This window comes from Dromiciops gliroides, chromosome 1 (genome assembly GCF_019393635.1).
Source record: "Dromiciops gliroides isolate mDroGli1 chromosome 1, mDroGli1.pri, whole genome shotgun sequence".
NCBI lineage: Eukaryota > Metazoa > Chordata > Mammalia > Microbiotheria > Microbiotheriidae > Dromiciops > Dromiciops gliroides.
In genome coordinates, this window is record NC_057861.1 from 346,811,403 (window position 1) to 346,955,581 (window position 144,179).

At 37.0% G+C, this 144,179-nt stretch overlaps 1 pseudogene; it reads left to right on the plus strand.

The window, feature by feature from the left end:
- The first annotated feature begins 678 nt into the window (after nucleotides 1-678).
- LOC122749026 lies at nucleotides 679-64,910 on the plus strand (annotated as a pseudogene).
- Nucleotides 64,911-144,179: the final 79,269 nt, after the last annotated feature.

The window sequence follows — 144,179 nt, forward strand, 5'->3', positions numbered from 1 at the left end:
ATTTTAAGATACTGGAAGTGATAAGCACCAAATATAATCAACAAAAAATGAAATTGACTGTATTTTAATAGACTAGATATAACTTGTTAATGTGGGAATCCTTTATGAATCAGCTTTCTGTTCTCAATCAAATCAATGACTTGTTAGAGCAAAGAACAAAGTCAAGATAAGACTAGAAGAAATGATAAAATTGATAAAAGGATATGATGAGTAATTAAAATAATTCCAATCTGATATAGCTAAATAAATTATTAGTCCTGAGATAATGAGTGTTGGATGAAGGAAAGGGCATTAAGAACAATTATGATTATTTCTTAGAGCAATTTAATGTCTATTAATCAATAGCCATAACTGAAATAAAATGAACCTAAAAACCATCACTCGATGAACTTGCCAAGTTCAGAAATATGGCAAACAAGGACTCTACTGACTTAGAATATTAGCTCATTTGTAATACCTTATGGAAAAGGATAAGAGATGATTATCAACAGCATTGCCTTATAGATATCAAGAATTAGTGGAGAGAAAAATCATTTTGAAGAAAGCTTGTCAAGGGGCCAAACTAAGGAAAGACATCCTGAGGGCATAAAAGTATGAAACTGGAAAGACAGCAAATGGAAGAAACATGGAATCCATTATCCAAGACCTTTGTAACAAACCTTTGTAGTATGAAAGACAATGGAACCACCACATTTGCACTCTATCATCACATTCCCAGACATGCTAGAAGAGGAAGGAGAAGTGGCAGTGAAGAAAACCGAGGTAGGAAAAGTAGCTGGATTAGGCCACATTGTTGTTATTTGTCTTTTGTTCCCCAGGAGGGCCATGACATCAAGTGATATCACTCACGACTTTCACTAAATTGAATTTAAGTGAGGGAGGGCTGTGCAAGGTCACCAACCTCATTCTCTCCTCCAAAGTCATCTAGGTCCAGTCGTAAGATATATGTAAGAACGACTGGAAATGGCCCCAGATGTTTTAAGGCAATTGGGGTTAAGTGATTTGCCCAGGGTCACACAGCTAGTAAGTGTCTGAGGTGAGAGAACACTGAGCAAATGCAGGGCACTTAGGTGGCACATTATATACAGTGCTGGCCCTGGAATTAGGAAGCCATGAGTTCAAATGCTACACAGACACTTACTAGCTGGGTGACCCTGGGCAAGTTACTTAACTTCTGTCTGCCTCAGTTTCTTCATCTAAAAATGAGGATAATAATAGTACCTACCTCCTAGAGTTGTAAAGATAAAACAAAATAGTATTTGTAAAGCACTTTGCAAACCCAAAAGTACTATATAAATTTTACTTATTATGATTATCATCCTCATATGAACTAAGGCATCAGTTTTCAAAATATCTACACATAAGATACAGACAAAAAACTTAAATTTTATTTTCACCAAATAAAGGTGTCCAATAGAATGTCAATAACTATGAATCTATGTGCCTACTTTCCCAACAGTATAAACATTTTAAGAGAGTAAGCTTTACATGGATCACTGACAAATAGATTAAAAGACAAAAGCAGTCCTTTTACAAGCAGTATTCTATATTAGGCCACAACTTTACCTCTAAATGATAAGTGACTAATGTGGAAAGGACAAAATTTCATCAGAAGCACCTGAGTTCAAATCTCACCTCAGAGACTTAATAGCTGTGTGACCCTGGGCAGGTCACTTAGCCCCAGTTGCCTTAAAACCAGGGTCATCTCCACTTGTCTTGATGAATATTTTGCCACTGGACCCAGATGGCTCTGGAAGAGAGAGTGAGGTTGGTTATCTTGCACAGCTCTCCCTCACTTAAATCCAATTCAGTGCAAGTCATGACATCACCCTGATGTCATGGTCCTCTTTGGGAATGAAGGACAAACAACAACTATAAAATAGAATTTGAATTAACACATCAAAACATCACATGTAACAAATCCTCTCCCTCGTATATGTAAAAATTATATGAGATTCCTTGAAAGATATAAAAGAGTTTTGTTCAATAACCACCTGATCATTAATATTTCTGTTATTTGTCCTTCATATATATATGAATATATGAATATATACAATGGGGGAAGTGGATAGAAAACCAGTCTTAGATTTGGGAAGACCTGGGTTTAAGTGTGACCTCTGGAAAATATAGCTATGTGACTTTGGGCAAGTCATTTAACTTTTCCATGTTCTGGCCCTTCTCTAAGTCTATGTGCTTCAGGCAAGCTGCTGATCTTCTGTGGAGGCAATTTCCATACTGCTTATGTGAGTGTAATCACAAGTCTGGACCAAACCCCACCCATATCTTCTGATGTTGTTGTATGGGTGCTTATTATAACACATACCAGCCTCCAAAGACCTGAAACTGAAGCTTGCCCAATGGAAAATGGAGAGGCATGTGGCAAGTATAAGTAGACCAAAGCACATTACAAGTCAATGCTTATGCAAAAGAAACATTGTTAATTTAAGTCATTAGAGAAATCAGGGAAAAAGATGAAAGAGTGATATAGTAAGACAGAGGGATACCTGATGGTTAACTGATGGAAATCCGCTACCCTGCCCACACCACCCCAGTATATTTCAGATAGATTCTCAAGGAGGATGTAAGGAAGGATGGAGCAAAGAGTTTCACAGGAAAGGAAGGTATAATCTATACTGTGTTAGAGATTAACCACATTGTTTGAGCTCACAGGACAATTAGGTGTCTTTAGCACCCAGTAAGGTGCCTAGCAAATAGTGGGCATATAATATATTCTTGTTGAACTGAACTATTGAATGCATTTTAAAATTCACCTCTCCTTAGTGTCTCATATAATTCCTTGAATAATCACAACTTATAAACTATATAGGAGCCTGAGAAGGACCATTTTCTTTTCTTTCTTTTGTTTTTTTCAGGGCAATGAGGGTTAAGTGACTTAGCCAGGGTCACACAGCTAGTAAGTGCCAAGTGTTTGATGCTGAATTTGAACTCAGATCCTCCTGAATGCAAGGCTGGTGCCTTATCCACTGTGCCACCTAGCTGCCCCTGAGAAGGACCATTTTCAAAGACATGGTAACTCTTTGACTATACTAAAATAAGTGGTATTGTTTGAAATCGTCACATCAGACATCTCATTGTTCAGGAGTGTTTTAAATGCAAAAATGTGACATGAATTTTTTTGGAAAGTGTATACTGTTTTCTAAAATAGCAGGGGCTGGGGGGGGGGGGACTACATATGAAATATCAACAAAATTCCTAACAAGGAAAACTTCCTTGGAACTCCCTTTCTTCTTTTTCCATGCACTGATTTTAGAAATATCCTCAAATGACAGTCTTTTCATATTCTTCCTGGCATTATCATATCCTCCTGCTCTGCAGTGCTCCAGAGTTCATTATTGCACTGGGGCTGTCGTTATCATTTGGTGAGCCTCTCGGATTGTACAGGATATGAGATGAGGCACATTGGAATTACGCTGAGATAAGAACAAACAATATTTAGTGATTTTTTAATATCAAGTTATTCTGCATAACCTCAATTGCAATCTTTAAAAAGTTTTTAAAAAAATTTTTTTAAATCTCATCCTACAACATAGGAGCAGATTAACAGCTTTTCTTGTACTGTTAAAAAGAATTCTTCAAGAAGAAAATATTCAAGCAAAGTAAAACTCCACATGTGATTAAACATATTTCTGACTAAGGTTGGGGTCAGCAAAGACTGGAATGAATGGTTCAAAGAGTTTAATCAATGTCCAGATCAGAAGAGAAAGAATATCTGCCTTTAGGGCTCACATCAGGTCACACTTTCTTAGCTAAGAAGACTGAACCTATAAACACAGAAAACACAGTTTGAGCTAAAGTCCCCAAAGCCAAACCTTTCATAGAGCTTTGTTTTCTCTGCAGTGAATTCAGCATAAAAAAGATTTTGAAGAAGCTTAGGCTTGTTTTGAGACCTAAGGCTAAAAGGCCCAGGTGATGTGAACTCAAAGTCCCTAGGAATAGGGACTGAGACTGTGGTTTCATTAGCATAAGGAACTCTAAAGAGTAAATTCCCTCTACCAGTCCTTACAGGCTAGATCCACGTAGCTAGTGTCAATAGCAGTACCTGATCCAAGGGCTGTCTTGCATATAATTGATGTTTAATTAAAAAAAAATAAGTTAAATTATTGAGCTCAATAGACAGTAGCAGATCACTGAAATCATGTGAAACAGAAAGAAGCAGACATTGCACTGATTTGCGAGTTTGCATCTGGGAGCAGATTCAACCATACAGTGAAAATAAGTTATTGTAAGTGTTCCCCAAAGCAATATTGTTTGTAGGCATGGAATATTATTTTCCACATCTTTACCTATCCACAGAACAAATAAGACCCAGATATCTCCCAACATGACACCACAAAATCAGGCGTGAGGTAGAACACACCTCGACTTTCTCTTAGTCCAACATAATCTCCAAGATAATGTTGGCATTGAAATTCCAATGCATATTTCCCCAAACTTATCATTTTTGGATGCCATCCACAAACAATGATTTCTTGCTATCCCTATCTACACAGTGATCTGTTATCTTCTCGCCTGCTGGTATATGATTCGTGGCATTTCAGGAAATGACTTTTGCCACCATCAAATACCTCAGCCCTAGCTTTGGCATTTCCCCCAGCTTCACAAAGCTGTTTATTGCTTCACAGATACTTCTATCCTCCATAATCCTTAGTTAAACACATCTCCCATGCTCTCCTATTTACAGGTTATAGGAAGGGAAAGGGGAAAGAAGTCTTTGCTGATGATTCATAGCCCAGAGCCCTTTGATGGAATTAAGGCTGCTTCTAATTCTGATTCTATCCTCGAGTCCTAAACTGAAGAATATTTATTGAGATCTATTAACTTTAACTTCTACTTTAATTATAAGTCACAATTAATAAGAAAGGATGACCCTGAAGCTTCTTTTGTTCTCTCTGGCCAATGGTTTAAAAGGAGAAACAGTAAGACTCTAAAAATCAATGGCAGAGCTGGGGAATAGCTGGCCATTGCTGTGATCTCAAGGTGATACATTCAGATTGGAAGGGAGGCAGATATCAAGGCTAACTTTTCATGGTTAAAGATAGAAATAAATATCCCTTTCAGACTCTCAGTTCCTCAGTTTCATAGGGACTTCATGGTGTGCGTGTGGGTGTGTGTGTGGGTGGGTGGTTGTGGGGGAGGCTTTTTCTTTTTTTAAACATATTTGTTTATTCTTCCTTCCCTTTAAAATGGGTCCCCTTCCTCTTTAAAATGTATATGAGGATGTAGAAAGCATTTCTTCATGGGGCAGCTCTCCTAAATTATGCATTTTCTCAACTTTCTTCAATGCTCTTTCATGAAAGAACATATTGAAAAGCATATTCCACCTTATCAGAAAATGAAACCATCAAAACAAAGCCACTAAGAGAATAATAACATGTTTCTGTAGCACTTTAAGGTTTTTAAAGAATTTTCTTCACAAGCCCATGAAGTAGGTAGTAAAGGTATTAATATCCTCATTTTAGAGACTGGGGGAACTAAGGCTCAAAAAAGTTAAACTATTTTTGTGGTAAGATAATGGAATTTGGCAGACTGATTGGGATGGGCCACACCTGTCCTGTCCTGAGTGATGTATGCTGCTGATGTCAGCAGGAGAAACCACTATCCACAGGCACTTTGAAGGACCTCCAATTTTGGGGGGAGGGCGAGTAAACGCTCACTGAGGGGAGCTCAGTCTTTTTCCGGAGTCACTTCCCTTTCTGGTGGTGCAAGGTGAAGGAGAAGACCACTCAGGACAGGACAGGTGTGGCCCATCCCAATCAGTCTGCCAAATTCCATTATCTTACCACAATTTCCACCTAATTAATCTATTCCATGCTATCACAAAATCTCAGAGTTGGAAGAGACTTCAGAATTTAATCTGTGCCTAAGCTAGAATATGATTTTTGGCATAGCACTAAAGAAGCAATATATTCAGACTTTTCTTGAAGATCTCCTGTGAAAGAAAAATCACTGCCTCCTGGGGAAGGCTTTTTTTTTTTTTTAGTGAGGCAATTGGGGTTAAGTGACTTGCCCAGGGTCACATAGCTAGTAAGTGTTAAGTGTCTGAGGCTGGATTTGAACTCAGGTACTCCTGACTCCAGGGCCGGTGCTCTATCCACTGTGCTACCTAGCTGCCCCTGGGGAAGGCTTTTGACAGGATATAGTGATCAGAAAGTTTTTCCATACACTAATGGCCAAATAGCCATGTCTGCAACTTCTCCCCTCTGGAAGAAATCTTCTCCCATATGAGTCTTCTTCTATATAACTAACTGTCCTTCAAATACTTGGAAGTCAGTTATCAACTCCCTCTCCCTAATCTTGTGTTATTCAGGTTAAATGTCCCAGTGCCTTCAATATATCCTTCATATGCTGTGATCTTTATGCCATTTACTTTTCTAGCAGCCCTCCTCTTCAAGCTCCCCCACTTATCAATTGCATTCCAAAAATGTGACCTCCAAACTTGACATAGTAAATTAAATGTGAGTTGACCAGGACATCACCTCCCCGATCCTGGATTCTATGCCTCTAGTTATCTGTCTTAATGTAGACTGAGATTGCAATACAAAGTCCCCCCCACCCCCATAGAATCCTGTTACTCTTTTTGAGATTGCAATCTACTAAACCTCCAGGTATTTTTTCTGTACAAACTGATATCTAGCTACCTTCTCCCCCATTATTTACATTGCAACTCAAATGCCATTTCTTCAATGAAAACTTCCCTGATCTCCAAGTCAAAAATGGCATTTCTCCTTTTAGGATTTTCACCTTTACATGTGGGTATATCACCCAGAGTTCTGTCTTAGACACTCTTCTCTCCTCTCTACATTTTTCCTCCTAGTAATCTCTCTACTCTTCATTCCCCCTCACTTCATATAGTCAACCACGCAATTGCTAAGGTCCATGAAATCTATCTGCACAATATCCCTCCTATCTGTCTCCCTCCCTTTCCTCACATGGTCACCATCCTACTTCAGACCCTCATCATGTCTTTTCTGGACTACAGCCATGGTCTCCTAAAGGGTCTCCCTGCCTCAAGTCTCTCCTCTCTCCAGTCTTTCCTCCTCATGATTTCCCAACTGATATGCCTAAAGCAACAGTACAAACCCACCCTTCTAAGAAATCTGAAGAAGCTTTAGTGGCTCCTTGTTAGAATTTAAGTGAAGGGGCCGAATCTTACAATGCTTGTTACATACCTAAGCTTTGTTCCATTGAGCTGAATAGCACTTACTTTATGTATACTTTTTATTTACCTATCAAGAATCATTTAAAACTGTAATTAAGAAGTATATTTTCCAATCCCCCTTAACTCCTTAAAGGCAGGAACCCTTGACTCGTTTACACTTTGTATCTCTACCGTTCCTGGCACAGTGCTTTGCTCATGGTGGGAGTTTTGAAGAATACCAGGAGATCTAGCCTCAGATCCCAATATGAACATTTATTTAGCTATGTGATCAGCATAGCAGATTCTAGAGTTTCTTTTGCTTCTCTGTGTTGTGGATTCCCATGGCAGAGTGGGAAAGCCTATGGGCATCTCAGAACAATATCTTTGAATGCCAAAAAAAAAAAAATCCATCATTTGCTATGCTCAGTTTCAACTTCAGGAATCTCTTAGCTACTATAGGATAAACCGAAATTTCATTATCATGGAGACTGATTCATCTTTGATGCTCAACACATTCTCAGCACCCTCAGTTGCCTCTTCCCTCTGACTGGAGGGTTTGAGAGTAGGGCAATAAACTCTTCCCAAAATGTTTCTTTATAAAAACCTCAGGATTTTCCAGCATCAACTGTTTTGCTTTATTTGACTCCAGAAACAAGCCTTGTTTGATAACCTCCGGCCACATCCTCCTGTGGCCCTATTCAGCTTCCTTTTGGAATCCAATTCTTATTGTATTCCCCAATTGGATTATAAGCTCCTTGAGGTCAGGAATTGTTTTTCTTGCCAGTCACATAGTCAGTGCTTTATGAATGCTATTGACTATTAACTGAAGGAAACCAATTATAATGGAAAATAAAGGGTAGGAATGGTCATCTATACAGCAGGTGGCACAGTGGATAGAACCCTGAATCTGGAGTCAGGATGACCTGAGGTCAAATTCAAATTTAGAAGTATTGGCCATGTGACTCTGAGCAAGTCACAACCTCTGCCTGCCTCAGTTTCCTCATTTATAAACCTCACAGGGCTGTTGTGAGGATGAAGTGAGATAATATTTATAAAGCACTTTGCAAACCTCAAAGGGCAATATCAATGCTATTACCACTATGGTCACTGATGACGTTGTGCACAAATGCCCCTTAAGGTGTCTAAAATTCTACATTCATGTTTCTGACCCATGTTAAGTTCTTTCTGGATCTCTCTAAAATCCAGGCAAATGGTAGACTCTCTAATCTATCCCTCTTTTTATAGAGAAAAAGGGGTTCCAGATAACAAGGGTCTGAACTAATAAACTAATCTAAAACAGCCTGATACAGCTCAAGCCAATTATTCCAGCCTCAGTGTATGCCCATCAAGTAGATATCCTCACCTTCAATGAGGTGCTAGTTGATATATCTATAACTTTCATCAGAAATACTGTATAAAGGGGCAGCTGGGTGGCTCAATGGATAGAACACCGGCCCTGGATTCAGGAGGACCTGAGTTCAAATCCGGCTTAGACATGACACTTAATAGCTGTGTCACCCTGGATAAATCACTTAACCCCAACTGCCTCCCCCCCAAAAAAAAAGAAAAGAAAAAAGAAATACTGTATAAAGTCCCAAACACTCACCATCCTGTATGTTCATTGAATTAATTAGGAAACTTATCTGATTCATTCTCTACATGTATATGTGTTATTATTTTCATTAATAATTATTAGGTCCAAAAGCATTTGTTAAGCACTCATTATGTAAATGCTTGGCACTGTGCTAAAGATTAGGGATACAAAGACAAGTAAGTCAGTCCTTGTCCTCAAGGAGCTTACATTTTAATGGAGGAAAACAATCTATACAGGGGAGCTGCAAGAGGGAAAGGAGACATATAAATGGCTGCATGGCAGAGAGTGGGCCAGGAAATGGCATGGAGACCTGGCTCCTATCAAGATGAAGCAGACAGTCACCTATAAAAGCTGAGTGCATTAGGGATAACATCTGAGTTACCAGTAAAGAGGAGGTAGACAGATAATTTGATTAGAAAAGACATGTGTTATATCTTATTAGTATGTAGTTTGTAAATGATGATAATGGTTTTTAAATTGAATGTTTGTTGTGGAATTACACACTCTTAGGTCATTGTTCTATATTACATACAGGGGCAGCTAGGTAGCAGAATGGATAAAGCACCGGCCTTGGATTCAGGAGGACCTGAGTTCAAATATGGCCTCAGACACTTGACACTTACTAGCTGTGTGACCCTGGGCAAGTCACTTAACCCCCATTGCCCCTCAAAATAAATAAATAAATAAAATATTACATAAAAATGCCTCAGTGGACAAGTCCCATAACTCAGATAACCTCAACTGACACCTGAGCAGCCTCCCTCCTCTACCCAGCCCCAAGAACACTCTCCACAAAAGTCCATGCAATCTGAAATGCACCAATTACCAATTAATTATATTCTCTGTATATGCACTTTCAAAACACACTCTTGGTTGGGGCAACAATAGATTGTTTTAATTATTTTATCTGATTACTTTCTTCCCGGACAGAATGGACCCAGATCAGCAGTGGGCATCTGTTGGTGGCAGTATGGTAAATTGCTAATTTTCTGGAAAATGTTTTAGAAAGGTGAGCTGGACGATCAAGGAAAGAGCCTTTGCCTACTTCCTCATCTTGCCTGGGGCTGACCCTGGCCTCACTTTAAAGCATTCATAGATGAGCTATAGGAAGAGAACATGATGACCAGTTTAATAGAAGGAAATGGGGCTGGGATGGGGAGGAGTGAACAGCTGTAGCTTTGTGGTCTTTAGTAGGACAAATCATAATTAGAAGCTCTGTCTACTAGGCAGGAGGAAAAGCCTGAGTATAGAATAAATAGATCTATTTATAGTCTTTCTCTGAGGAATGGAGTGTTCTAAAGACTATGTCTCATTAATAATCATCAAAATGTCCTATGAGAAACAAAGACAAATTTTAGTCCCATTTTATGGATGGGAAATTCAAAGTCACTGAATGATGAAGCAATTTGCACAAGGTCAGTAAGTGTCTCCATGGCAGATTTAACAATGTGCTCAACCATATTTTTTGCAAGTAACATAGAGAAAAGGTGGTTCTATGTCTCATTAAGTCTCTGGTTACTTTCCTTTACAGGCCCCCAATTTCTAATAAAGGATGAGAGAAAAAGTATATAGTTAAGGAAAGGACTTTACTTTGCAACATGGCAACCAGATGTGTACTAGGAAATATAAGCATTATCAGGAGTAAGGTAAAAAATCAGGGGAGGAAAAAGAAATAGGGACTTTCAGAACATGGGGGCAGGGTTGGGCTCTAGCCACTGGTCACTAATGCAATGTCCACTATGGCAGCCCAAATACTAAAGGTAAGAGAGAAAAAGGAAGGGTAAAGTACCAGCACCCATTGTTCAGCTCCACACTTGATAACCACTGAAAGAAAATACATTATTTCATTTAAAATGTCATAATTTGATATCACCAACCTACAGAAAAAGGAAAAGGGTCAATAATCCCTAAAATAACAATTATTATTGTTAATATTCAATGATTTAGGATACCTAGATTCTAGTCCTAACTCTGCCACTAACTAGTTGTATGGTAGTTTCTTTTTTCTGTAAAATAAATTGGACTCATCAACGGATATGAACAGGAAGTTTTCAGATAAAGAAATCAAAGTTATCTATTGTAATATGAAAAAAATTCTCCATATCACTATTGATTAAAGAAATGCAAATTAAAACAAGCCTGAGGTACCCCCTAACACTTATCAGATTGGCTAATATGACAAAAAGGGAAAATAAATGTTGGAGAAGCTGTGGAAAAATTGGAACACTAATTGGAACTCCAATGATGGAATTGTGAACTGATCCAACTATTTTGGAGAGCAATTTGGAACTATGCCAAAAGTGCTATGGGACTGTGCATACCCTTTGATCCAGTAATACCACTACTAGGTCAACATCCCAAAGAGATCATAAAAAAGGAACAAGGACCCACATGTACAAAAATATTTACAGCATCTCTCTTTGTGGTATCAAAGTATTGGAAATCAAAGGAATGCCTATCAATTGGGGAATGGCTGAACAAGTTGTGGTATATGAATGTAATGGAATACTATTGTGCTATAAGCAATGAAGAGCAGGCAGATTTCAGAAAACCCTGGAAAGACTTAAGTGGATTGATCCTGAGTGAAGTGAGGAGAACCAGGAGAACATTGTACACAGTAACAGCACCATTGTGTGATGACCAACTTTGATAGACTTAGCTCTTCTCAGAAATACAATGATCTAAAACAATTCCAAAGGACTCCTGATGAAAAATGCTCTCCACATCCAGAACAAAAAGAACTGTAGAATCTGAATTCAGATTGAACCATACTGTTTCCTTTTTTTTGAGGTTTTTACCTTTTATTCTGATTCTTCTTTCACAACATGACTAATTCAGAAATGTGTTTAATGTGATTGTACATGTATAACCTTTATCAGATTGCTTTCTGTCTTGGGGAGGAGGGAGAGAAGGAAGGGATAAAAATTTGGAACTCAAAATGTTATAAATACAAAGGTTGAGGGGCAGCTAGGTGGCACAGTGGATCAAGCACCGGCCCTGGATTCAGGAGGACCTGAGTTCAAATCCCACCTCTGACACTTAACACTTTTGCCCTGCAAAAAAAAAAACCACCAAAACAAACAAACAAAACAACAATAACAACAACAACAAAACAAAACCAAAGGTTGAAAACCATCTTTACTTGTAACTGGAAAATAATAAAATACTTTTATGATTTTAAAAAATGATTTGGACTAGGTGATTTCCAGGATTACTTCCATGTCTGTCATTTGTAGTATTCATATTGCAGAAATGTATATAGAAATACTATCCTCATTTCTTCCATTTAAGTAACTATTTCATTTACATTGATACCATATTCTTTTCTGTGAATTTTTTTTGGTCTTAATTTATGAAGTCATCAGTTTAGGAAACCCCTTAGGGTAATTAATTGTCAGGGGCTCTGGCAGGTTAAGGGAATCACACTGGGTCACATCCCTAGTATGTGTCAGGCAGAACTAGAACTCTTATCTTCTTGACAATGTAAATTGCAGCTTGAAATACCCCTTGGAACTTCAAGAAACAAGACTTGAGATTTTCACCTGTTATTAATTTCCTCCTTATAGTGAACCATGTTTAGGCTGGTGCTCTGCACCAGTCAAGGAGCCTTCCATCCTCAGAGTGGAGTGGAGAAGTCTGACTAAGGACCTGACTGAGAAACTGCCCCACTCCAAATTTCCTGAATCTGATCAGCATAGAATAATGTGTTGTTTGAAGTTTCTTGACACTTCAGAATATCATATATTCCCATTTTCAAATACAAGTGCAGAATGTGGCCTCTTGGGAGAGAAAAAGTGAATGGGTGATTGTTTCTATTTGGGATTACCTGTGCACCTGCTTCTCTCCATTAGCAAGGGATGTTTAGAGCTAGTTAGAGAAATGAAACAATGTCCTGGAAGCATTTGTGTAGCCTAGGCAAAGAATGACAGTTCTATCCATCCATTCCCAAATGTGTGTTACCCTCCATAGGCTGTGTGCTTTTATTGCAACAAATATGACTGAAGTTATCACAGAATGAATTCCTGTGTGCCAGGGAAAGTGGGATTTTCTGCAGCTAAAAATTAGCTCATTTAAAACACGACATATTAAAAGTTATCTCCTATCATGTCTTTCCTGTATGTTGTGCACTCTAGAGTGCTGTGCATCTTCCCTAGCCCTAATCCCAGCTCTGGTTATATGAAACATGCCAGGATTGCCCTCCCAAGTGTATGTCCTAAAAAGAATCATAGTATACCATAGAGGCACAAAGTAATTTAATTTGTTTTTTGAAATGTATTCAATTTTCCTTCTTTTCTTATCAGGTTATTATTTTAATATTCTTATTTTGATTATATATTAATTCAACTATATTGCCTTTGATAGAAGGGGAGGATTAGTTTGCTTTACATTTGGAAGTAGCAAGCAGATGGGCTCACACACAATTTACCAGTGGTTCTGCAAACTCTTGCTGAGACCATATGATATTTCTCGTCCTGGCCAAACACATGAAATACCACTATTTAATTTCATATATAAGGTGCATTGCTGGCTGCCCAGGTTGCCAGCTGGAGGTTATTGACTCTGCCATACTGAAAAATAGGCTGCCAATGTAAAGTATAGGAGCATAACCTGATTTGGAATCACTCCTCAAGAACCTCTGATTCCCAGGTAGTAATTCTAGTGCAAAGAGCATTTCAAGAATTGTTGTGATTAAATAGGAGTTCAGTTTTGCAGGCCCCCAGATAGCAGAAGACTGCAGATGGACTGTAGATGGAATGCCTCACAAGCTCTCAAGACCCCTATATAATTGAGCCAAGATGAACAATACATCTTCAAAATCTTTTTGCTGACCTTTGTTTTCAGAAATGTTCTGAGATGGATGGGAGGGCATTTAATTCCCTTCTAAGTGCTGCAAACGATGGAATAAATATTTTTTAAGTCTTCTCTCAATAACAAGTACCAGAATAGGAGAAACTTTTTTGTTGGCTTCCTGGAAGTGAGCAGAATCAAGATTACATATCATATATGGTAAGAGAGAAAAAAGACCTTTGGAAAGAATTAAGGAAAAGAAGGAATCAAGAGGCAAGCCAAGCCTCTAGTTACCCAGGCACAGTCCTGGACAAGAGCCTTAACTACAGGAAAGGATGAAAAGAATGACAAGGTCTCAGCCCTCCAGTGGAGCTGGGATTGCTTGTTAGTAATTTAAAAAAACTAATTGTTAGTAATGGTGCTAGCCATGGCCAGTGGGCTCCCTCTTCTTTCTATCCCATTTCCTGTGGAACAGTCATAAGTTGCCTAAGTAAAAAATTCCCTTCCCATGCTACCAACTCTCAACCTGTCATCCCCAACCCCTTGATTCCTATTAGACTTATATCCCTATCTGCCCTGCCTTCTGATTCAGTTATGGTCTCTGGAACCCTCACTCTCTCCTTAACAGTGTGATAAAATAATAGGATTTGGCAGACAGGGGCCCCACTTGAAGATTGATTTAGAGTTGATTGAATTGGGTGAGACTGAGAAACTGACTGAGAACCTACTTAAGATTGATAAAATCAAGACCGTGCCTGGCCGACACTGAGTGGAGTGCTGTTCTCAGAGGCTGTGGAAGATGCCATCAATAGGAGACCACTCTTAACCAATCAACTTGAAGGACCTTCCCTTTTGGGGAGGGAGACAGGAAGTAGGAAGTTGAGGCTGGCTTGCTGGATCTCTCTTTTCATCAGGAACTGGCTTGGTGGCGGGTAGACAGAGAAAAGGAAGGTCCCCCTTTTTGTCCAGGATTTTGGTGTGGTCGGGGACTTCACGTGGACTGCTAGGAAAAGCAAGGGTTTCTCTCTGGCTATACTGAATAGATCTAAACTAGGGTTTCCCTTCTCTCTCTTCACTAACTTCTAATACACTTTAATAAATCCTTAAAAGCCTAAATTCTTACTGAATTTATCAGTAAATCTTAGCCAGTTTCCCCCCTAAAACTGGGGTGGGGGCAGATTAGGACCCACATTTAGATTTTAAACATCACAACAGGAATCTCTTTGTTTCAGACCTCTTCATAATCTTCCTTCCATCTTCTTAGAATCATGGAAACCTGACTCTTCAATAAATAACTGTATCCTAATCTTTATTTCTAGTATTGAAAGAATGTTATTGCATGTCCCTACACACACTGGGCCAAAAAGACAGGTACACATACTTCTAGCTCAGTGCTGCTTTCATATATTTCCTTTATCATCATCGCTCAACAGCCCTTTTTCCCTGTGATTCACTCAATCTGCCTATAACAAGTTGTAGACCCTGTCGGATTCTGTATAATGGTCTGCAGGTCATCCCCACTGACCCCTCAAGGAGTTTAGCTTCTTGCTGAAAGTCCTACCCTTTGCTCCATCCTCTCTCCTTATAGTTGTGGGGTTCAATTTCCCTGTTGATGTCCCATTAAACACCCAGGCTTTTTATCAGCTTCCTTACCTGCCTTGATCTGCTTTAGCCACACAATGGAGCAATCATGCACTTTCTCTCATGGTGATCTCAACAATTGCCATGGCTGAATTTGTCATAATATAGAAGAAGTATCAAATTTACATATTTGGAGTTTATCTTGCTCCTGAGTTTCAATCCTTCAATACTAACTGCCTTTTGGATGTGTGTAACTAGAAGGTCCTGAGGCATCTCAAACTCATCACATTCAAAACAGAATTTCTTTTTCCTCCTAAATGGATACTGCCTCCAAATATTCTAAATATTTTGAGGGCCTCAAAATCATCCAATTACCTCTGGTTCATAATTTCAGTTATCTGCAATTCTTCTATCTTCCTCAACTCCCATAAGCAATTTATTTTGTCTTTTCTATTCTCCGTCTACAACTTCTCTTATATCCATTCTCTTCTTCCTACACATCCACTACCCTCATTCAGAACACTCATTACCTTTCATTTAGAATATTCAAATATTTTCCTGTTTCCTGTTTTCTGCTTCTAGCCTATCCCCTCCAATTTATTTCCACACAGCTGCCGCAATACCATTTCTGAAGCCTAAGCTTGGCTATATTTAACTCCTTTGCTTGAAAAGATATAGTGACTTCCTATTGTATCTCTGATATAACCTCTTTTAAAAAAATTTTGAAACCTTTCAGAATCTTGCTTCAGATTATTTTCAAGACACACCCATTTATTTATCTAAAGCTGTGCTGCTAAATATTTAGCAATTGAATTTCTGAAAGAAAAAAAAACAAACAACAAATTTAATCTGCATTATTAACATTTTCTCCATCACTTTCTTAAATCTAGACAACCAACAAAAAATGGAGTCCAGATTTGCTCATTTTTGAGGTGTAAATAAATGCCCGTATTGAAAAATTTTCAACCAGAACCTGTAGAAGCTCTCTCCTGCAAACTCCTGTTGTGCCAAACTGGTGATTCCTATATATAACATTTCACCTTTCCTTCTTTGTACCTTTGTACAGGTCAATATCTATAGCTGGAATTTTCTCCCTCCTCATCTGCATAGTAAAATTCATGTACATTTTACTTATGTGTTTCCTGGATGATTTTCTTCTCTTTCTCTTTAACTGACCCTGTTGTAGTTGTTTGTTTCTTGATGTAGTAGTGAGACTACAGAATTGCCCTTCCTTGGAGAAGGAATAAGGTTTTGATGCAAGTAATGCTGTCCCTGCTTTCATTATTTTGAAGTTCTCTACTGAAGTGGCCTTAGATGTAATTGTAATAACCTGATTTAAGAGTTCTAGGGGAAATTGGGGAATGGAGATAGAATTGGAAAACTGGAATGTTTTCCTTTGATTTCCATGATACAGTAGGGGCAAGAGGAATAAATGAAAAACAAGAAAATGGGAGATGTACCAATTGGGAACTTGGGGAAAGAGAAACCATATAATACTGACTCACTCTAACCTAACATTGAGTTGCACAAAGGGATTGATTTGAAAAGCTTCTATGATCCTATATTAGAATTACGCCTCTCGCAACAGGGTTACACCATGTATTGGATGGCAAAACAACTAGTCAATTGAGTGGGGAAAAATTCAACAAAACAAAAAAATAAACCAATACCCAGAATTTCTCTACACAGCCCCTCCATCTATGCTATATTTGGGGGAGAAAGGCTCATTTGCACCTTTTTTCTATTGGATACTCTCCATCAGTGTCCCAGTTGTTATATACTCTTGAAATGTGTCATTGGTCCTCCCACAAAATGTTTTAGTATATCATAGATTATAAGTTCCTTGAGGGCAAACACACTATTTTATACTACTAGTACTGTGTTCTGTACAAATTGTAAAGAAGAAAATACCAGGCTCTGTGCTAAGTACTTTAAAATATTATCCCATTTGATTCTTATAACAACCCTGAAAAAAAGGTATTATTATTATTAACTATTCTTATTCTGTAGTGAAGGAACTTGAGGTAAATAGAGACCAAGTGATTTTCCCGGGATCACACAGCTAGTAATTGTCTACGGTTACATTTGAATTTATGTCTTTTTGAGTTCATTCCCAGTACCCTATGCACTGTATCACCTAGCAACTTAGCTGTAATTCTTCAAGAAATATTCACTGACAAATTCTTAGCCTCTTTCCTTTTATTTCTTCATGTCCTTTTAACCACAGTCATGAAGAAAAGGGCTAATAGTAATTACATCATTCTTGCTAGAGTCCCTTCTTTTTAAAAATTTCTTATGGATATTAAGTCATTTATTTCCACAAATACTCCAGGAAGTAAGTGAAATGTTTGTACCACCCTGTCTCTAGCTATGAATCACAGTTAAAAGGCAAGTGGTTTGACCAGATGACATGATAAATTACTGATAGGATGTCACACCTGCTTAGCAACCTGGATCATTAAAAGAGAGGATATTTAATGAGGAAAATGTGTTAAAAACATGTTGGGACTATGTCAGATGGACAACCTACTATTCTTTCAAATCCTGATATCACTGGGGGCAAATATCTTGTAATGATCATATGAGTTATTGTACACGAATTAACTTTGACAATGTTAAATATCAACCAGATTTATGACATTATTTTTTGTAAGTTGAACATCATGGGGAATATGAACAAGTGATTTAGAAAAGATATTAAAATAAATATTTACAGTCATGAAACCAGTTTTATTTAACATTAGTGAATTCATGTCTTTAAAGATTCATGTCTTTAATGGGATAGCTGTCATTTTGCTTGAGAATTTCTTTGATTATGGAGTCAGTCCTTTCATGTCTGACTGGTTCACACCTTTATCTAGTGAGAGAACACAGGATTTAGCATCAGAAGGTCCAACTTTGAGTACCATCTCAGTCCTTTACTAGGTGAGTTTAGGTAAGTCATAAGAGCTCTCTGAGTCTCAGTTTCTTAATCTATGTGATGAGGATAGCATTTAGTTCATAGCGTTGTCTGACCAAGTAACAAATGGCAGAGCTTAAAACAATGCCTCTAGCACTTAGCACAGTGCCTGGCATATAGTAGGCACATAATGAATGTTTATCGATTGATTGATATTTTATGTGTTAGTTGAGTTCACTTTCTCTTCATACCCTGGGAACTGACTGCCGAATAAGATATTGAATATTTCAGCATCAAGTAGCTGGATCAGCATAGCCAAGGAAGCATCAATGACCGTGAGCATCCTCTAACAACTTGAAACAACCAACAGCTTCTTAGAACCTTCTATTGCTCCCTCTCTCTCCCCCCAGTCAATGGCTCTGCTCTAGTCCTCTTATCCCTAATTGTAGATGATGACCATTCATACATGCCTTCTTCCTTTTGTGTTATAGCCTTTGGCAAGTCAATGGTATAAAGTTCAATAGAGTCTTTTAGAATTTCCTAACTGCTTACTTCCTTGTAATTCAACATATTTTCTTCTACTTCTTTTTTTCCTGGCTTTTTTTTTTAGCCCTGGGAGTCAAATTGTTCTGAATACATTGACCAATGTAATTCTACAATATCATTGCTATTTCTTCTTTTCTATTCTGTTCTCATTTCCTTCCTTGGCTTTTCTTTGTATCTCATTGTGCTTATGTTTACCCTCTGTATTTTTGAAATGTACTTCATTTCTACTTGATAATTCCACTCATTCATTTTACTAATTAAAAATTAATTTTATTTATGCCTTTAATCTTTAAATAACTAATTTCAGGATTTGCCCCCTCACCTTGCCTGAACTGTCCTTTTTTAACAATGGAAACACATTTCAGGAAAACCAGTAAATTTCAGCAACACCAGTGACTACAGTTGATGATGTAGACATACTCCTGAACCCCACTTCTCGCCCAAGTGACTATACTGCATACTACTGTAACAATTGGAATGATGCCACCTGCTGGAGCCTTACTGTACAAAAGCTCCACCATGATGAGAAGGCACCTGAGGGCAAAACATGTGGCTTTTCTTTGGCATCAGGAAGTGATGTTTGCTGGTGGGAGGAAGAGGGGACAAGGCTGGCGCTCTCTTTCGTCAGGACGCTGGTAGAGAGTGAAGCTTTCCTACAGTAAGTCTCCAGCAGGTGGGGTCATTCCAATCTTTACATTACCATACATTCTTCAAAAGCAGCATTGGTGGTTGTAAATGTTCAAAATTTGGCTTCTTGATCTTCAAGATTTCATCCAGATTTAAGGTCACAACATTTTAGGTAAAGCTGGAATAATCTTATGTCCTGGCAAGGTAGGACTGGAGGTAAAGTAGAATTTGGATGGATATAGAAATGGAGAATCTTAATTTTCAGGGGCATGGAACGTTCCCTAATTTCCTTAAAAACTTCAGTTCCTGACTCATACTCTTCTACATCACTTTTAATTATACTATTGAAACTTTGAATACCTACTTCTTCCCAGTTCCTCAAACTCTTCTATTCTAATGAACTCTATCTCACTTTCACTTCAGCCATGAACTGATGTAGCTTAACCTTGTACCTCACTAGCACTTAGAGCTACATAGTATGGTGTAGCATTGAGAATGCTGGACAGGGGCAGCTAGGTGGTGCAGTGGGTAAAGCACCAGCCCTGGATTCAGGAGGGCCTGAGTTCAAATCCGGCCTCAGACACTTGACATTAGTAGCTGTGTGACCTTGGGCAAGTCACTTAACCCCAATTGCCTCACTGGAAAAAAAAATTAAAAAGAGAGAATGCTGGACAAAGATTTAGGAAGACCTGAGTTCAAAACTCTCCCCTGACACTATTGGGAGTGTCACTTAACCTCTCAGAGCTTTAGTTTTCTCATCTATAAAATAAGTGTAGTACCTGTAGTACCTACTCACAATGTTGCTTAAAGGTTCAAATTATCATTGAAATAAAGTATCAAGTTAACTAGAATTTATTAAGCACCTATTATATGCCAGGCACTGTGTTAAAAATTGGAGATACAAAAAAAGGGAAAAGACAGCCTCTACTCTCAAGTCTAATGAGGAAGACAACATGCAAACAATAATGTAGAAATATGTTAGTCATGGGATAAATTGGAAATAGCCAACAGAGGTAAAACACTAGTATTAAGTAGAACCCAGAAAGGCTCCTTGGAGAACATACCATTCTAGATAGAAAAGTGCTTTACAAACTAAAATACACTGCAAACATTTTAAAATGCTAGGATTCCTTTGTTTGTTTGTTTGTGGTTTATGTGTGGGGATTCATTTGTTTATTATGATCTCATGTTCTACCTCTTCTACCTCCTTATTTCCACTGGGCCTGTTCCTTTAAGATTCAGTTCAGATTTCTATCTTCTCATCTTTTTGATCCCTGCATCCAACACCTAGTCTTCTACCTCCCTGAGCTACTATGCATTTAATATGTATGTACCTACATGGGCATGTATGTCTACTTCCAAGAAAATGCATGCTCCTTGCATTTGGATGTTTATATTCCAAAGTCCAGTATAGCTCCTGACAGAGAATAGGTACTTAATGAATGCAGTGGATAGAGCACCAGCCCTGGATTCAGGAGGACCTGAGTTTAAATACAGACTCAGACACTTAACACTTACTAGCTGTGTGACCTTGGGCATGTCACTTAACTCTCATTGCCCCACCAAAAAAAAAAAAGGATAAGGTACATAAAATTGAAGAGGAATCATGTTGAAAGATAGTTATCAAAATATTTTCTAAAAATAAAGTTCGCCAATCCCAGGTTTAAAATCCCTGCCTAGGTTATTAAAAGCCCTGCTAAGTATGATTCTAGAAAGGTAGTGGAGAGCAGGAGGGATGACACAAGAATAAAGAAGGAAAATAATATGATTTAAAAGAAAAAATATATATAAAGAAAGAGAATGGAGTCTGCAGATTATAATCCAGTGGCCTTGATTTGGGAGCTTGACTTTCATTTCTGGGAAAACTTTATAACATTGTATTAGAAAGATGTTTAGTGAACAACTAGGAAATTAAGTACTGATTACAAAAGTCAATATACTTTTCATGAAGAAGAAGTAATATAGGTTAACCCCATTTTCTTTTTTTTCTTTAAAAATTTTATTCCCCCCTTACATGTAAAAACAATTTTAATGCTGATTTTTAAAACTTTGTGTTCCAAATCCTCTTCCTCCCTCCCTTCCTCACAACCCCCACTTAATAATGCAAGCAACTCAATATAAGTTATACATGTGTAGTCATATAAAACATTTCCACATTATGCTGTGATAGAAAAAGAAAAAAAATGAAAAAAATGAAAAACATTATATGCTTCAATCTCTATTCAGAAACCATCAGTTCTTTTTTTCTGGAGAAGGATCACATTTTTCATAAGTCCTCCAGAGTTGTCTTGGATCACTGAACTGTTGAGAATAGCCAAGTCATTCACAGTTTATCATCTTACAGTATTGATGTTACTTTGCATACAGTACATCTCACTTTGTATCATGTAAGTCTTTCCAGGTTTTTCTCTGCTCATCATTTCCTACAGAATTGTTTATTGATTTCTCTTGAAGTCATTTGGTTCCATTTGCTCAGTCCTAATTCCATCATAATCTTATCCCACAATTTGATCAGCCATTCCCCAATTGATAGGCATCTCCTCAATTTCAAATTCTTTGCACAAGAAGAGGGCTGCTATAAATATTTTTTGTATATATGGGTCTTTTAATTTTGTGTTTTTTATCTCTTTTTGGATACTGACCTAGTAGTGATATTAGTAGGACAAAGAGCATGCAAGATTTTATAGTCCTTTGGCCATAGTTCCAAATTACTCCACAAAATGTTTGAATCAGTTTACAACTCCAGCAACAGTGCACTAATGTCTCATTTTCTCCATTTGCCCTACAATGTTTTTCATTTTCCTCTGCTGTCCTATTATCTAATACAATACATATGAGATAGAACTCTGGAATTGTTTTGACTTTCATCCTTCTAATCAATAGTGAGTTAGAGACTTTTGTTTTCATATGGCTATAGATAGCTTTGATTATTTCATCTGAAAAAGTTCATATCTGTTGATCATTTACCAATCAGGGAATGGTTCTTATTTTAACAACCTTGACTCAGTTCTTTATGTGTTTTAGAAATGAAGCCTTATCAGACAAACTTGCTTCAAAATTTTTTCAGTTACTATTGCTAACTGAATTTCTCTCCATCCTACTCCCTGCTAATGTCATTTACTCTATTTTCCATTTCCTTTCACCCTTTCCCTCCTCAAAGGTGTTTTGCTTCTTACTGTCTCCTCCCCCAATCTGCCATCCCTTCTATCACCTCCCCCCACCCTTATTCCCTTCCCCTTCGACTTTCCTGCAGGATAAGATAGATTACTATACCCAATAGAATGTGTATGTTATTCCCTCTTTGAGTCAATTTTGATGTGAGAAAAGTTCACTCACTCCCCGGCACCTCATCATGTTCCCCTCTACTGTATATGCTTTTTCTTGCTTCTTTTATGTGAGATACTCTACCCCATTTCACTTCTCCTTTTCCCTTTATCCAAGTACATTCCTCTCTCACCCCTTAATTTTATTTTTAAAGATATCATCTCTTCATATTCAACTCACATCTGTGCCCTCTGTCTAAATATAATACATTCCATTTGCCCTAATAATGAAAAAGTTCTTATGAGTTACTAGTATCACTTCTCATGTAGGAATGTAAACAGTTTAAACTTTTAATATCCCTTATAAATTTCTTTTTCCTGTTTACCTTTTTATGTTTCTCTAGAGTCTTGTATTTGAAAGTCAAATTTTCTATTCAGTTTAGGTCTTTTCATCAAGAATGCCTAAAAACCCTCTCTTTCATTGAATTCCCATTTTTCACCTGGAGGATTATACACAGTTTTGCTGGATAGGTGATTCTTGGTTGTAATGGCAATTTCTTGGCCCTCATTAATATACTATTCAAAGCCCTCTGATCATTTAATGTAGAAGCTGATAAATCTTGTGTCATCCTGACTGTGGTTCCACAATGCTTGAATTGTTTCTTTCTGGCTGCTTGCACTATGTTTTCCTTGACCTAGGAATTTTGGAATTCAACTACAATATTCACGGAGTTTTAATTTTAGGATCTCTTTCAAGAAGTGATTGGTGGATTCTTTCAATTTTTATTTTACCTTCAGGTTCTAAAACATCGGGACAATTTTCCCTGACATTTTCTTAGAAGATGATGCCTACGCTCTTTTTTTGATCATGGCTTTCAGGTAGTCCAATAATTTTTAAGTTATCTCTCCTGCATCTATTTTCCAGGTCAGCTGTTTTTCCAATGAGATATTTCACACTGCCTTCTATTTTTTCATTATTTTGGTTTTGCATCATTTATTGATTTCTCATGAAGTCATTTGTTTCCATTTGCTCAGTCCTAATTTTTAAGGAATTATTTTCCTCAGAGAGCTTTTGTACCTGCTTTTCCATTTGGCCAATTCAGATTTTCAAGGCATTCTTTTCCTCATTGGGTTTTTGTACCTCTTTTATCATTTGGTCTAGTCTGTCTTTAAGATGTTATTTTCTTCAATATTTTTTGTGTCTCCTTTACCAAGCTTTTGATATTTTTTCATGATTTTCTTGCACCTCTCTCATTTCTTTTTCCATTTTTTCCTCTACCTCTCTTAATTTATGTTCAAAGTCCTTTTTGAGTATTTCTATGGCCTGGGACCAATTAATATTTTTCTTGGAAGTTTTGTATGTAGGAGCTTTGACTTTGTTATCTTATTCTGAGGGTGTATTTTGATCTTCCTTGTCACCATAGAAACTCATTTTCCAAGCCCATTTCTTGACTTTTACCTCTTTGTTAAAGTGGGGCACTGCTTCCAGGGTAGAAAGCACACTGTCCCAAGTTTCTAGGAATTTGTAAGTATTTAGTTTTTCCAAGGTGGTATGATTTAAGGAGAGGTATATTTACTACTCTCTTCTCTTGTGCTCTGGTCTGAAAGCAACCACAGGCATACTTTTCTGCACTAGAATTATAAAGGGAATCCCCCTCCAGTGTGGCTTCAAGCTCTTGTGTGCTTGTGCTCCTCCCCAACCTGGGACCACCACTCACGACTGTGACCTGGATCTGAGTATGGGCAAAACAGCAGAATCCTGCCTGACTGCTATGAAAGAAATCCCTGTATTCTTTTTCTGGCCAATTGTTCAATCTCCTTACCATATGTGGGCTGAATTCCAGAAGCAGTTGCTTCCTCTGCTGATTCAGAAGCTCCCAAGGCCTACTTTTGGTTTGCTGTGGCTGTAGCTGGGTCTTTGCTGTGGCTGGGTGTGCACTGATGTGGTCTGTGCTGGGCTGTGCTCCACTCTCACCCTGGTACAACAGATCTTTCCTGCCAATCTTCTAAGTTGGTTTTGGCTGTAAAATTCTTTCACCTCGTCTTTTTGTTGTTTCTGCTGCTCCAGGAATTGTCTTATGGCATTATTTGAAGGTATTTGAAGGGGTCTTGGTTAGAGCTCAGGCAAGTCACTAGCTTTCCTCTGCCATCTTGACTCCACCCTCTCTACTCTCATTTTCTTTTTGAAAAAGGTTAACAAATTGTTGACTTTCAGAAGTCTTAATATGTTATTCTACTATTATAGAAAAACTTATCTGTGAAAGTATGAATAGAGGACTTCTGTGCCAAGATGGTGGAGTGAGGAAGGAATCCTTTGGAGATATCCCCAATTCCCCCTCCAAATCAGTAGAAAAAATGCTTCAGAATCATTTCAGGATCAGGGAAGCAGCCTACCAGCCTGGCAGGAAAGGTCTGTCTTACCTGTTTCAGAGGGAAGTTAGGTGAAGCTTCAAAGAAAAATATAAATTGGTCTCAGGCCCAAAAATAATTCCTGGAAGTGCTTATAAAATACTTTCAAAAGCAAATTAGAGAAGTAGAAGAACAATTAGGGAAAGAAATAAGAGTAATGCAATGAGAACCATGAAAAAGATACACAAAAATTTACTGAGGAAAATAACTCCCTAAAAAACAGAATTAGCCAAATGGAAAAGGAAGTACAAAAAAGTTACTGAAAAAATAAAATAAAAGCAAATGACAATAATGAGACAACACATAAAATTTTACAGGATGAAACAAAAATGGTACTTAAGGGAAAGTTTATATCTCTAATTGCTTACATCAATAAGATAGAAAAAATGGACGAACCATTGGTAATTTCAATCAAAAGAAGAAAAGAAGTAAACTAAATTACTAGTATCAAAAATGAAAGGGGGAACTCACCACCAATGAAGAGAAAATTAATACTATTGTTAGGAATTATTTTGCCCACTTATATGCCATTAAATTTGACAATTTAAATGAAATGGATGAATACAAAAAATAAGTTACCCAGATTAACAGAAGAAGAAATAAAGTACTTAAATAACACAATTTTAGAAAATGAAATTGAGCAAGCCATCAATGAACTTCATAAGAAAAAATCCCCAATATCAGATGGATTTACAAGTAAGTTCTAGCAAACATTTAAATAACAATTCTAATGCTATATAAATTATTTGAGAAAATAAGTGAAGTACTCCTACCAAATTCCTTTTATGAGGCACATATGGTGCTGATACCCAAAGCAGAAAGAGCTGAAATAGAGAAAGAAAATTATAGACCAATTTCCCTAATGAATATTGATGAAAATATTTTAAATAAAATAGTAGCAAAAAAATCAGAAGGATCATACACTATGACCATGTGAGATTTATATCAGGAATACAGGGCTTGTTCAATATTAGGAAAACTATCAGCATAATTGACCACATCAATAACAAAATTAACAGAAATCATGATTATGTCAATAGATGCAGAAAAGTCCTTTGACAAAATACAGCACCCATTCCTATTAAAAGCACTAGAGAGCATAGGAATAAATGGAGCCTAAAATGATATGAAATGATATATCTAAAACCATCAGTGAGCATTATATGTAATTGGGATAAGCTAGAAGCCTTCCCAATATAATCAGGGGTAAAGTAATGGATTCCATTATCACCTCTCTTATTTAATATTGTATTAGAAATGTGATATATTGCAAAAAGAGAATAAAAAGAAATTAAAGAAATTAGAATGGATAATGAGGAAACAAAACTATGGCTCTTTGCAGATGATATGATATTATACCTAGAAAATTCTAGAGAATCAACTAAAAAAATACATGAAATTATTAACAACTTTAGCAAAGTCGCAAAATACAAAATAAACCCACATAAATTATCAGTATTTCTATATATTACCAACAAAGTCTGGCAACAACAGATAGAAAGAGAAATTCTATTTAAAATACTTGTGGACAATATAAAATACTTGGGAGTCTACCTCCCAGTTCAAGCCCAAGAACTATATAATGAGAAATATAAAACACTTTTCACACAAATAAATAAGATCTAAACAAATGGAAAAATATTAATTTCTCATGGATAGGCCAAACCTATATAATAAAAATGAAAACACTACCTAAGTTAATTTATTTATTTAGTGCTATGCCAATCAAACTATCAATACTATTTTATAAATCTAGAAAAAAAAAATAACACAATTCATCTGGATAAACAAAAGCTCAAGGATATCAAGGGAATCAGTGGAAAAAATAGGAAAGAAGGTGGTCTAGCAGTACCAGATCTTAAACTGTATTAGAAAGCAGGAACTATAAAAACAATCTGAAAACTGGTTAAGAAATTGAGAGGTGGATCAGTGAAATAAAATAGGTAAAATTACCCTAATAGTAAATGATTATAGTTATCTAGTATATGATAAACCCGAAGATCCACGCATTTAGAACAAAAACTCATTATTTGAAAAAACTGCTGGGAAAACTGGAAAACAGTATTGTTGAAACTAGGTATAGACCAACGTGTCACAAAGTATACTAAAACACAGTCAAAATGGGACATGATTCACACATAAAGGGTGATACCATAACCAAATTGAGAGAACATGGAATCATTTATCTGTCAGATTTATGGACAGAGGAAGGATTTAGGACCAAAGAATATATACAGAGTAAAACAAAATGCAAAATATATAATTTTTGTTATATAAAATGAAAATTTGCATAAACAAAACTAATGTAACCAAGATTATAAGTGAAGCAGAAAACTGGGAATTTTTGAAATAAGTATCTCTAATAAAGGCCTCATTTCTCAAATAGAGAGAACTGAGTCAATTTTTTTTTTACATTTGAGAATTTAATTCATTTAGAAATAATAACAAACATGTTAATTAAAAGTATTGTTTATGAAAAATAACTTTTTAAAACCAAAATAAAATGGAAGAGTGGTGTTGTTTTACATACTTTTACAAATCTCTTTAACATCTGATTTATAAAAATACATGTCAGGGCAGCTAGGTGGCACAGTGGATGAAGCACCAGCCCTGGATTCAGCAGGACCTGAATTCAATCTGGCCTCAGACACTTGACACTTACTAGCTGTGTGATGCTGGGCAAGTCACTGTGACAATTGGAGTGACGCCACCTGCTGGAGACTTACTGTAAGAAAGCTCCACCATGAGGAGAAGGCACCTGAGGGCAAACCACGTGGCTTGGAAAGTCAGTTCCTTGGCGTCAGGAAGCAAAGTTTGCTCATGGGTACTCTCGATCAAAGCTATCAGCCAATTAGCTTGGAGCTGTGTGAGCATGTGGATGGGATATCCCTGGTTTGACAGGAGGCTTGTGGAATGAAGAATGTGCAAGGCTCACTCTCTCTCTTTTTCACCAGGACCTTAGGGGGGAATGGAGCAGGAGATGCTAGCTCCCTGAGACAGATAGCTGAATCTAGACCTCTTTCTCTCTCTTCTCACCAAATTCTTATGCTCTTCAATAAATTCTTAAAAATCTAAACTCTTGCTAAAGCTTTGAATTTATTGTTGACCACTCATTAGATTTTTTAGACAGTATAGCTAGAATTTTAGCCACATTACAAATAGCAACTTTACATCACTTAAACCTCATTGCCCTTAAAAAACAAAAAGAAAGAAAGAAAAAAGAAAAAAATAAAAGAAGAAAAAAATGCATGTCATTCCCTAATTGATAAATGGTCAAAGGATAGAATAGGTAGTTTTCAGACAAAGAAATCAAAACTATCTATAATTATATAAAATGCTCTAGAACACTATTGATCAGAGAAATGCAAATTAAAACAATTCTGAGGTATTGCATCACACCTATAAGAGAGGCAAAACAAAAGGAAAATATTGGATGTTGGAGGGGATGTGAGAAAACTGGGATGCTAATCAACTGTTTTTGGAGTTGTGAAAAGATCTAACCATTCTGGAGAGCAATTTGGAACTATGCCCAAAGGGCTATAGAACTGTGTGTACCTTTTTGACCCAGCAGTAACATTGCTAGGTTTATATCCTAAAGGCATCTCCAAAAAGATAAAAATGACCTATTTGTAAAAAAATATTTCTGGCAGCTCTTTTTGTGGTAGCTAAGAATTGGAAGTCAAAGAAATGCCCATCAATTGGGGAATGGCTAAACAAACTGGTATATGATGATGATGGAATATTATTGTGCTGTAAGAAATGACAAGCAGGATGGTTTCAGAAAGGCCTGGAAAGACTTGTATGAGCTGATATATAATGAAGTGAGCAGAACCATGATAAGGTTGTACACAGTGACAACAATATTGTTTGATGAAGAACTGTGAATGACTTAACTTTTCTCAGCAATACAATGATCCAAGACAACCCCAAAGGACTAATGATGAAGCATATTATCCATCTCCAAAGAAAGAACTAATATTGATTGAACACAAACTGAAGCATGCTATTTTTCACTTTCATTTTTTCTTTTATTCAAGTTTTCTTATACAAAATGACTAATATGGTAATGTTTTACATAATTGCACCTGTATAACCCAAATCTGATTGCTTATTGCCTCTAGGATGGAGGAGGGGAGGAAGAAAGGGATAAAATTTGGAACTCAAAACTATAAATAAAATTGTTTTTTATTTTAAACAATGAAAGTAAGAATGCATCTCACCCTACCTAAATCTATGTTCTAGAACATGTTTGTGGCCTCCTATACTTGCCTGCTGATCCATCTCATAACTTCATGATACATATATTAAAAAGTGAACAAAAGTCCTGCATGAATGTTAATCTGCCTGCTACACAAAAATAGCATATTTTAACATTTAGAGGCTGGCCTTAGAGTCAAATCAGATTTTCACACAATTGAAATATCTCTCTTTCTCTGTCTCTCTGTCTCTCTGTCTCTCTGTCTCTCTCTCTGTCTCTCTCTGTCTCTCTCTGTCTCTCTCTGTCTCTCTCTCTCTCTATATATATATATGAGTGTATATGTATGCATAACATACACACATATAAATAAAAATGTTTATTTTGCTGATTTTTTAATTGAATCAAACATGAGGCTTCTTATCCTAATTTTCAGTGAATTATAGTTCTATAAATAATGGCCATCTGTGTTAAAGGATGGAGTCCTTGACTCAAAAAATCAATAACAGCGAAAGTTTCACAAACCCCAGCTGAGGCCTGAGAGATGGACCAATATTTTTACATAGTTAGCAACCTGGGCTCTCCTGTGCTCCCTCTTCCCCCAACTCCTTTTGCCCCTTTAGCTAGTCATAATGCTCAAAGACTTTAAGATTTGGAACTGGATGCAGCCAGTAATATATTTTGTTTCCATCAATACTTTCTACAGAACTCCTATGAAGCAAAAGAAACTGGTATGGCAACCCAAGCACATATCAAATATCTGGCATAGCATGTACATGAAGGAAAAATATGTGAAGCCATCTTTTCTTCTGTATCTCAGAACCTGATATGAGGAAGCTGGTGCTAAATGGCACACATAGTTGGCATGGGTCCTGAGCTGCAGACCCAAATCAAGATGTTAACTTCTTAGATGTGCCTAGAAGAATCATACCACCTTATATTCCTACCCCTTTTGGAACTTAACATTCACACCCAATTGGGAAAGAGATCCCAAAAAGAAAACCTCCAGGAATATTATAGCCAAATTCCAGAACTCCCAGGTCAAGGAGAAAATATTGCAAGCAGCTAGAAAAAAGGAATTCAAATATTATGGAGCTCCAATAAGGAAAAAGCAAGATCTAGAAGCTTCCACATTAAAGGACCAGAGGGCATGGAATATGATATTCCAGAGGGCAAAGGAACTGGGACTACAGCCTAAAATCATGTACTCAGCAAAACTAAGCATAAGTTTTCAGAGGAAAAAATGGATCTTCAACGAAAAAGAGGACTTTCAGACATTTCTGATGAAAAGACCTGAACTGAATAGAAAATTTGATTTTCAAATACAAGACCCTGTAGAATAATAAAAAGGTAAACAGGGAAAAGAAATCATGAGGGACATTAAAAGATTAAACTGTTTACAGTCATAAATGAGAAAATAATACTTCCGACTCATAAGAACTTTTTCAGCAAGGAATATACAGAGGACACGGGTCTGAAATGAATATGAAGGGATGGTATTTGTAAAGCATTTATTTCTTGTATATCCTTGATCTTTGTGGAGTAAACAAGGTGGGTTGTCTGATGTCTGGGGCCAGGTTAGGACTTTGGGCCTCCTGGGCCCAGGACTGGTGCTTTGTCCACTGTTCCATCTAGCTAACCCATGATGACATCTTAAAAATAAGGATGAGGGATAGGAGGAATAGACAGGGGGAGGGGGAATGGGAGAGGTGGAATGGGGAGAATTAACTCATAGGAAAGAAATAAGAAAAAAGCCTATGGAGGGGAGGGGAAGATGGGGAGTGAGTGAACATCACTATCATCAGAATTGGCCCAAAGAGGAAATAACATACATACTCAAGCAGGTATGGTAATATATTTTTGCCCTGAGAAAAAATGGGAAGAGAAGGAGATGGGGGGGGGGGAGAAGAAGAGGGGAAGGAGGGAAGGGAAGCTTGGGGGGCAGAGCTGTAAAAAGCAAAACACTTTAGAGGAAGGTAAAGATGTTCAGCATAACACCACGTGTATGACATATAGAGAATTGCTTGATTTCATAGGGAGAGTTGAGAAGGGAGGGAGGGAGGGAGAAAAATTTAGGAAACAGAATTAGTTCAAAGGCCATAACCTCATCAGAGCATGCTCAAGGAGGGAATAACACACACATCCAATAGGGAAGAGTAATCTATTTAATCCTTCAGGAAAGTAGGAAGGGAAGAGGATAAAGAGGGAAGGGTAAATGAAGGGAGGGTAGAGCAGGGGAGGAGGCAGTCAGTAGCAAAACACTTATGAGGATTGGGGCAAAATAAGGTAGACAATAGAATAAATATCATTGGAAGGGAATGGGATAGAGGGAAATAGTTATGTTGATTGACTACAATATCAAAATGTATGGTACCTCTTCTGCTGGGGTATTATGAAGAAAATTCTCTGTCAAATTCAAAATACTATATAGAAATTGTGATGAACAGGAAGCTATCAGAAAAACCTGGAAAGACAAACATGAACTGAAGCAGAGAGAAATGTACTATATACAAAATAACAGCATTAGTATAAGATGATCTGCTGGGAAGCATGTGGTTATTTTCAGCAAGGCAATGATGCAATATAACTCTGAAGAACCTAGGAAAATTGCAGTACATCTACAGAAAAAGAACTGATGTTATCTGAAAACAGACTGAAACACATTTTTTTTTTGACAATTCCTTAATCTGAAGTTTTGTTTTTATCTGTTTCCACTCACAACCTAAATAAGGCATAATTGTTTGCCATGACTGCTCATGTATAATTTATGTTGAATTGTTTGAATTCTTGGGGTGGTCATTGGAGGGGAGGGAGGAAGAGAAGTTGGAGCACAAAGTTTAAAAAAAAATTGATGTCAAAATTTGCTTTTACATATAATTTGGAAAATAAAAGTCTAAAAAAAATTAATAAAACAAAACAAAAAACCCCAAAAGTGTTGGAAGTAGGTTAGAGTAATGGATTGAAAAATTTTTGGTTTTGGGACCCTTTTACATTCTTAAAAAATATTGAGGACTCCCTCATAGAATTTTTATTTATCTTGCTTATATCTATTTAACATGATAGAAATTAAACATATTGATATTATTATGAAAATAATTTTGACCTAATGGACCCATTGAAAAGGTATCAGAGCATACTTTGCAAAACCCTGGGATAGAGAATATAATTACCTCTCATATATATATGTGTATGTGTGCGTGTGTGTGTGTGTAATATGCCTTGGCATTCAATACCCCCTTCCATATGACTCCAATATCACTTTATAGTCTTATTTCAAATTTCTTCTTTTTACGCATGGTAGTTTCCAACTAGACTGGACTACTAACTGTTCACAGAATATTAAATTTCATGTCCTATGATGGTACATTCTCAGAAGCCATCTCTCATGCACTGTCCTCATTTGGGCTCTGCAGATCCTTTTCTTCCTTCAAGGCTTTCTTCATGTTCCTCCTCTTCTGAGAAAACTCCCATGATCCCTGTGCTTGCAAGTACACATGATTTCCTCAAATTACATTATGGTTATTTATCTCTATACAAGCTCTCTCTCCCTAGATCTTTCAGGGGCTTGGTTGTGTGTGTGTGTGTGTGTGTGTACATACACACATAGTATTGTTGAATTTAATTATATTGAAATTTGTCAAATCTGTTCTTATTTCTTCTCTGTGCAGAAGGGAATTGAAACAGGGCAGATAGTAAAGGAACTGGTTTAAAGTTTAGGCATAAAGGAGAGAGGCACCAAGGAACAGAGAAAATAAACAAAGAGACAGCAAGCAGAAGAAAGGATTTGGACAGAGGGAATCAGAGGGAAAAGCATAAGGATGATAAAGGAGAGGAGGGAGAGTGGAAGGCAAAAGGAAAATGAAAAACAATAAGGAGGTCTTCCATAAAACATCTGGATGATTCTAACTATATAGGTCTGACCAGCATGGATTCAAGTTAGCCTGCAGGATTGCTTATTTTATTGGTTGACAGATTGAATATCTGTGTATGTGTGTGTTTATACGCATACACACATCTGTATATGTGAACTTATTTATTTAGGCATGTTTATACACATACATATACATATACTTATAGCCGGGTTAATCATCTTGAACCCAGAGGTCTTTTTCACCACTCTCTGATTCTCTGATTTGAATGCATCTTGGATGCAGAGGAAATTAATTACCTTACATTTCCATTTACTTGCCTATGTCATTTTTATTTTGCTCTTGGCTGTTGCCTTGGCACCCTTGCCTCTGAGACAAAGAAAGAAACATCCTCTCATTGAAAATTGCCTCAGAAAGCCTGAATGTAGAGAACATTAATCATTATGATCTACCTTAGAAAGAACATTGTGTGGCTTCTTCCTCCAAACTGAAGAAGAGAAGCAGCTACCACACCCCTAAACAGAGTTCTCTGCTTCTGGGAGGCCAACTGGAGGTAAAGGTTGCCCTTCAGGACCATTTCTTTTTCTTTTAATAACAGGTGATAAAAATGCATGTTTAAAATATAACACTGTTTCCCATATCTCTTTCCTCCTTTTCTCTTGGGCTTAGCCAAAAGCATAAGACAGGTAATTATTTCCTCATTATTGATGGAGTTGGAAAGTCTTGATGAAAGTCTATTCAGAGATTTAAATATATTACTTTGGTGTTTCTTCCTCATTATATTCAACACAGCTTTTTTTTTTTTAAAATGATAGACACTGTATAAAGCATTATTGTTTATCAAATTCATCTGTCCACCAATTTCTTTTTAGCAACCCATTCATTATGTTCATTTGTTATATTCTCGGTACTGCTGCCTCATTTGTAGCAGAGCTGGGGCCAGAAGCATTGCAGAATGTCAACCAGCCACAGACACTGATGCTGTTCCCTGTCTGCACATGATACAAACAGGGCCATGTTGACCCATAGCCTTGATAGACATCTGCATTTCCTCTTGTTCCAAGTGATTTCAGGACCCTGACCGCATAAAGTTGTCTGGAAGGTATCTTCCACTGAAATGGTTGTTCCTCAGGTCATACTGCCCTATAATCATCAGGAGGGAAAGGAAATGATAAAATACCACTATTTCCTTTAGCTTTTTGATAGAAAAACAGGATTCAGGAACAGAGTAGGAAAAAAAATCAATTCAATTTAGTTCAGTTCAATAAATCCATAGGAAATGCCTAACTACGTCTAAATGACTATCCTGGGTGGCTGAGGGGGACTGTAGACAGAACCTCATCCCTGATCTCTTGCCACGTCTCCTGGGTTACTACTACCAGGAACAGCATCCTGTAGACCAAACTTCCAGAAATCATACCCCTTCCCAGAGAAGTTAATCCACTTGAGTTTAGGCACAGTGCACTTGGGTTTGTCATCCTGATTGGTGAGCAAGTAGAAATTCACCTAATCTACTATATCTTCCTAGCCATAGAACATGCTTCATGGCCATCCACTCCAAATAGCATGCCATTTACCCTGCCATGTTCTTATCCTGTTCCTCTCCTCCTCTCCCCCTCTTTCTACTTTTTACTCTGACAAAGAACAATAAAAAATACCATCATTAACCTGGGGAAAGAAAGCATGACCCAGTAGATAAGAGAATCTTCTTTAAGCCAAGAACGTCTAGGTTCAAGTTTTACTTTTGACCTATACAGGCTATGCTACTTTAGGGAAATTAATTAATACCTCAGGAATCTAGGCAATGTGAAAAGATCCTAAGTTACAAAAAAAAAAAGTGCCAACCTCTACAAATAGAGGGCTTTCCTTATTTGGGCCCCCTATATCAATAGCTCTATCCCTTGTTCCTATCCTTACCTTACCTACTGGAAAGGGAGTGACCATTGACTGCCCTATGGCTCCATTTATCATTCCTGTGACTTCCCAGAACAAGATTCCCTTCCCAAGCTGTTGTCGTCCTATGTGTTTTTCCCCACTCCATTAGAATGTAAGATCTCTGAGAGTGACTGTCTCACTAGGCATTTGTATCTTTAATACCACAAGATACTGAAGCTTAGCACATAGTAGTTCATTCATTCATTCATTCATTCATTCATTCATTCATTGGCTAGCCCAAACAGTCCTTGTTTTGAATCTAGTAAGGCAAAGAACACAAACATGAATAACTTAATATGTCATATGATAGAAAGAGAAGAAGACCTGGAGTCTGGATTTGAATCCTGCCTCAGACAATTCTAGTCATGTGACCACTGGTAAGATATTTAATTTCTCAGTTTCTTACCTCAATTTCTTCACCTATAAAATGATGATGATGATAATGTTTTCACTTCACAAGGATGTTGTAGAGATAATGCTTTCTACAACTTAATTTTTATTCATATTACTACCTTGTATTTATTTACATTTATTTTTTTACATTTATTTAGTATGTAGTTACATTTACATATGCTCCTATGTATTATTTCATTCTTTTTGTTTGTATCCCTAGGACAGAGCACAGTGCCTGGTAAATAATTAATAATAATAATAATAGTAATAGTAATAATAATAATAATATTTATATATTGCTTACTATGTTTTAATAGGTACTTAATAAATACATGTTGATGGAAAGAAAATAGAACCTGTTAAATACAAGAGTAGTAGAAACACAGTTTTGTGACAACAGCTCAGAGGTTGGTGGTCATATACATTTATTTATTGTAAATGATGAATAGTGATGGAAAAAATAGTAATGAAATCGATGCAGTGCTTTGAGGCCACAAAACACTTTCCCTTACTGCAGGGGCTGAAGGGCTGAATAAGATAATGTGCATAAGTCACCTAAACAGGTGAGGCAGTGGCCCATAGCAGGAGTCAACATTTACTCTAAAGAATGACCCCAGGGGGCAGCTAGGTGGCCCTGTATTCAGGAAGACCTGAGTTCAAATCTGGCCTCAGATACTTGACACTTACTAGCTCTGTGACCCTGGGCAAGTCACTTAACCCTCATTGCCCCACAGAAAGAAAGAAAGAAAGAAAGAAAGAAAGAAAGAAAGAAAGAAAGAAAGAAAGAAAGAAAGAAAGGAAGAAAGGAAGGAAAGAAGAAAGAAAGGAAGGAAGAAAGAAAGAAAGAAATGAAGAAAGATCCCTGATAGCAAAATCACAAAATAGAATACAGGCTGGAAGAAACTAAATGAAAAAGGCTGAGTCACTCGATATGGGTGAAAGATCCTGGCTGCAGCCCAGCCCATGGGTACCTTTGTCTTCTCCTGACTTTCCAGAGCAGCAACCTTCCTGAGAATTCTATGAGATTCACTTGCTAAAGGCTGTAATACAAAAGGAAGAAGGCAATCATCTCCCACTCGTGTGTGAAGGAAAGAGTATCTTAGTAGACTTAGTAGTTAAGTGATCTCCATAGGGTCAGGTCAGAAAATGTTCAAAGGATCTTAATGGACAGACTTTTAGAAAATGAAAAATATAGTCTCAGTGTTTAAGGCCAGGAAGAAAGTAAATTTCAAAGGCTGTGGTGCTCTCAACATCTGCAGGGATATGTAGAACTGGAGAATTAATAGAATGGCATCAATTTGAAGGCACTCTCAGATCTTCCCCCACCATAAGTGTCCCCAATCCAAACTCTCTCAAACCTGATGTAGAGAACTCCAAACACTGAACTAACTAAAGGTCATTTTCTGTCCCCCCAGGCTTTTGATTCTTTGTTCTTTCCCTGTTACACTTTTAGTTTCTTCAACAGTTTAGTGATACTCTTTTTTCTACACTTTCTACTATCAACACTTACTTTGAGGAATGTGTCATCAATTTGGGTCTCTTCTCTCTTTCTGTACTCTCTACCTTGGTGATCTCACCTACTCACGTGGTCCCAATTATGCCCTTTATGTGGGTTACTCCAAAATATACAGGATATCCCAAATGTCTTAGTGCAGTTTCAAGTTATTTAAGCTACATTAAAGCTTAAACCTGCATGAAGAATTTTGGGGACATCCTATATAATTGTAGCTGTAAATAGATATCGATTTATATATAGATGATATAAATTTAGACATGGATAGATATGTAGAGATATGGATAGAGATAATGAAATTAGAGTCCCTATTTCTCCAGTAAGCTCCAGTCCTCATTTCCAAATGTCTGTAGGATACTTATCTCCACCTAGATGACTCATTGCCACTTCAAACTCAATAGATCCAAAACTCAACTAATCATCTTGCTCTACAATTAGACCCCTTTCTTAATTTCTTTACTTCTGCTGTGAGTACCACCAACTTCTCAGTCATCCAGGGTTGAAACCTCATTGTAATCTTTGAGACTTCTTTTACCACCTGCATTCAATCAGCTGCAACTTCCATTACTTATACTTTCTCAATATCTCTTACCTCTCTTACCTGGGTACTAACATAGTTAAGGCCTTCAGAACTGATTCCCTAGTCTATTGTAATCTCCAAATTGGTCTTTTGCTCTCTCCACTTTTATTCATACTTCTCAGAGCAGCCAAAGCAATCTTTTTCATTCAGAGGTTTGATCATTTAACTCCCAGGCTTAAAAACATTCCATGATTCCTTATTGCCTATAGAATAGAATACAGTAAAAGTCCTTGGCTTAGTATTCCCTCCAAAAGATTGGCCTTCCAACCTCTGGGTGGCAGACATCAGGTCCATATGCACTCAGAAGAAAGACAGGAAAAGAGAAGAGTAATGAAGGATCATTGACTTAGGTTTGCAACCAGAATAGGTTTTTAGCAAGGTTAAGAGTTGCCCCAATTTGCCTTGTGTATGATTCACCGGTATTGCCATGGATTCAGAGTCTAGCATTTGTCATCTCATAACTTTAGCTTCTCTGCCATTTCTACATCAGCTACAGATTCTGCTCTCACAATTCATTGTCTTCTTGCAAGACCAAAAGTGGGGAGAGGTGGCTTATGAGTCATATTAGCCCTCTCTGCCAATCCCATGGTAAGAGTAAAACTCTCTGGGGATTGAAGAGAAGGCTGATCTATTTCTGCCCCCAAACCAGTAGGAATCACTCTAGCATTCTGTTCTCCTTGGTGATCCTTTAGAGTTATGGCCAACATCATGCTTACATGTCTTCTCCTTCACTCCTTAGACTATAAAGCATAACACTGCCTACTCCTTGAAAGTATTCTCATATAACAACCTCTAGTTCTCTAACCACCCTAATTAGCCACCTACTGACACACTCCAGCATGTTAAAGCCCTTCCTAAAATGCATTTCTCTAAATAGAAAACATTATGTCACATGTCATCAGGCAAGGATAGAATACAGTAGTGCTAAAATCTGCAAAAGTCTGGACACTATTTTTCTGTAATACAGCTAAGGATACTATTACATATATATTTTTTTCTTTTTCTTTTCTTTTTTTTTTTTTTTTAGTTTCCTTGTCACACTATTGACCTATATGGAGCTTGAAATCTAATACAACTCCCAGATCTTTTACACATGAAATATTTTCTAGCAACAACTCTCTCATCTAATACTCATGACTTATTGAACCCATATTTTAGACTTTATTTTTATCACCATCAAATTTCATCTTATGAGATCTGGCCCTTCAATCTAGTCTGTCAAGACCCTTTTATATTCTGACTGTGTCGTCCACTGAGTTAACCATACCTCCCATTTTCATAGGGATAGGGAACAGACCTCTGATTTCTTTGGTATAGGGAACTTCAACTGAGGAAATGCTCTCTATAAATGCCAGCTGGCATTTTCTTTATAATTTATTATTGCCCTTTTGTTTAGGTCACAAAGCCAGTGTGTTTTAGAAGCATTACTAAAACCGGAGTCTTGCTGACTTTGCCACTGAATTTTATGTTATCTCAAATTTTGCAATTATGCCATCTATATTGTAATTCAAGTCATTGATAAAAATTGGGGCAAATTTTAGAGCCAATTATAGATTCTTGGGGTACTTCACCAGAGACCTCCCACCCACTTAACATCAAATGATAAATGACTACTTGTTTTTCAATCTGGTTATCTGATTAGACTCAAGTCCACCTGATTGTGCCTTCACTCAGTCCATATTTCACCTTTCTCTCAGACTTTGACATTTTGTTGAAACTTAGGCATACTACTAGATCTATGGCACTGCTCCTATCTACAAATCTAGTAACTTTGTCAAAAAAGGAAATGACATCAATCTGACATGACATTTTCTTAATGAAGTCATGTAGACAGTTAACACTTTTAATAGCCAATACTATTTCCCCCCAAAACTCTGACATATCATATCTCTGAAAATATATTCCAGAATTCTTCCAGGGAATCAGTCAAGTTCCTTGTGTTAGAGTTGAAGGCTACTTCAAACTCACATTCTCATTGCTGTCCATTTGTCTGTCTCTTTGCTGTCTTTCTGCAATGTAAAATGTTCATAACCTTTGACTCAAGCATTTTCTACTTATATATATATGTATGTATGTATGTATACACACATGCACACACACATACACACACATATATGTATGTATGTATATATATGAGTGTGTGTGTGTTACCCCCAAAATTCCTAAGCTAATTATCAGTGATAACAAAAAAAAAAGTTTTAAATAAAACATATGACAGATGTCTTACTGAATTGGTTGAGAAAAATAAGGAATAGGAATGTAATGGACTATTTCTTCCCCATGAGGTATGATAGATATGAAGAATTTTAATGGGAAAATTTATATTAAATAATACACAGTAATGAGAAGAAAACATGTGTATATGGCCAGTGACTATGATGTAGGAGACAAAAAGGGGTTAACAGAAAAACCTAAGATCCAAGCTCTAATCCAGATATTAGGTCTAAAAGAGATTCAGATCCCAGTTAATGGATAACTTACAAGTCAGGATGCTAGGTTATTGTACCCACAGTGATCCATACCTATAATGGGAACAGAGGGAGCTAGGCCATGAGGACCTTAAATAAAATGACAGGCTATAGAAATCCTAATGAAAAATGAAGATGTTTTGAAACTAGCTATGGGAACCAGAAAGAGACATGCACAAAAAAGGCCATATTTGTCCCCAGATTCACCTTATGACATGTAAACCCTCAAAACACCCCTCCACTGAAAAAGGTACCCACCTCAGGGGTTGGCTTAGGACCCCAGGAACTCCAAATTAGGATAAGCCCTCCCCTGTACCTCCCAAAGGTGGTGATTATTATAATGAGACTGATAATCAATTTATCCATACTATAAATATAACTGTCTTTCTTTTCCTTATTTGAGAGATACCTTTCCACTTTTCTGGTTTTCTCCCTGTGGTTACCCATAGTATTGCAATAAAACTTGCGAAACTGATTCACTGAGTCTTGTAATTCTTTTGGGATGACATGATCAATTTGACCCCAAATTCCATCCCACATCAACTATAATGAAAATAAACTTATCAAGATGCCAGAAAACTGGTAAAATAACTAATTGTCAGTGGTAGTATCACATTGTCAAAGTTAAAATATACATTTTTCTTTTCTGTCAATAATGTTTATTTGAGTATTTGTTGGGAAGCATCTATTGTGTTGAAAAATAGATGTTATCAATATACCTAAAATGTAAGTCGACTTGTTCCTGGGGTTTTGCCTATGAAGTCCATATCTTTTTCACCACCCCCCCACACCCCCACCCAACATCTCACTGTGGACATTTTGTTAAAGCTAATGTTCTTCTCATTTATAAGAGTAGTCTTCAGAGGAAAGATGGTGTGGTTACTTGCTTAGGCTGAGTAGGTGACTCCCTGCCTTTGACCCAAGAAAACTTTGGGTCCTTAGAAGATAAAGCATCCAGTAAAGGGAATGGAATTTCCCCTCTTCCCTCCACACTTCTGGCTTCAAGTCAACTTTTTCCAATGTGAAAGCCACAAGTTCCTGGGAGAGATAATGATGAAAATTTGGTCTCAGAGCAACTAAATTTGGAATAGAATTTTATTATAAATATAGTATTTATTATGGATGTAGTATTTATTAAACATTCATTATATGCCAGGCACTAGGTTAGCTGCTGGGGATACATGTAACAAAGAATAAAAGAAATCCTACTCACAATGAGCTTACATTCTAATGGTATAGACAAGTACACATAAAAATGTACAAAGCATTAACATAAAGTAAATAAATACAAATATATGTAAACTAGTTCAATGCAGAGTTCATTCAGAGGGAGGGATTTGTAGTTGAAGGATCAGAAAAGAGTAGATTTCAGAAGATGGTACTTGAGCTGAATCTTAAAATATTTGAGCTCAATTAGCTACTTAACACCTGAAGGGAGGAGTGAGTTTAGGTATATAAAATGAAAATGATAACAAAAGGGGTTTAGAAGTACGAACATTCTTGTGAACTTAATTCGATATTGACAGATGATAGAGAGAAAGCATTTCAATAGTCAGGGAATGCCAAGGAATGAGAAAGAAAATGAGCAAATACTTGGACAAAGGAAAGCATGGGGCAGGTATGGTAGATAGTATTTGGTCCAGGTTGGTGTTATGGGTCTGAGGTAACTCAAGTTTTCTTCTGGAGAAGCCAAACTAAAAGACGGACACACCTTAGAAGTATTGGGAGATAAGTGACAGAGATAACTCCAGAACGACCTCTACCCCTCATCCAAGCCTTTCTCATTCCACCCCTCATTGAAGTTTCTCCCACCCCACCCTTAATAAGGGACTTCCCATTGATCACCCCACCTAACCTCTATAAAATCATTGTTCCTAGTCTGGTTGCAGGAGGAAAAAGTTCTAAACTTTCTTCCTGGCTAGGTCCCCTTGTACTGAATAAAACTGTTCTTTTATCTGTAATCAGAGGTTGTGTGAGAGTGTAATTCTTTACAGAGAAACCTAAGGACTCCCACCAACTATTTTCTGGTGACATTGCCTAGATTGTTTATGTATAGAAAAATGAAAAAAATGGGTGGTGTCAAATTGTGGAAGGCAATGAATCTCAAAGAAGTTTACTTAGTAGGTAATTGAGAGCCATCAAGTACAAGTGACATGACTAAGTTTATCTATAATCTTTATTAATTTGATTAATTTGAAGATGGCCTGAAGGATGGGTTAGAGAGAGAAAAAGGCCAGTTAGACTGCTACTGCAGTAGTCTATGCAATTGAGAATGTTTGGGTGGTGCTAGCAACAATGGAGTGGAGGGGACAGATTCAACAGTATCAAATGAGACAAAGGTCTAGGTATATAAAATTGGAGAAATTGACATTTTTTTCATTGAGTAGGAACTTGAAGTAGGTAACTTCTAAAGTTGTTTCTAACCTAATATACTTTGATTATATAAGAAAAAAACAACTTTCCCCCAGAATGTATTCCTTGTTCTCTCTGTCTCTCTGTGTCTGTGTCTGTCTCTGTCTGTCTGTCTGTCTGTCTGTCTGTCTCTGTCTGTGTCTCTCTCTCTCTGTCTCTCTCTCTCTCTCTCTGAGGCTATTTGGGGAAGAAAAAGAAAAAAAGTAGTGACAAGGAGTCTAAACTAATACTCATTTGAAAAACAAATTTAGATTTGTTTGTTAGATTCTCTTGAGCAAAAGGTTGCTGGTGTGTTCTTTTTAATGCTGAAGAGAAAAATCATTATTATGCCAAACTGCCCTCATACAAATGGAGATTATACTGGTTAGAAAGTTGTTGGGTTTTTTGTTTGTTTGTTTGTATTTTGGCAGGGCAATGAGGGTTAAGTGACTTGCCCAGGATCACATAGCTAGTAAGTGTCAAGTGTCTGAGGCCAGATTTGAACTCAGATCTTTCTGAATCCAGGGCCAGTGCTTTATCCACTGCAACACCTAGCTGCCCCCTGGTGAGAAAGTTTTAATGCTGTTTTTCTTTGTTTCTTTGACCACAGATATTTTCTACTGGAAATAAGATAATCAATAAACAATGAATACATATAGGTGAATCCCTGCAATTAGATCTCCCCAACAAATCCTCAGCAGACCATCTCTGCATATATAGGCTACATTGTCTATCTTCAGTTAAAATACTTTATTATCAGCAGCCCAGTTTTCAGCATGATACTTCCAAAGCACATCATGCCAGACCTGACTCACCCTGTATTATGCTGATTAGAAATTAGATTGGGAGATTAAACATATTTCCTTTTATCAGGAATCATGAATGTAGAAGTATATTCACAGCAGGTTTTCATAGCAGTGCCAGGTTCTATGGAAGGCTATAGGATTTCAGTCTTTTTGAAAAGTCCAGACCACACAGAGTATTGTCTTGTTCTCATAAAAATAATTGTTTTCTCATTGTACAAGACTAACCCTAATAGAATTCCATTGTACTTGCTGCACATACACTATCTTTTAAATTCAACATGCAATTCCTTGGGGGTCTAGTGAATCCTTGCATGCAAATGTGACTGAGCATTGCTGCCAGTCCTGAGGAATGTTTGCCTCAATAAGGTAATATACAAATTAGGAAAGGAATCACTTCCATGTAAGGACTGCTGTCATTTATAAGATTGTGCTTCTGAAGCAAACCTTTCTCTAGAAGAGTCAGAGAAGCCAAGAAACCTTGAATGATCTCTTGGCTGTGTCATCTTCTAGGAGAAAAAAATGAAGGAGGAAAGTGAAATAATTACCTTGTTGGTGGTTTTCCTTTCCCAGATGCTGATGTTCATGACTTATGGACCCAAGCAATACACTTGATAGAGTTTTTCCTTAATAAATATGTTCTTCTTGTTGTTCACTTATTTCAGTTGTGTCCAGCTCCTTCTGACCCCATTTGGGGTTTTCTTAGCAAAGATACTGGAATGGTTTGCCATTTCCATCTCCAGCTCATTTTACAAATGAGGAAACTGAGGCAAACAGGGTTTAGTGACTTGCCTAGAGTCACACAGCTAGTAAGTGTCGAAGGCCACATTTGAAATCATTGTCTTCCTGATTCCAGGCCTGGCGCTCTATCCACTGTGCTACCTAGATACCCTGAATATGTTCTGGTATTCTGTTATTTGTCTTCATGAAGGAGCCAGTCTAGGAGAATATGTAATAGAATGTAAGTTCCTTGGAGGTAAGTGCTCTGGTTTTTGTTTGTTTGTTTTTCAGGGGGTTTTGTTGTTATTGTTGGTTTGTCTCTTTAATATTGCTAATGACTAGTAAAATGCCTTGGGCATAGAAGGTGCTTAAAAGGAGATCTGCAGTGTTGATATTAATTAATAAGCACTCTCTGAATAGCCATTCAGCCACTTTTGAATCTATTTCATGGTATTATCTATTCTGCATCTCTCCATCTTCTCAACAACAACAATAGCAGTAATAAAATCTAGGCAAACTATATCAGCAAAAATTCCCCATATCTACTAGTTTAATAATCCCAGCAAAGAAAGAAATGATATTATTTTGGCATAATCTCTTCTTGAAACCACACTAACTTTTGTGATGACTAATTCCCTTTCTAGAGGTTTCCCAGCCATTTCTTAAATGAGCCAAGAATTGGCCAATTGAGCCAAGAATCAAAGTCAAGATCAATGACCTATAATTTACAGACTTTTCTCTTCCCCTTTTTAAAAAAAATGGAGACATTTACATTGTATTGAATTGCTTTTAAATCTAGCACTGCTAATTTTGGGACATATGGTCTGCACGTGAATTTTCAGAAGAATGCTTTTAATTTCCTTGGTTTTAATTGGCTCCCAGAATTGTTATTGCAGACTTCCTGTTGCTTTCACTTTTCTTCAATATTTGCCATCAAATTTGAGATACAGGTATAATGGATCAAAATAGTCTAAAAACTGCATAATAACATTCATGGAAGAACTCTATCTCATTCTTTAATAGGAAGTCATGATTTCTCAAGTGGACAGAAGGCCACCAAACTAGAGCTTTGATGATATTTTTTTCTTAATTCCTTGCCTACTCCTGCACTTTCTGATACAATGTTTTCATTGTTGTTTTGTTTGTTTTATTAGATTTTTTGGCTGCCTGCCCAGAAAGGACTACATTCAGTAGCAGTCCTGTGCAAAAGAAAAGTCTCAAAATTGTTACCTGCTCATGGGATGCAATTTTTAGTGCATTCAAAAATAAGTTTGTCCAAAATTTTTCTCCCAATGGTCTGCCAGCACTGGATCATTAGAATACCATTAGGCTGAAGCTCTGTTTACCCAAAAAGCTTCTGTGAAAATGCTAATATCTTTCTTAGAAGACATAATATTGTTTTGGTATCTACTACAAGCACATTGGAATGGATTATTTTATAAGTTTTTAAGTTTATACTGGCATAGGGCAAAACCTTAGGAGAACAGAAGAATACAAGGAAAATATTGCAGGTTTTCTCTTTTGTAAGAGAAGCAAAAAGGGCATATAGGAGACTAGCATACTAAATCCTAGTGTGTTTTCTGGGCAGCATAAGCTCTGGAGGCTGTAATGGGGTCCTATGTAGCCCAGGAGAAGGAAGTGTAACCTGAGAAACAGGATAAAAAAGATGGGGAGTATTAAAATAATAGAGGAAAGAGTAGAAGAGCTCCATTAGTTTGCATCAGAAGGGAAGTTCATAGGGAAAATGTCTCTCATCCCTCCCTATGAGGACTGTTTGATGTCCAGGGACTTACATTATTACACTTGCCTGACTATTAAAGAGAAGTATAAACGCTATTGCTATGTCAGGATGATATGGGCTGAATTTAGGTTCAAATTGATCATGAGTAGTCCCAAAAGAATAACAGGACTCAGTGAATCAGTTTCCCAAGTTTTATTGCAATAATGTAAATGACCACAGGGAGAGAACCAGAAAAGTGGAAAGGTATCTCTCCAATAAGGAAAGAAAAGAGAGTTATATTTATAGTATGGATAAATTGATTATCAGTCTCATTATAATAATCTCCATTTTAGGAAGGTACAGGGGGAGGGCTTGTCCTACTCATTATAATAATCTCCACCTTGGGGTGGTACTGGGCAGGGTTTATCCTAATTTGGAGTTCCTGGGGTCCTAAGCCAACCCCCGAGGTGGGTACCTTTTTCAGGGGAGGTGTGTTTTGGGGGTTTACATGTCATAAGGTGAATCTGGGAACAAATTTGGCCTTCTCTGCACATGTCTCTTTCTGATTCCCATGGCTAGTTTCAAAACATCTTCATTTTTCTTTTACTTCTAGTCTAAATTTCTATAGCCTGTCATTTTTTCATTTATTATAGTCTCACGTCTTCATGGCCTCTCCCCCTCTGTTCCCATTATGGGTACTGATTTATGTGGGTAAGAGAACCTAGCATCTTGACTTGTAAGTTATCCATTAACTGGGGTCTGAATCTCTCTTAGAGTTTGTATCTGAATTAGAGCTTGGGTCTTAGGTTTTTCTGTTAACCCCTTTTTTGCCTCCTACACCAAGAGCATAATTATTACATTCCCTTATCTTTATAGTGAGTTGGCTTGGTATAGCTCACTTAGAAAAAGCAGAACCTGTTCTTATTTCAAAGCCTGGCTTCTGATATGTTTTTTTAATTTTTGATTGCTTATGCTTTATTTTCATAAAATTGGGTAATTTTAGAGCTCCCAGGGACCTTGGCAAACTATCTTGTCAATCAAGTAACCAACTAATTGATATTAAGTGCCATGTACTGAAATAGGTGTTGATCTGCCCTTTTTCTGTCTTTTAAAAAATTTTTATTTTTAGCATATTGGTATATTTCTTAACTAATCCATTGCTTCTGAATTTTTTGGTCTCCTTTTCTGTCAGTCATATCTGACATGGATGGCACCACTTGGAACTCCTGCTGTCTATTTTCTGTTTACCTTGTTTGTGTGAATCCCACCTACCTGAGGGCAGGTAGTTCTTCAGCTGATACTGTGGGAGAAGCTGAAGTAACTTCTCACTCTCTATTTTTAGCTAGGCATCCTTAGCTTTAGATTTGGGCTTTAGGAATTTTCCCCATAATAATTGCTTATGAAAGTTTAAACTAACATCACTAAGATAGTTTTGAAAGAACTCTGGGATGAGAAAACAAACAAATAAAACCATTTCCCCCAAACTGCTTGAACATAGAGATTTGCAATAATTAAAGCAGTCTTTCTAGTTGGGGCAGCAGAGTGGTTTGATTCTACAATCCAACGCCAATAACTTTAAGTCATGTACTGAGAGAATGCTACTGTGTATGTATGCTGTGTAAATTGAAAGCAGGCTAAATCTGAGCACAACCCCCCGAAGTCACCACTGGGCTGCTTGCCCAGTTCTGTATGAGTAGAGGAAAGTAATACTGGCCCTGTTACCTTGTGTCTCTCCAGGTCCTTTTTATTGTTCTGTGGTTTAATTAAAGGAAGGAAATGTATCATTGTAGCCACTTTTTAAATGACTTTTCCTCAATCTAATCAGACCTCTTTAATAGTCTCACAGAGCATATGCCATTTTTAGTTAAACTAGCAGATAATGTAAGAGGGGAATCTACTTTTATTGTAGGTCATGTCATACCATTCAGACTTTCTTCAATTCAATTTGTGAGCAGGTGATTATAATGAAGTTAGGGTAGTCACTGTGAAAAATTATCATCTTTGGAGTCTGAAGGCAGGAGCTAAACCTTTGAAGGGACTGTTAGAAACTGGAGGTAAAACAGGATACTCTTCCTAATGATCTTAGAACTTGAGTATCTGAAGACAAAGAGGGAATTCTTAACTAGAAACTCCAACTGGAGTCCACAACATAGGCAGTTTGATGAAACAGAGGCTGTTAGTTATGATACGGTAGTTGAGAAAGGAGAATAGTCACTGGGAATAGGAATTGATGGAGAAAAGGACAAAAAAAAAAGTAGAAATAGGAATGGCAGTGGGGAAAGGATAGCCAGTTGTTATATTGCCTATAAAAAAGTAGATTTGGAGATAAATCATCTGGGCTTTGAATATCTTTTAGTTAGAATGGTGTGTTGGGGTAGCCAAAGTAAAATGTTTAGGGGTGTCAGGTGCTGATTTTGAGTCAGTCTTTTTTCTAGTTGTTTCATCATTTTTTAAGCACTGCTGTAGCCATTTCAAAGGATTTGATAAAGGAGCTTGTAAAAAAGGAGGGTGTCAAATTCTGTCATTGCCCAGAATGCTTAGAAGTACCAAAAGTCAGTCATGTTCCAGTGAGGTAGAATTTGAGCCTGCTTTGAAGGGCTGGCCAGCTGATTTCTTTGAACTTGTTAATTTTAAAATATTCTGAATGGCATTCTTTCTAAAAGATAGAAGGAAACAAGGAAGGAGTAAAGGAGTTAAAAAAATGAAAACAAAAATAAAACAAAACAAAAACTGTTTTAAAAAAGCTTCACTTGATGTGCCTAGGGCTTTATTTCTACCTTTCCTTGTAGGGTTTGTTTTTCCAGGTACTTTCGAGTCCTAATGGTACCTAGTAGCCATGGATGTATAGGCAAGGCTGAATTCTCTGGCCTGAGAACTGTTTCTTTTTTTCATTTCATACATCATTTACATTGTTCTGCAGTGATTATACAATGTCAGCACATAACCTCAGGATGAAGAAAAGATGAAAGGAAAATATGAGCATCTGTGGGCTATAGTGGTAAAGTGGGAGGTGCCACCATTACCATTAAGGCTGAAAACATATTGGGTCACATACTCATTGTTTCTACTGATACAGAGAAATAGCCTTAGATTTGGAAGTTCCTCTCTTATGTCTTGTGGGTCCATTTTTCAGGGACCTAACCAGGGGAACATGGAAGATTTTTGTTTGTTTTTGTTTTCAGGCAAGTTATTTTCCTTCATTCCAACAAATTTTGCAGAACCTAATCCTAGAGGAGAACTTGTGTTTACAGGAAACCAAATGAAGGCAGGCTGTGAATTGAGCAATGAACAATTACAGCCAATAATTTTGTTTAGTGAATTTAAATATTTTGACATTTTGAATTCCTCAGGTTAAATGATGTTACTCTTCTCTGTACCACTTCCACATACATGCTGCTGAAAAAAGTTCACATTAAATGATGTCTCCTAAATCCATTGGGGTAAGATGGGCCAAATAAAATTCAAAGTCCCTTTTAAAATTTATATTTTGAACCTACAAATTATAGGGCACTGTTTTCAGTCATGAAAACAATTCAAATAAAGAGGATAGTCCTGAAATAAATAAATTATATAGTTTCTAGGAACTATTGAATGCTATTTTCATAGGTTTACAGGATTATACATTAGGAATAAGGAGGATTGGGGCAGGTAGGTGATGCAGTGGATAAAGTACCTGCACTGGATTCAGGAGGACCTGAATTCAAATCTGGCCTTAGACACTTGACACTTACTAGGTATGTGACCCTGGGCAAGTCACTTAAACCTCATTGCCCTGAAAAAAAAAGAATAAGGAGGATTATAGAAGTGATGTTGCTTTAAATCTTTTGTAAGTCATGGCCCACAACCCCAAGTTCTGAGATGGACTCGGTTCTGTCTTGGTGTCTTGGTACTATATGATAGGGTTGGAGGTAGGGAGCCAAACTAAGCCAAAAAGAGTATCTGAAACTTAATCCCTGAAGGAATTGATCATCTTTGCTTTTCTACTATCCCCTATTCTGTACACAGTAGGAGATCAATGGATTGAAGTTTTTCTCAAAGGGTTCAATTCAGTTCAATGTATTAAGTATCTACCATATACTAGGATAACAGGCAAGACCCTTTATCCATCATGCCCTGTACCTACCTATGTATTAACCTTGTATTAAACCAAACCTTCTTCTTCTTTTGTTCTTTTAACTTAGCTGGTAAAACCATGGTGATAACAAAGGTGGAGTCACATATTTGTTGCCTAAAAGGGCCAGTGAGCATTAATTATATCTCTAATACCAACAAGCTAGCTCACTAACTGGCTAATTAAAAAAGCTGTAGTTGCTTTGATTATAAGGAAAAAGTTGTAATGGTGTTATTTATTTGATGATGATAGGTACTGTAAGGGCCAAATTTTAATTGGGGAGTGTTAGTTAGGTGGCTTGCCATAATATTGGGGTAAGGAAGGAGATCAAGAGCCTCTTTCAAAAAAAATGAAACAGGGTTAATTAACAAGAATGAATTTAAAACACAAGTAAGATTAGTAGAACTAGAGATAAGGGAAAAAGAGAAAAGGGGAAGGAAAATAATGCAACCTGGAATCACACCAACCGGACTCAGCTGTTCCCAAAGAGCAAAACCACTGCGCCCCATCTCTCTCCCTTTCAAATGCCACAGTGGAGAATCTCCTCCCTTCTCCTTCCCAGAAAACCCTGGGCAATCCACACACACAGCCCCAAGCTAATTGGCTGGCAGCCCTGATTGACAGTCACATGACTGCCCTAACTGGGCTTCCAGTCATTATAATTTGGCCAGGCCCATATAGGTGTTGGCACGTGGTGATAACGTGAGCTGCAGTGCCATGATGACACCTAAAGCCAATGGGTGGAGCAACGTGCCAGCACGAAGGCAGCCTCGCCAGCAAGGGTGCACCATGGGGCTTCTACTTTTAGTCAAAGATGGGATCATAGAAACCTCAAATCACAATTAATTCTTTACACTACCAAATAGGAATTAGGTTTGAAGATTTTAGAAATATAAGAATTCTATTTATGTTACATGGGATTAGATGGAGCAAATCTGAGTTCCTATTTCTAAGTATATTTATACTTTTTTTTTTTTGGTGAGGCAATTGGGGTTAAGTGACTTGCCCAGGGTCACACAGCTAGTAATTAAGTGTCTGAGGCCAGATTTGAACTCAGGATCTCCTGAATCTAGGGCTGGTGCTCTATCCACTGTGCCACCTAGCTGCCCCGTATATTTATACTTTTGAGGTCATGTGTGAAATAACTTGCAACTAGGTGGAGCTGGAGAGCATGTATTGTTGTTGTTTGTCCTGTGTTATAGAAGAAGGACCATGACATTGGGGTGATGTCATGACTTGCAGTCAATTGGATTTAAGTAAGGGAGGACTGTGCAAGGTCACTAGCCTCACTCTCTTCTCTACAGCCACCTGGGTCCAGTGGCAAGATATATTATAAGGATGACTGGAGGTGGTCCAGAATGTTTAAGGCAATAGGTATTAAGTGACTTGCCCAGAGTCACACAGCTATTAAGTGTCTGAGGTAAGATTTGAACTTAGGTCCTCCTGACTCCAGGGCCAGAGTTTTATCTACTGTTCCACCCAGCTGCCCCTTCAAGAGCATGTATAGCAGAAGACAGAGAACTGAGACAATATTTATGTAGAATTCTCCCTCCTTTATATATCTGAGATTGAGTTAGTGTTGCCTCAGGGATGTAAAATATTAGAAACCTGAAAATAATTTGCCCTCGACAAATATGTGGAAACCTAGCATGCCACTTACTATCCCATTCAGAAGAGGTTCTCAAAAAGTGATTTGAGGCATGCCATACCCACTTTAAGTCACTGAAGTTCATAGGAAAATTACAATTCATCTGGTACACAGTATATTTTGATGAAATCCAGCTGTCTGAATGATGTCAGGAGTGGAAAATAGGTGGTAAGTTGATAGAATGGAACACTTTCCCAGGTTCTAAGCTCCGGGATTCAACTGATTAATGTTAAAAGGTGGTCAAAACATATAAACAGATTATTTTCAAGAAGAAATAGAAATGATTAATAATCACTTAAAAAGATGATTAAATGAATTAATAATCAAAGATAGAAAACTAAAGTAATTTGAGCTACTATGTCATACCCATCAAAGTGGAAAATATAATTTAAAACAATGAAACAATATTGGCAGATTGCCAGAGGGAAAGGTATACTCATTCATTGCTGGTAGAATTGCAAATTAATAAAAATCTTTTTGACAAGGAATTTGGCAGCACACAGACAAGGTTATAAAATAATGATATCCTTTGACCCAATAATTAAATTATTGGGAATATCTCCTGAGAATGCTATCCAAAACCACTAGTAAAGGAGCTATCTAGTAATATATGTGTATAAATATATATATATATATATATATATATATATATATATATATATATATATATATATATATATATAAATAATGTGATCTTTAATTGTGAGGAAATAACTTCTATGTCTACCAACAGGTAAATTGATAAATAAATTGAGGTATTTTTGTGTAAAGGAATACTGTATGCAAATAAGATAAGGTTGGCAAGATAGTAGGGAGTGAAGTGAACAAGCATGTCTTAGTATCAGGAATGTTTTCAAGGAAATGTAAGATCAAAAAAAGAAGATATATGGGTCACTGGGAAAAGATGAAGGATGATAGGCAGCTTTAGTGTTAAATATAATATCAGAAATAATTGAGCAAGGGGCCTTGCATAACAGAAAGCCACAGGATGAGGGGCATGGATGGGTTGGAAGGTTGGAATTCCATCATGGGAAGGAATTTCAAATTGATTAAATTAATGATCCATTTGAGTTAATATTTAAATATATGCACATGAGTGTATATAAACACAAATATAAATGCTATACTAGATAGTTATATTTAGGTATACTTATGTCATTCATAGCATTCTTATCTCTTTTGTTCTAGTCTCTCTATTGATGACTATCCATTCCCATAGGTTGAACTATAGCCTTCATATCATTCCCAAATTTCTGTCCTAAGCCATGACAATTTCCTTGAAATCAAATTCATTCTCTCCTATAAGTGTCACCAACACTGCAAACTCATCTGGACTTATCTCCACTTGTGTTCCTCTACTGTTACCCCCCTCGCCATCTTCCCAACTATTCTCTTTTTATTGATCATGACATTATTTCCCAGGCTTAAAACCTCTTCTTCCCCCTCCCTGCCTCCTTCACATGCATTCAGTTGTCAAAGTTAGGTGGCATAGCAGATAGAATACTGGCTATGAAGTCAGAAAGACCTTAGTTCAAATCCTATTTGTGCCACTTACAAGCTTTGGGACCTTGGGCAAGTTACTTAATCTCTACCTCTGTTTACTCAGCGTAAAATGAGGATAATAATAGCACCTACCTCACTAGGTATTTGTGAGGATCAAAGGAGATATATTCATAAAGTGCTCAGCACAGTGGCTGGCACAGAGTAGGTGCTATATTAATTCTCTTCTGTTGTAGTGGGTGAAAGGTGAAATGACCGAGGGGAAAAAAATCCCATCTTCTGAGCATATCAATTTATTAAACAAAGCATACCAATTGCCCAGAAAACTGTCTCAGAGCTCTTTAGCTTAGGACTGGTCCCTGAAAACAGGGGGAGATAGACTTTTACCCATTAAAAATAATTAAACAAATAAGACCAATTAATTAAAAAGAAACAATACATTAGGTATTCTGATTTCTAATTAGTGGAAAGATATGTGATTTTCCAAATTGGGAGAGGGAGAGCAAACAAGTGCAATTTCCAGAATTCAATAAAAGGACATGTCCCACTTCTCAAAGTGTCTATAGATAATCAAAGGAGTATGGAAACAATAACTGAGTGATCAGTATGGGGCCAGTTTTCAGATGAGACATGTGGATTGCTTGAGCTGTACAATTGTGAGAAAACACCTTGCATCAATCTTTGGATCTGACAGAGTTTCTGGTCAGCATGACCTAACTTAGTTAAAGGTCTCTAAGCAGCAAGAGAGGCGGTCCAGTTTCCCAACCATGCAGGACTGGGTTCAAACAATGCAATGGTTTTCTCCCAATTCCCACAGTTGAATAAAGTTTTCACATGAAACCAGATTTCAATGAGACCCATAACTGAATAGAAATGGAATGGAGCTAGCCCTAGAATTGAATTATAAGATGGAGTCAGTGTGGTTCACTCAATTCCCACAATTGAGCATTTGGGGTCCTAATGCCCTTAATTCCCTCACTGTCTAATAGAGACAGCCAGATGGCCCATCGGATTGATTGTTGGAACTAGTCAGGAAGACTTGAGTTCAAATCCAACTTTAGACACTTCCTAGCTATGTGACCTTGGGCAAGTAACCCTTGTCTGCCCCAGTTTCCTCATCTGTAAAATGGGTATAAAAATAGAACCTATTTCCATGATTGTGAGGATTAAATGAGATAATATTTGTAGAGTGTTTTGTGAACCTTAAAGAGTTAAATTATTATTACTCTGGGTATCAGCCCCTTGACCCAACTTCAGATCCTCACTATTTTTTCCTTGAATTAATTAATTAATTAATTTGTTTATTCATCCATTCATTCATCCATCCATCCATCCATTCATAAATAAATAAATTTGATTATTTATTTATTTGTTTTGGTGGGGCAGTTGGGGTTAAGTGGCTTGCCCAGGGTCACACAACTAATAAGTGTCAAGTGTCTTAGGCTGGACCTGAACTCAGGTCCTCTTGAATCCAGGGTTGGTGCTCTATCCACTGTGCCACCTAGCTGCCCCCTTGAATTACTTTAATAGCTTATTATCTCATATCCCAGTCTCCAAAATCTTACTTTTTAATCTAACCTTCAAAAGTACTGCCAAAATAACCTTCCTAATGCAGATGGCTGATTAAATTACTAAAAACAACTATTACTAGGTCTTTCTGGCTACAGGATAAAATACATCTTTAGCCTAATATTCAATGCCTTCCATAACCCGACTTACCAATGTTTACATGCCCTGCTCCCTTTTTAAAACTTGACTCAACTTCACACACTATTCTAGCCACAGGGGACATAATTCCTTCCTTAGTCTTGTCCTGTCCCCTCTCTCTTTTGTGCAGTCATGCATGCCATCATCTCACTCTACAATGGGAGGTTTCTGAATCTCCATTTATTTAAGTCTGCCCTTCCCTGTAGGAATCAGTGATCTCTTCCTCTAGGAATTATTCATTCATTAATTCATTCAATAAACACTTATTATGTACCTAAAAGGTGCAGAGTACTATGTTTAGTACAAGGGGATATACATGCATCAGATTTTAATTTGAGTCATTCAGTATTTACTTACACATTTCTTACTCCTAGCTCTCAGTAAACTGGAAGCACTTTGAGGGCATGGACTCTGCTATCTTTTCACTCATCTTTTTATCTCCCTTACTATTTAGCCCATTTGTGACTTGTCTATGCAATAAGTACTTAATAAACTAAGCTTACTTAATTTGATTGCATGCTGAGAAGAAACTAGCGTTAGTCACATGGAAGGTGGGAGAAGTGAGGATGATGTGTGAGACTTTTTTTTGAGCATCTTTTTAATTCCCACAACCTATATTCTTATAATTTATTATGAATAATCCAAGCAGTTAAGAACTCATCGCTATGCTAAAGAAAGGAAATAGTCTCTCTGGAAGCAAATCCAAGATATTACAATAGGAATAAACCTAGCAGTATTTTGTTGGGGAAATGAAATGCAAATTACTCAATGACATAAGCAGGTCTTTACATTACACTGACCTGGTTTTGCTGATTAACATATAAGGTCCCCATATAGACCCATAAGAGTAGAAATCTGCTATTTAAGATAAAATATTTTGGGACTGTAATTGATATTGTTTTGAGTTTTGAATTCAGGTCTAGTTGTCTGATGGATCATTGACTCAATAATCTACCACTCAAGAGAATGACACAAGTTACTAAGAGGTAATGTGTGCTACAGGTGGAGCTATCTGGGGAAAATCTGAGAAGACTATCTTGGTCTTGCCTAAGGTAGGATCCTTCTGTCTCAGTTTCCCCATTGTGTTCCTGATAAACAGGAAATGTTTCTCGCCTGGCTATTCCTGAATGTATCTGGCTATAAGTTGAAATTATTATTGCATGACTGGTTGTGACTCTTATCTGGAATCAAACGGAGCTAAGAATGTTTTATGCTTGCTGTTATGATCCTGTCTCTGGTTTTTCTTTTAGAGCAGATTTCTATAATCAGAGCAAGTAGTCAGTAGAAGATATGAGCATAATACAAGTATGTAAGATCTTACTGTTTTCAGCCTAAATATGTGGTCATTTGATATGCCAAACAATGAGGTACATTAATACTCAGGCTTGCCATCTGCCTGCTAATGCTTACATGGTATTATGATAAGGCTATATTAAGTGGGTATCTATCTTCCTTTTTGGTTTAGAAGAAACTGAAATTCCTCCCCATTGCAAATGCATTTTGATGAGAGGGGGAATGGTAACTAGGAGGATTTATTCGGGTTAAAGACTATTGACCTCAAAGAATTCTCCTGTGAAGCTTGGAAAGGAGATTTTGAGCCTACCTGAGTTAGTAAACCTGCCCAGTCAGGTTTCTATTATGCACGGCCAAGGGCACTACTGGATGGGTAGGAGCCTTTCCCAGAACAGAAAAGTCAGGATGTAACAAAAGCCCTTCTCGATGAAATAATTCTTAGGTTTGGCCTTCCTAAATCACTCTACAGTAATAATGGCTCTGCCTTCATCTCTCCTATTACTCAGATGATTGACCCTTACTCTGTGAAGAAGCAAAGATTGATAGGGTCCTTGCACTCCCCTGAATCAAACAGTGGGAAAAAGGACACATATTGCTGTGAACTGATGGAGGATCTTGTTTCTCTCCCACTGTCACACACCTTTTTACCCTCCTTATTTTTACTTTTTAACTTTTTTTTTTAATTTTTATTTTTACTTTTTAACACTTCTTGTTTCTATTGTTCCTACACTGCCTGCTGTCTCAGGGACTGAACTATCCCACCAATTGTCACTTCATCCTCTTGACTCTCCCATACCTTTTGAATTATGCACTCACTGCCACCTGAACAGATAATACCCTGATTCAATTAGGAAAAGCAGTAGTTAAGGCATGCCCTTTGAACTGCTGGGTATGTAAGAAAATACCCACAGAGCGAAGAGAACTTTTGGCCCCTTCCTTATGGCCTTAATGCCTCCAGGCCATATCCCATGCCTGTAGTTTCATGAAGGTTTGATTCCACCCCTGTAATAGCAAGCCCACTGTGGAATACTTTGAATAATGCCCCCTGTTTCCTTACTGCTCAACCTTTTACTTTTCCTCCATTCCACCAGATCTGACACACTGATATGATACTAATTGAAGACAGGTGGGTCACTTATGGCCCCTTTCAATAGGTGATTCAATGAGGGCTGGAATAATGACCCTTTAATAATCAAATACTATTCTAATTGTACCTATTGATACAATTTCAACATCTCCAACCTGGGAATAGTTTCAAGAATTTTTCCACTTTAATGTGTCCCTCTTGATACCCCAGCTCATGGTCCATATTAAATACCCTATTGCAGGCAGGCTTCAGACCTGGTATGCTTATCTTCTGTGACAATTCCTCTGAATGGGGGGCTAATTAAGTTACTGGATTATTAAGGTCAATAAAGAGATTTATCTGTGCTCCTCCAGGATATATGTTTATTCGTGGTCATTATACAACACCCCTGACATCTCGGGCAGAGACACCATTCTTTGTAGGATGGTCTTCTGAGGAAGCTTTTATGTCTTGTGGTCCTAACCACTTCCTTCCTCAGCCCTTACATCAAGTATTCTTAGTGCACCTTGAGTTTTATAGATACTCATGCATCCCTAAATCAGAATCCTCTGAGCCCTCTCCCTCCTGAGGAAAGGCATAGGGAAAAGGGTGGTATTGGGACAATTTCCTGTGGTGGATCTGTAAAACTGTGGCATTTGACATTCTTTTGGTGGGGTACCTAGAACATGAGGCAATTGTGAGAAAATTATTAATAATAGGGGCTTGGCGGACTCCCAGAGGCGCCTGCTGAGAGAGCTTGGCCTGACCTTTCTTAAGGCCAGCCCATAGTCAAGAAGTTACCTCATTCAAAACCACACCCACCTGAAAGCCTTGTTCCCACCAGAGGATCTCTTCTCTGGGCACAACTGTGCCAAACCTCAAATCCAGTGAACCAATAGATTTGAATGATGCTAGACAATTAGCTTTGAGCAATGTGTATGGGAGGGCCCTTCTCCTGCCCACAGCAAGCTTACACAGACACTCTCTTTGGCCCAGGAACTTGGTGAGAGCAGACACAGCCCATTAGGGTTCTCTGTTTTCTCTTTTCTCTCTCTTCTCTTTCCTAGCTAGGCTTTTCTATCTTTCAGAGCCATGTGCACTCTCTTGACTAATATTTAATATACTTTAATAAATGCTTAATTCACCGAAATGGGTGCAGTAGCTTCTAATTTCTAAGTAAAAAATATATGATAAACCCCAGCTAATTTTCCCTACACTTGGGACAGTAATAGGGTGACCACATATAGTTTTACTCAGGACACAGTCCTGACTAATCTGACCTTAGCAATTGAAAAGATTTCTGCCAAAACTACTTTGGGCCTTAAGTACCTCCAAGGGTCCCTAGATTCTTTGAATAATGTAATGGACAATAGGATAGTCTTAGACTATTTACTTGCTGCCAAAGCTGGGATATGAATGGTTCAGAATACTTGGTGCTGCCTGTGCATCAATAACTCCACCAAAGTGGAGCTACACATCCATGAGTTACATAATGCATCTAAATGGATGGCAGACACTCACAGCCATTTGTTCTCCAGCTTTCCATCCTGGACTTCATGGTTGTTTTTACTACTTGCTCCTTTCATAACTATAATTTTGATCATTCATGCATCTTGCTGTGTGGACCTTGTATTTGTAATACTGTCACTTCTTTAGTTGCTTCTAGGATTGAAGCTTTCACTGAAACTACAGAGATGTCCCTGCAACCCTTGGACTGTGTCCATAAGATTTTTTGCTCCCTCTCTCCTTAATCAACAGGGACATCTCTATGCCCCATTTTTCAGCCTTGAAGAAACTACAGAAGATGGACCTTCACCCTTTTCTCCCCAGAAATAAGAGAGGAGGAATGTAGTGAGACTGCAAGAAACCTAAAGATTCAAACCCTGAAGGCAGTGTTTCTGATAAAGGCTTAATTTCTCAAATTCATAGAGAACTGAGTCAAATGCATAAGAATACAAGTCATTCCCCAATTGATAAATGGTCAAGGTACATGAACAGGTATTTTTCAGATGAAGAAATCAAAGCTATCTATAGTCATATAAAAATGTTCTCAATCACTATTGATTAGAGAAATGCAAATTAAACAACTCTGAGGTGCCAACTCACACCTATCAGATTAGCTAACATGAGAGAAAAGGAAAACGATAAAGACTGGAAAAGATGTGGCACAAATGGAATACTAATGCATTATTGGTGGAGCTGCAAACTGATCTAACCATTCTGGAGAGCAATTTGGAACTATGCCCAAAGGCTATAAAACTGTACATTAGCTTTGATCCAGCAATACCACTCCTAGAGATAATTAAAAAGGGGGGGAAAACCTATATGCACAAAAATATTATAGCAGCTCTTTTTGTGATGGCAAAGACTTGGAAATTGAAGGGATGCCCATCAATTGTGTTATGGCTGAACAAGTTGTGGCATATAATTGGGATGGAATTGTATTGTGCTATAAGAAATGATGAGCAGGATGCTTTGGAAAACTTAAATGAACTAATGCTAGGTGAAATTAGCAGAAGCAGGAAAACATTGTAAGAACAACATTGAATGATGATCAACTCATGATGAGAATGCTATCCATATCCAGAGGAAGAACCATAGAGTCTGATGAAGTTCAAAGCATATTATTTTAACTTTTGTTTGTTTGTTTTGTGTGTGCATGTGTGGTTTTCCCCTTTTGTTCTGATTCTTTTTCTGCATGACTAATGTGGAAATATATTCAACATGATTGCAAAAGAAAAAAACGAGTCCTTTGCTTCAGTGATTTTTGGGGGGGGAGGGCAATGAGGGTTAAGTTACTTGCCCAGGGTCACACAACTAATAAGTGTCAAGTGTCTGAATCCAGATTTGAACTCAGGTCCTCCTGAATCCAGGGCCGGTGTTTTATCCAATGCCAACTAGCTGCCCCCTTCAGTGAATTTTTGTATCTATTTTTACATTTTCCCAATTTTTCCAAATGAGTTATTCTCTTCAGTGGATTTTTGTGCCTCTTTTACCATTCAGTCTATTCTGGGTTTTTGTTTGTTTGTTCGTTTGTTTTTTGGTGAGGAAATTGGGGTTAAGTGACTTGCCTAGGGTCACACAGCTAGTAAGTGTTAAGTGTCCTCCTGGTTCCAGGGCCAGTGCTTTATCCACTGCACCAACTAGCTGCCCGTATTCTGTTTTCAAGGTATTTTTTTCTTCAGTTTTTTAAAAAAATATTTCCTTTACCAAACTGTTGACTCTTTTTCATGATTTCCTTCATTGATTTAATTTCTTTTACCATTTTTTCCTCTAGCTCTTTTATTTTTTATAATCCTTTTTGATCACTTCCCGGTCCTAAGACAAATTCTCCTTTACCTTTGAGGTTTTGCATGTATCTCCTTTGATTTCATTGTCTTTTTCTGAGTTTGTGTTATGATCTTCCCTGTCACCATAGTAACTTTCTATAGTTAGGCTCCCCACCTCCCCCTTATTTCTCATGCCTCTTTCTTGACTTTAACTTTCTGTTACAGTTGGGCTCTGCTTCCAGGGTTGAGGGAGCACTATTCAACACTTCATATTTTTAATGCTGCTGCTTTCAGGGGGTCTCTGAATTTTCAATTTTTCCCATTTATGGAGAGTTGTGATCACTGCTCTCCTAGCCTGTGCTCTAGTCTGTGTGCAACAAAAAATACTCTTTTTCCACCCTGGAATTGCAACCAGGGCCCCAGATCATATTAGTGTTGCTCCTCACCCTCGGACTGCAACCTGGAAACACATAAAGGCAGCACAACTGAGTCCTGCTTCCAGTTCCAGCAAAAGATCCCTTTAATCTTCTTCTGACTAGTTATTCAATTGTCTCACTGTCAGTGAGCTGAGTTTAGAAAATCACAACCACCATTGCTAATTCAGTTGCCTCCAAGGCTTGTTACTGGCTCCACTGAGTGGGGTCTGTGCTGGCATCCATGTACTATACTCTCAACCCAGTAAGAGAGACTTTTCCTGCCAACCTCCCAAATTATTTTGGGCTAGCAAATTATTTCTTCTCATTTTTAATTGGTTCTGTTACTTCAAATTCCCTTCTGGGGCACTATTTTAACATCATTTGGAAGAGAATTTGGGAGAACTCAGGTAAGTCCCTGCCTTTAGTCTCCCATATCAACTCCACCTCATTAATTGCCCCAAAGAAGCTTACATTCTATTACATAGGAAAACGTATAAACTTATTCAAAATATATGTGGCTGAACAAGTTGTGGTCGTATTTGTGATAGAATGTTATTGTGCTATAAGAAATGACTAGCAGGAAAGTTCCAGAAAAATCTAGGAAGACATATAATCTGATGCAGAATGACGTGAGCAAAACCAGGAGAACATTGTACATGGTAACAGCAATTTTGTCTGAAGATCAACTGTGAGTGACCTGGCTATTTTATCAATGCTACAACCTAAGACAATTCTGAAGGACTTATGATGAAAAATCCAATCTATCTCCAAAGAGAAAACAGATGCAATCTGAGTGGAGACTGAAGCATAATTTTTTCACTTTCTTTATTTTTTATATTTTGCATGATTTCACGTGTATAAGTGATATAACATCACTTGTATATATACATAAGTGATTTTCCTTATGTGCTTATCTGACTATGAGCAAATATATAATTTTTTATGAGGATCAAATGAGATAATATTTGTGAAACCCTTAGCTTGGTGCCTGGCACATAGTATAGACTTGAATACATGCTTATTTTTCCCTCTCCTTCCTTCCTTTCTTGATTCCTTCTTTGCTTCTTTCCTTCATTCCTTCCTTCCTTCCTTCTTTATGACTTCCCTTCTCTCCCAATACTAGTAGCTTCTTATTGCTTCTGTGTTAAATATAAATTTCTCTCTTTTGCTGTTAAAGCCCTTCACAAGCTGATTCCAAACTATCTTTCCAGTATTGTTGTACATAATTTCCTTCCCTATGCTTGGTGATCTAGCCAAACCAGTATTTTTTTTTGCTCCCCACATACAACACTCTATCTTTTATCTTCAGTTCTTTACACTGGCCATCCCTCATACATGGTGTGCACTCCCTTTTTATATCTAACTTATAGAGCCTCTTTCTTCCTTTAAGATGAACCTCAGACACCATCTTTTACATGAAGTCTTTCCTGATAAGCCCTACTGTTACTCTCCTCCCTTTCAAACTATCTTATGCTTAACTACTAAATATGTGCTTATGTATATATGTTTATGGGAACCTCATTTGTACAGTGGACAGAATGACAGGCCTAGAGTCAGAAAGACTCATTTTCCTGAGTTCAAATCTGACCTCAGACATGTATGTGTGTGACCCCTGGGCAAGTCACTTAAGCCTGTTTGCCTCAGTTAATCATCTGTAAAATGAACTGGAGAAGGAAATTTTAAGAAAATCCCAAATGGGGAGGGGGGGGGTGGTGCTCATAAAACAACACACGCACATACACACATATACATATAAAACTATATTTATGGTATGTATATATTTTTACATACTTAATATCTCCCCATTAGAATGTACCTTTCCTGCAAGCAGAAATTGTTTCATCCTTTGTACTTGTATCCCAAGTATAGCCATATTGCAAAGGGATGAGAGAGGAGAAAAAAGGAAATGAATGACTTCCGGGTCACATGTGCAACAAGATAGTATATTAAACATTGTCTCTGATCCCCTTGACCTCTCAAGCCTTCCCAAATAAGAAATTATGGGCCAAAGATAAAGCAAACTGAGCTGTTTCCATGGACTAAGACACTCAGAATACAAAAGAAGGTTAGAAAAAAACAACCCTAGGAATGAACCCTCACTGACTCTGAGCTCACTTAGCACCCCTCCTCCACCTCCCATGATGCCCAGATTGAGGTTATACTAGCAGACCAAAGGACATGACACAGTCTTACATTAAAATCCACCCCTGTGTGGTTCCAACTAGACCACAATAACATTCATGCAACCAACAGCTGGGCTGGGCCTGGGCCTGTCAGGAGCTGAGATTTGGTGGTGGGGGGGTGGCTCCATGGAGTGCAGTACCATTACTATTTGTAGTCAGAGAGAGGTGTCAGTGAATGATAATATGAAGGTGGGAAGGTGGGGAACAGAAAGTCACATGGCCCCAACTTCTGGTCACATGCTTTTGTCCTCCCAACCAGCAATGGAGGAGGGGAGATTCCCCGGCAGGACAGGCAGCAGTAGGGACCTGGGATCTACCAAGTAACATCAATGAAAAAATGATTGGAGAGAAGTTCACACCATAAACCTTCCTTCTGGACAGACTGTGGCACAGACTTTACAGCCAGCAGAAGGGGTTCTGTACTTCATGGAAGAAAGGATTGCTTGGGTACTTGAAGATAAAGACAGGTTTAAACTTAGTCATACATATGTGAACAACAAATGTCAGAAAATTAGTTCAGAAAAAAAAGCAAACTAAAATCTGTGGTGAGCCATTCCTACATGCAGGAGACACAACCAACTTCCATTTTTCCAATGAAAGCATAGATACAAAGGAGTGAGATGTTGTGAAAAACCTCCTTCAGTGCTTGCTACCCAAATTCAAGTGGAAAGCCAATCAAATATTAGACAAAAAAATGGAATTTTTCAAGAAAATCCTGGGTTGTTTTTTTTTTTTTTTCAGCTTCATAAAAACCTAGTGGTGAATTAGGTGAACAGCATTGAGGAATTCTGGGCCAATTGTTTAAGCATGGATGCTGTGAATAGCCCTGCAGCATCCATTCACAAGCAGAATGTGGGCATTTCTGCAGCACTTCTGGCTAATGTCTGCCCCCAGGCAGATGGCTGCAATGGCTTAAGGTATAACAACTTCTGATATCATTGAGTCCATATTTAGGACTTGCCCATCAATAAAAATGAAATCTGCAGAAAACATACCACATAACATGACAAATAAAGAGTTCTGGACATGATATTTTCAATCCTATTATTTTTGTGGAGATCAGCTTAACATAGGGTCAAAAGATCTTTTTGTAGAATGTGCCAAAATTGATGAAAAGGGTTTAAAAACAGGGTGGGGGTGCTAGGTGGGGCAGTGGATAAAGCACTGGCCTTGGATTCAGGAGGATCTGAGTTCAAATCCGGCCTTAGACACTTGACACTTACTAGCTGTGTGACCCTGGGCAAGTCACTTAACCCTCATTGCTCCAGAGAGAGAGAGAGAGAGAGAGAGAGAGAGAGAGAGAGAGAGAGAGAGAGAGAGAGAGAGAGAGAGAGAGAAGGGGGGAAATTGTACCAACAAAAAGGGTTTAAAAACAATGATATCACTAGAAGTGAAAAACCCCCTCCTAGATTTGACTACAATGGAGTATAAATCATGAGATGAAGACTATGGGGTTTCCTGGGTGCCATCTACTTCCAACTCTTCAAAATTCAGAAAGGAGAATAGCAATGCCATGAACATCAAGCGTATTTGACCATCATAGTGCTATGGTCCTAGCAGCAAGTCTCAGGAAACAAGAAGTGCAAAATAATCACAACAAGCATGAAGAACAGTACAAATGGGAACTCTCAGGATTCAGACTTCTTCTAGCCACCAGTCAAAAGGGTAGTGTTACAGGAATCCATTGAAATGAAGACTTGAGGTAGGAGATAATAGCTTAGAAACAATTTCCCTAAGCCTGAAGAAGTCAGATAGGTATTATCATGGCCCAATTATAATTCAGTGTCTCCCATACGCAACAATTCAGGATATATCAATTCTTTTTGGAGTTTTAAGCAAGAGGTTGAAACTTATACACCCAAACTAACTCAGGTTCTTTCAAGTTGTGTTGTAAGTAGTACTATCACAGACCAATCCCCTGCAGGAGCCCATTAAGTCAATAAAAAGATGGTGCAAAATGATATTCAGTTGAAATGAAACACTTATATGTACCTGTGGGGGAGCTTCTTAGGCATTTCTGGTTCTGTTTTCCAGTTGACACACCATTTCTAGAAGAAAAAAGTAGCAAGGATGAAGACTAAGTTGTACAATTCCAAGCTACTAAGCTCTGCCCATTCCAAGAAAAAAAATTAAAGACATTATTTAAACACAAATGTGTGAGTCACGTAGAGATGGCAACAGTCTCTGTGTCTAATGAAGAAGACGTGAAGGAGACTAGGTTTTTGGAGGCTTTGGCTCCTGGGATACTCTCTGCAGCAATATGAACACACACTGAGCAGCTTGCACATCACCCAGATGATGCTGTGCCAACATCTTCAGCCACTGGACTTGGGAGCTGATGCTATTGAACTTGTACATCCTGAAGTAAAAGGAGCTATGGTTAATCTTGAAAACTGGGAGGCAAATGAAGGGAGAACCAAAGTGAAGTTACTCAAACTGCTTTTGACACATGCTGAGCTATTTTCAGAAACAAGTAACTTTAAAAAGTGTGAACTGATAAACTGATAAAATCTGAATTTGTTTGGTCTAACTTTTGTTTTTAAGCATATGTAATAGAGTAGAAATTAGTTATTTTATTTTTCTTCTACTGGATCCCCTTCATTTTACTGGATTTTATTTGTGCTTTACTGAAATAGGTTAAAAAACAAAAAGAAGAGAGAAGCTATCGCTCTAACCCTCAGGAGACAGTTGTGGTAAAAGGTATCTTCTTTCCTGTGTTTCCTATGGAAATGAGAAGCAATAGAATTGTACTGAGCACTTATTTGTGGTGTGAGGTTCTGGAATGACACATGGGGAACAATTTTGCAGAAAATTTTCAATTCTTTAATGCAATTTTTTTCAAGAAAAAATGGAGCTGCATGTTTTTGCTTGAGTACACATATGTATGGCTAAGTTTTTTTTTTTTTTTTTTTAAAGATGGCATGTGTTTTGAGGAAATAAGCTGGGTTTTTTTTGTTGTTGTTTTTTTTTTTTTTTTTTAGTGAGGCAATTGAGGTTAAGTGATTTGCCCAGGGCCACACAGCTAGTAAGTGTTAAGTGTCTGAGGCCTGATTTGAACTCAGGTACTTCTGACTCCAGGGCCAGTGCTCTATCCCCTGCGCCACCTAGCTGCCCCTGGAAATAAGCTGTTTTTAAAGAGTTTAAACATCTTAGAAGTGAAGAGAACTACAAAAATCCTTTATTTGTTTTCACCTCTAAAAGAAAGAAAAAGTGTATCTCAAGTTTGTTTTTCTCTAGTCTACCTGACATACAATTTTTGGTGAATTGATAATCATTGCATAGAGTAGAAAGCATGTGAATGGAAAACAAAAAGTTACATATGATATTGTATCTGGAATCGTTATCATGCTTTGTCCCTAATAGGATCAAGTCACTGTTTTTCTAAGACTTAATTGTCTTTTATATTAAAAATTATGCCAAAAAGAAAGCCATTTTATACATATTGTTTAACTCACCTGCCCCATCCCCCCCTACACACACAGCCACCCCTACACTCCAGTACCTCCTCTCTCTTTGAAGTTCCTTGGGGACTCCAGTTCCAGGTTGTGGAATATCCTTGGGTCTGTCATGGGGTGCAGAGCACCCCAGAAGTTCTCTGGGGCACATCAAGGAATCTTCTCCTTGAGAAACTAAACCAGAGGACAGATATGCCTAGAAAGATAAGCTAGCTTTGATCTCCACACTCTGGTCTCCCTTAACCCTGGGGAGATAAATTTGGGTGTGGCTGTGGCCTTTGTGTCCTGAAGAGTGATCTGTAGCCACCCCTCACCCAAATTCCTCCAGTCACTGCCAGTGGGGGATGGTCCTCCCTCACTAAAGGAATTTTCCACAGGCAGATGGTCCACTCCCATCAGTCCTCTATAAAAGTACCTACCAGCCTCCTGCTCGAGGAGATTGGTACCTCTGAGCCACATGCTTTGTGCCTATCTCCCCATAAGAAGTCCAAGGATTTCTGTCATGGTTTCCCTTCCCTCCCCCCTTCCCTTCCCTTGCTCCTAAATAAACTACCACCTTATTCTAACTACTTTTGTGTGCAAGAGGGTGTAATTTTTAAAGAGGAATTCCTAAGAACCCCAACCCCTAACCCAAACCCGTGCTCCATTTCCCCCCATTACAGGCCTTGGCAGCTTGGTCATATCCCTTTAGGAACAAAAGCATGCCAGGGGCTGTAATCCTGAAGCACCAATGCTGCAATGTTCTGAACTATCGCTAGTTCTGAATTGCCTGTACTAGGCAAAGCAGTCTGTGAACTGTCAGTGTGGTACCAGAGAACTAAGGAAAAGAAAAAGTGGGACAGGTAACACTCTGTATAGAGGGAGCTGTATAGCACTCCACCAAACCTGGGGAAAGAGCAAAAGTTCCAGGTAGTCTCATTTCTGACCGCCCAGAAGTTGGCTGAGGCAGAGACCTAGGCTGGTAAATAATGAATTGTCCAGTATGAAAGGAAGCTGAGATACATCAAGATCTAGCCCCATGAAAACCACAATCAAAAAGGTTGGAGTTAGAGGTAAGAAATAAAGAAAATAAGGGGAAAGGAAGAAAACCGAAAGAACCAAAGATTACAGGAAGAAGAAATCTCAAAGGTTTTGAACATAAAAAGATAAATCAAAAGGAAAAACAATAATAGAAGGAAATATGGCCTTCAGAACTAGCAAATGAATTCAAGCATATATGAATATATATTGCAAAACAAAAGAAAATGGTCCAATACTCCTTATGAGACAGAGTACCCTGTGAAATTTGTGGAGAACATGAAATCACAACACATTATTCCTAAGAAGTTTAAAAGATAAATGAGAATCCTTAGAGCATAATTTATGGCCTGTACATAAAAAATAGTAAGCAGAATAGAAAAATTTGAATCTACAATGGCAAGCCTCTCCAAAAGACAAGAGAGAACAATAGATTGGGAATGCAACTACATGGAAGTGAAAGACAATATGAAAGAAGAGAAGCAAAAACCAAGAGCATGAAAAGAAAATACGTTCATTATACACATATAGATCTTGAAGATATGATATATAAAGGTACTCTAGATTTCACAGAAGATAACAAGACAAAAAACCTTAACACCATAATGAAGGAAATAATAGAAAAGAACTACCTAGAACTTCTAAACATAGAAACTGAAATCCCAATCAAAAGAACTCATAGATCACTTCCAGAAAAAAAAAAAAAAACCAACAACAAACCCAAGGCTGCAAATTAGGAGACGTGTAGTGATGAAATGATGAAATCTAACTATTCAATTCAGAAACAACATGTTCTGTAAGCCATCAGGAGTTACAAAGGAGAGGATACAAAGGAGAGGATATTTGAATAATGCAAGACTTTTCTGAACCCCTTAGGAAAAGGAGAAAGAAATGGAATAATGTGATCTGAAGAGCATTGGAGCTCAGGATGCAGGCTAGGGAGACCTGTATTGACAAAAGATGGATGTGTAATAACAAAGAAGTATATGCAACAGTTTTAGAAAGAAAACTAGGACTGAAGAAATTATTTGCATATTGAACACCCCAAACAATAGACATGCAAGAGGAATGATTAAATGCAGACAGCAAAAGCAATAGAGTGGAAAAAGAAAGACCAGTCAGAGACTTCTTTCTAAATATACACAAGGAAACAGATAAATGAGTAAATCCAGAAGAGGAACAGTGAAGAGGCAAGCAAGGGGCATTTATAGACAAAATCTGAAGACAGAACCTGCTTACAAACAAATGCTTCTTTTCTGTAATTACATTACAATATGGGAGGGCATATGAAAGAGAAGGAGAAAAGATGGGGAGTAAGCTAAGCACTGGGGTCGAATTAAGGGCCAGCAAGGAGAGGAAGGTGACCTTTGTGGTTTCAGAAACAGAACACCCCTTAGGAGAGTAGGGGAGTAGGAAGGGAGAAAGATTGAAAAGGAGAGGAAAGGAAGGGGGTTTTACTTTGGAAGTGGGAGGAGCTTCCATGGATATTGTTAATATGAATATATGGATCACCTGGATTTGACGGGGGTGCCTTATTATCTAAAAGTATTTTTAAGGAAACCCTGGGTTAATAGTAGCAAAAAATGTCCTTCAACTGAACTCCAAACTGAACCAAGAAAGTTGGCAGATAAAAGTGCTTACCTGGTAACTTCTTTTCCCTCAGGATAGTAAGTCCCTGTCTTATGGGGACATCTCTGCCTCCTCATCCTTGCCAAACCCTCTTTTTGGAATCCTATAGTCTTATCATGATGCCTCTGTTACATCCATTCTTTTTATAGTTTTTGCTTTTGGGTTGATCTGTAACTGACAACGCCCTGTAACCCATGGACAAAAAAAAAGACAAAACAACACAACAAAGCACTAAAAAACAAAAAAACAAAACCCACCTTATATACCCTCAGAAAGAGGGAATCCCTGAGCTCCCTTCTGAGGAGGGGAGTCTCCAGAATGATCATGCTATATTTCTTCTTGGGACAAAAATAAATTGTTATTATGTTTTTTCTGTCTGTCTCTGATCTGGTTTTTAGCCATGTTCTCTAATCTGGTTTTGGTAGGAGATTTATGTTTTCTCTCATCTGGGTTTTTGTAGAAGGACAGGTATGGAAACAAATTGTAGGAAATATTATAAGATATTATAATTTCTCTCATCTGTTTATTTTGTAGGAGAGATTAAAAAATAATTTCTCTGATCTATTTGTAGGAGTCAGGAAAATTAAACTACATATTTTAATTTTCAACAATATTAATGCTCCCTATAGTTAAAGGTTGATGAAGACCTTACATTGGATGAGGTCTGGTGGATTTGGTGCCTGAAAAGTCTACTTGTCTTGAAATGAGAAGAGTTGGAACACTTGGAAGTATCTGGCAATTGGAGAAGTGGGAGAGTATGGACCCAGGAAGGTAATTTCCAGGAAATGATTAATTTTTTTTTTTTTAAAAAAAAAGGTCAATAAGAGATGGCATAGATCTAGAAGGAGGGAGTGAAGGGAACGAAGAGTTCTCCACCATGAGGAAATGTCTTCCCTAATACCTGTGATAATTGGTACTGTTTTGAGAATGAGACACAATTGAAAAAGGGAATCTGTGGGGTAAGTTCTACAAGACAGTGGCAGAAAGTGACTAGAGGCCAGAACTTAGAACAGATACGTAGGAAGTTTTACAGAGAAAAGAGAGACAGCAGGGGGCATAAATCACAGAATGAAGCTCTAGAGTAAACAAAAAGGGGAGATGGATAATGAAGAGTGAAAGATTTTATTTTTAAAGGGGCAGGAAAATATGAAAAAAAAATCTAATGAATAGGACTAGGTGAAGGGGAGGAGAGGAAAGGGGAACCTACTTGATTAACTGACAGGAAAAAAGAGGAAAAATAAATTTAAAACTGCAGAAAAGCAGGAAAGAGTAACATAAACAAAACTCTAAAGCAAAAGGGGTAACAAACAAGAGGTGAGGATTAGGGTTGAGGGGAAGGGAGCCAATAGGAACATGGTTATTTAAAAAACAAAGATTAAGGTAAAGTAACCAAAGGAATATAATATTGTGTTTATAGTAGAAGAGGGGAAAACATAATAGGAAAAAAAAACAATTTTAGACATAGATGGAGGAAAATATAAACTTGAATCTTGTAACTCTATGTGAATTCAACAATCCAATTAAACAAATGAAAATTAAAGACTGATTAATTAGATAATAAAATAAAGCCCTCGATCTGTTATAAGAAACATTTAAAAACTCAAATACATAAAATAAAATTAATATTACGAAAAACACTATATATTATATTGTCATGGGGCACATCAAGGAATCTTCTCCTTGAGAAACTAAACCAGAGGACAGATAAGCCTAGAGAGATAAGTGGAACCAGATAGGACTGAGTTAACTCCTGGATTTCCACCTTTCATTCTAGTCTCCCTTACCCCTGGGGAGATAACTTTGGGTGTGCCTACTTCCTTTGTGTCCTGAAGAGAGAGATGGCTTGAGAGATGCATAGCTGCCCCTCACCCAATTCCTCCAGTTGCTACCAGTGGGGGATGGTCCTCCACCTCTCACCCAATCCCTCCAGCCACCACCAGTGGGGGATTGTCTTCCCTCACTAAAGGAACTTTCTACAGTCAAATGACCACCCCCCCCCCCAGTCCTCTATAAAAGTACCTGCCAGTCTCCTGCTCGAGGAGATTGGTATCTCAGAGCCACATGCTTTGTGCCATGCCTCTCTCCTCATGAGAAGTCCAAGGATTTCTTTCATGGTGAGATTAGGTAAATTTGTAGTGAATCTAGATAGTTTGGTTGTATGATTTCCACCAGAGCTTTTAACAGTTTGTGGGTAGGGGTAATAGAGGTAGATGGTAGAAGTAATGCAGATTTGAGGTTTTGCAAGGCATGAGTGGTAAGAGGATAGAGAGAGATTTGAGAGATGGTTAACTATAAGAGAGAAGAGGAAAGTCAGATTCCATCAAGTTCTGTGCTTTAGGTCCCAAGTGGGTGGGTGGTAACATAAAACCTGCTTTGTTCAAGGGGGCTATTCCTTACATGAACAAATAGATTTTATGATTGCATCCCTACTGGTCTGGCTAAATTTAATGTGTCCTAGCTCTTCTTTTCTGGGTTATGGTAATAACAGGTAGAGTTCTAGGACTCCTGTAATGTGATCAGCTTTCATAATTCTCTGACTCTAGAAAGCACTTTTACCTGAGATTGGTACCTGCCATCCCTGCTCAATTACTATATTAAATCTATTTCACTTCCTTTACAGTAGGTTGGGAACAAAGCAGAGCCCCTACTACTCTCAGTGCTAAAAGAAATCTATGCATCCAATTAGCAAAATTACTAGAAATTGAGGTTTGGGGGGTTTTGCCTATAAAAGTGAGGGACGGTAACACTGGTAATTTCCAGTAATTTTCGGAGGATAATAGTAAGACAAAATGACAACATACTTTTGAAATACAAATGTCTCATGCACCCTTGATACCCCAAAAAATATCCATCATGTTCTATCTTGCATAATAAAAATTGTACCTTGGGGTACAATTCTTGACGTTTACATGTAAAAGACAATAATAGACTATAGCCCCTGATAAACAAATGAAATATTGCACAGCTTAAATTGGGGAAAAAACTAGTTAAGTCTTAATTTTCACTCATGTTACAATTTCAAATTATGGGATTTTCTAAAGGAAATATTAATTTTAATACTTTTATTTGTGAAGGGATCTAAAGTTGTCCTCTAATGCCTCACCATGGAATGGAGGTGACCCTGATTTCTTGAATACTGTGCCAGAGAGCATAAGGTCTGGCAGGTTCCAGCCTGTTGGAGAAGAGTCAAGTTCAGGCCCACTGACAGACAGACTGTATGTCTATTGTCTGAGGACCAGGTTGTCTCAATTCAGAGAGGTTTATCACAGTCTTGGCTGAAAGGTGATGAACTTTTGTCTATAGCAACTCTCCAAGACTACCTACCAAGTCCTAGAATGACTGGGATTTGAGTTGGCAGAGAAAGCGTCCACACTTAATAAAATTGCAGATTATTGAAGTATTGATGAATTCTAAGTTGAAGTTGCCTTAGAAAGTGTTGCATAGGAGAGTGGGACCTCTGGCACTTGCTTTAATGAATAGATTTAAATTTATTTGTAATTACCATACAAATTCTTTAAAGGCAAATTGATTCATCTAAAGTGCTTGAGAATATTCTTTTTTAAAGCTGTTTGAGCATAACTCCTGCCGTGTTACTTAAAGTAAATTTAATCACAAAACTCTTTGCATTGATAACTTATTGGTATGCATCAGCCCAGTTCTTTCCAAAATTATTACAAATTATTAATGAGTATGGGGTTCCTAATCTCTTTTGTGTCATGGACTCCTTTGAAGACTAGTGAAATCTATTGACCCCTTCTCAGAATATTTTCTTTAAATGACTCAAATAACATGCATAGGATTACAAAGGAAACTGATTATATTGAAATACATTTATCAAAGTATTTCTTTTCTTTTTTTTTTTTTTTTTAGTGAGGCAATTGGGGTTAAGTGACTTGCCCAGGGTCACACAGCTAGTAAGTGTTAAGTGTCTGAGGCTGGATTTGAACTCAGGTACTCCTGACTCCAGGGCCGGTGCTCTATCCACTGCGCCACCTAGCTGCCCCATCAAAGTATTTCTTAAAAACAAATTCACAGGCCACAGGTTAAGAAACCCTGAACTAACATTGTTCTGAATTAATGAAGTTTTACTATAGCTGGATGGAGAGAGAACATATGGGTAGTGAAATTTACATGATATGAATGAAGTTATCATTTTGTATTCTTATGAAAAAAAATGACATCCAAGAAACTAATTCTCAACTAGATCAGGATAAAGAATTCTCTGTGGCATCAACGTAAGTTCATTAAAAATAGAGAAAGATGTCAATACAGCCAAATGGAGACAGTTACCCACGCACATTTTCCGTGCCAGCTCTTATATTTACCATCTCCCTCCTACAGTATACCATTATCTTACCCTCTAATTCCTGTCAAAATGCTTGTCTTCAATAAATGGTAATCAATGTCTCATATTATCCCTCATAGAAAAAGAAATGTTTACTAATCTTTTAAAACTGGGAAAAATGTTCCATATATTGCTTAAATCATCAAAGAGGTAAGGTTAGCCTGACATTGTTTCACTGAAGGTATTTCATATCTCAGACAAGATAAGTGCTATGTCATGATAGGAGAGTTGCTAAGGAAACGTGTTGCATAGGGAACCCTCCTAATAACATACATTTGCAGTGAAAAACTCAAGCTCTAGTAATTTACACATCCATTATTAAAGTTATATAAAGCTTTGAAAGATGAGAAATTTGTGGAAAAGGAGATCACCATTTGTGCTTACCTATTAGCCTGGCTAATTCACTATAAGGTGTCCATCCTTTTTGCATTTCACTGGCATTGAGAAACTTCACAAAACAAGTGGACTGCATTATTTAAAATAGATTGATTCCCAAGAAGTTGTATGGAAATAAAACATACTTCATTATTGTTGTGGAAATAAAATATTTATAAATCCTTTCATATGTGCTAGAAGAAGAGGTCACTGTTTAAAGATTTGCATTAACTCTTTTAGGAGTAAGTTGATAAAAATTTTACTTTATCTGTTTGAGGAATAAATTTCCAGGTAGCAGGTTTCTTTTTTTATTTTTTTAAAATGGGGTTATGACATTTATGTTCCTTGTTATGGTTTGAGGCTATAGGCAAGCACTATGGAGGTTGGTTCATTTTTCTTAGAAACTACTTTCACTTCAGGTGGCAGCTATCAAGTCAATGATATTGCCCAGGTATGGATAATTAGGCCCAGCGGTCAGGTTTTTTTTTTTTTTTTTTTTATAGCAGAGAAGCAGGCAAAAGCCTGCATATGATCCACAGATTAATACGTTGTTGGCAAAATAGAAATCTTAATGAAATGAATGACGTTTTTAACATGAATCTCCAAATCTTACTTAGTATGGAAGCTAAAGTAATTAATAATGATGATGATGATGTAAAAGAGGCACACTTTTGTTTATTAAGACATTGACTCTATTCCCATGGGCCTGCCCTAGGACTTTTTCCACAGTTCCTGTGAGGGTATAGGTGAGTATTGTACCACTGAGAACTCCTATCAAGTAGGGAAAGGAACAGAGAAAGACTAGATTTTTCTGATGGAGAATATTTTTCTGTAACTCTCCCTTCTCTCTCCCCATCCCCCAAAAGAAGGAGAACATAGAAACTGCTAGTTGCTACCACCATGGTCATAATAAATAACCTCCTGGGCCCAAGCTTCCTTCATTTCACACTTACCGAGTCTATTTGACACACACAAAATAAGAAAACTATGTGCAGGCTACTAGAAAACAATCACCTAGAATGATGGTAGACATGTCAAATAAATAGAAAAGATTTCTGATAGTATATATTTCATTATTATGCATTTTTGTAGGGATAGATATTGAGGGGGGAGGGAAATCAACTGACAAATTTTTCGTAGCAACTGATAAAATTACCTAAGATGTCATACAAAGAAGATGATCACCCAAACAATCCTCAGGCAGCAATAAGAGCATTTGAACTCTAGCATTTGATCTACATACCTCTTGTGGATCCCATATTCCATTTGCGATGCTGGACATTTCCCATCATGCCTCTGAGTTTCAGATTTTATACTTGCTGACTAGAGAATGAGAATTCTCTCTAATGTCTTACCTATTTTAATAGGTGCCTCTCCAAAGATTTTGGAAGTGTTTCCAAAGTACTTGCCTCCTTCAACACAAATGCTTTGTATGAATATAATCCAATTCTATTTGATTTGGATGCTTCATGTCAAGAGTATGCTATCTACAATCTTTCTAGACCTGCAGTCCTTGACAATTACAAAACAGAGGCTTGAAGTAAAATAACATATAACATAATGCTGCCCTGATACCACTTAAATCTCTGTTAAAAATCTTGTTTGGTTTTCTGTAAACATTTCTATACAGTATTGTGCTATGGAGAAGATACATTTCCTCTAATAAAATACTTCCTGAAGTGAGGCAGTGAAACAGACTGGAAAGAACCTTGGATTTGGAATCAAGAGATCTGAATTCATTCGAGTTCTAGCTCTGCCATTAACTTGCTATGTGATTTTGAGTAAATGACTTAATCTCTCTAGGATTCAAGTTCTTCACTTGCAAAACAAATTTGGACAACATAGTCTATAGTATCATTTCCAGTTCTAAGATTTCATTATTCTCTGGTTTTAAGGTTAGATTAAAACACATGTAGTTTTTATATATGGCTCTTGAGGTCTATATGCCAACTTCCCTTTGAACTGATTTAGGTCTTCTAGAACAAGACTAGCTGGATCTCCCCCTTGAGCTTCTAGGTCCAGAGACCCTGAGGACTTGGAGGTATTTTTCTTTTGCCATTGGCTAAAGTCCCCATTCTGGAGTGCTTTCCTCAATATCAATCACCAGTGATTAGAACTTCAGTAACATCTAACTAATTAACATTAAGAAGGTTTTTTTTTTTTTTAAATGGATATTTACTGAGGAAGTCTGCCAAGATAGGACAAACATTTTCTTCCAAGGCTGAGGGAAACTCTTCCCTTTACCACTTCAGTCCTTGGGAATAGTTGGTTTAAGCTTAAATTAGTTGATTAAAGGCATTTGACCCATCAATCTCACTTTCAAATACAGATTGAAAGAGTCATTCCCTCTTTGTTGCCTTGAATCCATGTTGAGTTGGGTCAATCAAGCTACTCCTCATTGGGTCTGGCTATCACTAGACCTCTGAAAGTTCACTTTTTCATCTTTTTGAAGCTCAGAAGGTTACAGCCTAACCATCCCATGTCTAATATTTTTTCACTTATAATGGGAATGAATAGATATGAGAGGCAGAAGCAATAGTAGGGTTTCATGTCTTCCCAAAGCCAGAGAATAGTACACTGGTGCTAATTCTTTCTCCTCACCCAGGGGCTTACAATCATCTCTGCATCTTTGTTATACTGTAGAAAATTGGGGGCAGCTACGTGGCACAGTGGATAAAGCACTGGCCCTGGATTCAGGAGTACCCGAGTTCAAATCTGACCTCAGACACTTGACCCTGGGCAAGTCACTTAACTCCAATTGCCTCACCAAAATAAATAAATAAATAATGTAGGAAATCAAGAGAAAGATTAAGAAATTTACTTTGGTCTGTTAGTATCTTTTGAATAACCTGTTTCAGATTTTCAGCCAATCAAAAATGTATTTCTTTATCATGTTAATGATGGGATGATGGCAGACAGAGAATACCTGTGCATCTTCTGAGGTGGAGGGCAGGGCCCCTCCATTCTACATCATCAAGAATTTCCAGAACCAGGCTAAGTTAAGCATACCCCAGGACTGAGTCCATTGATCAGTCAGTCCTCTGCTATACACAAATTTGTGATTCTAATATTTGTGTCAGAGGCAGTTACTAAAAAGACAAATTTGCTTAAGCCCCATCTAAGGACAACCTCAAATAAGACTCAACGTGAGAGGGAGTAGAACTGAGCTGGAAGCAACCTAGAGCAATTTACTCATTTTATGACCTAAGAATGTGGAATCCAGAAAAGTAAACTGTTTTGGTTAAAGTCATGTAAGAAAAAAGAGTCATGGGGGCAACTAGGTGGCGCAGTGGATAAAGCACTGGCCATGGAATCAGGAGGATCTAAGTTCAAATCCAGCCTTATACACTTCTTGACACTTACTAGCTGTGTGACCCTTGGCAAGTCACTTAACCCTCATTGCCCCACAAAAAAAAAAAAAAAGAGCCAGGATCTGAACTTAGAACCTAAGACACTGAATCCAGTATTTTTCACTCTGTATCATGATCACTAGGAAATAAAAAAAAAAACAGATAAAGATGGACAAATATCTGGAATGTAGCAACATGTCCTGTGATCTGAGAGAAAAGATTTAAGTGTTTTTGTTCTCCCACTGTTATCATTTTATGCCATTAACTATTTCTCTCCTCTCCTCTCCTCTCCTCTCCTCTCCTCTCCTCTCCTCTCCTCTCCTCTCTCTCTCTCTCTACTTTTTGGGGGACATATATTTCCTTGGCAGTTTCAAAAGCACATGGAAATTTAATCCATGTTGATTCAAAAGAGATTGTTTCAGTCATCCCTTCAGGGTCATGCAGCTAGTAAGTGATAAAAGCCAAATTTGAACTTAGCTCTTCCTGACTCTGGGGGAAGCTAGGTGGTACAGTGGATAGAGCACTGGGCTTGGAATTAGGAAGACTCATCTTCATGAGTTCAAATCTGGCCTCAGATACTTACTAGATGTGTGATCCTAGGCAAGACACTTAACCCTGTTTCCTTTGGTTTCCTCATCTGTAATATGAGCTAGAGAAAGAAATGGCAAACCATTTCCAGTATCTTTGTCAAGAACCCAAATGAGGTCATGAAGAGTTGGATATGACTGAAATGAAAGAACAAGTTCCTGACTCCAGGCCAGGTGCTTCATGCACTGCCTACCCAGCTGTCCCACTTACTATGGCATGCAATTAGATAGATAGCATACTGAATTAGTCAATCAGTACCTATATCTTTGATAGGACCTGAAAAGGGGCAGTGAGTTAGTTAGGCCCAGGTCAGAATAGTTCTCTGAAGAAAAAGACTAGATTTCTCTTGGGAGATTGTTCAGGGCTTTCAATGATCCCAAGGTGCTCCTTGACAAAAAAAAAAAAAAAATCCATATTTGTAACCCCTAGAGCCTCTCACTATATAGCTACAAACCATGGGATGCTGTAATCTCAGAGAAATCAATACTGCCTGCAGGTTATTCAAGGGCTAATGGAAAGATGCCTGGCAGATATAAGTAAGTTTTATCATATCGCCAATATATTTAAGAGAATTATACGAGGCATCATCAAGAATATGCATGCCAAGTAAAAAGAAAGTTGTTGCTATTTAGTGATGGCACTGCTACCCTCGAAATATTAAAAGAACCATAGGAAAACTTCCAGTGAGCAAGGCAGATATTCTATGGAATATTCATAGAGAAACATGGAAGAATCTCAGAGGATAAAGCAGATACTCTGTGGTATGTTTATGGAAATACAGAGAAAAGAATATCACAGGATCAGGCAGGGATGGGCTGCCTAAAATGTATGAAATCACTAATACACTGATTACTAAACTAAGTACCTCAAATAGACTGTATTGATGGTACTATTTCACCCATCACCATTGAAAAAATTGATTCTGTAGGAAAATATCTTTCCTCTTGCCAATAGTGGAATTATAAACACATGTTGGGGTACAGCATATTTGCAAGTGGGGAACTATCTGTATTCATATTGCTTTTTATGTTATATTTTTATTGTAAATTCTTATGAATAAATAAATACTTTTCTTATAAAAACTGGTCTTATGATGGATTTGGACACATTTTTGGTATGATTCTTATTTTCTGCCAGAACCTGTAAACCAATAAAATTCATTAACATGGAAGATAGGTTTGAATAGAATCTTGTCTTCTAAATCATTTCTATTACAAAAAAAATTTCTACTAGGGTTCAAATTTCTGGTTATTAACTTCATTTCCAAACTACTAAAAGTATTTGCCAAATCAGAGTAGTTTCTTCTTGGCTTCAGGAGTCGAAAAGTTATATATAGCTATTTTTATTATAATGAGACATACAAATACGCCACAAGCACCATGCTATACAAAATCTTACAATAAAGACCACGGAGCTTATGGGAGAAATGGAGTTAGAAGCATAATGCTCAAAAACTTCATCAGTTTCATAAAGATATTAACCTAATGAAAAATGGTAACATAGTTTTATACATGTTAAATGGTACTACAATAAATAGTGACACCTCACCCCCTTCACACTTTCTGATGCCTTGGACCATTGATCTGCCTAATTTGAAGTTTCAAGGATCAGCCTTGTAAAGTCCTGTAAGCATTGGTCAGGCTGAAATTTGGGGCCTCTGGGGCTCCAACTCTGAGCCCTAGGCACTAGAGACAATGGTGGAAGGCAGGAGTGTGAACCTGTCCTCTTCTGTCCACAGCTCCTACAGAACCAGGAGATAAACAATAAAAAGAAATTTTACCTTGACAAAGACTCGAAGTTTTCTTGTGGAAGTAGATGTCAGAAGCATTTTTATGAGTTATTGTGAAATGGTGCAGTTTTCTGCATTTCCTCTGTTTTTAATGGAAGAAATAGTGCATAAGCAAACTCAATATTCCAGTTATGTTCAAAATGTTTCTCAAAGGTCAATCATGTTGGAACAGATTTTAGTTTTCAAACAAATATTATAGCAGAACTACTGTATTTATCTCTAGAAGACAAGAATGCTTTAAGAGGCTTACACAAGTTAAAGTTTGGTTTCACATATACAATTTATTTACTTATTGGCTGTCCTCAACAAGAAGGAAATAAAATGATGCATTCCATAAGATAAAACATTGAAAATGGTGTGATATAAACGTGTGGACAGAGAAAGGGCCCTGTTTTCATTATAACAATTAATTTACCAAACCACTCTTATATTCATCATTGATCCACCCTAAACTAATAATAGGTATTATAGATGCAATTTGATATGTATTCATTGTATTGATATCTCTCCCTCTCTCTATATGTATATATATATATGTATATATATATATATATCCACACATATATACATATGCACATACATACATACATATATGTGTGTATAGATAGATATAGATATAGATGTAGGTGTAGATATACATATACATATACCTATAGATTTATTTCATCCTTACCATAGCCCTGCAAGGGATCCCTGTAGTTAGAACTACCAGAGCCACTCATTGCTAGGGTGGAGTCACCAGGGCTTTGGTCTATGACAGACACATCTAAAGGGTGGGTAGACTTCTTCCCTACTGCATTTTCTTTGTCTGCTGTATTAACATACATAAAATTTTCTCTCACTCCTTTTCCCCAAATAACATACATCTCTTTGGGGGTTTTTATTCCTCCATGGCCATACCTTCATAGCATCCAGTGGCTTTTCAGATTTGGGAGGTTGAGGTGCTGGAATCATCATTTATGCTATGGGAACTGAGGCTGAGCTCTCTAGTGGATCGCTCAATCCTTTGCTTGAAATTATTGAACCTGACAATGGAAAAATGTACTTTGTACCACTCTTTCACTCTTTTAGTACCACTTCTGTCAATTCCATTCAGCTGAATTTGTCTCAGGTACCAAATGTTCTAGTCTCAATTCTTACAAATATTATTTTTTGTTAGCTCTCCATTTCTTGCAGAAACAAATCTGACTGTGCCCATCTCCTTTCCTAACCATAGCTGGGAAGAGTTCATTTCTATTCACAGTGCCTACACTGTGCTCTATTTGTTTATTGCCTTTGGTATGAAATCTTCATTCATTTTTTGTGCATAAAATACCCTAGAGAAACACATCTAATTCTGCTTCTCCCCTTTTTTCTTGCTCCTTTCTAATACTCCATCACTTAAATGATGAGTGCTAAAGGGATATATAGAAGTAATAATTAGAAAAATCCAGATATGACAAGAAAGTCAATTTTGCACATTATGTTGCATGCCATTTCCCAGGAATAAAGATGGTAAGTCATAAATGAACCACTGACTAAAGGAAATGGATTGATTTAGAACAATGATGAATTTGGAAGAAGACACATGCATGGCAATGCCAGACATTTAGTATCCTTACCCTTTTTTCCCCTTTTTCTTTTTAGATGCATCTAGAAGGAATTGAGGCAGAGAGAAGAAAACCATGCATCACTAATAGAGTCGACCAGAATGATATCTGCTCCTCTGGTTACTTAAATACTCTGTCTAGACACATTAGGCTCTAATTTCATTTTCATTGCTCTGCAGTCTTCAAGCTGTGGCACTCCAGGAGATGTCTGCTGTACCCTCATCATTTAACACAAATTGAACAAGACACATAGATAGTGGTGTTTACCATGGGCTCTATCCCAAGAGAGGGCTTTGTGGCAATGACACTCAAAAGCAAGATTGTAAAGGTTGGCTAAGGACTTAGGATATATTCTGCTAAGAACCAAATCTCTCTTACCTTACTTGCATTCACTAACTGCAAAGAACAGAATGTCAGCAGGAAGGGTACAGCTGGCCAATCCCCACCTTCTGACACCCTCCCATTCCCATTGCCAGACCAGCTTGGCTTCCTTCTGTTGGGTCACCTCTTGTCATCTGCATTTCATTTGCTTCAAACTGATTCGCAGAAATCTACCTGCATATTAACTAGATTGAATAAGGTGCCAAAATATATAGAATTCATCTCTTTTGGAGCAGGCTGAACATTAATTTACCAAACCACTCTTATATTCATCATTGATCCACCCTAAACTAATAATAGGTATTATAGATGCAATTTGATATGTATTCATTGTATTGATATCTCTCCCTCTCTCTCTCTATATATATATACATATATATATCCACACATATATACATATGCACATACATACATACATATATGTGTGTATAGATAGATATAGATATAGATGTAGGTGTAGATATACATATACATATACCTATAGATTTATTTCATCCTTACCATAGCCCTGCAAGGGATCCCTGTAGTTAGTATAAGCATTATCTAAATTTTATTAAGGATGAGCTGGGGGCTTTGAGACATCACATGGCTAGTAAGTGGAAAGAACAGGACAAAGCCCTAAGTCTTTTGATGTCACCACTATAGACCAATGACAAGTTAGGAAGAACTATTTTGAGATACTTTGGGAATCTCTAGATGAATACCTGAAATTTAAGCCCTGGAGAGTATTGATCCCCACTCCCCAGCCCCGGATAGTGTAGGGAGCTACTAGTGACAAAACTTTCACTACAAACAAGATCACATGATCTGCACTTTGAGTTGACTCTCCTTTCTGCTTCACAGCGACATGTGCTACCTAACCCCTCAGTGGGTATGCTCCCTCCCACTACAATCTATTCCAGTTCCCCTCTATATTTTGTCTTCTATTAGAATAGAAACTCCTTGAAAGTAGGGACCATCTTGTTTTCTTGTTTTTATATCCTCAGCACTTGCCACAATGCCTGGCACAGTAAGCACTTAAGTGTTTTATCTATCTATCTACCTAAGAAGTAGAGCTACAAAATCCTTAGTAGATAAATAATTTTACAGATAAGGAAAATGAGGACAGAGAAGTTCAAATGATTTGTTCAAGTAAGTTGTGGAGGTTGGATGTCAACTCAAGTCCTATGATCTAAGTTGTCTTCTGTTCTCTACAATATGCTGCCTCTAACAGCGCTTCTATAAATTATATTCTGAAAAAGTTACCTGGAGCATGGAGACATTAAATGACTTATCTATCCATAGCCTGTATGTATCAGAGGCAGGATTTAAACCAGGTCTTCCTGACTCCTAGGCTGCTCTCTATCTACTACATTATGATAAGTCTCATTCATTCATTCATTAGGGGTGATTTGAATCTTATGATTTGAGTAGTTCTAGGAATAGGCCATTCTCTTTAAATACAGTAAAAAGTCACTTAGGATCTTTTCACAGAGAAACTTAATGCATTTTCTCAATCTTCATCCTTTTTTACCTTTCTTCAGCCTTTAATATGATCATTTACTTTCTTTATGACACTACAATCTCTTGGCTCTTCTTTTTCCTGTCTGACTGCTCCTTCTCAGTCTTCTTTTGTGGATATTCCCATATAGGTCACATCTGGGTATCACCAAAGCTCTGTTCTGGGCCCACTTCTTTTCTCCTACTATGCTATTTATCTGCTTCTGTGGATTTAGTTGCCATTGATATATAGATGATTTGCAGCTCAATTTATTCATTTTTAACTTCTCTCCTGACCTCTAGTCTCACATCTCCAGCTGTCTATTCAACATCTCAAACTAGATATGCCATAGACATATTAAACTCAAAAAAATGTCCAAAACTGAATTTTTTATCTTTCTCCCTCAAGCTCTTCCATCTAACTTCCCTATCCTCTTAGTCATCCAGGATTGTAACCTAAGTGTCTCCTTCCCTCATACTCTCTCAAATCTTTTCTCATAACCAATGATAACAACTCCTACTGATTCTCCTTTTCCAATATCTCTCATATATGCTCCCTTTTCTCCTCTCACACTACACACAGGTGCAGGCCTCATCTCCTTGGTTGATCTTCCTACTTTAAGTCTTTCCCCATACCAATCCATTCTCTACTCAACTACCAATGTGATCACAGGTCTGACCATATCATCACATATGCCCCCCTCCCCCAATCAATAAATTCCAGTAGCTCCCTATTGCCTCTGGAATATATAAAATTCTCTCTTTGGATCATAGAAAAGGGAAAAGGACCCACATGGACCAAAATATTTATAGCAGCTCTCTTTGTGGTGGCAAAGAAGTGGAAATTGAGACAATGTCCAACAATTGGGGAATGGCTGAACTAGTTGTGGTGTATGAATGTAATGAAATAATATTTTGTTGTAAGAAATGATGAGCAGGCAGTTTTCAGGAAAAAAAAAAACTGGAAAGACTTATGTGGACTGATGCTGAGTGAAGTGAGCAGAACCAGAACATCATACAAAGTAACAGAAACATTGTGTGAAGATCAACTGTGATAGACTTAGCTCTTCTCAGCAGTGCAATGACCCAAGACAATTCCAAAGAAATCATGATGGAAAATGATCATCACATCCAGAAAAAAAGAATTGTGGATTCTGAATGCAGATTGAACCATACTGTTTCTAATGTGTTGTTGTTGTTTTTTCTCTTTTTTGAGGTTTTTTCCTTTTGTTCTGATTCTTCTTTCACAACATGACTAATGCAGAAATCTGTTTAATGTGATTGCACATATATAGCCTATATCAGATTGCTTTCTGTCTGGGGGAGAGGGGAGGGAAAAAATTTGGAACTAAAAATCTTATAAAAACAAATGTTGAAAACTATCTTTACATGAACCTGGAAAATAATAAAATACTTTTATGATTTAAATTTTTTTAATTAAAAAAAGAAAGAAATGTGAGTTGGAAGATCAAGGAAAGAGCCTTTCCCTACGTCCTTATCTTTCCTGGGGCAGACCCTGGCCTCACCTTAAAGCATTCACAGATGAGCTATAGGAAGAGAACCAGTTAAATAGAAAGAAATGGGGCTAGGGTGGGGAGGAGTGAACAGCTGTAGCTTTGTGGTCTTTAGTAGGACAAATCATAATTAGAAGCTCTGTCTACTAGGCAGGAGAAAAAGCCTGAGTATAGAATAAATAGATCTATTTATAGTCTTTCTCTGAGGAATGGAGTGTTCTAAAGACTATGTCTCATTAATAATCATCAAAATGTCCTATGAGAAGGGAAGAGAAATTTTAGTCCCATTTTGTGGATGGGAAATTCAAAGTCACTGAATGATGAAGCAATTTGCACAAGGTCAGTAAGTGGCTCCATGGCAGATTTAACAACACGCACTACCATAATTTTTCCAAGGAGCATAGGGAAAAGGTGGTTCTATATCTCATTAAGTCTCTGGTTACTTTCCTTTACAGGTCCCCAATTTCTAATAAAGGATGAGAGAAAAAGTGTATAAATAAGGAAAGGACTTTACTTTGCAACATGGCAACTAGATGTGTACTAGGAATTATAAGCATAATCAGGAGTAAGGTAAAAAATCAGGGGAGGAAAAAGAAATAGAGACTTTCAGAGCATGGGGGCAGGGTTGGGCTCTAGCCACTGGTCACTATTGTATGGTCCACTATGGCAACCCAAATACTAAAGGTAAGAGAGAAAAAAGGAAGGGTAGAGTACCAGCACCCATCATTTAGCTCCACATTTGATAACCACTGAAAGAAAATACATTATTTCATTTAAAATATCATAATTTGATATATTCCATCTAAAGAAAAAGAAAAAGGATCACTAATCCTTAAAATAACAATTATTAGTGTTAATATTAAATGACTTAGGATACTTGGGTTCTAGTCCTAACTCTGTCACTAACTACTTGTGTGGTGGTTTCTTTACCTGTAACATGAATTGGACTTGTCAAAGGATATAAACAGGCAGTTTTCAGATGAAGAAATCAAAGTTATCTATTGTTGTATGAAAAAATGTTCTACATCACTATTGACTAGAGAAATGCAAATTAAAATGACCCTGAGTTAGCACCTCAGTCCTATCATTATGGCTAATATGACAAAAAAGGAAAATAATTAATGTTGGAAAAGCTGTGGAAAAATTGGAACACTAATTGGAACTCCAATGGTGGAGTTGTGAACTGATCCAACCATTCTGTAGAGCAATTTGGAACTATTCCCAAAGGGACATGGGACTATGATCCAGTAATACCAGTACTAGGTCTGTATCCCAAAGACATCATAAAAAATGGAGAGTGGGAGAAAAATTTGGAACTAAAAATCTTATGAAAACAAATGTTGAAAACAAATTTAAAAGTAACTGGAAAATTATAAAATGCTTTTATGATTAAAAAAATAAAATTCTCTCTTGGGATATTTATGGTCCTTTATAATATGTCTTAGCTTTTATTATTCCTCATATATTTTATAATGCAGTGACCTCAGCCTCCTGGCTATTCCTTGGGTACAGCACTATCTCCTGAATTTTCTCCAGTATTTTCACTATCCCCAATAGTCTAGAACTAAACCTCTTAAACTGGGTCTCAACACTACATGGGGTTAAGCAATTGAAAGTGGGCATCATGAAAAACTTGGCAGACAATGTTTGATTTGTGTACCAATTTATATACCTATATACCCAGGGTCTCATAAAAATTTATCAGGCAAAAAGGGGTCATGGGTGGAAAAAGTTTCAGAAGCCCTAGTCTAGAATGCCCTCCTTCCTTTTCTCTTCCTCCAGATTTCTCTGGCTTCCTTTAAGTATCAACTAAAATCTCACTATGTTCATAAAGCCTTTCCCTGTTAACTTTAATGCTAATGCCTTCCCTTTGATGTTACCTCCAATTTAGTCTACATGTATCTTGTATGTGCATAGTTGTCCATGTCCTTTCTCTTCCCATTAGATTGTGAGCTCTTTGAGGGCAGGAACTTTTTTTGCTCAATTTTGTATCCCCAATACTTAGTACAGTGCCTGGTACATATTAAGCACTGTTGACATTTTACTTGAACTTTGGGCCCACAGGGGAACAAACTTTAGTTTAGAAAGTAGCTTTTTTGACACTTGTGGTGCTGTACTATTAATATTCATTATTGTTGTTTGTTTTTTGTCAGTAAGTGAAAGAGATAAAAGGAAAGCAACATGGATATACTTGTCTGTTCTTCATGCAAATCAGCAAACTGGGTTAGGTCATACTATAGACCTATACATTTTTCTTGATCCCTAAAATAAAGAATTCTAAATCCATTTTTGCCTCACTCTTGACAGTCACAAGCTTAGAAGGTTCCTATGGCAAGAATGTCCCTACTACCCCTTTATAAAAGAAAAGAATGTTTCAGACAAGTGATTACCTCCCTGATTAAGCTCACATACAATGAAATTGTTGCAATAAAACACCTCCAATATCTCTCTATTTCCCCACATGCCTTCTATCAACACTAACCATGAATTATTTTTTGCTTTAAAATTTTAATTTTCCTTTGGCCAAATACAAACATATCACAGGAGCATTAAGATAGCAAATGAAACCAGATTTGGGTCTCATAACATCAAATAGTGAGCCATGGATTTTAAGGAATAAAGGTTTTATTCCTTTCCTATTACATTTATTTCTTTTCCTAATAATATTTAACTGCTATAAATTTCAAAAAAAAAAACACCCTAAATTCTATCTGCTAAAAAACCCTATGGTTAATAATGATGCATTGTTGATTCATAAAAGTCTTTAAATCTAACCCTCTGAACTTACTTTTTGCTTCATTAGGTTTTTGGGAACTGAGCTCTCACTGGTCTGGTTGCTAGCCAGTATTCCCCTTGGCTATCAGTATTTCTGAGATGATCCACTTTCCAACACAGTACTCTCAAGAGAGAAGAACATCTAAGATGACAAAGCAGCCTGTTTCCTGCCCATTCTATGTTTTCCAGAAACCAGACTAACTTTTTAATTAATGTATGTATGAAAAGCCTAGTGAATTTTTTGTAGCACTGATACCTAAGCTTATTATTCTTCCATATATATGTATACATGGAATATATGGAATATATGTATATAAGGAAGAATAATAAGCTTAGCTATATATATGCATATGCATACACATATACATATATATATACACAAATGTATGTATGTATATGTATAAGCACATCCATAAAATTCTGCAGTGAGGGAAGTACTGTTCAGATAACATGGGTAGCTGCTATAGCAACAGGATAGGATAGGGACCAGACTGAAGCTTTTGTTGGTCTCAGAACTCCCACAGTAGGAAACTCCCTCTACTAAGGAAAGTCAATATATCCTTAGCAATTTATAATCTTAGGAGCTGTCTAGAGTAAGCAGGGTATGTCTAGAGTATGTAATTGACTTGCCCAAGCTTATACAGTCATTATTTGTCAGAAGCAGAACAACCCCAAGTTTTCCTTGCTTCAAGGCTGTCTTTATTGACCATGACATGCTACTTCTCAGGCCCTGTAAAAATGGATGCATTCAAAACTGATTCTTACAGGAGATGTGATTTTACATACGGATTCTTCTACCTGTGTTGTTCTATGGAGACACTGAGTTGAGGAAAGATTTAAAAAGAGCTGCTGTGTTTTCCTTACTTCAAGAATTTCTAACCAAACTTAGACAGTTTTCAGTCTTCCTCTAGCCCATAAAAATGGCACTTTATAAAATTAGCATTGGCTCCTCAGTAGCTTAGGGTACAATCCCAGCTATTAGGGTAAAAATATTTAATAAAAATTGTTGGGAAAACTGAAAACAGTCTGGGAAAAACTAAGTATAGTCTAACATCTTCCACTATATACTAAGTTAAGCTCTAAAAAGGTAAATTACTTAGACACAAAGGGTGACATCATAAGCAAATTAGAAAGCATGGAAGAAATTATATGTTCAATCTATGGATAGAAAAGAGTTCACAACCAAAGAAGCACAACAGGATCAAAGGAGGCAAAAGGCACAATTCCAATTATGCAAAATTTAAAAACTTTGGCACAAACAAAATACATGCAGCTAAAGTAAGAAAAGCAGGGGAATGGGGGAATATATTTGCAGTAAGTTTTCTAATAAAGATTTTATCTTTATTATAAAAATTGTCAGAATAAGACCCAATTAATAAATGATCAAATGTAGTTTTCAGAGGAAATAATCCAAGTTATAGGCATATGAAAGATACTCTAACTCACTAGAAACTAGAGTAATTCAAATAAAAACAACTATAGACTCCACGTTACATCATTAAGATGGCAACATTGATAAAAAAGGGAAAAATGACAAATGCTGCTGAGGCTGTAAGAAGATAGGCATAATAATGTCTTCTTGGTGAGGCTGTGAACTAGTCCAATCATTCTGGAAAGAAATGTGAAACTATAATGAAAAAGTTATTAAAGTATACATGCTCTTCAATCCACTAATACCAATTTTAGATTTAAATATTAAAGAGATGGAAAAAGAGGAAAAGAAGTCATGTGTGTAAAAATATTTAAAGAGGCTCTTTTTGTAACAACAAATAATTGGAAACCGAGGGGATGGCTATAAATTGGGACTGGCTCGAAAAAACTATGGTATGTGAATGTGATAGAATATTATTATACTATAAGAAATGAATACTACTGTTCTATAAAAAATGTAGATATTAGACAAATACAGGAAGAATTATATGAATTTGTGCAGAGTAAAGTGAATAGAACCAGGAAAACAAGTTATACAATAAAAATAATATGGTAAAGACAAACAACTTTGAAAGAATTAGGTATTTTGATCAACATAATAATTAACTATACTTCCAGAGGACTAATGATAAAGCATGCTGTCCACATGTCCAGCATGTTCTGACAGAGAGCTCTACAGGCCTCAGGGAGCAGAATAAGACATATATATATATATATATATATATATATGTATATGTATATGTATATACATATATATGTATATGTATATGTATATATATATGTATGTATATATATGTATGTATATATACACATACACACATACACACACATGTATATGTATATATGTATGTATGTATATGTATGTATATGTATGTATTTTGGACATGACAATTGTGGAAATTTGTTTTGCTTGACTATATATCTTTGTGACGGGGGATAGTTTTTCTTTTGTTCTCAACTGATGTGAAGGAGATGGAAAGGGAGAGAGAAAAGGCAAATTTCTGAAGATTAAATAAAATGCATTATTTTACTTTATTTTTTTATTTTGTTTTTGGTGAAGCAATTGGGGTTAAGTGACTTTCCCAGGGCCACACAGCTAGTAAGTGTCAAGTGTCTCAGGCCAGATTTGAATTCAGGTCCTCCTGACTCTAGGGCTGGTGCTCTATCCACTGCATCACCTAGCTGCCCCAAAATGCATTATTTAAAAAAAAACAAACATTAGTATACTATTAAATTAAGAGGATTTTAAAGTGTATTCCTGAATTTCAAAACTTTTAAAAAGTTTATTAAAATATTCTTATTTACAGTACGGAGAGATGTTGCCTAGATGATTTCATTAAGGTGGATTAGTAGCCTCACTGAAAGGCTGGACTCACAGAATAATGTTAAGCATCAATATCAGATTCTAAAGAATAGTGTCAATACATCAATATCAACTTGAATGGAAGCAATTCTGCTTCTAGAGACCTGGCTTTAAAGTCAGGAAGAACTGGGTTCATTTTGATGGATCCTGGCTATGTGATCATGGATAAGTAACTTAATATCTCAGTGCCTCAACCAGCCCTTGAAGGTTAAAAATTTCAGAGAAATTTCCAATCAGATTTGGTAGAGGGGATTTTCTCAATACATGTTCCATATATTGATGAAATTTTATTTTCTTCCCCCCAGCAATAACAAAATCAACCTAAAGGAAATTTCTAATTGTGTCTCAGTTCCTTGGTCCTGTACAATTTGGCATTTTATTAATGACTTAAGTAAAGACAAAGAAGGTATATTTGTTCTTGTTCATCCTTTATTCTCTTGTTTTTTTTTTTGTTTTGTTTTGTTTTTTTGTGAGGCAATTAGGGTTAAGTGACTTGCCCAGGGTCACACAGCTAGTAAGTATCAAATGTCTGAGGCCAAATTTGAACTCAGGTCCTCCTGAATCCAGGGCCGGTGCTCTATCCACTGTGTCACCTAGCTGCCCCCATCCTTTATTCTCAAAGAGGACCTATGACATCAGGAAGGTGATGTCTTGACTTGCAAATGAATTGGATTTAATTGAGACAGGGTAATACAAAATGACCAGTCTCACTCTCCCCTCCAGAGTCATCAGAGTGCAGTGGCAAGACAAAGGTCAGGACTACTCGTGATGGCCCCAGATGGAGTGAGAGATCCTGGCCTTTTTATTGTTTTTGTTTTTGTTTTCTTTTTTGGTGAGGCAATTGGGGTGAAGTAATTTGCCTAGGATCACACAGCTAGTAAGTGTTAAGTGTCTGAGGCCGGATTTGAACTCAGGTCCTCCTGAATCCAGGGCTGGTGCTCTATCCACTGCATCACCTAGCTGTCCCGATCCTGGCCTTTTTAAAATGAAGGTCTTTCCCAGATCTCAGTTTGTCTGAGGCAACACCCATTCAGTGATTAAAAGGTAGGAAAGAATTGAGACAAAAGATTGCCTAGTTTGACTTTCCAAAAGCATTAGTCTGGGAAGGGAAGACCCTCAGAATTTCTGGTCAGAATAGAAACAATTGCTATTTACACTCATTCTGGTATATTTAACAGATTGGGAGATAGCACATTCAAGGAAAAATAGCTAGCACTTGAATAAAAATCTACAATTTTCTTTTCAAGGTACAATGATATCATCACCTTTTGTAAGATATATTAAAGTCAGATCCTTGGATTAATAAAAATTAATTACACAAGCATAGAAAATTAAAAATATGGGTAGGCAATCATTTGTGTCCGGATGGACTGAAGGTTTTACTGAAATATAAGCTCTATATGAGTCAATGCTGAGACATGGGCATTAAAAGAGATGGCATGACCCTAGGCTCTATGAATAGAAGTACAGTGTACACAGAGAGTGAAAAGTAATGAGATGTTTTGACTATACTCTGCCCTGATCACACTATGTATGGAGTATGTATTCAATATGAACTAGGTGGGTCAGTGCCTAGAGCAATGGGCATAGAGTCAGGAAGACTTGAGTTCAAATCTGGTGTCAGATTCTTAATATATGTGTGAATCTGGGCAAATTGCTTAACGTCTTTTGCCTCAGTTTTGTTCAACTGTAAAATGGATACAATAACAGTATTTGCCTTGCAGTACTGTTGTGAGGATTTTCATGGGAAAATATTTGTAAAATATTTAGCACAGTCCCTAGTACATAGTAGGTACTATATAGGTGTTTATTTTCATCCCTTTCTCTCGGAGTAAGTGATTAATAAATGTTTGCTGACTTGATTTCACTTGTTATATAAAGAACATCAACAAACTCAAGTGGTCCAGATATGGGTAATTAGAATGGTGAAGGACCTTGAAACCATGCCATAGGACAGAGGTGTTAAACAGGGAGCCCTCTACTTTATTGTTTTCTATTTCTATTGTAGTTTGACACCACTGGCATAGGAGATCTAATTAAAGGAAATTGGGGATATTTAGTCAATGGATCACAGGCCTTAGGTATGGCAAAATAATTATCCTCGAGTATTTGAAAAACTGTTGTGGAAGTAGAATTAGACTTACTCTGTTTGGCCTCAGAGAATAGAAATGAGACTTATAGACGGAAGTTGTAGAAAGGCAAATATGGGCTTGATACAAGTAAGTGATAGAATTGCGATGAGTCAATTCATCATAGACTTCAGACTAAAGCATGAAAGTCTTTCAAACTCAATGATGTTGCACAAGAATCATGTTTGGATAGGCTGAAGAAATATTTATACTCTAGGGCTTGCCTATAAATAACCAAATTAATTTAGAAGGGATTTATTCCTGAAATTGGAGCAAAAGAGGCTTTCCTATATACCTCTAATGTAGAAGTGCCTATGGGGGTAAGCAGAAGGAGAAGTATGGGCTTTGACCATAGCCTCGTTTCAGTAGAGGAAGACTTTGAAAGCTTTGAAGGGTCTGGAGAATATTGGACTTCCCTCCTTTCCATCCATCCTTAACTGCACTCTGAGATAAGCTAAAGGTAATGTCTTCTATATCATGATCTAAGGAGGGATGCCTATAGATTGACCTTAATGGAATCTTCTTTAGTGTCTCATAAATGGAAGAAAATTTCCAGAATGCAGAAGCTGTGAGTAACAACTTTGCTACTTGTGTTCGCTATGCTTGAGCCAACTTTCCCCTGGACTCTGTGTACCTCTGGAATAGTGTGTCACAGACCTTTCAGAGGGTTGGGGGCCAGGCAAGGAAATTTAGTACCAAGTATTCTTAATGTTCCACCTTACTAATAACCTTTTCTAAAATGTTAGCTGACCAAATGATTCCCAACTGATAATCTTGAGGGGAAGCACACCTATGGGGGGGTGTCAAACTAATGGCATTAGGTAATTATCCCACTTAGTTTTACCCCTAGAACACTGAGGAGTAAATGTAGCTAACCTCTTGGCATCCAACCTTTCTTTGAAAATGGGAGTTGGGAACAAGGATCCTCATAGTTCATATAGTTCACATAAGGAAAAACTTAATATTATGGAGGTCTCAAAGATTAAAGGGATGCCTCAGGAAATAAGTCCCCATTGTTGGAGAAATTCAAGTGAATTAGATGATTATCTGTTGGGATATGACAGAAAGCATTCCTTCTCATCTACAAATGAAAGGAGATAACTGGTGAGTTCCCTTTTAAGTCTGAGACTCAATGATTCCATGATTCATTTATACACCCATTATCTATTATTAATCTTTACATCTAATGTTTACTGAAACCCCATTCAAGACAACAAGCCATTTAAATGAAAAAAAAATCAAAGGCAAAATACCAGGCAAATGATTCCCATTACAATTATAATTCTACCTACACAATTTATATTTGGAATTAATTATACATAGACTGTTATATATTCCCTAGCTTATTAATGGAACTAACTTAACATTCCTGGAAATGAAAGCAACTGTATACCCTAATAGTGAATATGTTTCTTCTAGTTAGGACCCTTGTCCCACAAAAACCACTGAATCCAAACAACTGAAGAGCTCTATTAACTACTGCCTGGGAATCTTCACGCTGACATCTCTATCAGATAAGCCTGATGGTAAATAAGCAAGGGTAAATTTTAACTATGCTGCCAAAGCTTGTGAATCAAATTGTTCTGTGTCAACTTTAATCCTGGGTTGTAACTGCGAAATCAGATAGGACTGTGTATTCAAAACCTCAGACAAATTACCACATATGTTACACAGCTCTTCCTAATTCTTTCCAGTTTCAAGGGTTCCTTAACAAATTTTTTGCTTACAAACTACAACTCTAACATTTATTAGCTTGTAAGGAAGTTATGTTGGTGACTGAATTCTAAAGCAGAATGCAGAACATTCTAGGAGGGGGAAGAAATGGAAAGTGGACAGCAATTTCTATTTCATTCTAATCTTCATGTAGTAAGGAAGAAAACCATCATTCGTATTCCCATCATCCCATTATATTAACATTGAAATAGGGGCGGCTAGGTGGCACAGTGGATAGAGCACCAGCCCTGGATTCAGGAGTACCTGAGTTCAAATCTGGCCTCAGACACTTAACACTTACTAGCTGTGTGACCCTGGGCTAGTCACTTAACCCCAATTGCCTCACTAAAACAAAACAAAACAAAACAAAACATTGAATGGGGCGCTACATAAGATTAAGATAACTTGATTCACTAAGAATCTGAGAGACAAAGGGTATAACAGAAACTGCTAAAAGAACTAGATTAATTCCATGGTACTCTGCAATGCAAAATTGAACACAGGGCATATGAGGGGCATTGCCTAGTGCTTCTCAAAATATTCGTCCTCCATTTACAATCCACTTTGGTGTTTAAAAAATGCTGTCCTTCCCTAACTGATGCTGTTCTTTTATTGCACAACCACAAACAAACAACACATCAACTGGTGTCATAACTACATTGCATTGACTTGGGGATTTGAGGTCTTCTTATGCATAGTTAACAACTGATCTTAGAACCTAATTAGCACAAATAATTAGTTAAAAAGGGAAGCTACCAGATGGAGGCTTTCTCCCTCAGACCTGCTCAATCACCCACACAACCTTGAAGGGCTCCTTGCCTCTATCATGGCTTCCTCAGCAGCAGACTGTCCCATCTCCCCCTACCCTTCAGCTGTATTGTAGGTGCATTTCATTGCCCTTCCTGAGTGCACAAATTACAAATCATGGTTCTGTTGACAATATGCCATCAACCTCACCACAATGGACAGCTCTACAGTGGCTCTCTTTTTCATGGAACACCAGGGTGGTGACATCTGGTTAGTACAGCATCATAAGTAAATTATTAACTTATATCAGAACTATAGCCATTGCTGCATTATGAACAAGAACATGAGAGACTAGTCTACCATTCATGCACTGACTGCTTGGAAGTCCCCTGTAAGCTTCTGATGGTGTTAAAATTTTACTTGGGGAAACATATCTTGCCTAAGATAAGGCAACTGCTGAAATGTACTGGTTTTTATCAACTTTAATGCACTGTTTTTATCAACTTTAAATTTGGGGGCGTACCCATAAAAGTGGATACTTTTTTTCTGCTTAGCCTCTGTTCTTCACTTTGTTGTAGCAGTGTTCTCTGTCTTTCTATATAAACCTGTGCTTCTGGCAGATGAGTTTCCTGAGAAGAATGGAGAAATTGAATTGAACATATATGCAGTTCCTATCGAGTGCCTTGAATGTCCAAAAAAGATGAAACAATTTTTTCCCTCAAAGAGCTTATATTCTATTGGAATGGGATACAGAATTGATGCAAGTCGATAAGTACAAGGGATATGCAAAATAATAAACATGGTTTAAAGAAGGAGAGAATGATAACATCTAGGTAAAGTCCTTGTATGACATCGGGAACTGTGCTTTTATAAAGAAGCTAGGGATTCTACGCGTGGTAGTAGGAAGAGAGTGTATTCTAGAAATGGAGATTCATTGGCACAAAGATGTGGGGAATTCCAGGTGCAATGTTTTGTGCAAGGAACTGGTAGAAGACCTTTTTTACTAGAATGGAGAGTGTGAGAGGGAAGGAAATATGAAATAAAGTTGGAAAGGTAGGTGGAAAGCACATTGTGAAATGCTGTGATTCACAGGCTGAGTAGTTAGTCCCTCATCCTAGAGGAAATGAGTTTAGCACAGTGCATGGCTCTTAGTAGTCATGTAGGAGATTTAGATACAATATTTTCTTATAAAGGATAAATAATTGATAAGGTTGCAAATGTATAATGAAGACCCCATTCAGATCCCATCTCTCTGCTCTGACTACTGCTCACCTACCTCTCCCCTCTGGGTGAAGATAAATAATTCCTCCTAAATGTTCTCAAGTTACTTTTTTGAGCCTCTCTATTGCCCTTATTTAATTTCCACTAATATCAGTTTTTTATGACCTTGCTGTTCTCACTAGTTACACTATAAGTAATAGGAAAGCAGGCTGCATATTATTGTTTTGTTGTTTTTCCTAGAGGAAATGAGGAGCCACTGAAGATTGAATAGGGGATATTTGGTAGCTGTGCCAAGGATGAGTTGGAAATGGGGAGTAAGTGGGGGCAGAAAAAGCCTGCCTATTCACCTGGGAGAGAAGTAAGTGATACAAAGGGCCCCTTTATCCTGTGTATGCCCGACAGCACCAAATAAACTCATCCTCTTTCCATTTGGACTCCTGTTTTCTATAATTGAGATTACAAGATAACATCTGATTATCTGTCTTATGGTTGGGATAGTGAGTCTGCATATATTTACAGGATATTAGGCTGCATATATTTATACAGAGGTGGAGAGAGTCTCCCCAGCTCATTGTGGGGGGTGGAACCAGGCATTAGAATCATCATGCCTTTGCTGAGACTTTTCTATGCCATTTTCTATTGAGGCTTAGGAGAGAAAATGAAGCAGAAATAACATTTTATACTCACAAATCATATTGCTCCCTGTCCATTTACCAGGTAAGTAGGCTGTACTGGTGCCTTCACTCCATTTACCAGGTAAGTATGCTGAAACACTATTTCATAGCCTTTCATAAATGTATTAGTTAAGTTTCCTCTGCTCACATTAAGGGATGTAGGGCAGATGGTTTTAACGTGGAATTCTCATCAGTTTTCTCTAGACGCCTAAATGCATTCCTTTCACTATAAAGAGAAAATAGATGCTGTTGTTCACTCATCCCTAATAAAGTCTTATCAAATTCCCTAATAAGATTTCAAAACAGAAGTGGAGATACAGAGCCCAGTTTTTAAGACTTTGATGTCACTCCCACGAGTTTCCTTTACTGCTGAAGGCCAGGGGCACCCTGCAAGACTTGGAAGCTTAAATGAAAACTGACAAGGTGATGTGAAGAAAAGAAACTGCCATGTGGTGAGGGCATGCTTTAAAATGATAGGGGTAGGAGGTCTTTAATATTCATAGATAGGGAAAATTCCTCAAATAATGTTTTTGTTTTATTTTGAATACTGTATAGGCTTTATTGAGGTGGATGGAAGGAAAAATTTTTTCTCATCTTTGGCCATATTTTCTTTTTACAATAAAAGGTACGTTTTTTGGGTTATTTATAGCAAACCTGCAGGAAATTGTCCTGAGGCCTGCATTTTGCACCCTTCCCCCTGCCTTTCCCAGTTTGATAGTGATGAAGATGGAGAAGGGGAGGGGAAAGAGCTTCTGATACAGAAGGAGATGGCTGGATTAGCTGAAGGGAATAATCCCCACACTCCCATAATCAGCTAATGAACTCCTCCCCATCATCAAGGCAAATGAGTGAGGGTGACACTTTCCCATATCAGAGGCTGCCCTCTTAGCATTTCCTTCTCTCCTGTGGTTCTCAAAATGCATTTTAATTTGTTTATAGATAAATATATTTTTTTAAAAAACTTGGTGAGCCTGTGGAAAACAATCTAGGAAGTAATACAATATAAATTTCCCCAGGCCCCATGAATGATATCCACTGACGTTTATATTGGGTTTTAAGGTTTATAAAACTTTAGAGACATTATTTCATTTGAACCTCAAAAACATGTGAAGTAGGTGTTATGATTCCTCCTAGTTTGCTGAAGCAGAGTGGATAGAGTGCTAGACTTAGAAGACATGAATTTTAATACATGCTCTTAAACACTTCCTAACTGTGTGACTGTGGGAAAGTCCCTTAAGTTCTCAAACCCAAACCATCAGTTTCCTCATCTATCAGATGAGGATCATAATGGCTCCTGCCATATGTAAAGAGCTTCATAATCTTAAAATATTATATACATTTTAGGGGGCAGCTAGGTGGCACAGTAGATAAAGGACCAGCTCTGGATTTAGGAGGGCCTGAGTTCAAATCTGGCTCAAACACTTGACACATACTAGCTGTGTGACTCTGGGTAATTCACTTAACCCTCATTGCCCCATTAAAAAATTAAAAACAAAGATATTACATACATTTTAGCTGTTATTATAATGATCCTGACAGTTTTTTTTTTCTTTTTTAGGGCACTGAGGGTTACAGATAGATATCTGTATTCTAGATTTAAAATAATAATGAAACAGGTGTAAAGTCTTGTTTTCATTGGTTTTAACATCCCTTTTGCCCAGTTTCAACTCAGGCTAGGGGAAAGGGAAAAACATGGATTTAATAACCTACTATGTACCAACTGACTTACAAATATTAGCTCTTGTAATCTTCTAACAATCTTGTGGGGGTAGATGCTATTATTGTAACTATTTTAAAGTTGAAGAAACTGAAGCAAACAGAGGGAAAGTAATTTACCCAGGGTCATAGAGCTAGGGAGTATCTGAGGCTGGATTTGAATACAAGTATTCTTGACTCTAAGCCTAGCATTCTATCTATTATGTCACCTTGGTGCCTCCTGGTGTTGCTCAGGCTTTTGTTCTTTATCATAAGATTTGGTCAATCATCCATTCATACCAATATTCTATTGGTGATGCTCTATAGGAACTAAGCATGGAGCCTTGTGACATCTATGCTTTCAAAATTTTGAATGACTCAAAGGCATTAGATAATACTGAACAAAAGTAGACAGTTTATCATAGGTAATTGTGATTTATGGGAATCAGGAGGTGAAGCCAAAATAGCAAAGTACAGGCAGCAACTCAGTCAAACTCTTTCAACATTCTCCTCCAAACAACTTTAAATTTTTTTTGGAGTGGCAGAGCCAACAAAACATCAGAGTGAGACATTTTTCTAGTCCAAGGTAACCTATGAGGTGAAGTAGGCAGGGGAGTTCTATGACACCAAGATGGGTCCAGGCTTGGAACATACAGATTGTCAACATCAACTATGGTCTTTGTACGTGGTTACAAAATAACAACATCAACTTAAGAGGGCCACAGCCACAGTAAGGAGGCTGGACAACTGGCAGTAGAATTCAATAGCAGAACCATAATCTAACAATATGTTATTTATAAGAAACATACTTGAAACAGGAATATATACACAGAGTTAAAATAAGGGGTTGGAACAGATTTATTATTCTTCAGTTGAAATAAAAGAGGCAGGGATGGAAATCATGATCTCGGACAAAGCAAAAGCAAAAATAGACTTAATGAAAAGAGATAATCAGGGAAATTACATTTTTCCTATAAGGTACCATAAAGTCATATCAAAATCTTTTACAGAATGTTGGTTTTTGTTGTTGTTGTTTTTTTTTTTTTTAGTGAGGCAATTGGGGTTAAGTGACTTGCCCAGGGTCACACAACTAGTAAGTGTTAAGTGTCTGAGGCCGGATTTGAACTCAGGTACTCCTGACTCCAGGGCCGGTGCTCTATCCACTGCGCCACCTAGCTGCCCCATACAGAATGTTTTTAAATGGTCATTTCTTAAATATATAGGGAACTGATAAAAATTTTAAAAAATAAGAGCCATTCCCAGCTGATAAATGGTCAAAGGATATGAACAGCCAGTTTTCAGAAGAGAAATCAAAGCTGTGAATAGTAAGATGAAAAAAATGCTCTAAAACACTATGATTAGAGAAATGTAAATCAAAATAACTTGAAGTACCACCTCACACTTATCAAACTGGCTAACATCACAGAAAAGGAGAATGACAAATGCTGAAGGGAAGGTGAAAAAACAGAAACATCAATGCATTCTTGGTGGAATTATGAACTTGTCTAATCATTCTGGAGAACAATTTGGAACTATATCCAACAGGCTATAAAACAGTATATTTTTTGATTCAGTAATAGTACTACTAGGTGTGAATCCCAAAGAGATCAAATAAATAGGAAAAGGACCTATGTGTACAAAAATATTTATAACAGCTCTTTTTGTGGTGGCACAGAATTGGATGTTGAGGGGATGTCCATCACTGGGGAATGACTGAACAAGTTGTAGTATAGGATTGTTGCAGATTCCTATTTTGCTTTAAGAAATGACAAGGGGGAGAGTTTCAGAAAAAAGTGAAATGAAAAATCCTAGGAGAATATTTGACATAGTAACAGCAATATTGTAATGATGATCAACCACGAAAGACGTAGCTGCTCAGATCAATACAATGATCCAAGACAAATCTATAGGACCCATGATAAAAAATGCTATCCACCTCTAGAGAGAGAACTGATGAACTCTGAGTACAAATTGAAACATAAATTTTTCACTTTATTTTTCTTGCTTTTTTTGCAACATGGAGAATATGGAAAAATTTTGAATGATTTTGCATATATAATCGATACATTGCTTGCCTTTTCAATTGGTACAAGAGAGGCTGGATGGAATTTGCACCCAAAATTAAAAAAAAAGAATGCTACAAATAAATAAACAAACAAACCAACAAATAAATAAATAAATAATAAATTAAAAACAAGCATAAAAATCCCAGTGACTTATACTCATGAAGTTACATAAAAAACATTGTCCCAGAAATGTTAGCTAATCAAGTCTAATAAAAGAACAATTTAACTCAACAAACAAGTGCTGTATCAGTACCTAGGCAATGGTTAAACACAGAAAAAAACAGTTTTGAATTAGATAGCTTGGCTATGAAGAATTTATGAGAAGAAATGGACAGTCATCTCATAGGATGAGAAAATTTGGATGGCTTGTGATCTGCGTGGGTAGAGAGGGTACTACATTGAAGCAATCTCAATATCCATGGAAATATCAGATTTATTAATCCATTCATTCAATAAGCATTTATTATTATAATCTAGTGGGGCATGGTTCCTTCAGTCATGTGGGGGTGAAGGAAGGATTAAAACCCAAGACAAACATGGTTTATCCATAAATTATTTAAATCAATTGAATAAATACTTAGTGAAACATTTTAAAAATAGCTATTCTACACAAAGTCTTGCGCTAATTACTGGGCATGCAAAGGTTGGAAATGGCATAAACACTACCCTCAAACTGTTTTTCATTGCAATAGGTGTATACATTATATGAACAATTACATAATACAAGTTGGAATCTAAGTGCACAGATAGGATTAAAGGAATTTTCATAAAAGCTTGGAGTGTAATGTCCTCTCTAAAGATGGAGAGATCAGGGAAGGCTTCCTAGAGCCATTCTTGCTAGCATATGCGGATTTCAATGGGCAGCAATGTGCCAATAAAACAGGACTAATGTTATTAAAACAGAATTAAAATTCAACAAGATTCTTCAAGTGTTGGAGGAATGACCCACATAAAATATAAAGCCCTCACAAATCTATGAAGGTGATTGCTTTAGTTTTTTTGCTACCATCACCAGACATAGATGCAGCAGAGAAAGGAATTTTTCCTATCCATAGCAATGACGGGCCTATTATCAGGTCCTGTACAACAGAGAATTGGAGCTCATTATTATAGAAAGAATTTGAAAATTTACTCTACTTAATGGACAAAAGGAAGTGGTCGCCCATCTCAAATTGTTTAGAGTTGGAAAAAAAACCAGATTTCCTCCAATATACACATACATACACACTGAAGGGAAGATTGGAATACATTTTATTGATTTGGATGACAAAACTTATCTGATGCCTGTCTAGAATAATCCCGAGAGAGACTTGATTCTGAACTGTTACTTTTGACATGCTCAAGATTTTGAAAAAATGGATAGAAAATATTTATTTTTTAAATTTTAATTTATTTTCAAACTTAAAAGTATTTTTTTCCAGTTACATGTAAAGATAATTTTCAACATTTGGTTTTATAAGATTTTGAGTTCCAAATTTTTCTTCCTCCTCCCTTCCCTCCCCCCTCCCCAAGACAGAAAGCAATCTGATATAGGTTACATAGGTACAATCACATTAAAATATTTCTGCATTAGTCATGTTGTGAAAGAAGAATCAGAACAAAAGGGGAAAACCTCAAAAAATAAAAACAAGAAACAAAAAAAAGTAGAAACTGTATGGCTCAATCTGCATTCAGATTCCACAGTTTGTTTTTGTTTTTTTTTCTGGATGTAAAGAGCATTTTCCATCATGAGTCCTTTCTTGGATCCTTGTATTGCTTAGAAGAATTAAGTCTATCTCAGTTGATCATCACACAATCTTACTGTTACTGTGTACAATGTTCTCCTGGTTCTGTTTGCTTCATTCAGCATCCATCCACTTAAGTTTTTCCAAGTTTTTCTGAAATCTGCCTGCTCATCATTTCTTATAGCACAATAGTATTCCATTACATTCATATAACACAACTTGTTCAGCCATTCCACAATTGATGGGCAACCCCTCAATTTCCAAATCTGTGCCACCACAAACAGAGCAGCTAGAAATATGTTGTACTTGTGCATCCTTTTCCCTTTTTTATGATGTCTTTGGGATAGAAACCTGGTAGTGGTATTGCTAGATCAAAGGGTATGTAGAGTTTTATAGCCCTTTAGGCATAGTTCCAAATTACTCTCCAGAATAGTTGGATCAGTTCACAACTCCAGCAACAGTGTACTAGTGTTCCACTTTTTTCCACAGCTTCTTCAATATTTATGATTTCCTGTTTTATCATATTGGTCAGTCTGATAGGTGTGAGGCGGTACCTCAGAGTTGTTTTAATTTGTATTTCTCTAATCAAAGGTGATTGAGAGCATTTTTTCATATGGCAATAGATGGCTTTGATTTCTTCATCTGAAAACTACCTGTTCATATATTTTGACCATTTGTCAATTGGGGAATGACATGTATTCTAATAAATTTGATTTAGTTCCCTATATATTTTAGAAATGGGGCCTTTATCAGAAACATTGGCTGTAAAAATTGTTTCCTAGCTTTCTGCTTTCCTTCTAATCTTGGCTGCCTGGCTTTTGTTTGTACAAAACCTTTTTAATTTAATGTAATCAAAATCATCCAGCTTTGCATTTTATAATATACTCTATCTCTTGTTTGATCATAATTTCTTCTCTTCTCCATAGATCTGAGAGGTAAACTATTCCTTCCTCTCCTAATTTACTTATGGTATCACCCTTTATGTCTAAATCATGTATCCATTTTGACCTTATTTTGAGATAAAATATTTCTTTAAAAAGCACTTGATTTCAGTTTACAGGTTAGTATTTGTTCTTTCCTGATAAACTAACTGATGTCAAAATACCTTGGTCTTATCTGAAACACCACAGTCTAGATAAGAAGTTAAATATTCAGTATATCATCCTGAGGACTGACTGACATGATATAGAACTTATAATTACTTGATTTTTTTCATTTTTAATCTAAATGTTTTGGTTTAAGAAGACAGAACCAATTGGTTGATATTAGACTCTGGGGAGTCTACATTGTGCTATGGAAAGTGTACTGGATCTGGAATCAGAAGTCTTGGTTTAAAATTCTGGCTGTACCACTGACCTTGAAAAAGACACCTATTCTATTTGTGCCTCAGTTCCCTTATCTATATACAAAATGAAGGGGTTGGAATAGGTGATATTTAAAGTAATTTCGAGCTCCAATTCTATGATGCTATGGTATCTGGTTTTCTGTAACTAAAAAATCATTTTGGATGATAAAATGTTTTTTTTTTTTTATCTTCTCCTCCCCAACTTTCTACATATAAGTTGCCCTCCCCTGAAAAAAGCCAACCCTGTAAGAATAAGAGACTAATATAGATGACAAGCAGCATAGTAAGAACATTATAGTGGAATCATGGATACTATATGTTCCAGTACCAGCTGTGTTGTGTGATCTTGGGCAAATCAATTAACCTCTTTGGGCCTCAGTTTCCTTTTCTATAAGATTATGTGGGTTCAACTAGAACTACTACATTTATATGGCATTTTAATGCTTAGAAAGCACTTTACCCAGAATAGTCCTTCAGGGCAGCAAATATTGTGTTATAATTCCCATTTAACAGCTGGGAAATCAAGAATTAAAGACACTTAGTTGACATGCTCTCATAGCTAGTAAATATTGATGCCAGTACTTGGACCTAGGTTCCCTGTTAATCCAATGTTTGCTTCACTTTACCAGGTGGCTCCCTCTAAGATCCCTTTCAGCTCCAACAGTCTATGATTCTAGAATGCCAATATATCATCATCTAATAGAACCACAGCTCCCTGTTGTCTGGAAGTACTCATCATGTTGCCAGCAGAAGATTGATGGGTGGATGGAATTTGGGAATGGATGAAATTGGAGTCTCCAGATAAGTTTTATGGCCAGGTCTGAAGTTAAAAGCATCTCTTTGGTCTCTCATGAATAGAGTCCTTAAAGGTAAATGAATTTAAAGGCACACAACATCCATACACACTTGCAGGTATCAGTGGTAAAAATGTGTTTCATATGGCATGTGATGAGCCAGAACGTGGTCCAAATTTTTGAAGACAGGCACATGAAAGGAGAGGTAGCATTGAAAGATCTGTGTGATCATTGAATCAACAATGTACTAGGCGCTTTGCTAGGACCTGGGATACAAGTTCAAAGTGGGTGAGGAATTGATAGCAGGTGGGGTGTTAATAGCAGAATTCTACATACTTAGGAGGGATCCGTGTTTTAGGAAACTAAATTACTATAATCCCTCCCTCCTTGATTCCTTCCTTCCCTCTTTCCTTTTTTTTCTTTCCTTCCTTCTGTGCCTCCCTCCTCTCTTCCCTCCCTCCCTCCTTTCCTCCTTCCCTCCCTTCCTTTTTTCTCTCCCTCCACTCCCCTTTCCTCCTTCTTCCCCTTCATTTGATTTGAACTCCAAAAGCAGCCTGGACATTGTATGCAGCAAGGGATTTTAGTGGACTTATAAAATCTTAAGGATTGTCTCCTATTGCCTATATGACAATTTCACCATGAAATTTCCTACTTTAATTTACCAAGCTAAATTTATCTCATAAGTCTGCTTTTGCCTTCAGACAAATGAAAGGCAAACTATTTAAGGGATTAAGGCTACTCATCCCCAAAGAATTACCACTATAGCTAGCCTGGACATACCCTGAAAAGCATTATTGAGGAGGATCCCAAAGTTAGGAAGACCAAGACTTGTACAGCTCTTGGGAAGGTCAGAGTGCCCCCACTCTGTCAATTACTGTCTTTATGCTGGTACATGCCCTGGTAATACCTACAAGATCCCATCTGACAAGATTATTTTCTACACAGGAATGAGCAGAGGGTGTTTTTTTCACACATTTTAATAATTTTCATACATTTCCATTTCAAACACACAAGAATAGGAAGCTCCTTTGTTAGGTGAGAATAGGCTGTAAATTCCCAGGCTGATGAAATCAGCTCTATTGAGACATTTGGCCCCTTTTAAGGAACTCTAGAACCCAGATTCTGTGGGTTGAGGTGGAGGTCAATCAGAGTGTCAGACCAGTGCTTGGTCTGCCAATGCCAGGTACAGTTGTCTGGGGACTGTTGTCAGGAACAGGGCTTGAGGAAGAAGGGGAACAAAAGGATTTGGAAGAAGGAAGAGAAGGATAATTTGATGCATTCTGACCTTTAGGGCTTAAAGTGAAAATTATCTCAAAACAACATACAAATTGCTACCTATTTACTTTTGAGCCAACAGACTAGTCACCCTTGGGTAACAGCATTTCTTTTATATGATGGCTTTTGAACAGAAAGCCCACAAAACCCCCTGCTGTGTGCACTCGAGTTCATTTTGAGATCAGTGCAGAGAAATCACATGGCTCATGTGGGCTTAACAGTGCTGCGATGGTGTGGATATTGCATGCTGTGGATTTTTCCCTCTGTAGGAAGCAGAGTGGGGAGGGTTCAATGCAAAGAATTCAAATATTTTCTAAAGCACAAACATTTGCGAATGCTTTGTAACATGAAAATTCTTCAGAAGTTGCTACATCTCCCTTCTCTGGAGAAACCGTTACTCAATTTTAAACCAAGAGAAGACAAGTTATGATCACTAACTGTACATTTCCATCTATCTCATTTTCTCTTCTTCTTCTTCTTCTTCTTCTTCTTCTTCTTCTTCTTCTTCTTCTTCTTCTTCTTCTTCTTCTTCTTCTTTTTCTCCTCCTCCTTCTCTCTCTTTATTCTGTCCCTCTTCAAAAGTCTATCTTGCTTCCTGCCACTCTCTGCCCACTGTGCTCTTGGCCTTATCATCACCTCCTATAGCTTTTCTTCCCTGCCCCTCCTATCTCTGTATTGGGTAAGATAAATTTCTATGTCCAACTGAATGTTGCTTGGCAGTCCTCAATTTCATTAAATATCTATTTACCCCCTGAAGAATTATACTCAGTTTTTCTCCATAGGTTATTCTTGGTTGTAATCATAGCTCCTTTGCCCTCCAGAATATCATATTCCGAGCCCTCTGTTCCTTTGTTATGGAAGTCACTAAATCTTGTGTGATCCTGACTGATTCCACATTTGAATTGTTTCTTTCTGGCTGCTTGCAATATTTTCTCTTCAGCCTGGAAACTATGGAATTTGGTCATAATATCCCAGAGCATTTCTATTTTAGAATCTCTTTCAGAAAGCAATAAGTAGATTCTTTAAAATTCTAGTTACTCTCTGCACCTTAGATATTAGAGCAGTTTCCCTTTACAATTTCTTGAACAGAGGAAAAGAGTCTTGAATGAGTTCTACCCCAAACCCCTCCAAATACCTTTAAATAATTCTATAAGACAATTCCTGGAGCAGCAGAACCCACAAAAGGACAGAGTGAAATAATTTTCCAGCCAAAGACAACATAGAAGTTTGATCTATGGTACCTGGTTGAGAGCATAACAGTCTGGTGCAGGCTGCACCAGTACAGGTGCAAACAAGGAGCAGGCCTTGGTAGCCTCTGAATCAGCGGCAGCTGCTTTTGGAACTTCCAGCCTACAGATGGTAAGGAAGTTGAACAATTGGTCAGAACGAGATTATAAGGGTCTTCTTATGAGCACTGAGGCAGGACTCTGTAGCTTTGTTCATACTCAGAACCAGTTTGCAGTCCTTGGTGGCAGAAACAGGGAGGAGCACTAGCATACCAGAGCTTTTGGCTGCAGTAGAGTTGGTCCCTAGTCAGAGTTTCATGGAAGAAAAAAAAGTATTTTTTGGTCATTCACAGACCAGAGGTCATGCCAGGAGCGTAGTAAACAAACCTCTCCTTAGATCACACTACCTTGGGAGAACTGAAATTTACATATTCCTAGAAGTATCTCTGAAAACAGTTGCACAAAAGCGGCAGAGAAGGTGTCAAAAGAAGAGGAAAGTTTCTCAGTAGGAGCTCTAAGCAGGGCTCAGCTGTTCTTTGGGCACTAGATAGATAGCTGACTCATGGAATTTTGGAGCAAATCCCAGGTAGGAGGAATGGGAAGTATATAAGGAAGGTAAAGGAAGAGTATGGAACACAAAAAGGGGGAAAGGAAAAACCAGAAACTGCTTATCTTTCCCTAACTCATCACTGCCATACAGTGAAAGGTAGTCAGAGAAGCACACAAGTTTCAACATTCATCCCGAACCTGCTTCCTGAGTATGTGTCTATGGAAGTTGTTCACCTCTAGGTCTTATTCTGTCCCAATTACACTTCATAGTAGTTCTCAGAGTTACAGCTTTTCTCATTTCCCCAAAGGGGGTTTCTCTCTTGCAAAGTCATAAACCAGGGAAGAAAAATTAAATTAGGCCCATAAAACAACTGAGATTTAGTTAATTCAGAAAAATCAGTTCTCATTTCCACGTCAGCTCCTCAAACAGGAAGAGCTGGAATGTCTTTGGAGAGTGATATGAGATATAGGCAGCATACAGCCTCATTATAATGCATGGTACATGTCAACAGCAATTTTTCAATGCATATTCTAGACAAGATATTGCTGCATCTTCTGTATATCCTGGGATACTTAATGAACCCCAATTCAAAGAAAACAAACAGAGGAAATTTCAGCAAATCAAATGGGAAATAAAAAAAAAACTCATTACAATATAGTGATTTCCAAATTGGAGGGAGGGGGAGGATCTAAATGGATTTCCCAGTGGACTAAAAGGAAAAAAAAAACATTACCATAAATTATGGAAATATACACTGGTCTCAAGTGCATCACATTTTCATATCATTTTCCTCCCTTAATGACACAGGCACTTATCCTAACATCTGTTTTTGGGAGTGGTAGAAGACTTCTCTTTCTTTTGTACTATGTTAGAAATTCAATAGAATCGATTTACAATGCTGGTATTGAGAGATAATACTAACACCTGCCATGTAATACCAGGCTGTAGTTATAGGGAATTTTTAGGTTTGAGGGAGATACTACTTGACTCACAATGTGTTTGAATTGTGACATAGTTGGAACTGTACTGTACTAAGTCATTTAATAAATCTTGAAAGCCTTAATTCTAAATATGGTGGGGTTAAAGATGATTTAATCCAACCACTTAGATGAAATCATAAAGGGGGCTTCCTATTTTCACACGCTGGACAACCCTGTAAATTAGAAGGAAATCACAGATGTTGAAAGGCACTGTGTAGGAAACTTAAGTAAAAATGGGATCTGTCACCCTCAGTCACTCACTGGTACTATAATTCTTTAGGCTACAACAAATACCTTAATAGAAACTCAAACTCTTATTACCAAGTCCTGGAGAGCAAAGATAAATGCAATACAATTTGATTATCTGTCCTAATGAATGACAAATCTCATGTTGAAATACCAACTGAGGATAATCTGCAGAGACTTGTCATCCATCAGAATGACAAGTGTACAGTTAAAGTACTAAAAATATGGATGAGAGAGATGGAAGAGAATGAAGAGGGGACAAAAAGAGTCAAGAAAGAAAATAGATAAATAAAAGAAAATAGGAGTTAAGAAAAGCAAAAAAACCCCCAAAACAATGAGAATGAAGGAGAAAAGAATAAAATTTTAAAAATCAGGGAGGGAGAGATTGTGTGTTCTCCCATAACCTGAGGTCCAGTGTACAGCTCTAGTACCTGACTCAGGGAAGAACAGGAGTAAAGCACAGTCCACTAAGGAGTAAACATCAAAGGAATCAGGTTGGATGAAAAATATCTGGAATGTTCTGAAATCTCCACTATACCATCATTCCCTATAGTGCAGAATTTTGTGTAAGGGATATTTGTCTTGGCCCTTACCCAGTGGAGTTTGTTACTGAAGAACTCCAAGAATGTCATTGAATATGGGTACTATCTCTATGGTGATCCTTTAACAAAGATCTTACAGAGAGATTCCCATTGACTTTTTAAAATTGACTTCCTCTGATGGATATAAAATTGAGATGGTGCCATTTCTATACATACATTATATACTGTTTTAATCTTGGTTATTTTTGTTTCATATGCCATTGAACTCATACTATAAAATGAATTAATTGCACTGGGATGTAATTGTTTAAAATTAAACAAAAAATCAAGATTAGACCAGCTTCCCCATTTTCCTGAGGAGGGACATAAGCAAAAAGAATTGACTGATTGATTCAGCTGTTATTGGACTCAGTCCATCATGTCACCCTTGTTCTAGGCTGAGACTTCTTTCTGTTTCAGGTTTTAACAAGACTTTAAATCAAGCACCTAGATGAGTCTGCATTGCAGCAGAAATCAGTTTTACACCTGAAGCATTAAATTGATTATGACTTTCCTTTGCCACTTCCTCATTAAGCCTCTCTATTTAATTCAGACTATCCTTGGAATTAAATTGCTCTAACTCCCACTCTCATAGCATCCACAGGGGCAGCACGGTCAGTCTGGGCTGTTCAACAACTGGGGAACCTTTAAGTGCTGCTTCCATTCTCATCTTTCAGTATGACCCCCAGGAAGTGAGGAGAATTTTCTGAGTTCTACCTAGAAAATGGGAAAAATAATAATGGTTTGACCCCAACCCCCAGGGTGATTACAGAAAACAATTAGCAAAAAACACCATCATATTCAAATGTATAATGCAATTAATGTAGTTTCATAGGAAAAAGTCCTGCTCACTCCCTTTTCTGTTATTTCTTTGAAAAGTTACGCCTTTTTTTTTGTTACTCAAGAAGAGAGACTTCTGGATAACTCTAAAATATCTTTGACTGGAGAAAGTTCATATTACAGCAGTAGAATCTCTCCTCATTACTGGTTATCCCTCCCCAAACAGGATTCCCTCAGGATTCTACCGAACTTTGGAAATCTCATTGTTCAGTGTGGCTCCTTCCCTTTCGGGAGCTGCATTGCAAAGCTCCTTGGAGGGACAGGTTGGGGTGCAGCCAGTGTTAAAATGTATGGAAAAGAAATGGCTTGTTCTTCCTGAGCTAGATCCAGTATCTGAATAAGCGCAACCTTTTGATAGACGCCCTTATTAAAAGAAGTACCATGGGGATGTTCCTTCTAAGCTCCCGTGCCCCACACTGCTGTTCAACAGCTGTCTTTAAGTCTTATATCTTTAATTATTTAGTCAGGCTATTTTTTTTCAAAAATCTGTACATATGGAATTTTCCTCTATTTCAGCACCTTATCCCACTGTTTTAAAAAGGTTAGCTGGGATGCAAAATTGTCCTATATTTGGCACAACATTTAAAGTTCATTGTGTATGCTCTCAGTCATCCTGATGGCCCACATAAAGAAGTTAGGACTTATGGCTAGAAGGAATTTAGCGTACAAAGTCATCATTTTCCCAGATGAGGAAACTGAATTCAGAGAGACAAATAATTTGAGCAAAGGCCAATCAGGTAATAACATGCACATGTAACTTGAACCCAAACTATCTGCCTATTTTTAGTGTTCTTTTCCACTTCATCAATTAATAACAACATTCTGTAAGCAATTACTTTTTGCTAGACACTATGCTAAATGCTGCCTTAAGATCAATAGTCAAATAAATTAGTCCAGTCCCATTTTGCTAGAGATCAGGTGATATCCAACAAGCTTCAACTCTTTGAGTATCCCCTGGTTAGATATCTACATATCTTTTTATTTTAGGACAAACATGTTATCACAAAACACATGATTCTGTCTTGAGTTATAAGGAGACCTATGTCCTTAAATTTTTGGTCAATGAAGAAAATCGATTTCCAAAGAAGTTCAGATTGATTGATTATGTTTCCTTATTAGTATATATTTAGGTCATTCAGTGCTAGCTGCTATGTGTAACGATTGGAATGACTCCACCGGCTGGAGACTTACTGTGGGAGGGCTCTGCCATGAGGAGAAGGCATCTGAGAGCAAGACATGCAGCTCTTTGGCATCAGGAAGTGACGTTTGCTTGTGGGAGGAAGAGGGGGCAAGACTGGCACTCCCAACTCTTTTTCGTTAGGACTAGTGGAGAGTGGAGCGAGAATCGCTCTCCCTTTAATAGATAGCTGATTCTAGGCCCTTCTCTCTCTCTTCACCAAATTCTTTATTCTCCTTAATAAATGCTTAAAGTCTAAACTCTTGCTAAAGCTTATAATTTATTGGCGACCATTCATTAGATATTTTTAGACAGACTAGCTAGATTTTAGCCCCTTACATATGAATATATGACCGTTTGGGTAATTCAAGGCTGCACTTTCCCACAAAAATGCATTTTAGGAAGATTTAAAAAATATTGCTTTAAACCTTTCTTTGTCATGGAAACTAAGTGAAGTGCTTTGCAATTGGAAACAATTGCCAAACCATTTGGTCAAGGAGTATAAACACGGAGTATATAGATGGAAAATAGAGACAATTCTTCAACTAAAAGTGAAAATATGGGTATTTTCTTTTGGAGAGGTTTTGGGAACATAGGTTCACTATTAGTGGAGCTGTGGATTGCTTCAACTATTTTCGAAAGCAATTTGAAATTATGACAAAAAATGCAACTAAAACATCCATATTCTTTGACCCATAGATTCCCTTTGTAGGCATATCCTTGAAAGAGGTTAAAGACAGAAAGAGCCAATGTGCACCAAATAATAGCACTTGTATAGTAGATTAGACACACACACACACACAATACATTCTAATATATACATATGTATATATCATACGCATATATGTATACACACAAATCAGAATGGCTAAACAAATTATGTTGCATGGATTTAATAGAACATTACTGGATGTCATGGTCCTCTTTGAGAATGAAGAACAAGCAACTGAATTATAAGAAACAACTGATATGAAGAATCCAAATGGCATGGGAAGATTTATATGAACTAATATATAATGAAATAGGGAGAATCAGGAAAACTCTCTCCCTTTCCCTCTCCCTTCCCCTCCCTCCCTTTCCCCCTTTCTCTTCTTCCTTTCTTTTCCCCCCACTCTCTCCTCCCTCCATCTGCCCCTCCTTCCCACCCTCCTTTCTTCCTCTCCCTCTCTCCCCTTTCTTACTATCCCCCAACATTTCCCCCCTTTATACTACATCATAAATTGACATAGCAACAACAAAAAATGAAATTGAATACTGTTATAATAGTGACAAAGCTTGTCCCACCAAAAGAAAAGGGGAAAAAATGTACTTCTCTTCCTTCTTTGTGGAGAAATGAGAACAAGGGTGTGAAACATGGAATGTACTATCATAATAAGTTGGTGTGCTGGTTCATTTTTACATGTTCAGCCCCCCTCCCCTTTCCTTTTTTTATTCTTTATTATGAGGGATGACTCACTGGATAAAGGAACAAAAGGGCTATTTGAAATTAAGGTGATATAAAAAATGAGGTTAATTTTTTAATATAAAGAAAGTACTAGAACATTTTCTTCCTTTGAAAGCATATTTTAAAAATTAATCCTTGTTCTCTTCTTTCATTACATGTCTTACATCTCCACCCCCCCACCCCCCACTATGGTATCCTCCTCTGCAGTCAGGCTATTCCAAGAAGGAGAGAAGGTTATGGGCAAATCACTAATTTGCAATCATTTTCAAAGAGGAAAAAAGACTGTCCTTACTCAGAATTTGGATATTTCCAAGAAGTTGGAAACTTTATAGTCTGTCTCCTCTCCTTACCTAATGAATCTTTCTGTCCCACTGACTTTTTTCAAAAGGCAGAATATAATATTTAATGAACACATGTAGGCTAAAATAAAACTGTCTCCTAGAGGAATATTTAATTTCATTCAAGTGAGTAAGTCACAAAGTAACTTCTAGAGTAGTGCTAATATGAATTATAAAACCCAGCCAAACACATATTTACAGGAAAATGTGGGCTTGGATTATACTTCATCAGAATCCTGATGCTCAGTGTCAGGCCACAAAATGTACACGCTAGACTGTCAGGATGTCTCATAGACACCTTCCCCTACATGTTCAATGGCAAGCAACTATTGCCTTCCTCTAAGGTCTGTGACCCCCTGAGAAGAAAAGTTATACCGATAGAGAGAATGAATGAGCAAGAATAATACTATCTGATATTTAAATAGACTTTATTGTTTTATATACATATAGTATCCATTTTATTGATCTATGTAACTAACACATGAGGTAGGTAATATAGGTCTTATCTACTTTTTACAGATGAAGAAACAGAAGCTCTGAAAATTTCCATACTTTGCCAGTAGTGACACAAATAATCAGATTAGAGACAGCATTTCAATCCATCTCTTTTCTGACTCCAAGTCCAAAGATCTTTCAATTTTATCACACTCTTTCTCTTGAAAAGGCTCCATGCCTCAAGAAAGGGCTTCTTAACTATCTGCTCTGGATGATAACAGCTTCTTCCTCAGCCTCCCATCTCCCACCAAGAGAGGAGAAAGTAGAGAGAATTTTTCTAGTTACTTTTTTTCCAATAAGACCTATGATTTCATTGGTCTCTACCCAAGTTGTTCCCGTTTGTCCTTCATTCTCAAAAAGGACCATGACATCAGGAGGCAATACCTTGACTTGCAGTGAATTGGATTTTTAAGTGAAGAAAGGCTATGTAGAATCACCAGTCTCACTCTTTCCTCCAGAGTCATCTGAATCCAGTGACAGGATATACATCAGGATAATTGGAGATGGCCCCAGACGTTTGAGGCAATCAGGTTAAGTGACTTGCTCAGGATCACACAGCTAGTAAGTGTCAAGTGCCTGAAACCAGATTTGAATTCTGTTCCTCCTGACTCCAGGGCCAATGCTCTATCCACTGTGCCACCTAGCTGCCACCTCTACCAAAGCATGTCAGCACTTGTTCTACAATGTGTAGCCTAATGAATTGCTTGGTAGGATGAAGAAGGTGATTTGTTCAGCCTTATGGCCAGTAGAGGTTAGAGGAAGGTTTGAACCCAGCTCTGACTGAGACTGGCTTCTTACTCACTACATCACACTCCCTGTACTCTTCCACTGATCTCTTTTTCTTTCTTTCCTTCATTGTTGCTTGTTGGAATTTATTATTTTCTCTGTCAGCTTCTATCTTAGTTTGAAAATCAGCTTCTTTATGGCCTCATGCCCTTTAGTTTCTCTTGGAAATGGGTGGTAGAACAAACAGCTCCAACATCCTACATCAGGTTACACCATCAGGAAATACACTGGATTTTATTGTTACACTAGGAATGTGGACTTTGGGAATAGGAGGGCCCTTCCATTAGAGAGAACCTATTCTTCTAATGCAAGGACATAGAGGACCTGCACATCATTTATACTCTGTAAGCATTGATATGATAAATATCATACAAGCTGGATTTCACCAAATAACAGTAAAAATAATTCTTCTGTACTTCACAAGTGCATTTCTCCTCCATTGCTTAAGACAAAAGAGGAAGGAAACTATGTTAGATGTATTGTGTTCTAATGAAAAGAGAAGGAGGCTAAGGAGACCTGAATTCTAGTCCTTTCTGTGCCACTAGCTATACAGTGCAGCCTGTAGCCTCCATGGGTTAGAGCACAGGGGCCTACAGCCAAAAAGACCTGAGTATAAACCTGTGTGACTCTGGGAAGTCACATCTCTCTTTGCCTTAATCCATCGGACAAAAGTAATGCAAATCACCCTATTAGTATCTTTTCCAAGAAAAACTATATATAAGGCACCAAAGTATGGGCAGGACTGAACAACAACAACAACAAACTTCACTACTATATGTGTAACCCTTTGGCAAGGAATTTAATCTTTCCATATTAGTCAAATGAATCTAATACCTTCACTTATAGAACTGGGCTTATGTGAGATAAGAGAATTTGAGAAAAGGAGAGAAACCTTGGGAAATATTTGATGAAATGATCTTCACCTGAATATTGATTGAGTTGTTTGTCCTTCATTCTCAAAAAGGACCATGACATTAGGCTGATATCATGACTTGCACTGAATTGGATTTAAGTGAGGCAGGGCTGTGCAAACTCACCAACCTCAGTTTCTCCTCTGGAGACATCTGGGTCCAGTGGCAAGAAATACAGTAGGATGATTGGAGACAACCCCAGAAGTTTTAAGGCAATTGGGGTTAAGTGACTTCCCCAGGGTCACATAGCTAGTAAGTGTTTGAAGTGAAATTTGAAGTCAGGTCCTCTTGACTCCAGGGCCATTGCTCTATCCTTTGTGACACCTAGCTGCCCCTGAATATTGTTTGAAAATTCTGTGACAGGAGAGAGCAGATTTGCATATAAAAAGTGTGGAAACAAGGAGACACCACAACTCTCGGTCTCATAAGATACAATAGATATAGGCTTTTGGAATCAGTTGTCTAAGAGAATGATAAAGGTAGAGTGGTAAATGCCAAAGCAAAAGTTAATTTATTAGGGCTTTGCTTCAAATGGAATATGGCTGAACAAGAATAAAGGAGAATCACCTCAAAGACTTTACAGATTGGCAGAAATGCATAGTGGAGCATCAGGGTACCAGGAGGGTAACAAAGGAGAAGAGTAAAACATGAAATCCATTGAAATGTGAAGGGAATATGAACTGACGCAGAGCAAAACAACATTGGAAAGACAAACAACTTGGAAAGGATTGAAAATTCAGATCAATGCAATCAGCAGCTACAATTACAGAATACTTATGATGAAGAATGCTACCCATATCCTGACAGAAATGTACAGAAGCTGCAGAAGAGATTTCTGAAGATAGTCAAGATAGGAGTTTGTTTTGCTTGACTCTCTGTGTTTATTAGAAGGGCTTTGTTTTTCTTTTTTTCAATTATTGGTGGTGGTGGTGGTGGGTGGCTAATAAGTGCTAGTTAATTGAAATAAAATATATATTGAAAAGGAAAAGAGTATCGAACAAAAAAGAGGAAGCTAAAGAAAATGTGAGGTTAGGATGATTGCAAGCAACTGAGATGAGCATGTGAATTATTTTTTGTCTTTTGTCATGCTTTGAGAATTAAAATATTATAAGATATAAATGTTTTTATAGAATTTTTAAAAATCTGTGAAAGGCAAAATAATAAATGTGAAAATGTTTCAGAGAGTATAAAGTGTTTTTGTTGTTTGTTGTTTGTTTTTTGTCTTTTGGGGGGGGCATGAGGGTTAAATGACTTGCCCAAGGTCACACAGCTAGTAACTGTGTCTGAGGTTGGATTTGAACTCAGGTCCTCCTGAATCCAGGGCCAGTGCTTTATCCACTGTACCACCTAGCTTCCCCTGTTGTTCGTTTTTAACAAATGGAAAACATCATGTATTCATGGAAACCCACACTACAGTGAGGGGAATAGGACAGGTTCTATATTTCTAATATTTTAGAAAGGGAAGTTTGAACTGCTAACATATCATTGAAGCTCTCAAACGTAAAAGATTAGATAATCTAAAGAAGAGAAAATAAAGATTTCCCTGGAAAATATTTGCCTAAAGAGTATTTGTCCTTATGGACTTTTGCCATTTGGAGCTGATTCTCCCAAGGTTAAGTCATACACAAATAATGATAACAGAAAGAAGGTCAAAGAAGCAGTCAAGAGGTCTGTCTTTCCATCTATTGTACTCACAGGAAACATCAGATATTGGGAAATCACTATCAAATATGTGCATTCAGTACTTAGCCAACCTCTATTTACTCATTGCTCAGATAAAGACACATGATGAACAGTCCCTGCACCTATTAGTTGGTAAAAGATCTCAAGGATTCTTCTAGGAGGCATAAGACCACAGACTTAGAGGCTGGAAGGATTGTGGAAGAACATCAAGTTCATAACTTAATTTTACAAATGAAAAATATGAGGCCTGGGGGACCTAAGTGGCTCACCCAATTTTATACTGTGAGTTGTGACAGTGGCAGGATCTGAGCCAAAGTCCTTGAAAGCCACATTCAATCCACTACATTATGCTGGAGGTTTAATTGTAGGAATATCTATTAAGTCTGAGGAAATTTAGGGGAATTGAATTTAGCCGTTAGACTACACAAAGAACTTCTGGCTATGGTTCTCTGAGGTCCAAATTCAAGTTTCTAGGATGGAATTCTTGTTATAGAAGAAAAAGAAAGTTTTCTTTTAAAAAATAGACATTTTGCTAAAATGAAATAAATCTACTTTTAAAAATTAACATCTTTAAAAACAGTTATTCTGTTAGTTTAAGAACATTAAAAATCCATTATGCATAATTTAGCTTCCTTAGAAGATGATGTTTTTATATTGCATTGAAATAATCACTTGCTAAGATAGTAATTATATTTTAATAAAATTTACTTATAAATGTCTTTTTCAAAAATAAATAGGAAAAAAAAACAACAAAAGAAAAAAAAGAGGACTTGAAGTTCTTGAAAGAATCTATTGTCTCTTATGTTTTGACAGTTTATGAAAAGTAGGCAAAACTTTGAGAACAGAGAAAACAGTCAAGATTTTTCTATTGTTTTCTGCACTTAGTCCCCTCTGTATTAAGAAGAAAAGAGTTGAGGAGGAAAAAAAAGAATAAAAAGGCAATGACTGAAAATCACTCTCACTTCTGCCAGATGTAACATTTGCATTTCTTGAGTACTTTTCTTCATCCACTTTCACAGACTACTGAAAACAGAACCTAAATTAACCTAGCTTAAATGCATAAAGCACTTTAAGGTTTACAGAGCTTTTAATATACATTATACCATTTGATCCTCATAACCACCTTCTAAGGGAGCTGCTATTACTATCCCCACTTAGATAAGAAAATCTTGAGGCTAAGTGTTTATCACATGGTCAAAGTTGAGATTGAAGCTACATCCTCCTACCCCTATTTTCTCCTCTTTCAGGCTGTTTTATTTATGTTTCTCTTAGTGTAATCATGGTTGGATCATAGTCTTTGAGAGTGTGTAAAATATGAAACAGGTTTTTTGGGTTGTTAGGACTACTTTCAAGCACTCTTGAAGTGAACTTTTCTCATGTCACTCCCACAGCCAATATTGAGCCAACAAATAGTCTCTAAGCGATGATTTCATGGCAAGTGTGTCACTGAAAAGTACAAAGCAGAGCCCCTATATAATCATGTTTCCTAGTGAGATTATTCAAAGACAAAATACAGCTAACAAAACTCCAGATGATGGAGAAGAGTGCTAGAATTTGACTACCACTGATTTTTCTCCCAGGCCTGTGAAGAGTCTGAGTGTTTTATCAGCTCACATTTGGACAGGGCAGCAGACCTCTTTAGCAATAATATAGCTTCAGCAGGGGGATTATTTGTCAGAGTGCAATTTGTGAGTGAGGTTTTCTTGATAACAAAGGGAAAAAACAAACAAAAACAAAACAAAACAAAACAAAAAAACCTCATACTTCTAATGGAGCTTATGAACAAAGTTGTTTTTTTTGTTTGTTTGTTTTGTTTTTTTTAACCTTTGATCTGGCCTTGAAGGATTTTACGGTGCTAATTGGCCAGGGTACAAGTCTCTAAGTCAGTAAAAAGTCTTTCTGAAATCATGGTTTGTCTTTTAGACAGCTTGACCTTGATAAATATTCAACACTATGAGTCCTTAATCATAAGTAGCTGGTATGTACAGGAGAGGCCTGGACAGGGCCTTGTCTCATTATGAACCCAAGGATGACAAACAATTGCCTTTTGAGGCAGTTTTTATTTCAGGGTGAATAGCCTACCCAGTGCAAATGCTAAAAATTATCTTCATAATGACTCATGAAAAAGCTAGCATTATCTGAGGGTTGGGGGTTGAGAGTAGTACTCTGGCCAGTAGGACTTACAAAGATCACAAATCTCATCTCTAAGCCTCGGTTTTCTGGTTCGTAAAAAAAGGGAGGTGGATTAGATGATCTCCAAGATTATTTTCAACTCTACATCCTAAGGGGGAAAACAATAATTTTTAGTAGTCCATCTAAGAGTTTACAAGAAGTTATGATAAACTTCAAGAAAACTTGTAGTTCAACCTGCAAGCTGAGAAGTTTGCAACATACTTCATTTCATATAAGTATTTCTTTCACGTTAGAATTTTCCCAAATGGAGGTAGCACTATTATTTATTACAATGAGTAATGATGATGATGACGACTAGCATTTATATAGTACTTTAAAATTTGCAAAGTACTTTACACATAATTCCTCATTTGATCTTCACAATAACCCTAAGAAAGGGGTGTTATTAATATCCCCATTTTACATATGATGAAGCTGAGGTTGAAAGAGGATGAGGGAATTTTTCAGGGTCACATAGCTCTTAAGTATCTCAGGCAGGATCATTAGGTTTTCCTGATTGTAAGCCCGATACTCCATTTATTACACAACAAAGCAGCTGGACTCATTACTTAACCTTATTTTTCTAGAGTAAAAAATTTATCATTGTTAACTAAATTCACAAAGCAGGCCATATACCCAAGTACTCAAGCAGATCTGCTACTGTATCCATTTAGGAGTCCCCTTCAATGCAACTTATCAATGATTGGTCTTTGTGGACCGCTTTTGCCAATGTATTCCAAAATGTATGTTAAAAGAGCTTCAGCCAGCGTGCTTAAGGCCTTCTTCACTTTCTTCCACTTATCAACTCTTGTTCTTACTACATGACTAACCCACTTTCTTTTTCTGTTGTAAAATTTTTTATGACATTCTTTATTCCTGATATTTTTTGGAATTGTACATTATTCATAATTTGCATCCTACTCACTTTTACCATGTGATTTTTCCATTTTCTTATCTATAAATTCATTTTCAGATCTTTGGAGGCAGTGGTATATAGATCTTGTATGCATATGGCAATATTTGCCATAAAAAAAAACTGCATGATCAGAACACAAAGAGAAGCAATAAAGATCAGAGGCCATCTTTTATTAGGGTCATTGTGATATTAAAAGATAGATAAATTTTACAGAATTCTAACCATCATGACTGGACAGTATTTGAAAGAACCATTTCAAAATTCAGTGCTTATTCTCATTATTGTAGCCTCAGTAATTAAGCCTAATACCTTGGACCGCAGTAGATATTTAACAAATGTTTGTTGATTCACTGATTTTAAATGCAGAAGTGCTGGAGAGATTGGCTTTAGCATCAGCAAGGAGTCCTATAGATGAACCCCATTATCAAATATAATTGTTTTTAATTTTTTTTTTACATTTTAAGTGATTCAATCCAAATCAACAAACTTTCAGGAAAGTACTATGTATTTTTAAAATTGGGTCTTCCGATGGCTACCAAGGAAGAAGTTCAGTGGCTAATTGGGGGCCATTGCTGATTGGCCCAGAAGCCTTGATTGGCTTTGTAGACCCCCTCCCAAAACCCCTCAACTTACATTATGAGAAGCTTGCCAATGAAGTTATGGACACCCAGATGGCTTTAGTCCTACTGCAACTCAGAACTCCCCAAATCAAGCAATCCACCAGTCTCAGCCTCCTAGTAGCAGCTTCTAGAAAAGTCTGCCACTACATGAGGCCAGAAAGAAGACATAGTTGATAGCCTTTCAATTCAAATTTTAGAAGCCCTTAAATCATAGACCAAAGAAGTTTCTAGAGGCCCTAGAAGAACCCCTGAAGGTTTTTAAGCAATGGAGCAATGGGTTATAATAGAAATGGGGAATATCATTTTGGCAGGCCAGATGAAGGATAGATTGAAAAGAGAGAGCTCAATAGGAGATTTTTAGACAAAAGATCAAGAGGATTTGAACTATGATAGTGAAAAGGAGGTGATATATGCACAAGAAATTGTTCTGATAGAACCAGTAGGATTAGTGGCAGCTTAGGTGTCTGAGTGGAGAGAGCACTGTTAGGCTTGGAATCAGGAAGACCTGAGTTCTCAAATCTGTCTTCAGATCTTCATTGCTATCTGACCCTGGACAAGTAACTCAACTTCTGTCTGCCTCAGTTCACTCCATCATAAAATGCAGATGACTAAAGAAACTGCATCCCAGAGTTGTTAAAAGAATAAATGAGATTATATTTGTAAAGTGCTTATAACAATGCCTGGCACTTAGTAGTACCTAATAAAGCCTTCTTTCCTTCTCACCTTCCTTGAACACTCATTAAATGTGAGATGAAAGAATGGAAGTGAATGAGAACACTGAGGAGAAAGAAAAGAGGTAGAAACTTTAAAATCTCAAAATTTGTGTTGCTTCTTGGAAACATCTCTTATGAATAAGCTCACAAAAGGATATTTCTATGATATTCAGCGAGTTTTCTGTATATTTCCACTCATTCTTTTATTACTTGCATTTTTTTTTGCATCACTACTACTTAAAATAGAGGCTATCACCTAAGAACCTTTTTCTGTTTGTGACTTACAGCTTGAGAGTGATCAACTTCCAGATATCATTAATAAGCACATTTAAACACTGAGGCAAATCGTTACTTCAATAATAATATTCCATGTGATCTCCTATTCTGATTTCATATTACTTGTGTTTTTAGCCAATAAAGCCAATATTTGGCTTCCAGTTGTCTGTAGGACTTGAGACATTTTAAAATAGGTATACTCAGCCATAAATCCATTCTTCTCTGGTTTTAAATACACACACACCACACATGCATACATACACATAACACACACAGTGATCATTTGATCACTGAAGTGGGAGATACAGAAAGGCAGATTTGGGATCAAATAGAAAATTCTCTAGGCTCAAAAAATTAGTGCTTGGAGGCAGCTAGGTGGCACAGTGGATAGAGCACTGGCCTGAGTCAGGAAGACCTGAGTTCAAATCCAGCTTCAGACACTTAACACTACTAGCTGTGTGACCCTGGGCAAGTCACTTAACCCCCATTGCCTCACTAAAAAAACAAAAAAAAAGTGCTTCAAGAGACCATAGAAATCTTGTAGCCAAAGAGTTCTTAATTGTTTTTCTCTCATGGATCTGTTTTACAGTCTGATAAAACCTATGGATACTTTCTCAGAATAATGTTTTTAAATGCAAAATTATTAATATGTAGAGTTACAAAATATCAGTGATGTTGAAATGGCTTTGAAAACATCAAAAAACAAATTCCTGGACACCCTGAAATCTATCCACAAACTTCTTGAGGGGAATCTAAGGATCCCAGATTAAAAACTCCTGATTTAGCCCAACCCTTTTCTTTTATAGATCAAGAAACTAGAGCCCAAAGGTTTAAGTGACTTATTCTAGGTCACTCAGGTAGCAAATAGCAAGGCCAGATTCAACCTAGGGTCTCCTGCTTTCAAATCCTAGACTCTGTTTAATATGCAACTTTAGTTTCCTTTCTAATAATTAGAACTGCCCAGAAATAGGAGAGGAGATTTCAGGAGTTCCTTATCACTTGACATTCTTTAGTGAAGGTGGGATTCTTACTTGTCAAGGACGGGGTAAGTTTTCTTGTAGCTCTGAAATCCTAGAGTTCCATGACTGAGTTGTTATTCTCACCATACTACTAATTCTTTCTCCACATCTATATATAGATACTACAAGACATAGTGCTTGCCTGTCTCCCTCATAGAGGGTCTATTATCTCCTTAAACTCTGACTCTAAAGGAGGCTCCTATGAAAAATGTCTCCTGGACTAATGATGATGAACTTGAAAATTAACAATGAAGAGAACTCCAGTCTTCCTGCCATATGCATCTTCAGTTCATGACAATAGTATTATGGAATATTCATTTTGTGGGCCCTTTGTTTTCCTGGGCCAGCTAGGTGGTTTACAGTGGATAAGCAATGGGTCTGGATTCAGGAGGGCCTGAGTTCAAATCCAGACTCAGACACTTGACACTTACTAGCTGTGTGAACCTGAGCAAGAAACTTAACCTTCATTGCCCCACCCCCCAAAAAAAAAATTTCCCCAGGTCTTCAGGCATTACTTTGTCTACCAGTGAAATTATTAAAAAGACTGTATATATAATTAGTTGCTTGTGAAGTTTGGTCACTTCTGGCTGCCGATTGTTGCCCCCCTTTGTGACACTGCTTATGTGAGAGAAATGGCAACAACAGGACTTATAGATGGAGAATGCTAGGGAAGACAAAGGGTGTTTATGCTTTGTTTAACACAGCCCTCATCACAGCCATGAAAGAATTTCTAATGTCTGTACAATATTACATAGAGACAAGGGTGTTTTGGTCATTGAAGCAGGATTTAAAAATACGTTTTATTTGGCTTCACTTGCAAAGTACTTTATTTTCCCGAGAATAATTTTCCGTGTGAAATACTTCCATATGCTAGAAGTTGGTCTCACTATTTTGCTAAGAAAAAAAATCTATATATAGTTTAATGGCTAATTTACATATTAACATTATGCTGCAGCACTTACAGCTTAAGAATGAAATTCCCTCAGAGTTAATTGTAAATCATAATAATTTCCATTTATTCAGGGCTATCTCATATTCTCTAATTTGATCTTCAGAGCTACCTGTGAGATTGCCAGGAAAGACACTGTTATCCCATTTTAGAGATAAGGATTCTTACGCTCAGAAAAATTAAATAACTTGTTAAATTTGATATGCCTAATGTATGACAAAGGCAGTTCTAACACTGAGGTCTTTTGACTTACAAAGTTGAGGTCAAAAGGCTGGAAAGGAGGGCGGAGCCAAGATGGTGGAGAGGATGCAGCAAGCTGCCTGAACTCTCCTTCTGTTCCCTCAAAACGAACATTAAATCAAGCCTCTGGACAGATTCTGAAACTACAGAAACTGCAAAGAGACAGAGAGACACAGTCCTCCAACCAGAGATAATTTAGAAGACTTCAGGAAAAGGTTGGTCTGACTCGGGCAAAAGGGAGGCCCAGCGCAGGGCAGCAACCCAGCGCCGAGGGGGTCGGGGCAAGTCAGCAGGAGCTGTGGGCCATAGCCGAACAACTGAGGCCCCTGGAACCTGGTTCAAAAATCTGGTGGCCAAGAAGGACAGTGGGAAAACCTACCTGCACCAGCCGGGAGGACCACGAATGGGTCAGGAGGGATCAGACGCCAAAATCGGGTGCTGGCAGGCCTAGCGCAATCAGACAGGAAGTGCCAGGGCAGGGATCTCCACACACCATAAAGGCCTCAGAGTAAAAACCCGGTCACACAGCACCTATACCCCTGCACAAGAAGCCCAAAACAGGGACTCTGGTGCCCGAGAGCAGACCTCAAGTTAACAAATTAATAAATAAGCTGCAATATGAGTAAGAAGCAAAAAAGAGCCCTCTCCATTGAGAGCTTCTGTATCAATAGGGAAGAAGCCAACACAAACTCAGATGAGGACAATAGCCTCAAATTGGCTACATCTGAAGCCCTCACGAGGGAGGTGAATTGGTCTCAAGAACCAAAAGCCTTCCTGGAAGAGCTCAAAAGGATTTACAAATCAATTGAGAGAGAGGTAGAAGAAAAAATGGGGAGAGAAATGAAAGCAAACAAGAAACTATGAAAAAAGAATCAGCAGCTTGGAAAAGGAAGCACATAATTTCACTGAAGAAAACAAAGCCTTAAAAAATCATTTGGCCAAATGGAAAAAAAGGTGCATAATCTCACTGAAGAAAACAATGCCTTAAAAATTCATCTGGCCAAATGGAAAAAAAGGAGCATAATCTCACTGAAGAAAACACTGCCTTACAAATAAAATGGGACAGTTGGAAGATAAGGAATCATGAGACACTGGGAATCAGTCAAGCAGAATCAAAAAAAATGAAAAAAAGAAGAAAATGTGAAATACCTCATTGGAAAGACAACTGATCTGGAAAACAGATCGAGGAAGAGACAATTTGGAATCATTGGACCTGCCTGAAAGCCATGACCAGAAAAAGAATCTAGACACCATATTCCAGGAATTATTAAGGCGAACTGCACTGAATCATAGAATCAGAGGATAAAATCATCCACTGAAAGAATCCACCGATCACCTCTGAAGGAGACCCTAAAAGGAAAAGTCAAGGAATATGTAGCCAATTCCAGAATATCAAGTGAAGGAGAAAATACTCCAAGCAGCAGAAAGAAGCAATTTAAATATCATGGAGCCACAGTCAGGATTGCTCAGGAACTGGCGGCTTCAACATTAAGGACTGCAAAGCTTGGAATATGATATTCTGGAAGGCAAAGAGAGCTTGGGATTGCAGTAGAGAATCTATTACCCAGCAAAAATGTGCATTTTCTTTCAGGGGAAAAGATGGACATTTAATGACATTGGGGACTTTCAATCTTTCCTGGTGAAAAGACCAGAACTGAATAGAAAATTCGATCTCAACATACAAGACTCAAGAGAAGTTTAAAAAGGTAAACAGAGGGGGGGAAAAAGGTTACCCTATTAGGTTAAACTGTTTATATCCCTACACAGGAAGATAATACTCATAACTCTTAAGAACTGTAAATGTATTTGGGCAGAGAGAAGGACTTTACATAGAGGGTATAAATATAAATTGTCTTTGATGTGATGATACAAAAGAATTAAGGGGTTAAAAAGGGAGTCTATGGGGAGGAGAGGAAAGGGGACGTGGAATGGGATGAATTATATCATATGAAGAGGTGGAAAAAAAAACCTATTACAATAGAGGGAAAGAAAGGAGGGGGGAACATTGTGTCAACCCTATTCTTATTAGATCTGACTCAAAGAGGGAATAACATATACGTTCATTGGGATAAAGAAACTTAACTCATTCTTTAGAGAAGCAAAAGGGGAAGGGAAAGGGGGGTACTGATAGAAGGGAGGACAAAAGCAAGGGAGAAAAGGGTAAAGAAAAGAGAGGGGGGGTGATAAAAAGGGAGGGCAGAGCAGGGGAGGCAGGGGCAAGAAGTAAAATGTCGGTGAGGAGGAATAGGGTGAAAGAAGGGGGGAAAAGTACAAAGGGGATAAATAGAATGGAGGGGAATAGACAGTCAGTAATAATAACTGTGAATGTGAATGGGATGAACTCTGCCATAAAACGGAAGTGAATTGCAGAGTGGATTAAAAACCAGAACCCTACATTATGTTGTTTACAAGAAACACATTTGAAGCAGAGAGATACACACAGAGTAAAGGTAAAAGGCTGGAGCAGAATATATTATGCCTCAGCTAAAGTAAAAAAGGCAGGGGTAGCAATCCTTATCTCAGACAAAGTGCAGGCAAAAATAGATCTCATTAAAAGAGATAAGGAAGGAAATTACATCTTACTTAAAGGTACTATAGATAATGAAGTAATATCAATATTAAATATGTATGCGCCAAGTGGCATAGCATCCAAGTTCTTAGAGGAGAAGTTAAATGAGTTACAAGAGGAATTAGACAGGAATACTATACTAGTGGGGGATCTGAATCTCCCCCTCTCAGAATTAGATAAATCTAGCCAAAAAATAAATAAGAAAGAAGTGAAAGAGGTGAATAGATTACCAGAAAAGTTAGACATGATAGATGTCTGGAGAAAATTGAATGGGGATAGAAAGGAATATACCTTTCTCTCAGCAGTACATGGCATATTTTCAAAAATTGACCATGTATTAGGGCACAAAAACATCATAGTCAAATGTAGAAAGGCAGAAATAGTAAATGCATCCTTCTCAGATCATGATGCAATAAAAATTACATGTAAGAAAGAGCCAGGGAAAAGTAGAATGAAAATCAATTGGAAACTAAATAATTTCATTCTAAAGAATGAATGGGCCAAACAAGAAATCATAGAAACAATCAATAACTTTATCCAAGAGAATGACAATAATGAGACAACATACCAAAATCTATGGGATACAGCCAAAGCAGTGCTTAGGGGAAAATTTATAGCTCTAAATGCTTACGTGAATAAAAAAGAGAAAGAGGAGATTAATGAATTGGGCATGCAATTTAAAAGCTAGAAAAAGAACAAATTAGAAATCCCCAATTAGACACTAAATTAGATTTCTGAAAATTAAAGGAGAAATTAATAAAATTGAAAGCAAAAAAACTATAGAATTAATCAATAAAATTAAGAGCTGATTTTATGAAAAAACCAATAAAATAAATAAAATATTGGTTAATTTGATTAAAAAAAAGAAAGAAGAAAACCAAATTACCAGTATCAAAAATGAAAAGGGTGATGTTACCACCAATGAAGTGGGAATTAAATCAATAATTAGGAATTATTTTGCCCAACTGTATGCCAATAAATTTGACAATCTAAATGAAATGGATGAATATTTACAAAAATACAAACTGCCCAGGTTAACTGAAGAAGAAATAAAATCCTTAAATAAACCCATATTAGAAAAAGAAATTGAACAAGCCATTAATGAACTCCCTAAGAAAAAATCCCCAGGGCCAGATGGGTTTACAGGTGAATTTTACCAAACATTTAAAGAACAATTAATTCCAATATTATACAAATTATTTGGAAAAATAGGTGAAGAAGGAGTTCTACCAAATTCGTTTTATGACACAAATATGGTGGTGATACCAAAACCAGGCAAAGCAAAAACAGATAAAGAAAATTATAGACCAATTTCCCTAATGAATATTGATGCTAAAATCTTAAATAAGATATTAGCAAGGAGATTACAGCAAGTGATCACCAGGATAATACACTATGACCAGGTGGGATTTATACCAGGAATGCAGGGCTGGTTCAACATTAGGAAAACTATTAACATAATCAACGATATAAATAAGAAAATCAAACAAAATCATATGATTATCTCAATAGATGCAGAGAAAGTTTTTGACAAAGTACAACACCCATTCCTAATAAAAACACTAGAGAGTTTAGGAATAGGGGGAGCTTTCCTTAGAATAATAAACAGTATCTACCTAAAGCCATCAGCAAGTATTACATGCAATGGAGATAAATTAGAGGCCTTCCCAATAAGATCAAGGGTGAAACAGGGATGTCCATTATCACCCCTATTATTTAATATTGTCCTAGAAATGTTAGTTTTAGCAATCAGAGAAGAGAAAGGAATTAAAGGAATTAGAATAGGCAAGGAGGAAACAAAACTATCACTCTTTGCAGATGATATGATGGTATACTTAAGGAATCCTCGAGAATCAAGTCAAAAATTACTTGAAACAATTAACAACTTTAGCAAAGTAGCAGGATATAAAATAAATCCACATAAATCATCAGCATTTCTATACATGACCAACAAAGTCCAGCAGCAAGAGATAGAAAGAGAAATTCCATTTAAAGTAACGGTAGATAATATAAAATACTTGGGAGTCTACTTGCCAAGACAAACCCAGGAACTCTATGAACACAACTACCAAACACTCTTCACACAAATCAAATCAGATCTAAATAATTGGAAAGATATCAATTGCTCATGGATAGGCAGAGCTAATATAGTAAAAATGACAATACTGCCTAAATTAATTTACTTATTCAGTGCCATACCAATCAGAAAACCTAAAAATTATTTATAGAGCTAGAAAAAATAATAACAAAATTCATCTGGAAAAACAAAAAATCAAGAATATCCAGGGAAATAATGAAAAAAAATTCACAGGAAGGTGGGTTAGCGGTACCAGACCTGGAACTTTACTATAAAGTGGCAGTCATCAAAACTATCTGGTACTGGCTAAAAAATAGAGTGGTAGATCAATGGAATAGGTTAGGCTCAGGGAATGCAGTAGTAAATGACACTAGTAGTGTAGTGTTTGATAAACCCCAAAACCCCAGCTTCTGGGATAGGAACTCAGTATTTGACAAAAACTGCTGGGAAAACTGGAAGATAGTATGGCAGAAATTAGGCATAGACCAACATCTTACACCTTATACTAAAATAAGGTCAAAATGGATACATGATTTAGACATAAGAGGTGATACCATAGGTAAATTAGGAGAGAAAGGATTAGTCTACCTATCAGATCTTTGGAAAGGAAAACAGTTTTTGACCAAACAAGAGATAGAGTATATTATAAAATGCAAAATGGATGATTTTGATTATATTAAATTAAAAAATTTCTGTACAACCAGAAGCAATGCATCCAAAATTAGAAGGGAGGCAGAAAGCTGGGAAACAATTTTTGAGGCCAGTACTTCTGATAAAGGCCTCATCTCTAAAATATATAGGGAACTAAATAAAATTTATAAGAATCCAAGTCATTCCCCAATTGAGAAATGGTCAAAGGATATGGACAGGCAGTTTTCTGATGAAGAAACCAAAGCTATCTATTCCCATATGAAAAAATGCTCTAAATCTCTAATGATTAGAGAGATGCAAATTAAAACAACTCTGAGGTACCACCTGACACCTATCAGATTGGCTAAAATGACAAAAAAGGAAGATAATAAGTGTTGGAGAAGCTGTGGGAAAATTGGAACACTAATTCGTTGTTGGTGGAGCTGTGAACTGATCCAACCATTCTGGAGAGCAATTTGGAATTATGCCCAAAGGGCGATAAAGCTGTGCATATCCTTTGACCCAGCAATTCCACTTTTAGGTCTTTTTCCCAAAGAAATCATGGAAAGGGGAAAGGGACCCACATGTACAAAAATATTTATAGCTGCTCTTTACGTGGTAGCAAGGAATTGGAAGTTGAGGGGGTGCCCATCATTTGGGGAATGGCTGGACAAGTTGTGGTATATGAATACAATGGAATACTATTGTGCTGTAAAAAATGATGAGCAGGAGGAGTTCAGAGAAACCTGGAGGGTCTTACATGAGCTGATGATGAGTGAGATGAGCAGAACCAGAAGAACATTGTACACAGTATCATCAACATTGAGTGTTGACCTACTGTGATGGACTATATTCTTCTCACCAATGCAATGGTACAGAAGAGTTCCAGGGAACTCATGATAGAAGAGGATCTCCAAACCCAAGAAAAAAAAAAAAGAACTGTGAAGTATAGATGCTGATTGAACCATACTATTTCTTTTGTTTTGGGTGCTGTTTTTTTTTTCTATTTTGAGGTTTTGCATTACTGCTCTGATTTTTTCTCTTATAACAGGATTAATGCAGAAATAGGATTAATGTTATTATGTGTATATATATATATATGTGTGTGTGTATAGATATATATCTATATATGTATATGTATATAGATATATAGATATAACCTATATCAGATTACCTACTGTCTAGGGGAGGGGGGAGGAAGGGGAGGGAGGGAGAAAAATCTGAAATTATAAAGCTTGTATAAACAAAAGTTGAGAACTATCTTTACATGTAACGGGAAAAAAAATACCTTTTATGTAAAAAAAAAAAAAAAGGCTGGAAAGGAGTTTGGAGACCATTCTAATCCAAGGTTCATCCCCAAATTCTGTAGGAATTCTTTACAGGCCTCCCATTGCTAAAGCTGCCCTAAACCACTGGATTAATAGGAATGGGATGGTGATTTTCACTTCTACATTTGTTCCCAGAAGGGACTTTACAAGCTATCTTGTCTAATCCCCTTACTCTACAGATAAGGAAATTGAGGTATAAGGGAGATGAAGTAAATTGCTCAAGGTCACATAGTGAGCTTCAAAAGTACAATTTGAACCCAAGTCCCCTGACTCCAGAGCTGGAATTGTTTCCACTTTATCATGCTGTACATTGTAGAGTTATATTCTAGTTTGATATTCTAAATTCTAAATTCAAATGTCTTTAAACTCTTTTTTTTTTTTGCAGGGCAATGGGGGTTAAGTGACTTGCCCACGGTCACACAACCAGCGAGTGTCAAGTGTCTGAGGCCAGATTTGAACTCAGGAACTCCTGAATCCAGGGCCGGTGCTTTATCCACTGCTCCACCTAGCCACCCCCTATTTAAACTCTTAATGTGAATATACTTTATTCTGCTTTTTGGACTCAGTTTAGGTTATAGAGCTCAGAGGGGTCTGCTTCTATTGTTTTTTTCCATCTTCAAAATGTTTATTCTTCCTCATATCTGTCTTTTGAGAAAGCAAGGCAATTGGCATCATGTATATAATCTCTTTGTGACATGACAACAACAATTTATATAGTGTTCCACAGTTTCCAAAGTCAAATTGCTACTGTACACTTCATTCCCAAGATCATAAAGGTCAAGTCAAGATGACAGAATTCTCTACCAATTTCTAGATCAATGAATCCATAAATGAGCATTTATTAAACATATTCTCTGTGCCAGACAAGGTGTTTAATACAGGAGGCAGGATCCTGGAGGGGATTTGATGAGGCTCTCCCTGCCTTCAAGGACCTTAAATTCTACCAGATAAAAATTCAATAAAAAGAACTTCCCAATCAAAGGAACATCCCTATCTTGTAAAAATGCCAGTATTCTTCTGTATCCCTTTCCCCTAAAGCAGGAAACCTTCCTTGCAAATTCTTTCATATTTTAAAAGGATGAAGGAAGTGTTTTAAATTAAGTGTTCATATAGTGCTACCTGACTTTTGCTTCCTTGAAATGATTTATAAAACCTGTGCTGTGGAAAGATTTAGAATATAAAACTAAATGTGATATTAGATAATTATTAACACTTATTACTCATGTCATGTAAACTGAGTCATTTCATCCTTGCAGAAGGAAGGGAGGAATGAAAGAATCATTCAGTAAGCACCTACTATGTGCCAGATTTTGTGCTAAACCCTTGAAAAATCTTATCTCATTTGATCCTCTGAACAGCCCTGAGAGGTAGGTACTAGTATTATCCTAATTGGGCAGTTGAGGAAACTGAGGCAGACAAAATTATTTGCCAGGGACATACAGTTAATCTAAAGCTGGATTTGAATTCAGGTATTCCAGACCCCAGGCCCAGAGCCTTATGCACTTTGCTTTATCCACTAGATGCTTCAATCTGGGTAATTGTTTTTGTATTTAACATCGCCCTAGTATCTAAAATTTCTTCCTTTTTTTTGTTCCTTCCTTATGTATTAAAATGTTTAAAATAAGAAAAATTAGAAAATTTTGCTCTGGAGTCAGGCAAATTTTATTGAATAAAAGAATCTTGAGAGGCAGTGTGGTTTAGTGGATAGAGAGATAGCTTGACTACAGAGTTCAATTCTTATCACTGATACATGATGTGGGGATAGATTTAATTGATCAAATTGATCATGAGGTATCCCAAAGAATTCCAAGACTCGGTGACTCAGTTTCCCAAATTTTATTAAAATACCGTGAGGCCACAGGAAAAACCACCCAAAGGAGATAGGTGTCTCCAATAGGGAGAGGAAAAATTGTTATATTTATAATGAGAAAAGTAGGTTATCTCCTCATTATCTTAATCTCCTCCTTAGGGAGGTTCATATCCTAATTTGGACTTCCTGGGTCCTAAGAGGTCCTCCAAGGCAGGTACCTTTTTCTCTGGGGGTTTGTTTTTGGGGTATAAACATCATAAGGTGAACCTAAGGACACATCTTGGTCCTTCTGCACATGTTCATAAAGACATGCTCAAACTTGACAGAGCCAGAGGGTCTCTCTGTTTATGATGATCTCTTTACTTTAAAATCTGGCTTCTAGGTATCCTGTCCTCCAGGAATATTAATGGCTAGTAGTGGTTAATGGTCCCTAGTTACCTTCCCTAAGCTTTTGTTGATAGTATTGTTGATAGTAACCCTCTGGTTACTCAAGTCTTAGTTTCTCTGTTAACCCTTTTAGCTACTATGATAATTCAAGTCTTGGGTTATCTTGTAATCCCTTTTAGCCTCCTCCATCAATACATAGTCTGTGTCACACTGGGCAAGGCCCAACCTCTTAATGGTCTAGCCAACTATTTAAGACTACACATTGAACAAAAGGTACCAACCTGCAGTGGTAGAAGGAGTTTCCTTATTTTTTTAGTTGTCTGTACCAATGAAATTACTGGTCCAGTCTAACTAGTGTTTGTGCTTTCACTTTCTCCACCCTCTAACCTATCCTTCATCTATATGCCAAAAAACCTTTTTTTTTTCTTTTGTGGCAAAACTTTGATCCTATCATTCCCCATATCTGTAATCTTCAATGGCTACTTATTGTCTCTAGGATAACATATAACTCCTCAGCCTATCACACAGAGCCCCAAACAATGTGTTTCTAACTTACATTTCCATCCATTTCAACCTATTTTTCACAAACATCATGTTCGAATCAAATGGGACTACTAAAAACACTCTAACCTCACTTACCTCTGTATCTCACTTATAATTATTACAAGTTCATTAAAGGTGCCACTTCTGCTTAGGAACCTTCTTTAGACCCATTTGTTAGCACTCTTTCCTTCCTCAAATTATTTGGCATTTATCTATCTGCTTACATGTTGCTATTGAAAGCTAGTGGGTAGAATGCTGGCCTGAAAGTCTGGAAGAGCTAAATTAAAAGCCTGACTCAGACACTTACTAGTAGTGTGACCATCAACAAATCCCTTAATCTTTTTATACCTCAGTTTCTTCCTTTGTAAAACAGGGAAAATTATATTATCTATTTCACAGAGTTGTCATAAGGATCAAATGAAATTTTACACACACATATGTACACACATGTATATATGTGTATATATACCTACATGTGTGTATACATACAGGTATATATGTATATATGTGTGTGTATATATAACTTTGCAAACCATAAAATGCTATATAAAATATAATTATTGATTTTTATGTCCCCGATAGAATGACAACCCTTTGCTGGCGGAGACAATTTCTTTTTTTTTCTTTATATCTCCATTACCTAGTCCAATGTGTTATAATAGGTATTCAATAATTATTTAACTGAACAGAATTGAATTGATTTTGTAAAGCATATTCCTTTTCAGAGACATATTGTCCTAGCTGATTTCTTAGTTGTCTTTTCAATTTCTCGTAGTTTATTATTATGAAACTTGACGACCGTGTACACAAACTGGTATCATTTCTGATCTCTAGAACAGCAGAGAAATTAATGCCTCTTCCATGTGACAATAATTCAAATATTAGAAGAGAGATATCAACTATTTCTCACTGTTTTCTCTCTCCTTCATGCATGTGTTCTATTTTCCAAGTCACCTATTCTCTGTACCTTCAACTACCTTCTCAGTATGTTGGTCACTCTCCATAGGACATCCTCTAAATTGCCAATCTACCTCTTCAAGTATGGTACCCCAAACTAGATAAAATATTCATTTAGAATCCAACTATCAAAGAGTTCAGGGAAATTAGTAGGAATATAATAATTTTTAAATTGAATTGAATTCCTCTACTCTCCTCATGTATTGGCATTATTTTTACTATTAGTCAAATCACTTTCTACTCACACAGAGCATGTAGTCATCTGAAACCTTCAACACTTTTTTTTTTCACACAAACTTCTCTCAAAACTGATCTTCCCCATCCAGCACTTCTGAAGTAGATTTTGTTCATCTAAATGCAAAGCTTCTTACTACTACCATGGAATGCCATTGGAATTAATTATAATTATTTGGGGGGGGACTTCTGTTGCTTGTGTTATTAAAATTTAATTGAATTTCTATATATTTTTTGTAAATGTGTCTAGAGGGCTTTGGCTATACAGGATTATCAAACATTTGTCATATTTTCTTCTTTCTCTTCATATCCTTTGTCTAGCAGCTTAAAAAATAAGCTATTTCATGGTTCCTAGCTTTATATTTTGATATGAAGAGAGATTTCATAACAAATTATTATAAAGATTTTGGTAGCCATTTGAAAAATAATTCTTTGTACTTTATAATAGGCAATTTCTTTTTTATTGATGATTTCTGGATTTTTCAAAATACAAGTAATTCTGGTCTCTTTTCCTTATCATTTTGATGTTTTCTGGTCAACTTTTAATACTTTGGCATCTTCTAATCAGAAGGATGAAATTATGAAAAATGAGTATGGAAAAAAATAAGCATCATAATACTGCTGCTATATATCTTAGAATTATTCAAAACAGATAATTTGTTCCACTAAATGTTGTAGTAACCTAATTTGCTTGGTAAATATTGATGTAATACATGTAAACATAATTTAAGAATGCTTGAAGTGCACCCTCTCAGAGCAATTTCTACATGCTGATTACCCAGAGGAGGATATCGGCAACACTGGCAGCATTGTGGGTGCCTTCAGCACTTTCATCAGCTTGAGAGCATACCCAGTATGAGGCTTACTCAGAGCTCTGCTAGAAAGAATGCATTTGTCATATGCATCCATGGAATCTCTAATCATGTCATCCTGCGAGAAATGTCAATATTCCAGTAAGATTGTGTCCCTTCTTTCTCATGGCAGCTTTTAGAATGATCAGTAATGATAGACGTATAGGTCCTGTTCCTGGAGCTTAGAGTCTTCAGAACTGAAGGAAACTCTGCTTTCAAGCATAAAGGTGAAGGTAATGAGTCTCCAAATCATCAAGGTCGGGAAATTGTTGGGAAAAGTGACACTGACCTGAAGATGACTGAGAACATGACAAGTCAGGATTAGACTTGATAAGGCAAGAAACACACTCCACTATTTCTCTCATCAGTTGTCTGCTTTCCTGCAGTTTCCAAGAAACATCTCATTTATCTGGCATTATCAGTTCATGACCAAATATTCTTTCCACCTACATATGGTGTCATTGTTTTTAGCATTAATTTGCAGTTACACATTTAAAAGGGACATTGATTTGTACTGCAAAATATGCACACCCCAAAGGCTGAATTTACAAACATCTTTGTTGCTTTGGAAACCATAACCTTATATAGATTCTATAAAATCAAATATTCCTTGGATCAATTGCAATTATTTCATGATGTATTTCAAACCATTACTTCTGTTGACTTGTCTATGTAAAAGAGCCAGGCTCTTTTACATTTTAATCCTCTATATTTTCTACTCTTACCTACTTGCTTTTGCAAAATGTTTCATTCATGACTGCGCCTCCCTGCTAATACTATGTAGAAGTTGGGCTATAGATGTGGTTCTTGAATTGTTTTCCATAGGGTATGAAATGCTTATAGGAAACTAAATAATCTCTTTTCTTTAAGAATTACAACTGAAGAAAGAACAGGTTTCAGAAAACAATAACACTAAGCTTGTATAGCCCAGATATTTTCTCATACTGCAAAATATGCAGGAAAAGAAAACAAATTGTTTCAATATAAAACCATTTGCCTCACAAAAGTTGGCTCGTGATAATAACATATGACTTAGACCATGTAAACCACTATATTTGTTCAGAGAAGGAGGGTTCAAATCCCAGTTCTGACTTGAAAGATTGATATGATCTTAGGCAAGTCACTAAATCTCTATGACCCTAATTAGAGAAATGGTGCTACCTGCTTCATTATGTCATTATTACAGACACTTCTCAACATGAATACTTCAGTACAGAAAGGATTTGTGACTGCTCCAATAGGGTCACTGCCTTTGGCAACTTTGTCTGACTTCATAGATGGTCCTCAAGAATTCATCTTAAAGAACTGCTGTGGCAGTGTCCTGACTGAAAGTTCCCTGCACCAATTAAATAACAGGTCTCAACAAATAAATAAAGACATAAATAAATAAGGCACACATAGAAACACAAGCCTTGCTTCAATTGAACACTTCATCTCCCTGAGCCTAAGTTGGCGATGGAGCCTTCAGGAGCCTTCTGAGACTTTTCCTGGAACAGGAGACATATGTGATTTTAATCTGTTTATTCTTCAAAGCCTTTCCAGCTTTGTAGGATCTATGAAAGATTGTTTTCTGTTAACATTGTCTTCAAGAAATCAGGGTAAACTCTTTAATATGAAGAAGCATTATGGTAGGACTTGAGTACAAATTTGTTATTTCCATTATTATTAGTCATAGTAACTTTTACCTAGTACTTTAAGGTACGCAAAGTTATACATATATTTTCTAATTTAATTAAATATTAAGCAAGTTGCTATTATAATTAATATTAATAGTAGTAGTGAGAATTATAAAGAAAATATATTTGAAGAAAAGTATTACTTAAACCAGATCAGACATCTCACAGCAATTTAACATTTAGCCACTGGCCTTGACCATCTCAACTTTCTACAACTGCTAATGTTTCTCAAACTGGTAGTCAGAGACAAGGCTGAGGAAAAGTGCATACTAGTGTACAAACTTCACCCATTGATTTTGAAATATGACGAAATCCTTTAAAGAACTAATTTAGAAGTTTGTCTTGTGCTAATCTTGGTGTTTTAGGGGGGAAAACCTTTACTGTGGCCTTTTGGGGTTTAGAATTATTGACATTTCAGACTTTTATGTTCTTTACTCCAGGAAAAAGCATTAAATTCAAAGTTTGTAGTGTAAAAGTGTGTAAAGATACTTAGAAAAATTGTTCTCAAGTTCTTTGGAAGTATCCTTTTATATCTGACTAGTTGTTTTTGTGCTTATTATGAATCAATCTTAAGGTTTCAAAAAAAATTGAAGTTCTGATTGTCAATGTGGGGATTGGGAGTGGGGAGGAGTAGATTTGCTGATGTAGAAATATTCTCTACCCATGCAAATCAGAAACTAGTCAGATTCTTAGAACCTACAGTACTGAGGTGAAATGATTCCCTAGATCAAATAGCCAATATGTGTCTCAGGCAAGAATTGAATATTTGAAATCAAGACTCCTTGACTCCAGAGTCAGCGTTTTCTGTACCTACTATACCATATGAAGACAGAAGGCCTGTGTGCTGATACTGACTATTCCTTACTAGTGCTGGGGCCTTCAGCTAGGTCTTTCACATCAATGTGCCTCAGTTTCCCAATCTATAAAACAAAAGTATTAGACTAAATGATCTCTAAGTTCCCTTCCAGTGCTAAAATGTTGAACTATTCATTGATATGGATTCTCTACTTAGCATCATTTTGTTCATCTAATTTGTGTTACTGCATGAATCTAAAAGTAATACATCATTTTAATTATTCACATTTTAGATCTTATCCTAGTTCAGACTAGTTCAAACTCTAGTCAATTCAAATTAGTGATATGTTGTTGCATCTCAAAATGATGCCCTATTTTTATCAAGGAAATTCTATCCTTCCCTTCCCTTCCTTGTCATTCAGGATATACTTCTATAACATTTCCCCCAATGTTATACCCAATAAAACAAGTATTATCAGAGTTCTAAGTGAATGCTGTTCTCAGGCAACCCACTCTTTCTTGTTTGCATGCATAGTTTTCATACTATTTGTTTTTCATGTATTACCTTTTAGAATCACAAGGCCAGAGGAATTTTAATTAAGATACCCAATCCATTCTTTTTCATTGAAGTCCTTCTTCAATGCTGCTTCAAGACACAAAGGTGACCTTAGATTCTGGAAGGCTAAGCCAGAGAAAAGCAAACTCTAGCTGGGTTACAACCTACTTTTTAAAAAAGATTTTGCATTTGGACATGGAGACAGATAGACTATATAGATCTCTTTGTGTGTGTGTGTGTGTGTGTGTGTGTGTGTGTGCGCATGCATATATTTGCACATGTGTGTGTGCATGAGTTCACATCAGTAATATATATGGCTTTGGTCTACACAGGGAAAGGACAAAAGGGATTGGAAAGCAAAGGTATAAGATGAAAAGACATAGTTCATCCTTTTCTCTTTCTCATACAAATAAAGACTTTTCAATGAGTCCCTACATTGCAGGAGAGTTTGTCATTTCTTTATTCTATAATTAACAATGGGGTCATAAAATTTCTAGTTCTGATATCCTCTCCAATTTTTAGCTAACATAAATAATTTGAAGTATAATTGCAGGTCTGAGTCTTCAATGTAATCTTCAAATCGCCCATAAGTTTATCAGAGTTAGAATATAATTTGAGCTTCTTAGAGAAGAGATACTACAAATAAATGGAAATTGCTATTATTGGGCTTGATCCTATAATTCAAAAAGCTGCACTAAATGTTCCCTGGAGAGTGCTTTATATATATCTAAACATATTAATCTGTGCTATCTTTACAAATCAATCCCAAGATCCCTTTAAAATAAAACATTATTTAGAGCAAAGAGAAGAAATAATAATAATAATAAAGTTCAATCCTTAGGGTACCTATCCTTGGAGCATAATGTTTTCATTTTTTAGACAATAAGACATGGAATGACAAGAGAGGGAACAGCTGAAATGTAGGAGTAAAAATGCAACTCAATTCATAACATTTTATTAAATATGTTCAATGTTCAGAGCATGGGCTAAGCATTTAGGGTAACAGAAAGCTTAGAGTCCTCACCTACCCAGATCTTATATTTGAATAGGAATACCTACACAAATAATATGTACATAAATAACTATAATGTAAACTAATGCATATGAGAGGTACAAAGATGCATGATAGAGGGCCTTTGACCCAATCTTACAGGTGCTTTTGAAGTCCCTTCATAGAATAATAGATTTAGAACTGGAAGGCATTTTGAGGTCTTCTAGTCCAAAATCTTCTTTTCATGTTACTCAAAAGGAATCTGAGGCCCACAGAAGGCAAATGCCTTATCAAAGTCACATAGGTTATATATTTGTAATTAATTCAATATTTTATTTCTTTTCCAATTACATGTAAAAACAATTTTACATTGGTTTTTTAAAATGTTTGAGTTCCAAATTCTCTCTTTTCCTCCTTCCTCTCCCAATCTCATTGAGAAAATAAGCAATTTGATGTGCAGTTATGTGCAGCAATGTGCAGTTATGCAAAACAGATTTTCATATAAGTCCTGTTGTGAAAGCAGAAACAAACCACATTCTTTTAAAAAACTGGAAAACTGGAAAAATAAAGAAAAAATATTATGCTTTTTCTTTCCTATTTTGTGAGATAATCGACCCCATTCTATCTCTGTCCTTCCCTTCTTCCCACTGCATTCCTCTCTCACCCCTTAATTTAATTTGTATATATCATCCCTTCATATTCAACTCACACTTATGATGCTCTCTGTCTATGTATAATCCTCCTAATTTCCCTAATAAGGAGAAAGTTCTAATGAGTTGAAAGTATCATCTTCTCATTTAGGAATGGCAACAGTGTAACCTTATTAAACCCCTTAATATTTGCCTTTCCTTTTTACCTTTTTATGCTTCTATTGCGACTTGTATTTGAAAGTCACATTTTCTATTCAGCTCTGGTTTTTCATCAAGAATGCTTAAAAAGTCCTCTATTTCACTGAATATCCTTTTTCCCCCATGAAGGATTATACTCAATTTAGATGGGTAGATGACTCTTAGTTGTAATCCTAGTCCCTTTGCCCTACACAACATCATATTCCAAGCCCTCTGATACATTTTTTTTTATTGAGGCAATTGGGGTTAAGTGACTTGCCCAGGGTCACACAACTAGTAAGTGTCAAGTATTTGAGGCCAGATTTGAACTCAGGTACTCCTGACTCTAGGGCCAGTGCTCTATCCACTGCGCCACCTAACTGCCCCCCCTCTGATACATTTTAAAAACTTATTTATTTATTTGTTTGTTTCTTCATTTATTCATTTATCTAACATTTATTTACTTATTTTCTTATTTATTTATTTGTTTGTTTGTTTATTTATTTATTTTGGTGAGGCAATTGGGGTTAAGTTACTTGCCCAGGGCCACATACCTAGTAAGTGTCAAGTATCTGAGGCTGTATTTGAACTCAGGTTCTCCTGAATCCAGGGCTAGTACTCTATCCACTGCACCACCTAGCTGTCCCTCCTCTGATACATTTATATAGAATCTGCTAAATCTTGTATTATCCTGATGGTGGCTCCATGATAACTTGATTGTTTTGTTTGTTTTGTTTTGTTTTTGTTTTTTGTGGGTTTTTTTTTTCCTGTCTGCTTGCAATATTTTCTCCTTGACCTGGAAGCTCTGGAATTTAGCCATAATATTCCTGGGAATTTTCATTTTGGGATCTCTTTTAAAAGGTGATTGGTAGGGGGCAGCTGGGTTGCACAGTGGATAGAGCACTGGCCCTAGAGTCAGGAGTACCTGAGTTCAAATCTGGCCTCAAATACTTGACACTTACTAGTTGTGTGACCCTGGGAAGTCACTTAACCCCAATTGCCTCACACATAAAAAATGTGATTGATAGATTCTTTTTTTCTTTTTGGGCAGGGTAATGAGAGTTAAGTGACTTGGCCAGGGTCACACAGCTAGTAAGTGTCAAGTGTCTGAGGCCAGATTTGAGTTCAGGTCCTCCTCAATCCAGGGCCAGTGCTTTATCTACTGTGCCACCTAGCTGTCCACCTGGGAGATTCTTCAAATTTCTATTTTACAGGGGCAGCTAGGTGGCGCAGTGGATAGAGCACAGGTCCTGGAGTCAGGAGTACCTGAGTTCAAATCCGGCCTCAGACACTTAACACTTACTAGCTGTGTGACCCTGGGCAAGTCACTTAACCCCAATTGCCTCACTTAAAAAAAAATTTCTATTTTACTCTCTGGTCCTAGAATATCAGGGCAGTTTTCCTTAATAGTTTCTTGAAAGATGATTTCTACATTCTTTTTTTGATCAGAGTCTTCAGGTGGTCAAATAATTTTAAAATAATACTTCCTGGCTCTATTTTTCAGATCTGTTGTTTTTCCAATGACATATTTCATAGTCTTCTATATTTTCATTCTAGATATATATGTATATAAACATATATGTATACACATATACATATACACATGTATTTTTTATCACATATGTAATTCATAAATTATGTATGTGATATATAATATATATAGCAAATATGAAGTCTCCCAATAGTATAGTTTTACTATCTTGTTTTCCTGTAATTCATTTGACTTTTTCTTTAATATTTTGGTTGATATGCCATTTGGTCCACATAGGTTTAGTATGGATAGTATTTAATTTTCTATAGAGCCTGTTGGCAAGATGTAGTTTCCCTGCTTATCTCTTTTAATTAGTTCTATGTTTACTTTTGCTTTGTCTGATATCATGATTACTACACTAGTCTTTTTTTTTACTTCAGTTGAAGTACAATAGTTTCTGCTCCAGCCCTTTATTTCAACTCTATGCTTCTGTTTTAAGTATTTTTCTTGTAAGCAATGCATTGTTGAGTTCTGGTTGCTAATCCATACAGCTATCAGCTGTTATTTTATGGGTGTTTATTCCATTCACATTCACAATTATAATTACCAACTCTTCATTTCCCTCCATTCTATTTTCTTCTTCTTCTTCTCTCTCTGTCTCTGTGTCTCTGTCTCTTTCTGTCTTTCTGTCTGACTCTATGTCTCTGTCTCTGTCTCTCTGCTCTGTCCTTCCCCTAAAATCTATTTTTCTTCTGACCACTACCTTCCTTTATTTTCCCTCCATTTTAGCAACCTTCATTTCTCTTATCCCCTTAACCTCCTACTTCCTTATTGAGTAACATAGACTTCTATACTACTAAGTACATATACATGGACATTTTTGTTTGTATATGTGTGTATGTATTCCTCTCTTTGACTCTTTGAAACAATTTAAATGAGAGTGAGTTTTAAGCATTCTCTGCCCCCCATTTCAGTATAAAAGTTCTTCCTTAAGTGCCTCTTTTATATGAACTGAATTTCCTCATTCTTCCTCTCCTTTCTCCCTTCTCCCAGTGCATCTCTCCCAACTATCCATTTTCTTTTTTTTGCATTACTCCAACATATTCAGTTCTCTCCCAGGCCCTCTATGTAGAATCCTCCTAACTGGCCTAATAATAATAAAATTCTTAGAAGTTACATGTATTATCTTACCAGATAGAAATGTAAAAAATTTAATCTCATTGAGTTCCTTATGATTTCTCTTTCATATTTCTCTTTTTTAAGCTTCTCTTGAGTTTTCTATTTGAAAGTAAAATTTCCCATTCAGAGCTGATCTTTTCACTGGGAATGCTTGAAAGTTCTCTATATTAAATGTTCATTTTTTCCCCCAAGGTAAGAATGTTTAGAAATTCTTGAGTTCTGGAAGAGGCACCTTAAAAAGTCAGGTAAAGGAACTAGCATTATTTATATGGAGTGGTTGGAGAGGTAAGTAGCACAAAGATTATGGGGAATCTTGTGAAGAAGAGACAAGAACATGTATGAGGAAGGTGTGGTCAAACGAAACAAGTGCTGCAGAGATATTGAGAGAAATTAAAATAGAGAAAATGTCTTTAAATCTAATGATGAGCATACCTTTGAAAAAGCAAATTCATTAGAGAGGTGACAGAAAAACAGATTGCTAGAAGCCACACAGAGGATGGTTGCTGTTTAATTGAAAGCAAGCTTTTTAAAAAGCTTGTTTGTGAAAAGTAGTAAAGAGATAGGTCACAAATTGAAGGGAATTAAAGAGATGAGAGGCCATAAGTTTGGTAGGAACAAATATTTGTAAGCATATATTTAAAAAGTAGCCAGTGAAGAGGAAAAGAATGAACAAAAGTCATTAAGGGAAAATAAGGATGATTTGAGAAGATGGTATATACATAATCAAGAAATAAAGTTCAGGGACCTCAGCAATCAACTAGACCAGAGGTATTGTACACAGGGCTAGTGACCTTCATGTGGCCCACAACACTTTTGAATGAGGCCCAAGCCACCTTAAAATATAATTGGGAAAATTTAACAAAATAAATAGAAATATAATAAAATATAGATAATATTAATATATGTGTTTCAAAGTCAATGTGTGATCCATGGGGATCCTTATCTATGGGTTTATGGTTCTCATTTCTATTTGAATTAAACTAACCCATACCTGACAGAAAATCCACTCTGCAAGGTCCCTAGCAAGTGGTTATCCAGGCACTTTGCTTGAAGACTTCCAGTTAGAGGGATCATATTACATTTTTGGATAATTCTAGTAATCATGAATGTTTTTTCTCCCTTATATTATCTTTTAATAATCTATCTCTTCCATTAGCTGCAGCACCCATTACCATGAGCAATTAAAAAAAAAAAGAAAATGAAATCTTAAATACACAAATACATAGTCTACAAAACAAATTCCTATATTGGTCAAGTTCAAGAATTTCTCTCTGCATTTTAAGTTCAATGCCTTGCTAGTAAGAGGTTAGTAGCATATTTCATCTTCATTCCTTTGGACTCATGATTTAACATTGCTTTGGTCAGAGTTCTAAAGTCTTTCAAATTTTTCCTTCATGATGTTGTTATCATTGTATAAATTATTTCACTAGTTCTGAATTAGTTCATGGAGGTCTTCTCAGTTTCATTTGAAACAGTCCATTTTGTCATTTCTTATGGCACAATAATACACCATTATATTCAAATACCACATGTAACCACTACAATTTCTTTATTTAACTATTCCCCAATAGAGAACACAACATTAGTTTTCAGGTAATTGCCACTACAAAAAGAGCTGCTATAAATATTTCTGTACCTTAAGGTCCTTTTCCTCTTTTTTGATCTCTTTGGGCATATAAGCCTAGTAATGTTATAATTGGGTAAAAGGATATGCACAGTTTAAGAGCTTTTTGGTATAGTTTCAAATTAATTTTCATAATGTCTGGACCAATTCACAACTCTACCAACAATGCATTAGTGTACCTATTTTGCCACAGCCCCTCCAACATTTGTCATTTTCTGGTCTGGTATATGTTAAGTAGAGCCATGAAGTTGCTTTACTTTGCATTTATTTAGTGATTTAGAGCATATTTTTCATATGCCTATTGATAGCTTGGATTTATGCCTTTGAAAATCACTTGTTCTTACCCTTTGATAACTTATCTATTGGGGGATTGGCTCTTAATCTTATAAATTTGAATTTGTTT